The sequence below is a fragment of the Pempheris klunzingeri genome, chromosome 8 (genome assembly GCF_042242105.1).
Source record: "Pempheris klunzingeri isolate RE-2024b chromosome 8, fPemKlu1.hap1, whole genome shotgun sequence".
Classification (NCBI taxonomy): Eukaryota; Metazoa; Chordata; class Actinopteri; order Acropomatiformes; family Pempheridae; genus Pempheris; species Pempheris klunzingeri.
The window spans coordinates 15,271,882-15,416,060 of NC_092019.1; the positions used below are offsets into that span (position 1 = coordinate 15,271,882).

Sequence of the window (144,179 nt, forward strand, 5' to 3'; positions counted from 1 at the left end):
AGTGTGTGTGTTCTCTGAAAACACACATCCTGTAAAATGCAGCGGGTGCCGAATCCTCCATCAAAGGAAGATGAGCCATTTTATGCAGAGCACAATCAATTTCTTAATGATGGTTATTATATGATTGAACTGCCGTCCTAAATTGCTTACATCCATTTCCGCGCCCATACTAAAATTAGTTTTAGTATCAGCCTGTTTAAATCAGTGTGCTCATGTTTATTATGGATGCTGTATGGACTTCTGTCAATATGCACAACAATGCAATAGTCACTTTTATACAGGCATGTTTGCCAGCTGTATTTACAATATTTATAATGTCCATTATATTATCATTCAGCCTGTTTACTTAATTTAAAACAGTATTTCACTAGTTGATAGTGTTTATCAGTCACCTGCTGATGTGTGGAAGGCAGTCAGAATTGTGACTGAATATATACAAATTAAGTGGGTGAATCCCAGACTGTGCTCAGAAATGGATGCACTCATGTGATCTGACTGACTCACTGTGGGACTGAGACACCAGACGCAAGGTTGGATGGCAGATTGAGCAGAGCTCTGGCACACCCGGGTGGTCACCAAGTGTGACTGCAAAGACAGGAGTACCTGCAGGAGTTGTTGTAATATACTGCATTTTAATCTGTATTTCCATTTTGAAGCAGACGTATGCGATAAATATTCATATACCGACTACACATGTTACATTTTTGAGGACTTTAGCTCTAATCCGATCCGGACTTCAAACACAACTTAATAGACAAACTGATACCACCACTAAATACTTTTTTTGAATGGACACACAGCAAAAATACCCCAAAAGCGCGCACACACATATGCTTGCAGACACTCACAGACACACTCTAGTGGGTCGTGTGCTTGGGTAGCAGAAAGCCCTGACTTGTTCATTAATCACTATGTTGAGGTTTTGATGCCACAGCAGGAATGGAAATGCTGGTCTCACTCTCACAGATATACTATAGTGCCTTCATCAGCGTTGTCCAGAGCTGGAAGAAGTAACAGTCAGGCTTAAGCAAGACTGGCCATTAGCAGAAATACTGAAATGTCTGTATCTCTAGGACATGTCACACAGTGTGTCAGTGGCACTCAGTTATGTGTTCTTTTGAGCCTAGACTTGTGGAGGTGCCTTTATCCTCATTCTCATGCATAATGGAGATCATTCACTTGAGGAATATTCTAGTCCTCATCCATCAATTTTGTGAAAAATAGCGTAAAATATACCATGGAAATGATCCTGGATGCCTGCTATATGTGATTAATGGGACATCCTCGGTCAACCAGTCGGAGAGCAAATCATACATCAAATGCAGCTGTGGAATTAGAGCCATGTGGAACAAATTCTGCATCTACATACGACACTTGTTAAATTAGACCTGCTCGGTGACTCTTGGCTTATAAAAAGGTTGACTTGGCCCAGCTGTATCTGCAGAGCTTATATACATGCAGGCTGCTGCATAGAACAGGGGATCCTAATCACGGTTTGCAGGTGTGCATTCATTGTCAAATGCTGTATATCAAAGTCCTACAAGTGTAATTAAGGGTTGTCTCATAAGCAAACTTGAGAGTGAAACTAATTTCAGTCTGCAACTTTGTTACCATTTCCAAATGAGAAAATAAATGTTTATACAGAGAAACATACAGTATAAGAAACCGTGAATGAAAAACAGTGACATCGTAATCAAAATTCACACTAAATTCAAGTGAGCTTTAATCAAAATTCACACTAAATTCAAGTGAGCTTTAATCAAATTATTACAATAAAAAGTAATTGACAGTCAATCTGAAATGGATAAACTCCTTCCAACAGTTGACCTGCTTCCATATCATTTTTTTCCGCTCCAGTCTGACTGGGTTTACAACACTGGACACAGATGTTTTACCACAAGGGCCATCCTAGCCAGTAATGCTGACATTCAGTACTTGATAAACAACTGTATGTCCCCCAAGGACTTAGCAGAAGCAATCCATGCCGAGCTCCCAAAAGTACCCAGGGTTTATAGGAACACTTAAAAAACAGTGGTAAAACACCAACAAGGATACTGGGAAATATATTTCAACAAATAAGCAAAATAATATCTTATTTCTGAAATTTGAATGAACTCATAAACACTTTCTGAACCTTTGTTGTATTTATTTTGTCACACAGTAACAATTATAACCTAGACTGCTGCCTTCTTAAAGACAGAAGTGCTAATGTTTAGCAGTGGCCGGTGAGCTCCAGCAGTCGTTCTGTCAGTGGTGTTCACAACGTTGTTGCGGCTCTGTGAGCAGCCTGTGCTTTCAGTCTCCAGGCTGGTCCAACAGCTTCCTGCACTGACATGAGTTCAGTTCTGGTTTGAATACGTTTCAGGTTTCAAGCCCTGTCCAGCTGTCAGGGTACGATGCACGTCGCTTTTCGAAGGGCCAGGTAGCCGGTAACAACATCAGTGGGAAGGAGACGGATGTAGGAGAACTCCTCAGAGGATGTGAAGCGTAGCTTTGTCTGAGGGTCTGTGTAGTTTGCCTGAGGAAAGACAAGAGAGAGTATTCAGTGTGTGCTTTATACTAGACTTTAAAGTAATTTTGTTTATGCACAGTGAGGATTTTAGCAAAGTGATTACTCACAGGGAGTCCAGAGATGTCAGAGTATTTCTTGGTTGGCTTCAAGGAGGGAGGGGCGTCAATATTGTAGTCTGTGAACACAGAAACTACTAATTCAAACTCTACCATTATGGGCATTTCCCTCCCAAGAGTAAATTTAGGTCAGACTTTCAAAGCATCTTTTTGCCAAGAGCATTACACCACATTGGCCTGAGAATTCATTTAAATGCATTTAACTACGATAAGTTAGACGCATTCGTTTCTTGACACAGCTTGCTATTGGCAAGATCGGACATCAGTAGAATAGAGTCACTTTATGAGATAGTAAGGTGTGCTTTTGCTTTAAAAAGGCAAATTATTATAAAAACAAAATAATGGATGTATTTTGCATTAATGTAAGAAGGAATGTGGTAGAATGTCAAAATATAGGAATAGTGTTTAATGGTTTAGTGCTAACAAATGTGCAACGTGTTCCAGGTTAATGTCAGATACAGAAACTCACAGCTGGGATCATTGAGCTTCCAGGGTAAAGTCCGCTCCAAAGCCAGAATCTGTTTGAGATTCTTCCAGGTCCTGTTCTTTTTACCTGCTGCTGCTCCACCAATCCCAGAATGCTGAAGAGATTAAGACAGGATCAGACACAGGGAACACAAATTGTGGGAAAAGCAAGAGAAAGAGGTGAACTTAAACCCTGATGGACACGGACACTCACCATAAATGTGGGGTCTTTGAACGGCGGAGGCTTCGCTGTGGACTCTGTGGGGACAGCTGGACCGCTGTCAGTCGTTCCCACTGCCTTCACCTCAGGAGCCAACTCCACCACTGTTATCTGATCAAGTGTGAAAGACAACACCTCGTGAGACAAACAGTAAATCACATCCGATTTGAAACTACTTGTCTTAAATGTGTTTCTAGTGTAAACAGAGTCTGCAGTAGGCTAAACACGGTGTAACATGAAGCTTAGAGATGTAATGACTTGTGTAATGACATAACTTGTGCATACTGTTTTGTACACTGCACGTTTATGCTGTACTGTTTCTGCTTTTAGATCTGAAATAATTTGTCCATTAATCAAAAAAAAATCTATTACTATTTTGACTATTGATCATTCAACATCTCCATTTTCCAGCTTCTCATTTGTTGCTTTTCTTTGTCAAACACATTGTTATACTGAATATCTTTGGGATTTGGACTGGAGGATATTTGAAGATGCCTCCTTGAGCTCTGCAAGATGATAATAAATCCATTTATCCATTTCCTGACATTTTCGATTCATCAAGTAAAGGTCCTGCAGATTATGCATATTGAACAGCCGTATTTCTTGCATTTCTTTGCACACTTCATTTATATAATTAGTACAAACCCGACCCCCGTGTGTTTCCGTGACTGTCAGTAATGTTATTCTGAGCTCTGACTGATAGTAATTTAACATTAACGTTATATTAGTTTTATGAGCTTCTCCATGAACACAGGCACAGTAACCAACAGCATTACTGTTCACTGAATAACACTGGCCCATTGGTGTGAATGTTTAAATGATAAATACTAATGGACAGATGAATCGCTGACCTGTGTCTGTGTTATCGGTGTCGCTGTCAGCGGTCCTTTCTTCTTCTTGCTGCCGCTCCCGGTGGCCTGTGGACCGGCAGAGACCGCCGGACTCCCGGGACGCTTCTTCCCCCGGAGAGCGGCGGAGCTGGCGGCTGCCGGCGGGGCCCTGACGGTGATGGACACCTGAGAGGCCATTTGTAGTGAGCAAAGTTGTCCAAAGTACGATTTAAACGAGGCTTTCTCTCTCGACACTTAGCATTAGCCGTCCACCATCCGGATGGTAAACAGAGCCTCACCCGGATGTGGTACCGTTTCACTTCCGGTGAAATTATTTAGATTAAAATATTAACAACATGCTGCTTTATAATATATATTTTTATACATTAAAATAAATAGATATATACATATATAGAGAGAAAATGCCATTTTTAATTTGTATAATTTTTAATTTAATAGAAAATAATATTCATATCAATTACAAAGATATGTTACATTTATCTTAATTAATTAAATAGCGTCCTTGGGTTTCTTGGAGGGCGATATATAAATCCAAGCTATAATGATAATAACTACAAAAATTCAAATACTTTTTATATTTTTATTGTACAAACAAGGGGGTTTTAGAAAAGGAATCCTCAGGAAAAATAAGGCATGATAAAATAAAAAACTATAGACTATAGATAGATATAGACGATATATATATATATATATATATATATATATATATATATATATATATATATATATATATATATATATATATATATATATATATATATATATATACATACACACACACATACATTTAAGAGTAGACTAAAAACCTTCCTTTTTGACAAGGCATATAGTTAAGGGCTGGCTCAGGCCTTAGACCAGCCCCTTGTTAAGCTGCTATAGGCTCAGACTGCCGGGGGACTCCTATGGTGCACTGAGCTCCTCTATTCTCTATCCTCCTCTTCCTCTCCATCATTATGTCTCATGTCCGCTGAATGTCTGCCTCTAACTTGCTATCTTCCTGTGGATCCTGGTCCTGGTCCTGCTGATGTGGTTCTCTGGTTCATGAATCACTGCTGTGGATCGTCAGCCACTTGTCATGTTTTTCAATAATATCATACTGCTAATCTTTTAGTCACACTCCTATTGTTAGTGCTATAGTCACTGCTAGTACGTTGGTTGCTGTTTGTGTTCTCTCTCTCTCTCTCTCTCTCGAGATAACGCTGTTGTGAATTGGCGCTATATAAATAAAGATTGATTGATTGATTGATATATAAAAATACATATAGTAAAAGAAATAAAAGACTGAGGTGCAAGAATCTTATCAACCAGCATAAATAAATTTCAGTTATTGTATGTATGAAATATTCACCTGAACAATATAAATTATTCCTACCTCCCTGTAAGACATTTTCAGTCGACGTGAACAGTGTGATATCTATTTCAAAATGTGTGTTGTGACCCCATAAACTGTCTTTAGCTCCAGTCAGCATAAACTAAAACACTCAAGCTCAGTGTAACCTGTCATGTTTTAAGAGGATATATTCCTTCAAACAACTGGAAAGAATTTTCATTTCATTTAGTGTCCTCAGCAGATCAGAAGGGGATGGAGATCAGCCAGTCCCATGCCTGTTTGTTCACCAAGCAGCCAAATGAATGCTTTCACTTTCACCTTGGTTTAAATTTTTTTCCCACAAACTTCTTTTCAAGTTATTTTTCCTAAAATGCGGATGTGTGTGAAAAATGTTGGACCATTGATTCAGTGAGGGTGGATTTCTTCATCCGAGTGAAAAACCACAACCAAAACCAAAACACAGTGTGTCTTGTGGTTTGACACATCAACCGCTGGACCTTTGACCTAAGCACTCACCTGACTTGTGTTTCCCCTGAATCTGGTGTTATCAACAGTGTGTTGTTTGTTATTCAACAGGTGAATGTTGAATTATTTGTTGGACTTGTTACATGATTAACGGTGTGCTTTTGTAAGATAGAGGAATGATTTTTAAATTAAAAAAAAGAAGAATTTATATAAAATTAACAACACTTAATGATTTCAAATAAATCATAATACAAATGAATACTGTTCAAATTTTTTATTGTTTACATATTACCGAAAGCAATTTACTATAGCCAATTAACCTAACATGCATGTTTTTAGAGTGTGGGAGGAAACCGGAGCCCCCGGAGAAAACCCACGCACACACAGAGAGAATATGCACACTCTGCACAGAGGGAGGACCAGCGTGAGAGCCAAACACCAGTCTCTCCACTGTGTGGCCACAGTGCTAACCACTGCACCACTGTGGTGCCTTCAGAGTGAAGGCCAATCAGACTGAAAACATCTGGGAAGAAATTATGGCTTAATGGTTCCCCTAACTTCTTTTCACCTGGCAGATAGAATGTTCACTGGGAGGAAGTATGGTGTACTCAGGTTCACCATACTCCCCCCCTAGCCCAAACCCACCCACCCCATCCATCTCTGCACAGGTGCCCCACCCCACTAGTAAGAGTAGATATCACAGCTACCCACCCACTAATACTAAAAAGTTAGATTAAGGTTTCAAATAAGCCTATTTATTCACAGATGTTTGGAGTCTGATTGACCTTCACAGATACTTACTCCTTCCTAAGACTCCCATTCCTCCTCCTTGCCCCTGACCTCACTCTGCCAGCTTCCCATGGACCCTGAAGCTGTACAGACAGGTGAAGTCCGGATTGCCCCAGTTGCTCTCGACTTGCAGCCTCACATATCTGAAGACATCTTTCTGATGATCCTGAGAGACGAGAGAAACGAGTTGGATGGTAAAAAAAAAAAAATAGTGACAGCTAAAACTGAGACAATGGGAATTTAACAACATAATTAATGCAAAAATGACAGATACGCAGAGACAGAAGGGAAGACAAAGTGTTAAAATAGATGCATTTAGTGGTTTAACACTCACAGGTAGTTTAAAAGTCTGCAATGGGTCTCCACTCTGATCATACAGAAAGGTTCCTAGCTGGGTTCCTTCATCCTCTACGGTTTTCAGTCCCTGCAAAACACAAACAAAGAGATCCATATGAACACCGTGATGTATTCCGCGTGTGTGACAGTGAAACTGAGTGATGCCGTGTGACTACGTTAACATGTGTGACTCACATAGACTGAAAACTGTTTTGGAGCGCTGGAAATGGCACCAGTGGGGGACACGTTCTGCGGGATGTGACCCAGTGTCACATGGGTGATTGTGACAGGGTGCGACAGGGTGATGGCTAAATGGCCACGCCCACCTGCAAAGGCCCAGCAGCGTCCTGGAACCAGGAATGAGTCTCCCTGAGGAAAGAGAGGAAGAAAAGGAGAGTTTAGGTGGTATGTATGAAAAAAGAATACAGTAAAACAAGCCCAACTGTAATATCGTGTTGGGCCTCGCCACATGGCCAGACAAAGAGCGGCCTACATGTACCTGGAAAAGCCTAACAAAGGAACAGACTGTGAACAAAGGGCCATAACATAAACAGGCGCCAAAACTTGTCGGCGTTGCCTCCAATAAATCCAGGTAGAGGGCGTGGCCAGGATCCAACACCAGGAGTTCTCATTGGGGGAAAATTCCCCAAATCCAGGAGGAACTCCCGGTACGGCCATGACGTCACTAAAAGTTTATAACCAGTGAACACCGAAGACACACCGCCTTTCCACTGTAACGTAAAGTTACTGCAGGGGGTGTTTTCTGTTTGGACGTCTTTCCCCTTTAAAACCTAGGTAACAGCCTTCCCCACTCGCTGGACGAGCAACCAGTTTCGTTTTTGTGTCTTTCACCAGATACGTTAGGATCCTGAGGAGAAACGCAGAGAAACGCAGAGCAACCTGCGGCTTTTCCCTCAATTTGTACCTGCAGAAGGGAGAGACAGTACGCTGTCCTCTCCAGGGAAAGATCACCCACGTTCTTCTCCCTCTAAGTCGACTCCCGCTGCTCCACGCTGCCACTCGCGGACCAGCGCGCCGTTCCCCACTAACACAACGACCCAAAGGACCCTTACCTCGCCGCCATCCGAGCTGGACGAAACCCGCCAGGCGTGCGGGATTTGCACACACTAATCGCTCGCGAAGCGATTTCAAGTAAGAGGCTTGTGTCTGGGCAGAGACAGCTAGGATTTAAGTGTGCTACCTTTGCTTATAAGGTAAATTGCCGGACCGCCGTGTCCCGTGTTAAAACTGTGTGTTTTGCCACTGTTGTTTTGTCTCCTGCGTTGTTTTGTGCGTAATCCCACGCAGGGGACTTTGTTGTGTTTATAACCAACATGTGGAGAGTCAGTAAACGTGAGTCTATCAGTTAAAGGACCAGCGCCGCTATCGGTAAACGGAGTTCACCGATCAGCCGCTGAGTGATAGACAAACGGTTATTGTGACGTTAAAAACCACAGTGTTTTTTGTTGAATGCTGTCCTTTCCTCTTTCTTCCTACTAACCTACATCACATCTACAAACATACACACACTTCTACAGTCCCTTACAGGCGCGGTTGGCGCCATTACAGTCTAACTCTAGAGTTCAGACTCCTAATTACAATCGCCATTACACTTTTAGCAGTCAGCCCCTAGTGTTTAAGCTCGTAACTACCGCCGTTACAACACCCGGCAGCATCCTGCCCTTAGTGTTAAGACCGGTAATTACAGTCGCTATTACACACTTAGTAGTGCCCTGCCTCTAGTGCTCAGGGAAGGGGTTTCAGTCTCTACTGTACTCTCGTTCCCTCTAGTCACATCTCGCGAGCTCGTCCGCCATCTTACGTGATTACGTCACCACTCTGCGGCCTCCTCCTCGCCCCCCCCTTTTCCTTCTCACACACGCACACACACACACACACACACTCTCCCTCACACACAGATACACACATACACATGCTGGATGCTTGTATATATAGTGGGGCAAAAAAGTATTTAGTCAGCCACCAATTGTGCAAGTTCTCCCACTTAAAAAGATGAGAGAGGCCTGTAATTTTCATCATAGGTACACTTCAACTATGAGAGACAGAATGGGGGGAAAGAATCCAGGAAATCACATTGTAGGATTTTTAATGAATTAATTGGTAAATTAATTAAAATAAGTATTTGGTCACCTACAAACAAGCAAGATTTCTGGCTCTCACAGACCTGTAACTTCTTTAAGAGGCTCCTCTGCCCTCCACTCGTTACCTGTATTAATGGCACCTGTTTGAACTCGTTATCAGTATAAAAGACACCTGTCCACAACCTCAAACAGTCACACAACTCCACTATGGCCAAGACCAAAGAGCTGTCAAAGGACACCAGAAACAAAATTGTAGACCTGCACCAGGCTGGGAAGACTGAATCTGCAATAGGTAAGCAGCTTGGTGTGAAGAAATCAACTGTGGGAGCAATTATTAGGAAATGGAAGACATATAAGACCACTGATAATCTCCCTCAATCTGGGGCTCCACGCAAGATCTCACCCCGTGGGGTCAAAAATCCCAGAACCACACGGGGGGACCTAGTGAATGACCTGCAGAGAGCTGGGACCAAAGTAACAAAGGCTACCATCAGTAACACACTACGCCGCCAGGGACTCAAATCCTGCTGTGCCAGACGTGTCCCCCTGCTTAAGCCAGTACATGTCCAGGCCCGTCTGAAGTTTGCTAGAGAGCATTTGGATGATCCAGAAGAGGACTGGGAGAATGTCATATGGTCAGATGAAACCAAAAGAGAACTTTTTGGTAAAAACTCAACTTGTCGTGTTTGGAGGAGAAAGAATGCTGAGTTGCATCCAAAGAACACCATACCTACTGTGAAGCATGGGGGTGGAAACATCATGCTTTGGGGCCGTTTTTCTGCAAAGGGACCAGGACGACTGATCCGTGTAAAGGAATCATTGTGCTGTGTTGAATAAACTCTGTTATGCATTTAAAGAGTAGTTGTTTGATTACTGTGCATATATGTTGTGGTAATAGCTGGTTAAGATAGTCAGTGCTCGGATTCATGCCTTTTCACTCACTTTATAAATGTAAGATAGTGATTTAAATATCAACATTTTTAAGTGAATCTCCTTTTTGAGACTATATTCCAGTTTGTTATTGGTCCCTGATACCAGGGTAGTGCCCCGACATTATTAATTAATGAATAATTTTTACTGATATTGATAAGTGTTCAATCTTATTGATGATATTGCCAATAACTAAACTTGCTCCATCCAGTGCCCAACAATCGCATGACCGTCTGTTTGGTGTGTGTGGTTCCTACCTGAATAACACTCCTGTGGCTTACAGAGGGGCACCTGATGGGTATCCCAAAGAACTTCCACTCTTTTCTCAGGTACACTTTGGAGGACAGGTGTTGTAAAACACTGGCTCCTGCACGCAAAAACACACACACGCAAAATGAGAAAGCAGTTTCAAAACAAGCACAGGTGTCAATTACAATCTGGCAGGTGAAAATGATGCAGGTGATTTAGATGTCTCACCTAGCGACTCCAGAGCGAAGTTGGGTAAGAGATCAGCTGCTGGAAGGAGACTTTTCATTTTCTCCTTCAACATCAGCACCTCGTCCTTCAGCTCTCTCAGTTGCTTCTCCACGTCCTCACAACCGGCACTCAAACCCTGGAAGGGACAAGAGATCAAGTTAATGCTGCATGATGACAACTTTGGAGTATTAACATGCTGACATCCATTAAAAGAGAAAGTCTGGCTGCTTTTAAGGGTCATACCATATTTGTGGTGGTGGGTGCGACCGCTGGCTCTGAGGGTCCTGGGTCCACAAAGGTACTCAGAGTTAAATATATACCTCCTGACGGATATAGAGAAACAAAGCATAGGATGAACAGGTCCGGGATGATTTATTCAAAAGACAGACAAAAAAATCACAAGAGAGATCTTTTACCAAGACACAGGATGAGTGTGAAGAACCTAAGAATCTTCAGGGTGAAGCAGAAGGGGGCCCTCCTATCTATCCACTTATCTTCGCCGATGCTGCTGGTGCTCAGCATTCTCCTCCGTCCTTTGAAAGCCCTGCACGTAATGAAAATGAGCAAACAGTGAGAGCTTTGAAGATGTATGATGGAGAACAAATGACTGCATCAGACACATTCATATACAGTATATACCATGTGTACACACACACTCCAGCTTACCTGTAAGGGTTCTCCCTGTAGGAAATACTTGGCTCCCCGTCACTGTCGTAGTAGTCAGAGGATACCAACCGAACGCTTCGTCGAGACATTACTGCAGAGCAAAAGAGAGAGCGACGGGGCATGTGTTACACTTTTAACTGTTACTTTTCTCATTATTAGAAATCTGCTATTAAAAGCAACTCAATATACACGTGGTAAGTTTTTGAGCCTCAGAAAACACTCCATTAGTACAATCAACTCAGGTCTGAAAACAATATTTGTCCTCTTGCGTCACCTCTCTGTGTCACTTTTTAATTCATTGTAAAGAGTTTTTGAATGAGTGTAAAACTTGCCCTGAAGTACAGTTACCTAGTTGAATATAGACTTAGAATAACTTTATATCTGTGCATGAAGGTAACCGATATAATTTAAACAACAGTCAAGTTGAAAAATATTTGTTTTGAATTGAAATGTCAAAATTCTATGGCCATGACTGGAATTCATGTTTCTGCATCCAATGTTTAGTCCAGTGGGATTTACACATATTGGACAAAAATGAACATGTTTTTCACACAGTCTAAATATGATTTATAATCTATATATTTCCAAATAATTTCTATCCTTCCCAAAGCTAGGGCTGATCATATTACATACATTACATACTTTATCTCTCTGCCTCCTGGGTGTGTTTTCTGTAGACATGGGATAGAAACAATTACTTTACCTTCCCCTGAAGATGAGACAAGTCAGTCTGTGGAGTTCCGAATCGTAAAGTTGATCGTTTTTAATAATTGAGAGTCTGGTTGTTTTCACTTCTTCCCAGTTGAGCTCCCTGATGTGATATGAACCTAAACAAAATATCCTCCAGAATAGAACTGCGGCGTAAACTCCAAAGAGCATTGTATTGGCGTCATAATTGATTCTAGAACACGGCACGTAGGCCTACACACAAACACACACAAACACACACACGCACACACACACGCGCACACACACGCGCACACACACACACGCACACACACACACACACACACACACACCAGCCAGTTAAATTGAACATGGTTTGGCATTTGTTTTGGCAAATTCAAAGGGCTTTATGAAAAAACACAATAAATAAGTAAACAAAATCAAGGAGAGTAGAAAAAGGAAAAAATGAAATATAAAAAACAACAGATGTGACGACAGGTGCGTTAGTGTTACTAAAAGCATCACTAATATTGATATTACGGTAACCTGTAGGCTGGAGCGCTGCTGCCACCTTGTGTTTAATGGGAGTTACTGCAGGAGGAAATCTGTGTAAAGAGGTGGTTAAACAGGCGTATCAGATTTGGTATGATCTTGCAAAACAAAAATGATGAACTATGCTGTAATGTAATTCTATGTCTAGCAAAATTCTTTATCCATAAGAACAGAGTTCTGAAAACATCCCCCAAAATTATTATTTTCCTGAATGAATTTAATATATATATGAAATCTTTTTATTTACCTTACCTCTATCTCAATCTGTTATTATTATTATATTTTGAGATAAGTTGATGTTCCCTTGGCAATCTCTTTATATTGCTACAATGTCTGTTAAATCAAGTTGCCATACTTGTTTATTTGTGTATTTTCTTAATAAAGCATTGAAAAAAAAAACAGGTGGATCAGATAATGGATGAACACTCGCTGTGTGAACAATAACTTTTTTAGCTCCTCAGTTGACATAAATGATAAAGCTGGAACCCTCCTGTAAAGTGTAACTGTGTACTTGTGATACTCAGCAGTGAGTTTCTAATGAGCTGATTGCATTTGCATATAATATATTATTGCAATTTGCGATAACAAATCCATAGCTGGATCTGATGCCTTATTGAATTGATGGTATTTTTGTGGGTAATTAATAACTCATATGGCCCTCTCTCGCACTGACCTACAAGGGCTCCCATCCAGGTCAGACTGTGCTTTGAGCTTCATATATATTTCAAAATGCAAAAATATTCCCTGTTATATCAGTGAAATAACACCACAAGCATGTAGACAAAACTGAAGTACAATGTTGGAGATACATTAGTTCATGTGAACTTTTGCCTTCTGCAAAGATTTCTGTCAAATATAAGATGCATAATACACCATATTTTATTTGTTGTTGAAATCACAGTAGTAAAATAACAAATTAATAAATACATATAAAGGATATATTGCATTCAAATCCATGTACATTTGTCTGTATGCTCAGGGCAATATTTAGATAATGTCAGAGATGCACCACACCTGCTGTTTGTGTCTTTACTGATAACTTTGCATAATCATCGCTGACAAATGATGAGTGCTCCTGGCAGCAGTGCAGGAGGGTTCAAACTATTCATTCACTACTGTAAGAAACTAAGCAGCTTGTTCAGTTACTGTCAATAATTAATGTACCTTCCATTCAGAGTACAATGAAAAAGACCTGCCCGTCGTTTGCAACCTGCTACCCTGTGCTGTTATTAACTTGCACACTACAAACTGTACACTAAAAGCCCAAATATAGACAGTAACATGGACAGATTACTGAATCTATCTTGTCATAAGCCCTGGGGCCCAAAGCATCAGGGGCCAGAGCCTGTTTGAAGTAACTTGATTTCTTGTCGGGATGTCAATCGAGCAACTACAAGGAGGTGCAAAACAACCACAAAGAGACACAAAATAACCAAAACATAGATGTAAAGTGACAAAAAAGACAACCAATAAGAGACATGAAATTACTACAGAGACTCAATACAACCAAACAAAACACCAACAGGCACAAAACAAACAAAAAAATATGTCTATTTGAATCTGTGGCTCTTGCTCTCATGTAGGAAAGGTGGGGCGTTTACATGTCTTTCTGCCCAGTTGTCATGAAGCAGTGTCTGCTTCTCCTCAGATTCAATATGTCCATGAGTTGTGTGCAGATTTAACGAGAGGGTAACTTTCTCCTCTTAACCTCTAAGATTAATTCATCTGGATCAGATAGTGCTTAGGGGCCTGGAGAGATAAAACTATCCAGTATTTCACAAGAAAAAAGCAAAAAATAAGAAGAAGATCAGAAAAATGTCAGAAAAATATTAATATGAAATGAAGTAGCAAAACATTCTTTATCTTCTCTTCTGTACCATTCATCATTTTGTGACTTCAAGTAATGGTATTAACACTATTTGGCCTGTATGTAAGCATGGCCAAATACTTACTTGTGTCCTGTATGAATTTAGCTATAACAGCAAATAGCCCGTCAGAGAGTGCATGTGAGAAAAACTTTTCCTTCTATAAAGTCACTGATAAAAATTAAACAAGCTTAACTGTCAGCATAACTCTGCAGGCTGGGATGTCCTCAGGTAAACTGCAGGCTGATTAGAGTAAGATGCCCTGCCTTGGGAGGTACACGGTTATTCTCTTGTTGATGAGTGACTGTGACTGTGTTTCGTTCACATCTTAAGAGGGAAAGTGCCTCTAGCATATCTATCAGTCTGTGCCAGCCCACCGGGGGAAGGACCTGTCAGCATCCACACAACAAAGATCTACCATCTAGCATCCAAATTCATCACAGTGCCTCTGAGCTTCTGCGGGGACCTTGATGAACCGAGGGACGCTGGTGTAACACTGTACATGAGGACACAGTGTACTTCAGGAACACACAGAGAAGCCCCCGCTGCCACTCTGCTGTCCTTGTCCTGTCTCACCGAGACTAGAGGACCACACTCGCAGGGGAAATGCTGATTCAGAGGAAGGCCTCTCCAAATGTCTCATTTATTTTTCAGCACAGGCACACTGCTGCTGCCAGCTACATGAATAAAGTATATCTAGAGCCCGTGCTTGAGCTCAATTGCAAACAGATATGAATGTTTTATGGGCGAAGTTAAACTATGAGCTGTAACTGTGGGGCACTGGAACCTCACATCCCTTTCCTTATGAACACATCACCTACTGTATCAGACAGGCAGCAAGCTGGGGCAGCATGCTGCATCCAGCGACATCAAAGTCAAAGATTTTGCACCAGCTGTACTCAAGCTTATAGCCTAAACACATCAGGGTGCCACACAGAACTGTACTGTCAAACAAGCTCTACTGTTTTATGTTGTTTTAAGCCATCTGTGATCCTCTTTAAACTGTGCTGTCGATACAAAAAGCTCACAGAAAAAGTTCATTTCCATGTTGACACATACATACGTGCTGCTGGGGATGTCATTTAAAAGCAGATAATGTAAGCAAGTCGGTGGTGTTTTATGCTCTAGTGACTCTGGGTGGTATGCAAGCCAAACATGTAAGCCACAGCCTAAAGCACAACTTATTGATCTGTGTCAGCAGGCCACTGACTGGTGCTGGATATGCGTCAATGCTTGTAATGGGTATGGATAGCTCTCACGTGTGTGCATGCATGCACATAGTCTGTAGGCAGACCCTATAAAGAGAAGAAAGAACGCTTTCAACTTTCCAGCTGTATATATGTGTAGGTATATATGCATTGGCATTAAAAGAGTCAGCTGAAAACACATTTGCAATATTTAACGTGCAAGCAAACAACAAAACAGTTGTCAGCAGAAAGATAGCTGAGCAAGCCAGGTCTTTTTTATTCAAGCCTTATATCACAGTTAAATAAATGTCTGATACATTATAGAGTGTTTAGTGCCTTGCTCAAGGGTGTGTCAGTTGTTTTCTGGCCAGGAAGGCAGAGCCCTCTCCATCTTACTGGCTCTGTGTTTAAAACTAATTGCATTGCTGCTTGTTTAACCTATGCACATGCTGTACAAAGCATGCAGACAATATTTATTTGTAAAGAACAACAGAAATCGAATTGTTTCGCCTAATTAAAGCCTTCACGGCTTCAAAGTGGATTTGGAGGCCGCTGACAGTTTCTCTTCCAAACGAAAAATTAGAATTATAGACGACAAAAAAAACCTCAAGGTTGTGAGAACCTTTTTGCAGATGTGTAATGACTAATACAAGATGGCAAGCTTGTCAAGAGAGAATGCAAATAGGCTGTGTGCATCACATATTTAATCATTCACTGTGCTGATTCCCACCCCCTGAATACATTCTGCATGACCTGACCTAGAAGTGCAGCTGTATTGCGGTTCACATCTCATCAAGTCGAGGCAGAGTGTTTTCTGTCTGTGCAGGTAGAGCGATGAGTCATAAAAATGAGACACAGCTATGCACTGACTTCATTATGAGCAACAGGAGTTTGGCAGCGATGCTGACACACACCAGTCTGCATGTGTAACGAATGGACTGACGCCATATTTTGCACATCATATATCGGCCAGCTTCGAACTTTTGCAGAGTTAAACCCAGAACTGTATTGCCCATCAGCAACATAGTTTAAAATCCCTGTGAATGAGCGGTCAATAAAACGACATCACCTGAGGAAAGGCAGCTAGCTCTGTCTGGCACTGGCAATAGCCTGAGCACTCCCAAGTGCTCCTTGTGTTCTGGCAGTAAATTGTGACAAAAAAAGGTTATGCCTGTAGTCAAGACATTTAAACACTCCCCTGATGGAGCAGGTAATAGTGAGCAATACTGTTGACATCATATTTATAGCTTCTTGTAACTGAGAGTATCCCATTTGCCATAAACAGACATCTTCCTTGAGGTGGAATGAAGGAGCCAATTTTCTTTTATACTTTCTTTTCTCTGTTTTTTTCCTTCCCTTTCAGCCCAATTTATATTCTCACAGTACAGAAATATATGACAAGCCCTTAGCTGCATCTGAGGTTTTATTGGATTGATGGCATGTTTGCAAGTACTGGCTCATAAAGCAGGCTAAAGTTATGGCCCTCTGTCACAATGACCTGTTAGAGCCTCCCACCACCTCCAGCAGTGCTTTGTGGTTTATGAGTACATTTTACAACAGGCAGGTATATTTCATTTGGTGAAATTTCCCATTTAATTTCGGTGTGAAACTTCCCCACACTGAAACAGTGTGGGGATAATGTGTGTGATAATACAGACTGATAAGTTCAAAATATAGATGGATGGATCATTATGAATCGAAAGAGAGGATGTCGGATACAGGAGCCACTTTTCATATTCTGTGTCTCTGCAGGTAGTGAAATATTCCAACATTTCTATGAAATTGTAGTTTAAAATAAACAAAGAATAAAGACAGCTTGAGGCGGGTTTCTTTTGGTTTGAATATAGATTTATTTGCCTTCAAGTTAAAAAGCCACCATTTGCATGCCTTGTTCAAGACAAAAATATTTAATACATACAGCAGAAGACTGAGGTGCTTGTATTTCACAGAATTTGGTGTGCTAAAAAGGCATGTGTTAATGATGTTTAGTCTCAGTGTTTTCCATTTTTTCCACCAATGAAACAAACATAGTTATCATTTTGGAGCGCGTGTTGAAATCCCTTTTTTTCTGCATGAAAAGCAGCAGCTTCCCCGAGGGTCAAAGCGTTGGTGTTTAAGATTTTCTTCATTTGCTTAAAACGGGCGACACTAGACTACTTTTAACCACCAGTGATATCACTCCTCTGAGGTTGTTACAAATACTAACCACTGTCTTCTCATGCAAAAAGGTGGATGACATGGATCTGTAATTTTACTTGGATAAAGTACGATTTACTGAATTTATCTTAAATCATCTCATTAATAGGTCACCATTGTGGTTCATTGTACTCATTAACAAGGTTTAGGCCACATCACTCTCATTTTAAATAGTCATCTGATAGTTAAGTGGTTATCTGTCTTTGTTCTCATTTAAAACAATGAAAGTTCCTCTCTTGTAAATGTGAAGCAGTTTCTCAGGGGGTCACATGGTTGCACTTTAAAGTTTTAACCTTTTCAAGTTCCTATTTGTGTTTGGAAGTCCTACTAGAGCAGGTTTTCATTGTTTAATACTCAGAAAACACATGATTTTTCTCATAGCAGACATGGCTCCTGCAGCCGTTTTCAGCCTCTATCTGAACGCGGCGTTTTGGAAAAACAATCTGCTGCTTCGCTCTCGCCATCGACATCTTCGAGTCCCCAGGAGCTGGCGTTAGCGAGGCAAAACAATGGCGGACAGCGAGGTGGACTCAGGGGGTTTTCAGTGGCCGTGGACAGTCGGCCTGCTGAAGGTCACATGATGAACAGATCCCCTTATGATATCATAAGGGCAGCCAAATCTAAATGGAGCATTTTCACACACACATTTACTGAAAGATGGAGCATGATTTGGTGCTCTCATGGTTTGGACACATACTAATGTGGAAGAGACAGTAAGAAGATCCACTCTCTTGTGATTTACAATAATTATAATACAAATACTGCAGTCGTTCCTATTCTGTTTAACTTTTCTGACAAATAGATCTGAATGAACCAAGCGATGCATAATTGAGTGTATGTGTCGTTGGATCCAGATTTGGATGCAGTTTTGGACAGTGTGAAAGAGGATGGGATCAGTTTTAGCATTTCTTCCGGGTTGAGGTGGTGAAGGGAGGGATGAGCAGTGATGCTGCCTCTGTTTGCTCCGCACATCAGCAGCCAACCTCTTCTCCTCTCCTCTCCTCTCCTCTCCTCTCTCAGTCAGACAGACTCAGGCCAGGCAGAGGCAGCGCATCCGCCCGGAGAGAGAGAGAGACAGAGAGAGAAAGGGAGAGAGAGAGACTCCCACACACACACACACATACACACATTCACCCTCTCTCTCTCTCTCACACCGCACTGCATAGCGTTACTGCCGCCTGAGCCCTAGTCTCACTCACGGTCTTTTTAAATGGATGTCTCCTCTGTTGCCGCCTTTCGACGCTGGACGGTGCTCTTGTAGCCGCGTTCAACGGGAGAAAAACCTCATCCCCGGCTTGTTTTTTTTTAAGGGTAACCGGTTTGTCTCGACGACACGGAGAGGACCACACTCCCCCCTTCTCCTCACCGTCAGCTAGCCCGCTAAGCTAGCTAGCCCGCTAACTTAGCTGTGGCACTTTGAACCGTATCGGCGTCAGTTTTGTGCCTCCTAGCTAGCCTGCGCCACAGCGCTGGATCGAGCTGCCCCGTCACCCAAGGTAAGCCAACAATATAGGATAAAACTCTGCATTATGGCTGCGTTTTTTGTCCCCCCCCCACCCCACTTCAGCCACGCTGTGAACCGCGAGCTTGTTTCTGGGCTGTGGAGCAGTAACGTTATCTGGTCGCGGTGGACGGGCGCTATGGCTGAGGGATTTCTTGTTGACAGAAGCAGCCAAGCAACGGGGATGTGATGTGATGCGACTCATCTCAAACATACAAATTGTCACTTTACTTTCCGGCTAATTATCCCGCTGTTGCCGTGCCACAGCCAGTCTGGGATGTGTGAAATGAAAGAGCGCCCGGTTTGCTTGTAATAATGATGCTCATGGATACTTTTTAGCCGTCTTATGTTAGCGTTCACTCCTGACTGTCGTGAATGGGCCACTGCCAGGTTAACATTATCTCACTCTTGCCGCATTTGACTGCAGCGAGTTTTCCTAACGGTGTATTCAAATGACTGCTCAGATAGTCCTCACACAGCCGACACTGGATAATACTAACGTGAAGGCACTAAAAAGCAGTCCATGTTTAAAGTTGAGCACAATAGCTGTATTGCATATGTGACGTTACTGTTCCTGTTGGACGTTTCCTCATTTATTTCTGAATATTTCACAGCTTCATTGTTGCATCACAACATGGAAAGATTAGCCACTACAACCGGAATGTAACCCCTGGTTGGTCGCTTGTTGTGTCTCCTGTGTTCTGGTAGAGGTCAGACTATTTAGCTTGAGTTTATACATTTAGGAGGAGAATAACTAGTGGCCAGATTGAACCCCTTTCCCTCCTTGTTAGGCTGCAGATTTTGAGGGACCACCTCCTCTGTTGAACAGAATCTAAATACAATTCATGTGATTCAATCACTAAAAGACCTTTTATAGGGTTTGGTTGGAGCATGTGGGGCCTGACCTGAGTTTGCACACGTGTGAGTGTGTGTGTGTGTGTGTGTGTGTGTGTGTGTGTGTGTGTGTGTGTGTGAGAGAGAGAGAGAGACTCACTGAGTGAGAAAAATAACATAGAATGAGTGTGCATGAGTGAGCATGCATTATCAATGCTGTAATTATCTCCAGAGATAAGAAAATGGATTCACTATCAATCCTGCAAGAGTCTGCAGTTGCTGAGCACAGCAGATGAAGATGTAGGATTGACAGGGAACCAATTAGATTAATCTGTCATGTTCCTTAAAGGGAAAGAAAAGAGGAGCATGTTTTATTAATCCCCCGTGTGTGTGTGTGTGTGTGTGTGTGTGTGTGTGTGTGTGTGTGTTTTATGTGTACCTGCTCAGTAACAGAACATGCTGTGTAGCTGGAGGTAAGCTGCTGTACCTTTGTGCGACCTGAGCATGAGCTGATTGCTTTGATCGTGTTTTGAACAGCTGTGTGGGAAATACAGAAAACAAGCTGATTTGAACATGTGAGCCAGTATCGTGAAATATAGCCATTGTTGCCTTGAAATGGATACAGTGCATGTGACTTGCAAGTTCTGCGTACATACGTCTTCCTTGACCTGGGTTGTGTGTGTGTCATGCTCAGCACCTTGCCTCGGAGCTGTATATTTGAACCCAGCACTGTGGTAAGGCATGACTGTCCAGCATTGAAAGGAAATGAATCATGTTCCTCATTTCAAGGCCGTGGAGTCGGCATGATGCGTTTCCTGCCTTGTGTGTGTTGACTGTGTGTTCAGGCGTCTGCAGATGTGCCTGCTTTTGTGTGTGTGTCCCTGCTTGCATATTTTTGTGAACTGATTTGAGATTTTTGCATTTTGGTAATATTTTGCCCAATCTGCGGGACATAGATTTCTTTAGAGGTGAGTATTAGATTATGATAAATTAGATTGTGCTTCTAAGAAGTGAATGAAATCAACGAGGGCCCTTAACATGTAGAAAAATTAGGTCTTGTGTGTAGTGTAGGTGCGTCACTGTGGTTTTAGCTAATGCAGAGGGTAGGTTGTAAGTAATGGTTTGTGTGTCCACTGTGTAATAGTGATACAGGCGGTAATAATCAAGTCAATAGCTTTCTTTGGAATGTAATTAGTCTAACCTTTACAGAACTCCCAATTATAAAGCGTGTGCACAAATGCAACCATGATGTTTACCTTTTCCTGTGTTTTTAATTATGGTCAGTAATGACTTTAATTTTTTCTTCTTCATTTTACTGCTCTGTTTATGAAATTGAAAGTGAAAGGTGGTGTGAAGGTAATAATAATAAAATAATATCCTCTCTGTCTGTGTGCATCGGTGTTGGTGAGTGTATATGTCATAGAAGGTGGTTGTGGTGCATTTATTGCGCCGAGCTGATTTGGAACAATAGCTCTATTCTGTCCCACGTCTCCGGAGGGAGGCAGCAGCATTCGGCGTTCCCGGCACTCTGTGTGCCAGCAGGGCTTGGTTTGGGATTGGGTTTCCACAGCCACCTGGAGCTCAGAGCACAGGAATGCCATTGTTCCTCCTTCCAGACTATGGCAGGATCAGAGACACATGCAAACACACACATGCACATGAACAGACACATGCATGTACACACACTTGGTACACAGTATGCTCATACCAGCCTCTGTGTCCCCCAAAACTTAGGTCACCCTGCTTTGTGGCGTTGTCATTGCTTACATAAGTAGACATTGAAACATCAAGCCTCTTCCTGCACAGTGGCTGAGCTCTGAAATCAGCAGAGCAATATGCTTTTCTGAGTGGCTGGTTAATATTTTTAGCTGCGAAGCAAATATCTGTGAGTTGAACGTATTGTAGCTTCTCTATTTATTCTGTTGTTTGAACGGATGCTTTGCCGATTTACAATTGGCTTTGTATCATTACAGTGTGGGTAGTACACACACAATGTTTGACTTTCCTCTGTGTCGCCTGCGCTGAGATCTCCCTGCTCTGCCACACTGTCTCTCTTTTGTCTGTTACTTCAAATTAAATGCTTTTGACTTTTGACTGTTGGTCAGACAAAACAAGCAATTTGAAGACATCACTTTGGGCTCAGGGAAATTTTACTGAACAATTTTTACTATTGTCAGTTAGGGCCTTGATGATAACTTCAATCTCTCATATTTCATTTATTATTTTGCTGGTGAAAATTACAGGAGTGCGTATGTGTCTGTGCTATGAAATCTAAACATAATAATCATTGTTCAGCGATCATCATTGTCTTCCATCCTGTGTTCAAGGGCTTCTGGTGAGACAAAACTTCCTCAACCGTTGAACGTCCATATTCCTACACATAACCTAAACCCAAACGGCTGACCTGCGGCATAATATAATGTTCCCCCGCATGTAGGAATACGAAAGTTAATATGGCAGATAATGTAGTGCCAAATATAAGGGCCGTCTGATGGCAAGGTAAAGCTGTGAAAATATTCTAAATGTAGCATACAGATAAACTGATACTGATTTATTTTTTTTTTTTTAGTTTTCAGGTGTCAAATACATTTCCTGCTGGCACCGTCCACACCAGCATATTTCTCAGCTTCTGTGCCAGTAGTCCTGCCTGCTTCTCCAAACTGGGGGCAGTCCATTAAACACATTCTTTTGTGTGTGTCCGATTATTAACAGCTTGGCACACAGTTCATCCTATGTCTTTAAAATGGCATAAACGGACTGCAGAGTCCAACAAAAACCTGCCAAACCAAACCAAACATTGCTTTGGTCATTTTCTAGACCACACACTTAATCGATTAACCACAAAAATAATTTAATTAATCATGAAGTAGTTAGTTGAAGATAAAAATGCAACCACACTTGAAAAATTGTGACCTGGAAATACAATTTTAGATTAATTATGATGGATATGCCTACAGAGACACGCTTTGACATCTCTTCTATTATTTTGTTCCAGGTGGCAAAACGGCAGTTTGACCTTGTTTACTTCAAAGCTGTCTTTTTAATCAAATCTTCCTCTCATAAGAAAACACTTCGCAAAACAAAAACAACTGCTGTCAGTAAGACTGCTGACAACTTTCCAGCCAGCTGCTTCTCTAAGGTGGGCTTTGTTTTTAATAATGTTATCTGATCACAGCACACATCAGACAGACTTATTCCCACACTTTGAATCACTTGGGTTTGGCAGTGCAGCAGTGCTTCTCGGAGATCCACCTATTTCATCAGTACCATGACATAATTTTATTTTTGCTGCAATCACTTGAATTCATAGGCCCCATTTATCTTTATTTTTTAAATGAAAAAGTGAGCTTGGATGTTCTGCCAGTTAATGCCGCCTATAGTATCATGAAATTGACGATTCTACACTTTGTTCCAAATTATTACGCATATGCTGTTTTTGTTCGTTTTTCCTAAATAGTCAATACAAATGACAGTCGGTACGATTTTTTAAATCATCAACAATTATATTATTATCAGGATTTTATTAAACAAAACTTCAGATGATGACAACAGTGTTTTTTTTAAATAACTCAAAATACAGTGTTCCAAATTATTATGCACAACAGAGTTTCAAAGCATTCAATAGGTTATAAAGAATTGAAAATGCAAATCTGTTGTATTAGGAGATATTTTTTTCTCAAAATAAATGCTGTTTCAATCAAAAACATCTTTATAGGTCAAGTTACATGCTAACATAGGAGACTTTCTTGAATAGCACCTTCACAACTCTCCCATCCATTGAACTTGTGAGTCCATGTATAGTTTCTGCCTGGATTTCATATAATTATGCCAGAATTGCCTCCCAGAGCTGCTGTTTTGAGGTATACTGCCGGTATACTGTAGCCCACCCTCATAGATCTTCCTTGTAAGGGTGCTCCACAGGTTCTCAATAGGGTTGAGGTCAGGGGATGATGGTAGCCACACCATGATTTTCTCTCCCTTTATGCTCATAGCAGCCAAGGATTCAATGGTATTTTTTGCAGCATGGGATGGTGCATTGTCTTGCATAAAAATGATTTTACTCCCGAAGGCACGGTTCTTCTTTTTATACCAAGACAGGAAATGATCCATTAGGAACTTCACATATTTTGCATAGGTCATTTTGACACCTTCGGGCACCCTGAAGGGGCCTACCAGCTCACTCCCCATTATTCCAGCCCAAAACATCACTCCACCACCTCTTTGCTGACCAACCACCAGCCACCCAGAACTCCATCCATCTGGACCATCCAGTGTAGCACGGCATTCATCAGTGAATAAAACTGTTTGAAAATTGGTCTTCATGTATTTCCAAGCCCATTGCAAACGTTTCTCCTTGTGAGCATTGGTTAGGGGTGGCCGAAATACAGCTTTATGCACAACTGCAAGCCTCTGAAGGATCCTGCATCGAGAGGTTCTTGGGACTCCAGAGGCACCAGCAGCTTCAAATACCTGTTTGCTGCTCAGCAGTGGCTTTTTAACAGCTGCTGTCTTAATACGATGTATTTGCTTGACAAAAATCTTCCTCAATGCACCTTTATCTGAACGAACCTGTCTGCGCTCTGAATCACACACATATCTTCTCACAGTACGATGATCTCTCTTAAGTTTTCGTGAAAACTTCCAGTGTTTTCATACTTTTTGCAAGGCATTGCAATATTTCACTCTTTTCATCTGCAGAAAGATCTTTCTTTCTCCCCATATTGCATGAAACCTGTGACTTGCGTAATAATGTGGAACAACCACCTTAAGTAGTTTCCCTTTAATTAGGCTCACCTGCCAAATAAATTATCAAACCTGTCTGAAATTGATGTCAGTGTTTTAAACAGACAGGAGAAACAACACAAGCAAAATGTTTCATTGAAAAACAAAGTTTATTTAACTGAAATCCTACTTAATCCTACATAATAATTTGGAACACAGTGTATTTGAAACTGCCAGCCTAGTGTACACTTTACAAAAACTCACTCCGGATGTTGATGGCTAGTTTAGCTAGATCAGATAGCAGAGTCCTAAATGGTCGATCTTCAGAAAAGTGAGAGAACCAGAAAACGGAGAGGGATGAGAAGGAGAGGGAGATAGCCATCAGCAGCATTTAGTAGTGTGTTTTCTCAGTCCTCAAGGGTTTGTAAGTAGGCAGTTTCAGTTGTGTGTTTATGTGTGTGGGTGTGCGCGCATGTGCACATGTGCGTGCGTTGCCTGTGCATGTGTGTCCTCTGGCTTTCCAGCGGGTCACATTAGGGATAGAGTTGCATAGAAGTGGGTCAGCCAGTGCCACCAGGGAGTCTTGCCAGCTCCCTGCTCCCTCACAGGCTGAAACCAACTAAAGGCCAACACCAACACATAACCCGTAGTAGAGCACATGTGTGTTTAGCATATGTGAATGTGCTATTCGTGGGTATTAATTGTTGTAGTATGCAGACACAGAGTGTGATCTTTACAGTCCCTGCCTTTTTCATTGTACTTTGACTGCTCATAAACAGCTTTGCTGGAAACTGAAATACTCTAAAGCTATAAAGGCAAAAGGAGCAGCAAGCGTTAGCTATGGTGCAGTATGTTTAGACGGCATATAGGGCCTCTACAGATGATTCAGAGCCTGTCACACTCAGAGTATCTTAGCTGGATGGACACACTGTTTCTGCTGGCTTAATGATAAGAAAATAGGATTTAGCCCATTATTCAGCAGTGGGTTATTTCATCTTCTAGCTGCAGTCTTCTGTTTTCTACATTGGTTCTTCTCTGACAAGGAATGAATGGTCTATTTCTGTTCTCAGTTTGCTTCCTATACCCCTGCATTGTTAAAATGGAGATGACATCATGAGGTAATAAGTAGACGGCAATATAAGCACAGTGCAAGACTGTATTATAGCACAATATGGCAGAGATCACACTTAACTCCCATCCAATATAAATAAAAGCTGCTGGTCCAAATGAAGTGATCATCAGACTGTCCGATAATGTCAGAAAGCACTTTTCTCACAATGAGGACGTCTTGTTGGTAAAGTCTGTACCCACTTTCTGCCACAAGTGGCCAGGTGTGCTGAGCAGAGCTTTCCATATGTGCTGGCTGCCATCCAAACAGCTGACCACTCATCTTAGTCCAGCCAGCCACATATTAATTTTACAGTAATTTTAATATAGCATTTATATTCATTTTTCATTCTAGTAAAATAGTTTTATTTAACAAGTTGGGATTTGCTATGCGTGTACATTTTAGGACCATAAGTTTCTGCTTCAAAACAATGCGACTGTAATGATGGAGAAACATCATGCTCTGTGTGTGTGTGTACACAAACTCAGCAGAGAGGTTGTGTCCTGCCGAGGGTGGAGAGTCGTCAGTGTTTGAAAAATATTAGCAAAGTAGGTGATGACAAAACACATGACGAACTGCATTGATTGCACATCAATGGGACATCCATTATCTTTATTACCATTGTGCTTTTTACAGCAGGGCCACAGGGGTCATGACCCCAGACTCTTCTTGCTGGCTACCTTTCCTGCTGGCTGGCTGCTCCATATGGTTGTGTCATGCCCTGGCTTAGGTGTGAAAATGGGCACGGTTTCACGTGGTCAGCAGCAGGGACTGTTGTGTATTCGTTATTTACGCAGCCTCCTCCTTCACAGTGTTGACTGCATGACCACTGTCAATAAAACTTTCTGGGAAGAACTCAAATCTGTGATGTGTGATTGTGGATGGAATTACAAATATTTTGAAGAGGCAGGTGTCAACTTGCAAGTGATCCGCATTCCAGCAAACGAAAACAAATGATGAGTTCCTCACAAGTTGCTATAACATGCTCCTCGTTGTCACTGGGCAATGATTAACACACGAGACAAAGTTGTGGCATTTGCAGGATCTCTAATGTTGTAGCTTTTTGAACAGTGGCTCTGATCAAGTATTTTCAGCTTGACTACGTGAAAGATGAAATGGGTCACTCTACCTATGCTACCTCTCCAGCACCAAACGACAAAGTTAGTGACCAGCTCAAAAGAGTGTGGATATTGGGCAGATGACCAGACACATGACAAATGAATGCTAATATTACTCAATATCTGCTGGTTTTGTAAATATAACAAGTCTGCCATGTCAATTTAAAGGATGATATCTGCATTATTGTATTATTTCATCAATATTCTTTTTCATCTGGACTTGTCAATGTAACTTATTAGCTTGAATGAAATCCATTTGGAGTTGCAGTTGACTTGTTGTTACAAGTGCAGTTGGCTTTTAGTCACTCTATGACATAGTGGACTTCATAAACCAATCCTTCGAAGCTTTAAGAGGCACCTTGAACACCTGAACAGAGTAATAAAATAGGGACTGCTGTAGCTCAGCCTGGTAGCATTGAGTAACCCTATACACTGTGCTCAGCTTAGCTCCAACAATTCCCCTCTTTGTAAGAGTGCGCTCTTAATGCGTCCGCATGTTGCTCACAGCATCTGCTTCAGTCTGAGATATGACCCGACAGGAAAAGACATAGTTTCCATGGCGACAGCCCTGCTCCTTGCCCACCCCCCACACACCCGCCATAGGAGGAAGTGGAATATGTCCAATTTCTGCTGACTCGTCGTGAAACAATTGTGTGACACACTCTTGCACACAGATGTCTCTCCTTACTGTAGCCTGGAATGATTGTTGGTGCCTTTTTTTAATGTGTTTGCCACTGTTTGTTTGAGATGGCTGCTCCATCCAGCTTGTAGGCCTTTTTGTTGTGTAAGACTTGAATGCCATTTCATTGAATTTAAACCTCAAAAAGAGCAGTACTTTACACAGAAACTGTCAATTAAAGGAAAGGTATTTGGTGTGTGAAATGTGACCTAGCTGAGTTACACTTCTCTTATCTCTTTGGGGATATTTGTCCTCTGCGTTTGACCTGACCTCACTGCCACAGTGCTGTACAATGGTGATTATCTCCATGTTCTGAAGTTAGTGCCTTGGTCAAGGACAGTGGCAGAAGAACTACCCACTATAGCATGCCTGTCACCACCAGTCAGCCCGAGTCAGAGGGTAGTTGCAGTGTTCAAATTCAGGATCTTGTTGCTGTGAGGAGACACTGCCGAGAGCACTGAGCCACTGTGCCGCTGTATTCACAGAGCTGCTAAATCAAGAAAGCCCTGAGAGCATTTATAGGGATTTACAACACAATTCTCACTGCTTTCATCCCCCCCAAAAAGAGAGAGCCCTGTTTGTACCTGGATGACACTTGTTCTCAGTGCTTTCACATGGAGCCCGTAACACCCGAAGCAATACACAGTTGTGGGAAAAAGTCGGTTGTCTTGCATGTTGTTGATTAGTATAATCTCTATTTATGAGATTTTTTTAGTCAAACCCACCCAAACTACTGTGAGTATTTTATCCATAAACAGTTTCTCAGTTGATCTTCTAAACTATGGACTATAGCATGGTGAATACTGATAGCCCAATATAAAACTACATGTATTGTTATAGAGAATAGGTGACATTATTGAATGAAATATTCACAGTTAACTGAGATTTTTAGATTTCTGTAGGAAGAACAGGAGTAGATACCTTTTTAATATGAATAGAATAGTCCAGTGTGATGCCTCACCTTTTTAAATTGATAAAAGATACTCCTATAATAGGAAATTGTCTCTCAGGTTGCACCGTATGTACATAACCTTTTCATCATGTCCAACATTTTGAAGTAGGTAAGTTCTAGCATGCATGTATAAAACTGCACCAATTGAATTATCTGTTGAATGAGTTCATATGTAGTTATTTCTGAAATCTGAAGAAATGTGCTCTACCAAAAGTGGACAAGACAAAGCTTATGGTAGTAGACTCTGTTGTATATTATATAAGACATCATAAGATGTCTGCTTTGTCTCTCAGAACACAGTCAAGAATTTTCTTTCGCTGTCAAAGACAAAGAAGTTCAGAAAACTAACCGGCATTGTAGATAAGGGCATCAACAGTTGACTTTTGCCTTTTAACTTCCACTAAAACTGAATTCTTATGGTTTGAGTCATCCAAACATCACAGCTGATGAGGGAGTGGGATGAAAAAACCTTCTTAATGAATTCAAGTCACAGTGGTGTTCATATTCTGCTCTCATCTGTTCTCAACACCAGTGCAAGTAAAGAGTAGTGAAGACTTAAACCAAATCGGTTCCATTTTAGCTAAAGTGGTGGCAGCTTTGATTTGATCTCACCCTACCAAAGCTATTGCTCAGTAGACTGCCAATGAGTGAGTTCATATAGCTTTTGTTTACTTGCCCAGGGTTGCTTTTAATTAGGCACTGTGAACCCAAACAAATGCAACCGTGTAATCTTTTTTTTTTCTATGAACAGAAGAAATCAGAGGTGTGACGATGCCGTCAAGGGTGTGACTGGTTGTTTAGATCATTAAATGTTACACACATGATTGTAGCCAAAATGTTGATCCCAAAGAGAAAAGCATGTAACTGTTTGATACAAAGGGAAGGAACTAGAGGAGGACATAAAGGACAGACCCCTGCTGTGGCAGCTCTGTGCTCTGTCTTGGTTGTGTGACAGACAGAGCGAGCTATCTGCCCCAGGCTCACCCTCACCAAGGTACAGCACTCCCCCCTGGTCCTACACACACACACACACCCATCCATCTCTAGCTCTTATCTGCTACTAGGCCGCTACCCTGAGTGTCAGTGTGCATGTGTGTGGGTCTGTGTGTTTGTGTGTCTGAGGACTCTTTGAGTGGAGTTGTTCTGGCCCGGTCACACTGATAGCCATATCAACAGTTACTCCTGGCTGATGGACTGCAGAACAACAGGCCTATTGTTTTTATGAGTGTGTGCATGTGTACTTGCATGCTAAGCCATCAGAAATTGCATTTCTAGGAGCCACAAATGTCAGAGTCACTGTGCTTGTGTGTCTTGAGAATGTGTGTGTGTGTGTGTGTGTGTGTGTGTGTGTGTGTGTGTGTGTGTGTGTGTGTGTGTGTGTGTGTGTGTGTGTGTGTGTGTGTGTGTGTGTGTGTGTGTGTGTGTGTGTGTGTGTGTGTGTGTGTGTGTGTGTGTGTGTGTGTGTGTGTGTGTGCGTGCTGCAGTGTAATCTGCCAGAGGCTGGGATGTGGGTCAGTGTGGCTGCAGCTCTGCGGGGAGAGGCAGCAGCGGGATACTGCCTCTGTACTTACTGTGGAGGGACAAGCTTGGCAAAAAACATGTTCTACAAAAATGCAGCGTAAAGCAGAGGTCAATCTGCACTTGAGATTTGACTTTTTTTTGGCATTTTCTGCACATTTTTCACATATGCTGTAACACAGTGCTCGGGTTGTTTTAGATATTCTATTTTGTTCAAATGTTCATGTTCAAAATATTCAAACACAAGCATCTGAAATTGTGTAGAGCAAGCCTCATTAGAATAGGGTCCACAGAGGCACAGTGTTTTAGAAATGGAGATGAAAATCTGTGTGACTTCTTAATAAGACTAGATTGGAAAGAGGATGGCCAGATTAGTCATGCCTGGGGCTCATAGTGGATTTCACCTGCAGTCATTAAGCCAAAGTTATTGCTGAACACTTGGAACTCACATCAAAAGCTTATTGGAGGTTATGTAGTGTGACTAGGAGAGTGTGTGTGGGTTTGTGTGTGTGTGTGGGTGTGTTTGTGCAGGGGCTATTGACCTCATGACGGAACTGCTTAAATGAAATATTGATAGTGCTAGCTTGGGTAGGAAGTGTGTGTGTAGAGTTGTGTTTGTGTGTGTGTGTGTGTGTGTGTGTGTGTAGAGTTGTGCGCGTGTGTGTAGAGTTGTGCGCGTGTGTGTAGAGTTGTGCACGTGTGTGTAGAGTTGTGCGTGTGTAGAGTTGTGCGTGCGTGTGTGTGTGTGTGTAGAGTTGTGTGTGTGTGTGTGTGTGTGTGTGTGTGGAGTTGTATGTGTACATTTAGAAGTTTGCCCAGTGATTGATTGTGCATTTTGCTGCAGCCAATGGGCTATTGAGTGTCCATTTTTTTGAAATATGGTCTCATAGATCAAACCACTTGAACAGGTCCAGCAGTGTTAAATAGCAGGATTAATGAAGATCGAGTGTGCGAACAGACAGGTACGTTACATGATCCTGCCAACAGCCAATGATACCGGCTAATTGAGGAAGTCTTTATTTGTTGTTAAGTGGCCTTAAATGGCACTGTTTGAACAGTGAGATGAAAAATGCCATTCTCTTCTGTGAAAGAACCACAGATTAGCTTTTTGTTGAAGGCTGATGCTGTGGCTGAGGCTATCACTTGCAGTGACTCAGCACACTCAGCTGCCGGGTCTCCAGGTGTCTGCTGCACATTTATTGTGCCATCCTAACACTGGGCCCGTTGAAGTTGTGTTACATTGAAAGCACTTACTTTTGTTAAGCGCTACGTGGAAAATAAAGTTTAGGATCGTTAATGTTACTGCAGTGTACGCAGCTTAAAACCAGCTCCTGTTGTCCGGAAAATGTGTTAAACCCACAGTTTAACCACCAGACTACAAGAGGAAGAGATTGCATGCTGCGTAGAATTGCTAGGAAGTCTGTCCTGGATTGGGAATGTTGCCGGGAGCTTTTGAGCACACAGCTGGGGGCGTGCATGCGCTTAAGCATGATCCTGTTAACACGGCTGCTGGCCAGAGCAGGGACAGCAGGGAGATATGGAACGGATCACAAGCCTCCAGATGTCACCAAGACCCACAGAGATAGATGGGAAAGTTTTGGGCTAAATCTGTTCTGTGTAATCACTCAGGACACAAAGGAGGGAAGGTAGTAAGTTTGTGTGTGTGTTCCGTCGTAACTGCTATGCCTGTTAATGGTGGCCGAGCACCCTGCTGCTCTGTTTCTTGTGCTCTGTGCTCTCTGTAAACAGGAAGCAGATCTCTCTCCTCTCTGTGGCTCTCTCCTTTCATCTGTCCTTTACTGTCTGTCTGTGGCTCCCTCTTTATATCTTTTCCTACTCTGCCTCCCAATGTGAGTGCATACAGTATATCTAGAAAGTGACAGGCCCCCTGCTCCCAGACCACGCTATTATGGAATGCAAAGCAGGCTGTTTTTTGAGGCTGATTCATCCAGGATACGTGTGAGATGGTGGCCCAGCTGCTCCTTACCTATTTTCTCCTCGCTCTATTCCTGGCATTCCTGTTTTTCCTCCCTGGGCTTCCCCTGGAAAGCTGTCAGAAATGGTGAGCTACAGCCTATGACACTGTTGTTGTCATCTTTTGTTGCCTTTCCTCTAGTCCCTATTTAGCATGGATTTGGTGTTTGCATGCGTGAGATGCTGCAGGCCCCTCAGTGCCTTCCTTTCCCACACCACTGGAGACATGAGGTGTTTGACAGGGCAGGAGGTTGAAGGGAGGGCTGGAAGGAGGTGGTGGGGTGGTGCAGTTGGCACAGGATTGGCACAGCAGTGTTTGTTGTTGTTAAGACCAAAGATGTCATCTTTGGACTCCCTCTGTGACAACATACGCTACATAGTCACATAACACATGTAGAAACCCTGGCTGGGAGCCAAACACACACACACACACACACACGTCATGCTCATAACAAGCTATCACACAGTCTAAAGAAAAGACACCTTCCTTCCTGTCTTACCCAGTTTCTCCCCTCTACTATGTGTCTTTCTCTGGCCATCTTTAGAGAGAGAGCGGAACAGTTAGGTTTAATGCTTTGCCATGGCTGGTTGGTCACAGTGTGTTCACGCTGAGCTTGTGAATTGTGAAAAAATTGTAATTTGACTGTCTGTTAGTTTTAGCTCAGCCCACACTACCCTCTAAATTGTCGAGGGCAAAGGTCATTTCAGAGCTCCTCAACCTTGTTTGGCTCCAGTCCTGCTTTGAAGCCTCAGAGCCCTTAAGCTTTAGAGTGCTAACTTTAGCTTGCAAGGTGTTATCATGTGGTTTATGCATGTCTTCATCCACATGAGTGTGATAAGTGATCTCTGTTCGCTGAAAGAGAACTTGTGCTTGCTAGCAGAGCTTTCACCATTAGTCTACACATGAGCTCCCCCTCTCCTCTGCATTTGTTGCTCTGTTTCAGTCAGTGTTTTCTTTGGATTTACGACAGGAATTACATTGACTCAGACTGAATGGAAAGTGGCCTGTGTGGGAGAGGAGACGATGTTTGTGGATTAATAAGAGGGAGTGTTGTGTAGAGACGAAGATAGAGGCAAGAGTAGGGTGGGAAGATGAGGACCCAGCCTTTTGGCTGCCATGCTGCATTCTCTGCATGGTTCTCAGCTGGTCACAGCTGGAACAAAGACGAAAGGAATTATACAAAAGAGAGGGATGGCAAAGACTGGAAGAAGCAGAGAACTGGGGATGTACTGATCCAACTTTTCTTTCCTTTTTTCTCCTAAAAACAACTCTGAGACTTAAACCCAGGGTATCTGCCAGTTCAGAATACGGCACCAGTGGTCTCTTTTCCCAAATTTAAAGTCAATGTAATGCTGCCTCTCTACGTGAAACTGTAAGTGTAGACATTCATACACCATCATTCTTTGTGTGCATGTTTTAATTATATTTGGCTTGACAGTTTGAGATTTTGTAATTGTGATACATCAACTTCAGTTGCACTTTTGCCATCTTCTTACCTGAGGGCTTAACACTTTAAAATAAGCTCACTGCAGCAAATAAATAGGGCAGAACAGAAAACTATATTTAATGTGGAAGGCTCACATCTGGCCAACACCTGATCCGCTTAATAAAATCAGTGTTGGCAGTGATATTAATTTGACAGATTGTATCAGTGGACTGCTACAGGGAATGGGTGTTCAAGGAAGAAAAAGAATGGGGTTTCAAGAAACGACTGCTGTAGTAAAATGGGGATCATGCCATAGGATGGTGAACATTTCAGAGGGCAGATTCTGGCATTTTTTTAATACAGTGCTGTGAAAAAGTATTTGCCCCCTTACAGATTTCTTATGTTTTTGCTTTTTTTGTCACACTTACATGTTTCAGATCATCAAACAAATTTTAATATCACACAAAGATAACCTGAGTAAATACAAAAAGCAGTTTTTAAATGATGATTTTATTTATTAAGGGACAAAAGCTATCCAAACCAACCTGGCCCTATGTGAAAAAGTAATTGCCCCCTAAACCTAATAACTGGTTGTGCCACCCTTGGTGGCAACAACTGCAATCAAGCGTTTGCAGTAACTGGCAATGAGTCTTTCACATCGCTTTGGGGGAATTTTGGCCCACTCTTCTTTGCAGAATTGTCTTAATTCAGCCACATTGGAGGGTTTCGAGCATGAATGGCCTGTTTAAGGTCATGCCACAGCATCTCAATCGAATTTAAGTCCAGACTTTGACTAGGTCACTCCAAAACCTTCACTTTGTTTTTTTTGAGGTATTCGGAGGTGGACTTGCTGGTGTGCTTCGGATCATTGTCCTGCTGCATAACCCAAGTGCGCTTGTGCTTAAGGTCACGAACTGATGGCCGGACATTCTCCTTCAGGATTTTCTGGTAGAGAGCAGAATTCATGGTTCCATCAATTACGGCAAGTTGTCCAGGTCCTGAAGCAGCAAAGCAGCCCCAGACCATCACACTACCACCACCATGTTTGACTGTCGGTATGATGTTCTTTCTCCGAAATGCTGTGTTAGTTTTACGCCAGATGTAACGGGACACACACCTTCCAAAAAGTTCCACTTTTGTCTCGTCAGTCCACAGAATATTTTCCCAAAAGTGTGGGGGATCATCAAGATGTTTTTTTAGCAAGTGTGAGATGTGCCTTTGTGTTCTTTTTGGTCAGCAGTGGTTTTCGCCTTGGAACTCTCCCATGGAGGCCATTTTTGCCCAGTCTCTTTCTTATTGTTGAATCATGGACACTGACCTTAACTGAGGCAAGTGAGGCCTGCAGTGCTTTAGATGTTGTTCGGGGTTCTTTTGTGACCTCCTGGATGAGTCGTCGATGCACTCTTGGAGTCATTTTGGTAGGCCGGCCACCCCTGGGAAGGTTCACCACTGTTCCATGTTTTCTCCATTCGGGGATAATGGCTCTCACTGTTCGCTGGAGTCCCAAAGACTTAGAAATGGCTTTTTAACCCTTTCCAGACTGATAGATGTCAATGGCTATGTTTCTTGTCTGTTCTTGAATTGCTTTAGATCGGGGCATGATGTGTTGCATTTTGAGATCTTTTAGCCTACTTCATGTTGTCTATTTAAGTGATTTAAGTGACAGCTCTGGCAGTAATCAGGCCTGGGTGTGGCTAGTGAAATTGAACTCAGCTTTCAAACATGTGGTTAATCACAGTTAATTCATGATTTAACAAGGGGGGCCAATTACTTTTTCACATAGGACCAGGTTGGTTTGGATAGCTTTTTTCCCTTAATAAATGAAATCATCATTTAAAAACTGCTTTTTGTATTTACTCAGGTTATCTTTGTGTGATATTAAAATGTGTTTGATGATCTGAAACATGTAAGTGTGACAATAAAGGAAAAACAGAAGAAATCTGTAAGGGGGCAATTACTTTTTCACAGCACTGTATAAGCTTGAGAATTACTGTGCCTTACAAGAACAAAGCCAATCCTTTTAGCCTGCTCCGAAGTGGACACAGTATATTTCTGTCTCTACTCTCTTGTGTCTTGTGGATGCTTGTGTCAGTGCAGTGTTGGCCTACATAATGTCATGTTCCACTGGCACAGCTCACTGTTTGGACAGGCCCATCTCTGCTCACTTGCTCTGCATTACACATCTGACTAAGTGTCCATCTGTTAGCTTAACCACTGAGGCATCACGTCTTGGTATACTAGGTGTGTGCCTCTTTGTGTCATCAGCCAGTATATTTGTGTGTGTTTGAGATCAGGACTGTCTTACAGCAACAGTATCTATTCCAACTACTTTCTGTCGTTTAAAAAAAAAAAAAAAAAAAAGAACTGAGGTCAGGGTTTAAATTTAATAAGAGAACAATTGATATCCAGGTTCAGGAAAAGCTGAGGTAGCTGCACATGTTGGAAGATTTCCCAACTTTGCTGCACTGTTGGAGAAGAGCCCAGTAAACCATACAGACATGGAGTATCTCTCTCATTAAAAAATAGTAATTCAAATTTGGTTCATTAACTGGTAATAATAAAGTACAGTATTGCCAAACCATGCTGTACAAGGTTTACCCCCTTATGCTCTGTCTTGGTATGTTTCATTGTCTGTCACTCTTTCTCTTTGTGGTTGCTCTTGTGGTTGTTTTCCTCCTCACCATACAGCTCTCATGCAACGGTTACAGCGCGAGACGGCCTGAAAGCCGAATGAGGAGAGGAAGAGGTTTTCTGTGCAGACAGAGAGCGAGATGGGTTGCTATTTGCGCTGCAGTGTTGTGTGTAGTTCTGTAGGTTTATTTTGTGATTGTCAAGGGAATCTGATGAGTATTTATAGAAGCTCTTGCTTGTCCTGCTTCCAATTTGCAGATGGATTCATTCCACTCAAACTTACTGGAGGTGTGTGTCTGATAAAGGGAGAGAAAAGAGGGATAGAAAGAAACTGTTTATGGCATATGTGTTTAAGATGGAGACAGAGAGACGGACAGAAAGAAAAGAAGGGAGGAGATGAGGAAATGATGATTCACCCAGGAGAGGTTTGGTGGCCAGGACCCTTCACGTACTGAAGCATACCTGCACTGCAGTACAGCCTCCTCACACTCACTAACGCAGGAGTGTGTGGGCTGGCAGGAAGAGATTTATTATATGGCTCTTCTTGTAATACAAACTCTTAATACACACATACGTACACAGGCTGGCAATATGAAGTCCCAGTGGACCAAAATGATGACTTGGCTTTAAAGTAGGCCAAGGACCAGATTGAAGGACACACAGACACACACACACACGCACACACACACATACGCCCACACTGAATCATATTCACTCTCATCTTCATTCTCTGCGGATTTTTCAAAAATAGCAGATTAATCCAGTGAAACGAGCAGTTCTGAGAATCCGTCAGTTGTCCATCCCTATATCCCTCTACCCCTTCATCCCTCTGTCTTCTCCCTCCCCCTCTTTTTATCCCGCTAAGGCTGGCAGAGAGTCTTTGGTTATGTTTGACCTTTGGGTGGGTGTGGAGGGAGGGAGGATGATGGACTTATAACAGAATACGAAGAGATACAGAGCTATGCTGACAATTTGTAAATGACTGACAACAGGAGATGTGCCTGGTGGCATTGTGGCTCTGACTGTGATTATGTGAGAGTGTTATTATTGTGTGTGCATAGCCAGGATGTATGTTTGAGGCCGTTGAGTGGCAGCTTCTCTCGGGTCTTCCTGTGGTTTCTTTGCGGTTTTGTGCCCCAGAGGAGCGATTGGAACGCTCTCGGCCTCTTTTGAAAAAACAGTCCCCAAACTATATACTGAAACTTGAACGTTAAAGAGATAAATGAAATGGTAGACAAAGCTCCTTTAGTGTGTTGGATGTTGAGTGATTTTGAAACTGAGAGTCTAAGTTGTTGTGCAACTGCTTAGCATGCATGCTTCTTTTTCTCATCTGTAGCGAAACAATGTTTTCAGTCTGTGTCTGTTTCTCTCTTGTTCAAGGAGCATGTTTGAGTGACGCGCGAAAGAGGAAGTGGGATCTCTGACGCTCCGCCCCCTCTGCTGGTGGAGCACCCTGCACATCTGACCAGAGACCCCTTTAGTCACTTGGACAGGTATGATTATTTAACTGATGGGGCTAAATTAAATGGAGCGTCAGGCTTGTCCATTTATATTATCCCCAGCAAAACATCACAGTGTATTTTTTGCACAGACCAAGGGCTAAAATACCAAAACAAATGCATACAGAGAAGATCATAAACTCAAAACACTACTAATATAAAGCAGTAGATAAGCCAGAACTTTATCATTCCAGAGTCAGATATAACTTTTACAGTCCTCACTATAATTCTGCCGGCATCGTCATACTCCGGCAGATTCCCTCCACCACTCTGGCCTTCCTCTTAGGTTTTTAGGCTTTTAGCTATAATCTGTTGCTTCTGTATGTTTAAAACCATCTTTGAACTTTATTTTGAGCTCCATGGTTCATATGGTTCTGCTGTGCAAACCCAACAGAAAGTTGGTGATTAACGGTCTTTCTTGGGGTCTCTGAAGCATTGTAGATGTTCACTGACCCAGCGTCTTGAATTTGGCCCTCCAACTTTAAGGATGTTCTGACCTTGTTGTACTCCTAGTTGAGAATTAAACTATTTTGTGTCAACTCTTAATGAGATCTCAAGCTTGCACCAACTTGTCTAGGTGCCATACAGGCTTACAGATTACCCAACAGTTGTAGGTGTAGGACTGTGCTAATCGGGTATGCTCTTTTAGTTTTCCTTACCTCTTACAGCAGGTCGTGATATTCCCAGGGTGTGTTTGTGTGTGTGTGGATACATACGATTGAATGTTCTCTCAAGAGTACATAACGAATACTATAGTATTGTAGCACAAACAAGACGACGACCTGCTCAAGAGAGAGGTTTTGTGTAGTTCATTTGTCAGAGTAGGTAACATAGAGGTGCTAGGATTAGGGGGGATCAATTTCCAATCACCAATGAAAAACATGTCTTAATTCCTTAGTATCGTTTACTTTTCTCTGTTTATATTGAGGCAGATTTGCATAAAATGGTAATGGTAACTAAACACAATAAACCATGATTTATTATCCTATAATGATGAAAATGAACAACAGTATGGCAATAGTGCTACAAAACAGGGCCATTTTTAATGCAAAGAGCTTAAAGAACCACATAATTCTTTTAGCAGTGTTAATGTTTGATTAGTCCATGCTTCCTTGGATTCAAGTGTCATTCATACCTTTGACAAAAACTAAACATGACACATTACTGTAAAGGATTGCCAAATTCAGTCAGCTTCAAGTCTCTACAGGCTGCTTTGGAAAATATTGAGCAATTTTGTAAATAATATATTATTAGCAGAGCTAAAATATGCAAAACATTATGTTCAGTCTTTTAAGAAAAGCAAAACAAAATGTTTTTTCAGTTGACAAGAGCTGTCTCTCTGTGCTGTCCTCAAAGGCTTCCCAGTACAAGTAATATTTAACAAGTTGGAAAGAACAAATGCTTGCATTAAATAACAATATATTTGATTTTAAAGAGACTGTATTTAAATCCTGCATTTATTTAGATTTAGAACAGTATGGGTGCACTGAAACAAAGTCCTGTCTAGAAAGTAAAAGCAAAGTGTAATGTCTGATTTTTATGCCTAGGAAAAAATCCAGGTAAACTGTTAAAGTCTATGATAGGCAGGGAAACCTTGCTGTGAAGCCAGAGCCTCGTAAATCCTGCCTGGTTGGCATGAGAAGTTGTAGGAGTGGCAGCGCTCAAAGCAGCTGACATCCAGCAGAGGCCAGACACAAACCAGCCAGGTCAGGCAGCTCAGCATTAACACACAGTCTGTGATGCTGTTAATTTTGTAAATAGTGTTATTGTGTCAGTCAGTGGTGTCAAAGCGTCCACTTCATACCTTTACATGTTTGTGACGTGAAACCATGTCTGTAAAAAAAGTGAGAACAAAATGAATGGAGAGAAAATGTGGGATCATGTTAAAAGAGTAGTTATAGCACACATTTGTGTCATGCAGACCAAAAGGTATGATGTGGTGGTCTGTGTGCTTCCATATCTGTTGCACATGTGCTGTGTTCCTTCCTGCCTGTGTAGTTGTGGTTAGCTTGTGGTAGCTTGTACTGTATAGCCAGGCAGCTGTGCTCCCTCCAACCGTCCAGGGAACACCCCCGTGACAATAATGCGTATTGATTTTGGCCAAAAATGCCGGAGTGATTGGAGATTGAAGTGTTTAATTCCACTTTGTGCCTGTACCAAGCTTTGCATTGGTAATCAATTTCAACTTAGACTTTTACGCTGCCATGGGCAGTTATTTCTGTTTTGCTTTTTACCTTTTTTACACCAAGTTTTTAAACTTTGTTTTCCCTCTGTTTCTTTTTTCTTTGCAACAAAAAATAGTATTCATTTTATAAAAAGATACTGCTGATGTATTCAAGTCCGACCAATACTTGATTTTTGAAGCTATTACCGATATCAGTGTTTTGTGTTAAAAAATGACTGATGAAAAAAAGTGACTGATATTCACTTTTTGGTTTATTTTTATATAACCACACATGCACTTTTGAGAAGATGCCCTTAAGTTTTGTAATATATCTTAGTCATTTTTTTCTAAATATGCTTGATTTACTTATTACAAACTCTCTATGCTTGAAGTTAATTCTTGACCTTGGAAATAGTACTTTGAATAAAAAAGCCAAACATTCAACTCACGATAGACGCCTATAAACCTCACCTACAAGTATGAGAAGAATACTCTTTGAGATTCCCGCCCAGTTGCAGTACAGTCTAGTGCACCTGCAGAGCAGCAGCCTGACACTGAACTACTACAACAGCCTAGATGATGTTTTTCTTCTTTTAATGCCTTCGTTCACATTGTCACATATGTGAACATATCAGATTTCCTCACAGTCAAAGAAAAAAAGTCCATTATAAAATCTTTGCACATTGAGGAGTGGCTTCTTTGAATAGCTGCCAACACGCTTTCAGAGTCAATCATACTGGACGGCATGCAGAGGAAGTTTTACCAGTTTCTAGTTCAAAAGTAGTTTCCCTGACGTCTCTAGCATTCAGCTCTCGATCAGAGTGTCAAAGCAGCAAACAGAACCTAGTTTCACTGCTTGTGTGCTCTGCTTCCATAATTGTCTCTGTTTATATCCATTTCTTCTCTCTTTTGATAGTTTTGTACTTCTGTAGTAATTTTGAGACAAAGCCGGGTCTTGTTGCAACAAAGCCCTTGTTGCTTTATCCAAAATGACACATCTTTTTAAAAAAAAAAGACCCCATAAAAATGTTTAGCTATGGTGATATGCCACACTCTTCCTTGCTCGTCTTGTCTTGGGGCCAATTTTGTAATAGATCACTAATCAGCCAAAACAATAGCCACACTCATCAAATACCTGTTTGTGGTGTTTGCTGAGTGAATTAACGCCTGTCTTTCTCTTTTTAGCTAAAGGTTAATATTTCGTATAAAGGTTTTTTTTTTTGGTCAAAAGTTACCCACCACAGGAAAGCCTTTTGCCTTGCAGGCACTCATAAATAGGAATATTCTCCTATACAGTGGATGTGTAGGAGTAGGAGTACACACTACATTTTATGGATCCACAGACACACACCGTCTGTACTTTCCGTTTCCTCTTTTAAACTGGTCTCTCTCACCAGCTCTGTCTTTCCCAGTCCTTGTCTCGCTCTCGTTCCTGTATGCCACCAGTCTGTGTTCTACAGTCAAGGTTATGACCTGGAAATGAAGTGACCGCAGCCTTTTTGCCAGGAGCGGCTACGTACCTCGACTCCGTAGAGAGCAATGCAGACTGGGCTCCAGGCCACCTTGTTCTGTTTCACTTCCCTAATATTAGCCTGTGACTTGTTCTGCTCCAGTTGAGAGGCATTACAACTGTTCAGAAAATCACCGCGCCCATCAGCGTTGTCTTGGAAACTGTTAAGCTAATCAAGCACACATGATCCAAGGACAGCTCATACACTTAAATAACACCATCTCTGGTTTTCTTATTGAAGACGCTTCAAACAGCAACATTCATTTTTACACACTTGTTTATGGCAGAGAAAGTGGTTAGATTAAAAGGCATCTGGTTTCGTAAATAACCAACTTGGCTACACTGAGAGCAGCCAAATAAACTATGTTAGTAGTTTATTATATGAATTAGCAGCACAAACTTTGTGTTGATTAGTAAGACAGAAATTCTCTTCTCTCATCAGCACTTTCTCATATAAATACTGTCTCCCTCCCTCCTAATTTTCTTTTACACATATAAACAGAAGATACTCAGAAGGGAGGCTCCTCGCTCCCAGTCATAAATTGTGAAGCTCTGGATCCTCTGGCTACAGAGTATTTCCAAGTGGTTGTGAGAAAAACTGGTTGTGCAACCTCTAAAGGGGGATTAAGCCTGTGGTGGAGAGGAGAGTAGGGGATATGAAGAGAAACACAGAGAGGGATGTGAAGGGGGAAATTGTGTTCTTGTAGGGAAGTAGTGATGGCAACCGCTCTTGAAAGGAGACGACATCACTAAGAGACGAGTGGAGGGTTGGGGGTGGGGTGGCTGAGAGAGAAGGAGCGAGATGCCCAGGATGGAGATATAAAAGAAAGATGGGGGGAACGTGATATGTTAATGGATTAGGCAGAGAGCGCGCAGATGGAGCGATGGAGACTTGTGTGTCTGTTTAATGTCATAGGCAGCCAGGTCGTTTAAAAGAGACTTCAAAGAGACTAGTGCCCAACATAAACCAAACTGACACACACATGCAACACACACACAGAAGCAGGGCCTGGGGCTGCCATGAGCACAGAGGAGACCTGAGGTGTCCTCTGCCATGCCCGATTAGAAATAGAGTGAGTGGAGAGGCATGGCTGAAAGACAATAATGGGGTTGTGTGTGCGCATGCATTTAGTCAATGTACATGCATATAAATTGTCTCTGCTACTGCTTGGAGCGCTGCTGTCTACTTCTTTTACATTCGCTGTGATCAAATAGCATTCAGGGAAACCAGCTGACATCTCTCTGACAGCATTTTGACAAGACTTTGTGAGCAAGAATATATTCGTGTGTGTTTCTGTGATGGAGTGCCTCGACGTTGGTGTCTGTCTCCGCCTGAGTGCGCCGTTCTGTGTCTGGCATATGTGCCTAGCTCTGCCTATGCGTCAGGAAAGCTGAAAAAAGGAGATATGTCCAAGTTTCTGCTGTGATATCAGGTTGTGTCATGTTAACTTTGTGGAGGTCAAGTGAGGCCGGTACAATCCAGGAGCGGCAGAAAGCAGAGAGCAGGAGACTGGATTTCAGGCTTCTCACTGGTCCTGGAATTTCAAGAATTTTGAGAGGAGTGATCCAAATAGTGAGACAAGCAATTTAATGAATTCTTTGAGGATATCCGGGAGGATCTGTGAGTTTTCCAAACAGTTACTCTAAAGGAATATACCAGAATGGGTTTTTATAACATTTAACATGTTTATTTTGTTTCATGTTTGTTCAGCAGTTTACTCCAACAGCAGTCTGGTGTAACTGTGATGTGAAACTGAAACTGGCTTTGAGTTTTATGTGAATCAGGGATGTGGTTGGAACCCTGAAAATGGAAAAAAAGAGAGTAGATGTAAAAAAAAAAGCAGCAAGGATGAAAACTATAAGACACATTTACATATCATAAAGCACGGCATATTGTAATTGCACCCAGCTGTCATTCATGCGTTCTGTCTACACTTATGACGCTAAGAGTAACACCTATGTGTGAACCAGAGCTACAGTCAGTGGTGTGAACATGCTGTGCTTTTTTTGTGAATAGATTATTACAACTCAATTGGATTTCAGTAGCTCAAAGTGCTCTGCAAATGTGGTGTTATTGAAATAGTAGTAAAATAAATGAGCACAGTAAACACTCGGGTTGCAACTAACAAATATTTTCATGATTTAATCCATTTGTTGTTTGCACTGTAAAATTTCAGAAAATCCTTTCTTTGTCTTATATGATAGTAAACGTAATATATTTGTTAGTAATTCAAAGAAAAGCAGCAATTTCTCACAATTGGGAAGCTGGAACCGATGAATGTTCTGTGTTTTTGGGATTAGGCAATGAAAATCAAAATAGTGGCGGATTAGGTTTCTGTCAATCAGATTGAGTTATCAAATCAAAAAAGTGTTTTTCAGTGTTTCTGAGGCTGTGTAAGAGAAAGCTCCAGAAGTGAGGCATAGGGAATCTAAATGCTGATGAAGTTAAAAAGGCTCTTCCTGTAGGTGCCAGGCCACTAACAGACTTGTAAACCAAGTGTTGTTGTTGTTGTTGTTGTCTCTTTTCTGGCTGCTCCCTTCCGGGGTCGCCACAGCGGATGATCAGCTTGTAGATTTTGGCATTAGTTTTTTTACACCGGATGCCCTTCCTGACGCAACCCTCGCCCATTTTTGGTAGCCGGGACTGGGAGGGAGTCGAACCCGAGTTCCCCAGGCCTCCCCATGGCATGCGCAATTATCCACTGCGCTACTGGCCGGGTACTTGTGAACCAAGTGTCATTTTAAATTTGATTCAATCTATCGCTGAGTGCCAGTTTTAAACTGATGTGACAAAATGCACTTTCATTAACCTTGGTACCCTTTTTGCAGTAATTTCATTAGTTTGAGTGAATTATTTATCTACAGGTGGTTTCTTTGTACCAGTTTATTTGTATCAGCCTGAGAGAGAAAATCTTGAAAGGTAACAAAACTCAAATGTATGGCATGACAAGCTTGACAACTGCTTTGAAATGTAAGTCTCCAGTCAGGGCTAGCTTTGTGTCGTAGAGTAATTGGTAAGCAGTAATTTTTATCAAACTGCAGCAGTTGGCATGACACCAATGCTCATTGGTATTGACCATTTGTTGCAGCCCTTATTTCTCATTGTGGGCAGTTATTACAATTTGTATGACTCTAGTAGCCATTTGTGGCAGGGCTCCATTCAGTATTATGGGAGAACTTAATGGTCCTGTGTTTATTTCTGCCCAGCATGAACATACAGTTGTGTTTAAAAAAGTGAGTAAAGCTCAAAATCCTTATAATAGCTTTTATTTCCATACACGCAAATGCATCGGGAACACTGCACATTCTATTCTAAATCAAAACTTTATTAACTCAAAGATTTATCAAATTTGTTATTACTTTACAGAAAGTGAAGAAAAAGGAATATTAGGCTGTTCAAAAAAATAGCAGTGTCTGCATTTCTCTTTACAAACTCAAACATTTACTGTATAAACTGAAAAATGCTTGAAGCTTTCCTGTGAATCACTGAACTAATATTTAGTTGTATAACCACTGTTTCTGAGAACTGCTTCACATCTGTGTTGCATGGAGTCGACCAACTTCTGGCACCTGTGAACAGATACTCCAGCCCAGGATGATTGGACTACATTCCACAATTCCTCTGCATTTCTTGGTTTTGCCTCAGAAACAGCATTTTTGATGTCACCCCACAAGTTTTCTCTTGTATTAAGGTCCGGGGATTGGGCTGGCCACTCCGTAACGTTAATCTTGTTGGTCTGGAACCAAGATGCTGCTCGCTTAGTGGTATGTTTGGGGTCGTTGTCTTGTTGAAACACCCATTTCAAGGGCATTTCCTCTTCGGCATAAGGCACCATGACCTCTTTAAGTATTTTGATGTATTCTGATCCATGGTGCCTGGCATGCGATAAATACACCCGACACCATAGTATGAGAAACATCCCCATATCATGATGCTTGCTTCACTGTCTTCACAGTGTACTGTGGCTTGAATTCAGTGTTTGGGTGTCGTCTGACAAATTGTCTGCGGCCCCTAGACCCAAAAAGAACAATCTTGCTTTCATCAGTCCACAAAATGCTGCGCCATTTCTCTTTAGGCCAGTCGAAGTGTTCTTTGGCAAATTGTAACCTCTTCAGCACATGTTTTTGCAACAATGGGACTGCCGATAGTTTGGCTTCCCATAGGCGTCTTCTAATTGTTACAGTGCTCACAGGTAACTTTAGACCTTTAGATCTCCCTGGAGCTGATCATTGGCTGAGTCTTTGCCATTTTGGCTATTCTTCAATCCATTCGAATGGTAGTTTTCCATTTTCTTACACGTCTTTCTGGTTTTGGTTGCCATTTTTAAGTATTTGAGATCATTTCAGCTGAGCAGCCTATCATTTTCTGCACTTCTTTATATGTTTTCCCCTCTCCAATCAACTTTTTGATTAAAGTATGCTGTTCTTCTGAACAATGTCTGGAAAGACCCATTTTACTCAGATTTTCAGAGAGAAATGCACTATAATCAGCATGTACAACAATTTGCTGCCTTCTTCCTTAAAAAGGGCCACCACTGTTTTTTCACAGAATGAATGATCTCACTAATTGAACTCCACACTGCTATTATTTTGAACATGCCCCTTTCAATTAATGATTCAATTATACAGAATCAGCAGCATGCATGTCATGACTGTTCGGTCTGTTGGTTTTCTATTACTCTACTACACCTACTAGTAAATTATTCGCCATGTAGAAATATAATTTCTACCAAAAACAGTGATTGATCAGGTTAGTGATGTTGGACTGCTATTATTTTGAACACAACTATATATGTTGGTGTGGATTTTATGTTATCCATCCATACATCCATACATACATAAAGTGGTAGCTGTAACAGGTCAGACTACCACAATGTCATGATGTTGAAATGAATTGGCTCCACAGGCACAAAACTCTGAGAAAAGACAAACTTTGAGAGAACAGACAGATCTTCACTCTTGTTTTCTGCTGTGCACGGCACTTTGTGCTACCAGAATCCGATCGGGTGGAATTTAGAAAAGCCACTCTGCAGTTCTCCATCCTCGGTGGCTGCGAAGCAAAGCTAAACTAAGCTATGCTAAGCTAGCTATGCACAAACACCTCCCCTCCTCCCCGGGGGCACGAAAGAAATCACTGTGGCCAAATTAATTTTCTCCCTTCTGCTTGTGCTGCTGCAACCTGCAGGATCACTGAGGCAGAGAATCAGCCAAAGAGAGGAGAGATGGTGCTGGGGGAGAGAAGGGAAGGGGAGCAGAGGAATTTTAATGTGGCTGTGTCTGTCTCTTGCTGCCTGCTAAAGAAAAGCAATTACTATCACAGCTCCTCTCTCTCTGATCTGTGTGTGTGTGTGGGTGTGTGTGAGTGTGTATCTGACTGCTCTCTAGCACACAGGGATTTGGTATGTTAAATGTATAAATGGTAGACCGGCTTGTACACTGCAGGGTGTTTAGGAACTCTGTTTTCACGTGAAATTTGAAATCAGCTAAAGGGTTGCTTAGATACCGCGTAACATCCTCTCCAAAACACAAATGTCAGTGTTTACTGTGCTTATAATGGAGCCAGACACTAATCTGACCGCTAAACTTTTACAAATGCCCTCATAGATTTACTCTTTTTCTGCTGGAGTGATGAGAGACAGAAATCTAACAATGCACAGCGTTCATTTTGAGTCTCTCTCTGAGTGTGAAGGTGACCATTTGGAGAGGCGCTGATAAACAGCCGACAGATAAGAGCCGAGAGTCAGACAGACAGTCAAGACAGACAGACAGGCGGAGGGACAAGTGAAAGCACTGAGAACTTGTAGAGTCGTTTGAAGGGTGTAAGAAATAAAAGAGGGATGTCCGCTGCTTTGGAAAAGCCTGTGATTGTGTGTGCAGCTCAGGACTCACCATCACTCCTCAGCTCAGCCAGAGCTTTAATTTTTCTCTCTTACTCTCTCAATGCATTTTTAGGATGAGGAGGTTCGCCTACTGTAAGGTGGTCTTGGCCACCTCTCTGGTGTGGGTGATGTTGGACATGTTCATTCTGCTCTACTTCAGCGAGTGCAACAAGTGTGACGACAAAAAGGAGAGGGGACTGCCCGGGAGAGACGGTGAGTGTGGATGGCAACGCATGTAGATGTGATCACATAAAAACACTCTTCTAGCAGCAGCTGAGCGTGTTTGTATGGGTGTGTATCTGCTTCAGACACGCTGGCCAGGCCGCGGGACGGACCCGGTGAAGGTGGGAAGCCTGTGGTGATCCCGAAGGAGAACCAGGAGAAGATGAAGGAGATGTTTAAGATCAACCAGTTCAACCTCATGGCCTCTGAGATGATTGCCCTGAATAGGTCGCTGCCCGATGTCCGCCTGGAAGGGTGAGCAGCCTCCCTGCAGCTAATAATCTGTCCTGTTACCAACCAAGTGTTTGACTAAAGGACAATATGTATATACAGTATATGAATACATTTTAGAAACAGTCAGAAAGAAAGATGGATTGAAGACATAAGAAACTATGTAAATCATAAAAAATCAGAAAGACTATATTTAAGGTAAAAGTATATGAATGTATGCTTTACGAAGTAATTTAAACAGAGACTCAGACAGACAGTGAATTAGACAATGTGTGGTCGCCTCCATGAATCCATGGACACCTGAACTTCCTGAGAAACAGTCAGTGTGTCCCAGTTCCATCCCATATACTGATTGCAACAAATGCTGTCATCGTCTGCTGACCTGTAGTTTTGAAAGATAAAAATCAACATGTTTTATGCTAACAGAAAATTATACAATATGTGTAGCCATCTAAGTCCTGCTACGATTTTGAAGTACCACTGCCACGCAGACAGCAGAACACTTCCCAAAGATTTAGTAGTTGCTTTTTGGGGGGGGTTGTCCACAAAGCTGTTTATTGGAGATTCTCCAGCTGTGAGCAGCTCCTCCATTTTCCCTGTGCAGTATATTTTGGTATGATACAGTCCATGGGCAGCGCACTCAAGGATCAGCTGTTTCTGCTTTCACAGCAGTTAAACCGGACTCTGGTTTGTTTACCTGTTAAGTCTAAACAACCAGACTGAAAGGATGATTGCAGATCTGTGATTTTTACATGATTTTAAAAGCTTATCTTATGATACATAATCTGTGTCAGTGATTTATACACTGATGGAAATCGTTTGTTAACATTTATGTGTATCAGCACGTGAGTGTGTGGAATTCCCCAGATCAGTCAGACAGCCAAAAGCAGTTTAAAATGTTGTGTGTTGTTGGCTATGTTATTCAACAGTGATCCCAGGAGTGATAGACACCTCTTTTTATAATGTGATGGAATTGCAGTCTTAACTGTTACAACAGAGAACATAAATGAACACATAAGAAGCATGAAAGTACAGCATGAACTGCTGTCAGGCCCTGCATTGAGATTTCCCCATGTGATGACGCAGGATGACAATGACCAAAACCATCCAATGAATCAGTGTGTTAACACTATAGAGTCAGAACCTGCTTGGAGTTGGTGGGTAGTTTGGAATTAGGACACAGCTTGTGTCCAGCCAGTGTTTTTATGTGGTGATCTCATGCTTCAATAGCGAGTGTTACTAAAAGGTCCATCTAATAAAGTAATGACAGATTTCTCAACACTCCCACCCTGCTGCCTGTCCTATCAAATCAAACTGCCTTTCTCTCTATTATTAACAGCCCATTGGTTCACCCTAAAGATTGATCCCTCACTGTCGTGTTGCAACACGAAATACATCACATTAATAAAGCAATGATACCATTTCATCAGACCTTGAAGCACATTGAACTCTCATAAGCCTACTGCCTTGGAGTTTTACTAAAATGTCAAGAAAATCAAGACTAACCAAGAAGAAAAATTGCAGTCATTTTTTAAGGATAATGTTTAAAAGGTAGACAGTTTTATGCTGCCCCTTTTTTTTTTTTTCAATTTTGCTTCAGTAATACTAGGTTATACCTGCAATTCCTTCCCCTCTACAATGAAGAGTTTAGTGTTACTTAAGTGTCTGTCAGTGCCAGTGGCTGCAGGTTGTTCAGTCTTCAGACAGGCAGAGAGGCAGTCAGAGCTGCAGACAGGCGTGCAACCAGCCAGCAGCTTGGAAGATATGTCAAGGTTAGTTCAAGCAGGTGGAAACCAGCTCGTCCTCCCATCCCCCCTTTGCTCCTTTTTTGCGCATCAGTAGAGGAACATGCATAGATCAGGAATGAAGGTTTTTAGGGAGATAGACAGAGAGACTGACTGACAGGCAGGGGCACATGCACACTAGACAGCCAGGAAAGAAAGAGGACATTGATCCGTGAAATGGGTTTTAGTCTTTGAGCGGGGGTTGATTACTAGGTGTGTTTTCACTCAGCCTTTTCTCCGTCTATCTGCTTTTCCAATTAGGAGATAAGACAGAGTCAATATCAAGCAAGGCAATGCGTCTGTGTGTGTGTAGGCGTGTGTTTGTGTTTATTTGTATGCGAGTGTGTGTGTGTGTGGATCGGCAGGTTTGGGGAAACTCTGTGAATGAATTCATCATAGTCAAGCAGGTCGCCATTAGCTGAAACTCTGAAGCGGAAACTCACTGATGGTTTATTTTCATTATTGTCAGCAGTGCAGTGGAAAAAAAGAAACAGGAGAGGACAGGTCATTCTGACATCACAGTTAAGCCTGTGTGTGTGTTAATGCCTGTGTTTGTATTTTTGAGTCTGTATGTTGAGTTGGAGTACGTACATGTGATTGGGTGGAGCTGTATATGAAAACACTTTCCATGACCACACCTTTCAGAAAACTTTGCATGCTCTCATTTTTTTAGATTCTGACTGCAATGAAGAATGCGAGTGTGTGAGTGTGTGTGTGTGAGTGGGTTAATGTTGCAAGAGTGATGCTGTTAAATCAGAACCAGTCTGCCCACCCATCCTAACTCTCCCCACAATCCACTGGCTGGAGAAACAGCCTGTAACTCATTACCCTGCTTTGCTGTTGCCAAATGTTGCTCCAGCAGCCTGCCTGTTTTAATACACAGTGCTCACAACCACTCCTCAGTTTTTAAGATCCACATCATGTCACACACAGACATGCGTTTGCCTTCGTGTGCCAACACATGTTGGTTTACGGGACACACAGAGGGCTTGTCTCCACAGTAAAGATCATGTCTGAAAAGCGGCAAGTCTTGGATGTTCTGTTTGTGTTTGTGAATCCGAGAGAAAAACACAAGCTGACGTCTATAAAAGCTGAAAGACTCCAAGGGTGTCTCTGTTTTTACAGTGAATCATCTTGTGCGCTCATCAGCCCTTCTTCCTTGCAGAGAGTGTGAGCGTGCACACATGAACACCACAAACTGAGAATCACTGTGTGTGTCATTTAACATGCTCCAGAGGCAGCTGCAGGATGGAGTGTATTCTTGACCTCCTCCTCTCCTCCGTTGCCGTTACATTCCTTCTGTCAGAATCGGCAGCGGAGAGAGAGAGAGGAAGCATTCCAGCACTTGGATGATCTCAGGGAGCGAGGGAGTTATGAAGATGGAGGAAAGAGAGATCATGTTCCATTTGGCTAATGTGAGAGTCGAATTTGTCAGAGGAAGGAAGTCACAGGCTGGTTTCAGTTTTGTCGTCATTGGATGACAGTTTGAGCAGCTCACTGAGTGTCTCATGAGGAAGCAGTTTGACCGTTTAACGTCAGAGAGCTTGGACGCTGGTGTCACGGCAGGCTGCAGGGTTTCTTGACCTACCGAAGTGTGCCTGTCTCCTTTGACTCCTTTAACTTTTGCTCTCCATTAAAACCGATATGTGCCTAATTAGTTTTTTTAATCGGAGAGTAACATTTAACACGCATTCGGGATTTGATGATATTTTCTGCCATCTGTGCAAATCAATCCATCTGTAATATGTGTATTATTCCCAATGATTTTCCAGAAAATTAACAGTTGATTTTGGTTGGGGAGATGACTATGAAAGTCTTTTATGTCTTGAAAAGGCAAATAGCATGAAACAGACTTCTGAAAAGCCCTGGCAAATAGCAATTTATTTTCTTTTAGACACTTTGGGTTATTTAGAGATGTCTTTTATACATAACGTTTGCAGTGTTTGAATGTGCGATGTTCTGTGCAGCATCTCCCGTTGTCTGTTTACTATAAAGCTGAAATAAAACTAGCAAAATTATCATCAGTCACTTTAGTAGTACCTGCAAATTGGAAGATTCTGTTTCTTGCAAACCCATAATGGATTTAGTTGCCGCAGAAATTAAAGTATTTTCTCAATGCAAATTAGGAGTTGGTGGTATGGATACAGTCTTATGTCAACGTATAATATGTAACCATAGGTATGCTTTGGAAAGTGCTCAGGTGTAATATTAACTATGCAAACTTTGTACCTAATGGCCTAAACAATGCAAACCCTGCAGTTTGGTCATTTAAAACTGTGTTTCTCAGGGAATACTGCAGAGAGCTACTCCAGTACGTCCTGTCACACAGTCCTTCACTAATATTCATCGTCTCTTGTCTCCACTCATGCATGACCTCTCCTAGACTACATCCCTCTGTGCCTCTCAGTAGTGGTTTTTACACAGAAACCCTGCATTATTGCCCTAATTTTTACACTGAACCAAGCATTCAGGAAGCAATAGAGGCGTGACAGGCGTACAAGTGTAACACAACAGCATCGGACAGCAGGTCTAGAGAACAGAAACACTTTTTTTTAAACATACACTACTCACAAAAAGTTAGGGATATTCGGCTTTCAGGTGAAATTTCAGAATGAACCTAAAATGCATTCTAACCTTTCCAGGTGAACTTAATGTGACCTTCTCTAAACCTTTGAATGCACATGTCCAACTGTTCAGTGTTTCAGTTCTTTTTGCAGAAGTTGCTGTTCTCTAACAAGAAGCTTAACAGAAAAATTCACAACAGGTTTGATCCATGAATCGACCAATACATTTCCTGCTTCAGTTAGAATTGGTATTTAAACAGTCCTCCTCATCAAGCTGTTCACATTCTGACATCATGAGACCAAGACGACACCTAATAATTGATCAACAGCACCTCGCCATTGCGAGGCTTCAAACAGGAAGTCCTCAGACGGAAGTTTTCACTGAGCTTAGAGGGTCACAGAGTGTCATCAGGAGGTTGTAACAGTGATACAGAGAGACTGGAAGAGTCACAGAAAGGAGAGGAGTGGACGTCCTTTGGCCACATCCCAATTTATTGAGGCACCGAAAATTTTTTGTTGTGGTATACCTACCACTGTTGTTAGATTTTCTTTCAATAAATTGTTTAAGATGAATAAAATGACCATTGCATGGTTAAATGCCCTACTTTCATGATACATTATCATTGTAGCATTAACTTTTTACATTTTCCATATATTTCACCTGAAAGTCGAATATCCCTAACTTTTTGTGAGTAGTGTATGTCAATACGGCTCAGTTACTACCTCCACTGCCGGTTTAAGGGTGAAGCAACAATACTCCCCTATTCTGTGTTCATATGTTTTACACAGACAGTGAGGCAGAATAACAGCACAACAATCCCGCCCCCGAACCACTTAACGACATGTGTAAAAAGAGCTAATAAGAGAGGTTGTGTGTGTGTGTGTGATCTTTGCTGCTATGATAATGATTCGCAGTCTAATTAGCATCACTAATCAACTGTCATCACGCCAACCTGCTATTTCTGTTTGTCTGTCTTTCTCTGTCTAAATTTGGGGATATACGCTTGGCTGCTCACTCATTACTCATCCTCAGTGTTCTTCGTTTGAAGTCGATAAAATGATTTATGATTATGATTAGGACATTTTGCGAGGCCATAAATGATGATCTGATTAATGCAGCAATTCCATGACTGACTAATGCAGTTTAGTTGATGTTTGAGTCCCAGCACTTTCCCTCATGTTCAGCCCTCTCCTCCGTAGACTCACTTTATCTGCAGCTCTCTCTCTCTGTCTCTGTAGCAGTCTCTTACAATCAGACAGAGGCTGGACTGTGATGTCTCTACTACTAGAGTGTTTTTCTCTTTTTTCGCTCTGCCTCTGTCAGTCCAGTTTTCTCTGTGTTCAAAGCTTTCAACTTCACTTAATGCACATGCAGTTGTCTTTGTGTTACCATGTCTGTGTTGATTCTGATGCAATTCGCACACTTCCTCTTGTTGTACCATGTGAAGTTTTTTTTGGTTGTGTTAACAGTGTGTTGTCTGTTTGGAATGACTGGAAATTTGCTTTGTATTTGTAGTTGGATTAATTATGTTTCTATTTTTCCACATTGAAAGCAGTTTTTTTTTTCAACCTTAAAGATTTTATTCTGATTGTTTGGTTTTCTCTTTGTAGGTGCAAGAACAAGTTATACCCTGATAATCTCCCTCGTACCAGCGTGGTGATTGTATTTCACAATGAGGCGTGGAGCACCTTGCTGCGAACTGTCCACTCCGTCATCGACCGCTCTCCACACACACTGCTGGAGGAGATTGTCCTGGTGGACGACGCTAGCGAGAGAGGTATACACACACACATTGCAGATAATTCCTTCAGTGTTAGTGCCTCTTGTTCAAGGCTTAGCCTATTTTTTAGAGCTACTGTATGATTTTGCCGTGTGTGTGTGTATGTGTGTGTAGCTGTGTTTGTGCATGTGTATGAGAGTGTGTGTCTGCACTGGTGCCCAGCAGCCAGTCAGCATATATGGGCTGTGTGTGCCACTCCACCCTGTGCAATGCTGCTAATCCCTGTTTGGGGGAGATTAGGTCTTTAATTCGCCAGCCGCCGGGATTACACTCTGTTATTACCCTCAATCCCCCCCAGCCGCCACCACACAGCATCATTTCACCCTATGGGACCTCAGGTTGGACTTTGCAAGTCAGAGGGTGTGTGTGGTGGGGGTATCCAGGGAGGAAGGTAGAAGGGATGTCGGCAGGCATGCTAAGGCGTATTCACACAAAATAAATAGTCTGGAGGAGTAGCTCCTAATTCTGCTTCTGCTGTGTGTGTGTGTGTGTGTGTGTGTGTGTTTTGTCTGTCTTGTGTGTGGGTTTATGTGTGTTTCTAATTTTTTTTTCTTTGCATGTACGTGTTTGTTTAAGATTTCCTAAAGCGGCCGTTGGAGCAGTATGTTAGAAGACTGGAGGTCCCTGTCAGAGTGGTGAGGATGGAGCAGCGCTCTGGACTTATCCGTGCTCGCCTCAAGGGAGCGTCCCTCTCCACTGGCCAGGTGTGTGCACATGCACATACATGACATCCACCACCCAGTCACCTGCTCTCTATATAGTGTGTGTGCTGTTGGGTTTGTGTAATGTTTTCTCTCCCTGTTTCTAGGTCATAACCTTTCTGGATGCTCATTGTGAATGCACAACAGGGTGGCTCGAGCCTCTTCTCGCCCGCATCAAGCAAGACAAGTAAGACACACACGCACACACACAAGATGCACACACAATTGGCAAGCATAAAAAAATCAATAAACTATTGTTGAGCCTGCAGGGGGCTTGCCCTTGTGTTTATTTGAAGCTTAATTACTCATTCACTGCTAACTGCTTCCTGCAAGCAGGTGTTCACATTTTCACACCAACACACCGCATACACAACACATAGGGCATAAGAAGGTGCAATGAGTGATAGCTGATGGGAAGTCACAGCATGGTACGCTGTTGCAAATGCATTTGCTCCTGGAGGTGCCACATCTTGCAGCTCTGCACCTAGTCGTAAGGGATGACCACCCAAGGTTATGAACAGCGGGCTGACGGATGTGTGCGCAGTGGTGTGTTTGCATGCTTGTGCTGATGTGTTTGTGTTTGCTGTAGGAAAACGGTGGTGTGCCCCATCATCGACGTGATCAGTGATGATACGTTCGAGTACATGGCAGGATCCGACATGACGTACGGGGGCTTCAACTGGAAGCTCAACTTCCGCTGGTACCCTGTACCCCAGAGAGAGATGGACCGCCGCAAAGGAGATCGTACGCTGCCTGTCAGGTGGGTGATACAGCGGAAAGGAACCTTTAAAATCAGACGATCTGGATTCGAATTCCCTATTTGAAGTATCTTTCAGCTTGTTGTTTAATCTCTACCAGCTCCGGGGCTGCCTTTGTGCAGCTGACCCTGTTGGGTCAAGTGAAAAGAGAATTTGCCCACAGGGACAAAATTGAATCATTAGTAAAATACCACATGAATCATACACACTAACTCAGTCAGTCAGCTGTTTAAAATAACTTGGATCTTACGAGCTTTAGCGTTGCCGATAGGCATTCACAATTGATGTGTGCAGAGTAATCAGACTTCACCGTTTAATTTCCACAGTTAATAATTATGTTCCTAAGGCAGAAATACTGGAAAAATAGATTTGAGAATAGAACTTTCCTCTGTTGCCAAAGTCACGATGTTTATGTAAGACTCTGTGTAATTCTGGCCCTTGTATCATTTCTTGTATGAAGCTCTTCATTTTGGTGGGCCACGGCCTTGGAACTAAAAGCAGGAGCTTATTTCTGCCTGTCTATCATCTCTTCTTCCTGCTCTTGTTTCTAAGCATGTTTGTTGCCATTATCCAAGGTCAAACACACAATATATCTTATGTAACACTCTGTGCCCCTGTTTTTAGTTGTTTTTCACAGCTCTGCGTGACAAAAGTTTCCTAAGGGTATCTTGTAAGTGGCCTAAAAAAACAAAAATGGGTTGTAGTGTCAGGGCAGCAAATTAAGAGGTACTTTACACTAATGACATGATTTACATAAACCCTGTTCTGTCACAAAGTAGTTTTACATTATTGAGAAGGCTTGAAGGCCTTTGCACAGAGCCAAGTTTTCAGAATATAAAGCCTGTGTAATAGGTTTCAGTCAAGCACCAATATAGCTGACTTGGTGTTGAGTTGGGAATCACAGCTACAGGTCTGTTACAGGAGCCTCATAGAGTGACGTTAAGGAGGAAACCTCAACAGCTAAAGTGGTTGTTATGGGCTCAGCTACCGTGTAATTTACAGTACTGTGCAAAAGACTGAGGTCACTTGGAAAGTTTCTCTTTACAGCCATTAGGCAGAAAAAACATGACAAGTATTCAAGTTCTAAAGAAGACTTGTGAAAAATCCTCAGAACACATTAAATCATCTTGTGCCAATTAGATGCTGTAAATCCTCCAGACAGAATTCACCACAGGATCACCTGAACATATGCCATGGAGGAATATAATCCAGTTTTACATTGTTGGTACAAACCACTGGCCTGTATTCATAATTACACAGTTACTTTTTGACTTTAGTAGTGTTTGTGTTTACATCACAACATCACAGCATGGGTTCGGCAATAAACATTGTTTTTAATGTGAATCTTTCTAAGCGATGCTCTAAGTAACCACCTTTAATTAGATTAATTATTATTTTGCGCTGCGATGCACAACCCAAGGATTCCCACAAATTAGTAGGTTTTGTTTGTTTTACTGTTTGTGTCTTGTACAAACAGTAATTTAATTGTAAGCTGAAGAGTTTCGAGAGCTTTGATATGTTTGTTTAATAAAAAGCTTGTATCTATTTTTGATGTCGCCACAATTCACCTCTTTGTTGAGGTTCTGCTGTTTTTATTTGTGATTGTTAAACAACATCTGTGTGTTGTTCAACAAGCTTGTATTTGTGGTGCTCATTATTTCCCAATTTCAGCCAAGTGCTGCAAACAAACCATTACCCTGTGTGCTCTCAGGATGTGTTTCATCTGTGTTTGTCCATTTGTATGCAAGGCGTGCATCGTGTGTTGGTAAGTGAAGTTGGATGACCAATTAAAGCAAAAACAAGCAGTAAGGAAAATAAGCTGGATCTACTTACTGTACAAAGGAGGAAACTATTCTGCGGAGGGGGGAGAAATGGGGGAGAGGTTCGAGGTCATTAAACAGTGACACAAGCAACAGAGAAGAGAGCAGAAAAACAGAATGAAAAAACAGGAAAACCACAGAGAACAGGGGGTGAGGGCAGTGAAATATAAAACTGTGATGGGATCTGTAGATACAGCGTGACCTTTAGAAAGCAGGACTTCAGTGAATTAAGTGGCACCTCGCTCTTAATTTACTCTGCTCTCCTGTCCCTCTCCAGGACTCCCACCATGGCAGGCGGCTTGTTCTCTATAGACAGAGACTATTTCCAGGAGATCGGCACGTATGACGCAGGCATGGACATCTGGGGTGGAGAGAACCTGGAAATCTCTTTCAGAGTGAGTGAACACACCCGCTGCCATTTGACATGACTGTATTCTTCCATGCACTGGCAGGCATTCAGGAGCGTCTGCTCGGGTTCAGAAACACACACATGCACGCCGCACTTGTGAGTTTGACTTCTCTGACCAAATTGTTGACTTGGCTAATACTTTGTCAGACGTCACCCTGACTGGCATTCAATCAAACTTATTCAGTCTGTCACAACACAGACAGGAGCAGTCTGCGTAAACCATCTCCCAGCAGAGTTCACTGGTCAGCCTCTGCTCATCCGGTGATCAGGCCTCACTCTGTGTCTGCTCTACACAGTACGCTGGATATGTGTTGATGAGGCTTGTGTTTCACAGATTTGGCAGTGCGGTGGGACTCTAGAGATTGTCACATGCTCTCACGTGGGTCACGTGTTCAGAAAGGCAACGCCCTACACGTTTCCTGGAGGAACGGGACAGATCATCAACAAAAACAACCGTCGCCTGGCAGAAGTCTGGATGGACGAATTTAAAAACTTCTTCTATATCATCTCTCCTGGTGAGTAGGCCTGTGTGTGCCTGCGTGTGCCTGTGTGGGGGATTGTGTGTGAGTATGTGGGGGATTGTGTGGGATTGTGTGTGCTTGTGCTCATGCAAGTATGCATGTATGTGCTCATGTGTGGAGGTTAATCTCTGTGGCAGTTGTGATCTGTCCATTAACCCAGTGACAGTGTGATATTGCAGTAGTGACCCAGCAGTGCGGCACGGGGGGCGGCGAGTAATTTCACGCTACTAAGCATCTATTGACTCACACAAACACACACACACACAAAAACTGGTAAAGGAGAAACAACCAAAAGTGAAGCATAAATCCTTAAATTGAGAATATTTTTAGATGTGAAGCGCCTCTCAGAACTGGCTTGGAGCTCACTCATAAACTCATTCGCTCACTTTTGTTCAGCAGGCTGCAGATTCTCCACAAGGGGGAGCGTTTTTGTTGCTGTCAGACCAGTTCTAAACCTGCCAAATCTGCCTCACATGCAGTGCAGGAAAGTAGTAGCAGCAGTCTAGACCTGCAGATCTAGAAACGTTGATGTCGCCACCTACAGGCAAAGAAAACAACAGCTGCTGCAGTTTTAACACTCACCACAGAAGACGTTAGCAGTAGCGGTGGTTTGTAGCAGTTAGCATAATGTTGTCAATAGCGGAAAGTCATGCAAGTCAGCTGACAACAATCTTTATGGCTTGTTGCCATTTTTGCAGCCATTTTCTCTATGGCACATGTAGATGTCGTCCCAGTTAATGCTGTCCACAAAGCTCTGATTGGCTCTGCTGTTCTTCCACCTGGAGAAACACAACACTAGATGGCTTCAAATCACTAAAACAAGACAGAGCAATTCTGGGGCCAGGAACCAGGCTTCACAACACGTTAGAGTGCCTGTTTCCTGCTCCTCCAGGAGTCAGGAGAGCTGCTCTGTAGTTTGACTCTGCACCTGCCATAAAAGATGGAGCATTCCTCATGTGCAATTCGAGGCAAACCAGCACACTTTGTGTTTAGAATTTACTGAGCAAACATGTATCATCACTGACATTATGACGAAGAAGTGGATTATCCTGCAAGACTCAAATGTTTGTGTGTGTTTTTTTATTTTGTTTATGTATTTTATTGTACTTTTTTCTCCTGAAACTACTCTTTTGGAAACTAGTCTATAAAGGTTTGATTTTCAACAGACAGATTTGTCACTTCAACATTCTTTTTCATACCTATTTGGTGTGCAGATCTCTCTGTCTCAGTTTTTCAGGTACTTCACCATCAGACAATTGAGCTCTGTATTTCAGTGATATTCGGTCTGCGTTTGGTTCCTTCAGATCAATGTGTGGCCTTCTGTTTTACCATTGACACACTTAAAATAATGCATACATGGATTAATTTAACAGCCTTTCAACAAACACTGGACTGTATGAACGTAGTTTGCTGCCATAGTTACCTAGCTTCATGTTGTTAATGTTTTGTGTGCTTGTCTGTGTGTGTAAATGTGTCTATATATGTGTGTGTGTGTGTGTGTGTGTGTGTGTGTGTGTGTGTGTGTGTGAATGTCCAGGTGTGACCAAAGTGGACTACGGTGACATCACGTCTCGCACAGCTTTGAGACAAAAGCTTCAATGTAAACCCTTCAGTTGGTACTTGGAGAATGTCTACCCTGACTCCCAGATCCCCAGGCACTATTACTCCCTGGGAGAGGTACGCCCATTTTCTATTTTCTCACACACACACACACACACACACACACACACACACAAAATACCTGACTCACAAAATTTTAGATGTTGGCATTCACTGTAAGACAGACACACACAGATGAATCTGTGATTCACTGCCTTTAGCCTGCAGTCCAAGCAGACACTATGAATCTGAACCTGTTGGAATCGAAGGGTGTGGTTTTATGTTCAGGTTAAGTGTGTTGCTTAATGTGGTTTCCGTGTGTGTATGCTCAGATCCGTAACGTGGAGACCAACCAGTGCCTGGACAACATGGCCCGCAAGGAGAATGAGAGAGTCGGCATTTTCAACTGCCACGGCATGGGCGGCAACCAGGTAAACAACAGCATAAAGAAACAAACACTGACACAAAATAAGAAAAAGGGGTAAACGGTGTTAGCCATTGATACTACGGTCAATTTAGGCATCATAAAAGGGAGAGAAGTGGGAGTACGAATCCTTAAGATGAAAAAGATGGAAAAGATTTGTTGTAACATCTGGAATCTGTTTGTGTGATGTGCAGGTTTTCTCCTACACGGCCAATAAGGAGATCAGGACAGACGACTTGTGTCTAGACGTGTCCAAGCTAAATGGACCCGTCATGATGCTTAAGTGTCATCACCTCAAAGGCAACCAGCTCTGGGAGTACGACCCTGTGGTGAGTGGAAGAAATGATGAAATTGCACATTGCAGTTATGTGTGAGGAAAGAATTACTGCACTGATGCAAGTGCAACAGTAAATGTCCACATAGTAACACACACACACAGTTCTCCTACAGGTTCAGAAATCTGTGTAGTAAAATTAGTGTAAATAAAAAAAACAATGAAACCGCTTAAACAGAAAACATGTTTTTGTCAATTTTCACTGCAAAATAGTCTGAACCAGTTTTCACTTCAATTTTATTTCTCCTCACATCCAAAAGTTTAAGTGTCCTGTTGCTGATTATAGACTTTTAACAAAGAAAATACGTAATTTGTAATCTGAAATCTTGTTTTTCTTTTTAGTTTTTATTAAGAAATGAAAAGGAACGCAGGTTTTGTTTAAAATGAAAATAATAGGCCCAGTTTATTCCCACATACCAGCTGTCACTTGAGTTCGTGGGATATTTATTGTCTACAGTTTTAGGTGATATATCCTCATTAACACGTTACCCAACTCAGCCACAACATGCCTCACAGCGAGAGCTACACCAAAACCAAATTGAGCCTAAGAATTAAAAAAAGAAGAATTTTGAATTTTAAAATGTGAGGTATCCTGTGCACAGATGTTCAAATGAACCAGTCGAAACCCTGACTTGCATGCTCTCACACACTCTCCCCCCGTGTTCCCCTGCTGTGCAGAAGCTGACCCTGGTCCACGTCAACAGTAACCAGTGTCTGGACAAGGCCAGCGAGGAGGACAGCCAGGTGCCCAGCGTCAGAGACTGCACACACACACGCTCCCAACAGTGGCTACTCCGCAACGTCACACTACCAGAGGTCTTCTGACCACACTCCACACACTCTCAAACACACACACTCACACACACAGCGGCCCAGAGTAAGCAATCAGGTGAACAGACAGTGTTTATTAAAATTGGGCTCCAGGCAAAGAAAGACTTCCCGTGAGGGGATTCGGGAAAAGAGGAGGACGGATTGGACGGTACTACCTCTGCCAGACATCAGAGGGAGGAGTGTGTTTGACCCTCCTCAGAGCGAGAAGAGAGGAAAGACTCCCACCAGGAGACGATGGCTGTTGTTTTTATGTTTGTTTTTGTTTTTTTAAAGAGATTTTAACTGCGGAGAGTGACTCGCTCCTGGGCGTGAACATGAGACTGTCTGCTGGAGTCGAGCTTCTGCACTCACAGCTTCCCTGGACAAAGAAGTCCACCCCTCAACTCATCACTTAACGTTTACTGACTGCCTCTTATGAGAGAGTGTGTGCACTCATGTGTGTGTGTGTGTGTGTGTGTGTGTGTGTGTGTGTGTATTCTGAGATGAATGTATGTTTTGAGAAGGCGGCTGAATTCCTTGTTGATTTCTGTTTTTTTTCCATTTGTTTTTTTTAATTTAATTTTATAATGGATTTTGAAAATGAACTATCATGAAGAAGGGTGTGTGTGTGTGTGTGTGTGTGTGTGTGTGTGTGTGTGTGTGTGTGTGTGTGTGTGTGTGTGTGTGTGTGTGTGTGTGTGTGTGTGTGTGTGTGTGTGTGTGTGTGTGTGTGTGTGTGTGTGAGAGACTGTCATGCGTGCCTGACTCAGAGCCCCTCCTACAGTCCAGCAGCAGTGTATGTCTCCCTCTGGTGTTACTCCTCAGCATTTCATCCTACAGACTGAAGCCTCCTAGCTGAGGATTTTCCAAGGGACTGCACTTAAAAAAACGAGAGGACCGAACATGAGGATCCGACGTCTGCCATTGGCAGAGATCTAGAGATAGAGAAATATGATGTTTGTGATATCTTGAGATTTCTATGTCCAGTTTTTACATGGTTTTGTCTGTTTCTACAGTCCTGTGAGAGTGCCACAGAGCAGTAACCCTAGTCTGTCTGTTTGTCTGTCGTCTTTAAAGATGTTTAACATAGAGCTAACACACACAGAAACACTCACACACTCACACACACACACAGACAGAGGACTCTGCATATGTAACTGATGTTCACTGCCTAATGTAGTGTTAAACCATAGGGAACTCTCCCATAAGGCACTACATAGCCACACACGCACATCCTGTATACAAATAGAAAAAAGGCTGCGCCGGCCTGATAATTTAATCCATTTTCTCATATCTTCTTCTCAATGACCTCTTTAAAAATGCACTCCAAGGGCTTCTTTCCTCCAGTGGAGTGTGTGGATGGCTGCCTGTGTGTGTGTGTGTGTGGATGGCTGCGTGTGTGCGTGTGTGCGCATCTTCAGTACTAATCCCAGTCCATCAGCTCCCTGTTTGCTAGAACAAACAGCTCTCAGATTCCTCGCTGTTGGACAGCCACAGCCCGTAGCGTAGACTGACGGTAGATCAGCGTATCCCTGCGTCCGTTGTACAAAAGAGCAAAAGCTGCTTTTATTTTCTAAACAGAACTGAGTCTCTGCACTCTCCTGAGGACGTATCTACAGCAGGAAAGGAAGCCTGGAAAGAAGTTTTTAGAATATCAGAGATGTGACTGAGGTGAGTTAGAAGTGAGACATAATCAGGGACTGAATAATAATTGTGGAGAGCTGAAGGGAGTGAAGGGTTGAACTGTGGATTACAAAGAGCGCAGCAGCAGACATATCTTAATCCATAACTACATATCTCACTTTGCAAACTCACCGGCAGTATTTCACTATTCATATCTCAGTGAGCCGGACGGCTTAACAGTTACATCAGTGTGTCATTCTCATTTCAACCATCACGCTTTCTTTATTCTTTTTTTTTTTCCCTCTGTGCTTCTATCACTCCTGCGGCTGCTAGTCAGGGCAGAAGTGGTGATTTCATAAAGGTTTTTAACCATTTCGGCTTCCTCCAGTGGAGGAGGGGTTTACACATAGGACACGTCACAGGTTCATCTTTGTTGTGGGCATGGTGGCGAGAGGAGGCCGTCGACTGGTTTCATGTCTGAAGTGAAGCGAGTGACTGTGTGCTGAAGATGTGAAAGTTTTTTGGATTGTGAGACAGACGGAGGGTAACGATTGTTCTGATTTTTGGGGGACGAGGGGGGGAGGGTTTGAGGTTAACTGATATGTCCAGGCTTCCACACTGAGCTGATCCAAATGTAGAAAATAAAGGTGAAAAAGTTTACAGAACAATATGAGGAAAATGTTGATTTCTGTCTCTTTTTGTCTGCGCACACACACACACTTTTAAAACACACTTTTTTAAGCCAGTTTGGATGTTTGAGTGTAAAAAAGCGACTTATCTGCCAATGTTCTTTTTCTCCATAAACAAATAAGGATTGTTTGAATATTGAGTTTATTATTGACCTTGGGAAAACAGCTGTTGAACAAACACTCTGCATTGTTTACATCCATTTTTACTGTCTTGCAGTCTTCCTCTTTGTCACCTCAGACGTCAAACGTTCAGCTTTTAACAGAAAGAGGAAGATGATTTGGGGTGTGAGATGTGACCAGTGTGGCATGATGCACCCATGGATGTTACATGATTATAACATCTCTTACCTCCCTGCAGTGGGAGGCACATTGCTCAAGAAGAGGTGACTCTGGACAGAAACAAGATAACTGTGGAAATGTGACTCTTCTGTCTTTTTAATAAACACGACAGCGCAGTGTGAAGGTAATAGAGCCAGACAGCAGACTCCCTACAAGCTTTGTGGAGAGTGGATTATTCAAACTGCTTGACTTGATCTGTTGAATTATTCATTTGTCAGGATTAGACCCACCAGGGCCGTCAGGAAGACGTATTAGACAACAGTGTTTTGCATACACAGCTTTAATAAAAGATGATTCTCTGCTTCTGTTTTCTGAAAGCATCTCCCCTACAGTAAATGAGATATTGGGATGTTTTCATATTAATGCGGCGTCTTGATACAGATTATAATTCTAGGTGAGATTTTGTTTCTCCAATTTGCATTGTTCTCATATTTAGTGGTCAAAAAGGCAGAGAACTCAGACGTCAAAGTGTCCTGAGTTCCTCTGAAGCCTCTTCATCCACAGTGAGGAATAATCTGCCCTGTAGATCCGAGAAGAGCCGCCTTCAGGGAGACGACGCTCTCTGTTCGTCTCTGTAAATGAAATGAGTGATTCTGCTGTTGAGGATTTGGAGCTGTGAGAGGGCAGGAAGACTCCACTCTGGTTTATGTGCTGCAGACTTCAGAGGAGCTGTGTGGAGTCTTTGATCCTAAGAAACGGATCAAAGCCAAATCAGACTGCAGCCCGGAGGGAAACTCCTGGAAAAAGATGGAATATTGAAGCGTGTTCAGAGGAACAGAGTGAATTTATAAAATTTGAAATGTGTGTCTAATGTAACCGTTTTATTGATGCTTGTTTGTCAAATCAGTCTTATATTTTATTATTGAGACATGCACTAATTTAGACTTATCCTTGCCTTAGTGGAACTGGTCATAAATTGCATTTTTGGACAGACTGGTTGTTTTCTTATAAAGAGATGAAGTTATCCACGGTAGAAAATGTAATAACAGATTCTTACAATAATCAGCAGGTGTCGCTTCATAATCCAAATATGTCTTGGCTCATAATGTAGCGTTTATCTGGTCAGAAGGAGGTTTTAACATGTTTGACAAGCTCATTTTAAAGTGATGAAGCCTGAACCTGAGAGATGGCAGATGGCAGACGGCAGCGTTATCCGTGTGGAGCCACAGCTGAGGTTATGTACTGTCCTCTGTCCTCCTTTCTGTGAATTTAATAGTCTGTGATGTTGTGGTCTTTTAACTTTTAAAATTTTTGCTTTTATTTACAGGTTACCAGTGTGTGAAGTCACCTGGCAGGCCGTGGTTCAACTCCAGCATCGGCTCTTGAGCAGAAACTTCATTTTGGACTGCGGACTTTCTCTGGGTGATCCAAACACAAACACCTCATGATGGGAAATGTTTGCTGTGTTTTCAGTGATAGTCTGAAAGGCCATCATCAAAAAATACAAATTTCAGACTTCACAAAGTATCCCCTCTAATATTTTACATATTTTCATATATCTTCACATGCTCTGCTGCTCCCAAAACATTTCAAACTGCAGCCTCATACAGCCCACATTGTTTCTCTGTAGTCATTAATATTACTGTATTTTCAGGTGTCCCACATTCAGCACTGACACTATATAGATCTAAAGGAGTTTTGCTATTTGAAACTAATGTACTTTATACCTATGACTTTTTTTTTATAAGACAAAAAAATGATTTTTAAAAAGAATAATTTTAATTTCACAAGCTTCAAAGTATTTCCACGCATATTTAACAACTTGAATTTGAATACATATATTTGAACATTTGTATCATATTCCTATGAAGATCATACTGTGGTGTTTGTCGATGTCACTGGAGGCCTCAGCTGAAAGGTGCCTGGCTTTACCAGCAGCCGTGCTGTAGCTTTCCCTGGATTTGATATTTATTCTGTCCATCTGTCCAGAGCCTCAGTGACACATTGACAATCTGTAAAGCCTTCACAGAACAGATGACACCTCTGACTCAACTCACACAAACACAGAAGGACGTTTTAACTTTTGTTTATCCGGGGAAAGTTAGATTTTGAATGCATGCAGTTTGTAGCCTGCTTTATATTTACATAGTTCAGCATAATCCCACCTGGAAGCTGCCCCATATAGCTCAGTCCCCCACTGGAGGCACAACAATAGTCTGCTCTGTGATGAGAATATTATGCATGAATTTAAAGAGTCCATGCAAGTACATTAACAGTTCAGCAGCGGATAACAATATCTTTATCAGTCAGATCTCAAGACCGACCCGTCATGGATTAATTTGACAATCAAAAGGGCCAAATTTGACTCCAAACAAATAAGAAAACCTGCTTCAGCTGAGTGCTGAAATTAGTTTCGTTTACAGTACTATCTTAAATGCAAAAATGAACATTAGGATTCGGGCACTTTTGTTTTATATATAACTTGTTTTATGTGACAAAGTACATTTACTCAAGTATCTTACATACGTACAATTTATAGGCACTTGTAGTTAGGATTACTTGATTATTTCCATTTTCTGCTACATCATACTTTAACTCCACGACATTTCAGAGGGTAATAAAAATATTGTACTTTTTACTCCACTACATGCATTTGATAGCTGAAGAAACGTATAGATTAAGAGTTTAACAATATATAAGATAGTTAAAAAATAAGTTCCACTTACGACATTCAAGTTATAGTATTATGTCAGACTTATTCTGTCATCATATTCATATTATATGTAGCACTGACAGCAGCCATTTATCAACATTTTACATCCAGAACTTTTACTTGAGTAAAAGAGCTAAATATTTCCTACACCACTTTATTTTCAATTCAATAGCTGTAGGTTTTAAAAAGCTGGTTGGACAAAAAAATTAAAAAGAGCCAAAATTTGATAAATGACTTCATCAGATTGAGTGACAATGAAAATAAATAATTGCTGGCCTAATTCAGTCAAAAAGCTACCTATTTATAATTAATAAGGAACTCAACAGAGCCGCTGCAGTTTAGATGACAATGTTTATTATGTCAGTGCATGTCCAATGACTAAAACAAAAGAAACGGTACCAAATGGAAACTACAGTAATTTAATTAAACAATGAAACCGTTATTAAATCACCACCACCAACATTTGTTCCAACCCAGAACACATCACAGCCCTCCCACCATCAGGCAGCTAACACAGTAGCCATGTATGATCAATGTGTCGCGTTACATAAAAATCTGTACAGATTGTTAATTATTAAAGCTTCACGTGATGTAAACTACTTCATACTCTGTTCAGAAAAGTGCTTCGACTGTAGTTTGAATATGGAGTAAGCAAGTGCAAGAGTGGATGAGGCGAGTAAAAGAAATCTAAAGACTCTTCTAAAAGGTGAAATGACGTGATGGAGGTGACGGTAACAGTCTCAACAAAAATACTCAGTCACACTGTTCAATATCAAGGTAGTGTAAACATGCTTCAGTACTGGCAGATCAGCTAAGCGTGTTGAAAAATGGAGAGCTTGTGTGTGTGTGCATTCACAGTGTGTAAAAAAAGCTTAGAATAAATTAAAAATGTAAAAACAGAATCCCCCGTTAATCCTCTGGTCTTGGATTCAGACCAAACTCCCTGAAAGCAGGACGCCTAATCTGACCCACTAAAGTAGTCGTCATCAGTCCAAACCTGCAGCCATTAGCAGAGACATTCGCTATAATCAAACCACACGGACACCTAAAAAAAAAAGTGAAACAGTGGAAACAAAGCTTAGTCCAGGAGAGCAGGAGTGTGTGTGTGTGCGTGTGTGTGTCAAACCAAAGATCTAGTGTTGTAAACTCACAGCTGTTATCACTGAAACATGAATGACACATTATGTTAAACTATTTTTAAAAAAACCTGTCGTGAGGACTTCTATGGCAAGAACTGTTCAGTTCATCTTTACACAAACCAGTTGTCACTACAGACTCTACTTGAGCCTCCAGGAGGAGAGAGGTAGGGAGTACAAATACTGCACGACCACGCACTGTAGCTTAAACACAGCCTGGGTGCACAGGGTGGAAATCAGGGGAGGGGGGGCTTTGTAGATAAAAATATATCTTATAATTCACCACAAAGTGCAATAATTTTTGGCATTTTTAAACATTACAAAATCAATTTAGGCACTGAGTTCTGAGAGATGATGTGATTAGCATCAACGTCTCTGCCATTTGATCGTGAAGCCAAATGTGACATCGTTGGTCCATGTTTGGGATCAGGTTGAACGCTTATACCTGTAATTTTAGGGTCTTGAGTGAGAGCAGCTGGTGCCGTGCTGCTCAGAGAAGCGGCTCTGGTAAGCAGACAGCATGATGGATGACCAGCCATCACGCCGCCATCTCTTCTCGGTCAGCGGCCGAAACCTCCAGAGCCGGGCGGCGTAGGGAGGAGCTTTGGGGAGGGGAGCACTTCCCCTGAGGAATCAGCCAATGGGAAGCCAGGTGGCATTCCACAGGGATGCACTCTCTCGCTCTCACTCACTGGTCTTCTTCAGGACAGAGGGGGTGGACTCTGCGAAGGTCCTAAGAGAGGGAAAAAGATGGTGTGTTTGCATTTTTCTGAAGTTTTTTTTTTTTTTTTTTTTTAAATCAGCTCTCTGCCTGTGTTTCAGTTTTTTTTTTTTTTTCCTTTACCTGATGGGGTGGAGCGGCCAGCTGGACTGCACCGGCGTTGGCACTGCAGAGCTGGGGCTCATCAGCATGGCACTGTAGATGTTGGCTGCAACTACCAGGATGCAGAGGAGGATGGGCCCGATGATGGCGCCCTCCAGACCCAGATAGTACGCTCCGCCCGCCACCGCCAGACCCGTCAGATACGGGTGTCCACCCCTGAGACGCAAAGACAAGAAAACACATCAACACAAAGAAATATGGAAAAAATACAATATACAGAGACTAGAAAATGCATAGAAATGCGTAGTAGAAGGTTTCTTAGCATATCTGATCTTGCATATATAAGAAAGAGATAATGTACAGAAAACTTTATTATTACAGAATGAACCCTGACTGGAATCATCCTGAGGGGGCTCGTTTTGCAACAATGGCCGGCGCTCATTACATGGTGTTGTACTAAAGAAATCAATCATTTTGCCATAAAATATTGAAATGTTATTGGTTTAAAAATGCACGCTGCATGTATAGACAGACTATAGAATGACATAATTGACCAATCGCATTCAAGTATTCAACAAAGCCGTGTAATGAATCACGATAGATATTTTACGTTTCTCCGTCACACTGATAAAGTTGTCAACAATCTTTGAATGTAAAGGAACCATCACAGAGAGGTTTGAAATGTGTCCCTGGTTGCAGTTGCATTAACAAACAAGCATGACTTTGATTGAAATCCAAGCAGAGCAAAAGTATGCTTTTGAAAAAACTTAATGTAGGTTACATGTGACATGTAAACACCAATATTGTTCTCAAAAACAAGTTAGAAAGAGCAATTTTACAAAATACACATGCTAAGAGTTACACAATAGTCTCGCCCATAAAATCCCTCACCTTGAAGCTAATCCCAAGTAGCCCTTTTTGAGAACCCCTAATCATAATGTTAACTTAAATGAAGTTCTAACCATGAAGGGAAGAGAAACAGGAAACGCTACTGAAAGGAGAAACTGATTTCGATACAGTCCTGCGCTGCCAGTAACAGCTGAGATGGAGAATTATTTGGCCCGCTGTCGGGTGTTGTTTTCTATCTCAAACAGCTGATAGTTTATGAAACTGGCTGCGGCAAATGGACACACTGTTTATAGACGTGTATAGACAAAGCCATATTTGGGTTGCCAACCGGGCGGTTGGTTTGTTGACATTTGTTGGTCAAATGTGTCAATGCAAAGCTTGAATAACAGACACAAGCTGGTAAGAGCAGTCTCACACATACACACCCTGATATGTCAGAGTAGATCGCTGTATCTACGAAATACGTCGGAAGCAGGTGGCAGATGAGCAGCAGCACGGCCTTGACTCCTTCGCCCTGCACCAACCACAGGTCACACACTGCCGGCACCGCCGCCCAGTAGGTCCCCAGGAACGGCACGGCACCCAGGATGGCAGCCATGGCTTCAGGACAGGAGAGACGGATTCAGAGAGTGAGGAAAAAAACTGACAGGTGTGGGTATAGTGACAGCACGATCTGCTGCGAACACGCTGACTCACCAGAAGGAATGAAGACTATGTTGATGCCAAAGATGGTGTGAGTGAGCCAAGTGTAGAGGCCGTAGAAGCCAGCCATTTTTAGAGAGGCGTCAAACACTCCTCTTCCAAACAAACACACACACACACACACACACACAAAGTCAAAAATCATCAAACTGAGGTACGTTTAGGTTGTTCACATGTGGGATGAGCTTTTGTGTGTGTGACTACCTGATGGCCTCTTCTACAGACTGGCCTATGATATTTGAGGAGGGACCAGGCTGGGAGAGGGGGGTCAGGCTGATCACCCATTTGACAGGTTTGTAGTATTCACCGCTGGAGCTCAGCAGGTAGAACAGAGTCGTCAGGAAAATCACCTGCATATATACAAACATGATGAGCAAGTCTGTTGTAGCCAAACTAAATAGGATTATTTAACCTTCACATGAACTCAAAAAAAAGGTATGTGGTAAATAATAAACGTGGTACATCGACTGATCAAGAATGAATTACAGTTACTTCTTCTAATCACCACTAAAGCATGCACAACTACGAATAATCATGACCTGTTATTCTAGTACATTACAAAAGAATAAAGATGATGAAAATGCGAACATCAGACTACTTCCTGAATACAAACTGGTTTACCCTCAGTTCTTCATGTCAAAAAAAAAAAAAAAAAACACCCCGTGTAATTCAAAGCTTCGTACCAGACTCAGAGCAAAATTGAGCAGAGCCGTGCCGCTGTGGAACAAGACGGTGAAGAGAGTGGTCGAGGTGGAGATGAGGAGGCCAACGTTTCTACTCATTACCACCCACAGAGACTCCAGGATCTGCAAAACAACGAGGCAACAGTAAAAATGGCACCCACAGGAAAACAGTCGCCGCTTTGACACACAACAATTTATGAGCTGCAGCTGTTCTAATGCCCACTGAAGGCCAATCACAGCAGTGCTGACATGCAGTAGTCCAGCATGTTTATTCTATCTGGCGATTGAAAGCAAAAAGGGGGAAACGCAGGAGAAACTATATTTCATAACATAGAAAATGAGGCTTTGAGAAGGATGACGTATGAACCACCGTTAGTCAGAGATCCCCACATCTATACATATATACTAGGGTGCACACAGGTGTGTTGCATGCTGTGTTGGAATGGGACTGGTTATTTCTACCTGCCTGTCCATCGTTCTTTCATGTGTGCTCTGATAGACCAAAAGCTCTGATACAAAGTGACGCACTGCATAGATCTAAGTGTGAGGAAACCTCTTTTAATAGTGCGATAAAAGGACAAACAAGTGCTGTAGTGTCTTTTATAGTGTATGTGATGATGTTAAAGTGTTAAAAGACACCAGTGCTTACAGACAGCAGAGTCTCGATGTTTTCCTGCAGAAAGGAGGCAATGTCCTTCCAGTCCAGGATGTCGACTAGCCAGCTGTTCTGTCTCTGAGCCGTCATCTTATGACCACGGGGGCGTCCAGAGTGGGTCACGTTCTAGGAAAATACATGCAATATTTTGTGAGGATGGCACTTTTAAAAGTTAAATGGACTGGCCTGATCTCTACTGTCCTCACGCCACCTTCACAAACCAGGAGTGGTACAGTCTGTCCCAAAGCTCCAAAACCTGTTTCTCAATCACAGCCGTGTGGTTCACCTTGTCCCCTAACATCTTATGGAGCTGCACACAAGAAACAATTAAAAGGCCACTCAAGTTTTCTGTTTTTGCCTCCATATTTTGAGTCATGTGAGTAAATGGAAAATATATATGCTATTATTATTCTTACTTTAAGTGTTATCCATTCTCTACCATGTTGATAAACATTAGTAGCAGCTGAATTAAGAGCCTTCTGCACCACACGAGCCTCTGGAAGCCAACTAGAGGAGGACAGAGTTAGAAAAAAAAGAGAGAAGATGTTCAGTAGATGGGAAATTATCAGAACAATGCAAATTGTAAAAGTAAACTGTCATACTTGGCCCATTCTGGATGGTTAGACACAGTCTCGTTGATGAGGTTACTGGTTACGTCGATGATGTGAACACTTTCATGATGAACCTACAAAGATAAAAGTTATTTTGTTACCCAAGACGATGTCAGTACCTCTGAAATGCAGTTATGGTGTTCAAAAGAACAAATGGTACCATAGCTGTGAGCAGTAGAGCCATGAGCAGTGTCCCTGTGACCAGGAGGAAGATGATGAAGATGCTGATGATTTTATCCAGTGATCGCTCCAACCACACGATCATCTACGCGTATATAGAAAGGAGGAAGACACAGACAGGAGGAAAAAGGAAAAACAGAGAGTAGATACAAAGTCAGTGCTACTCTGACGAGGTTGAAAGCATACAGTGATCAGACACATGGAGAAACCTGCGTCCATCCCACGTTAAGAGGCCATTTTGGATCTAAAAGCGAAGCTCTGAGAGCCCTGAGGGGAACGACTGAGTGAACCAACAGCCAGGGTATGTGTGCATGTTAACATGCACGCACACATCCTGGCACTTGAACACAGAGACATACAAGTGAACAACTAAAACTGTGTGCTTAAGTTCATGACTTTTTATTAACACTAAAACTGTAGCAAACCTCTCCGTCAGTCAGAAAAGTGGCGATTCTTAACTCAGGTTTCTCGATGCCCCAAAACTGTGTCAATAGCCAACTTTTAACAGCTTTAGTCTCCATTTGTATGTGAGTTAATGTCACAAAAGCCACGCGTTAAAGTCAAGTTACTGGAAGAGGCTCTGTTAGTGGACACATCATGTTATATTATTTATAACTGCAACTAAACTAAAAATTAAAACTAAGTGTGAAAAAAAAAAACATCTGTTACCTGAGATAAAAATAAAAACTAGACATTAAAAAAAATAAAGGTAACTAAAGTGATTTTGTGTACTTAGAACGCTAATTAAAATAAAACAAAAATATACAGGGAATGTTTTCAGCTTTAATAAAACTAAACCAAAACTAAACATAAATAACAAACCCACTCGGGAAAATAACTGAATCTAAAGACAAAATAAAAATAGAAACAAATGAAAAACACAAAACTATAACAACTCTGTTAATGTCATGTCCTAATGGTTTGTCATTATGTTGATGGAGGGGTGACATAGCGGTTACACAGAATTTTAGCTACACACTGATAAAGTCATAAAGTCCAGAATAAACTGTTAAATATTCTAAGTGAATGTTGAACTTTGTTCTTACTGCCTGTAAGAGCGTAGCCTTACCTTACAGAAGAATGATACGTGTCAGCTGACTGATTAAATCCAGTCAGCAAAATAGTTAACAAAAAAAAATGGAAACATCACACCAGCGCAGAAATTAATTTAGAAATAACTAAATCTAACAATTAAGTAAGTGTCTCCTTTGAATTTGAATAAGGTCCAAACCTCAGCACCACTTAACACAACACAAGCCCTTGTTTTTCTTGCTGAATGCAGCGAGTCTTCTGTGACGCTTGAACTAAGAAACCACCTCCTCTAAACACTGGTGGGTCTGTAAAGGTCTGTGAAAACCTGCCATGTCAGGGTTCATGATCTAAACTTCACTGAACCTTTAAAGAATTGTGTTGGTATTTTTATCTGCGTTTCTGTTAACAAATCTCGTGAATAGACCAAAACCAACAATATGTTAGTTTGTCTCTCAGCACTCTAAAACTTCCTTACTCTGTCTGTAACAATCAGACCCAAGCCCTTTTGTACTAAAGATGTCACAAAGCTCACAAAAAAAAGGCTAAATAATGTCCTCCCAAAGCTGGGCACTGTAGTTTTTAGCAAACGTTACCCAAACAGGAGTAAAATGTGTTTTTCTTGGGGACTATTTTCTGCAACGGGTTTAGTGCACTGCTAAGTGTTTATGACAGCAGCAGATGGTGAATGTGGGATAAATTCAACATAAACTACGGTGCCCATGTTCATCGTAACGACAGATGTCACCCAATGCATGAGAGCTGCTCTTTGATGCGTTTTTAATTGTTTTTGAACAACAATGGCGCTCTACGGCGCAGAGGACCCAGCTTTTTGGATGCAGAGGCAGCATTAGTTGGATGACATTGTTGTTGGTTTTGGTCTTTTCGTGGGATTTGTCGATATCCGACTCAGCTCTGCTCCGTCTACATCAGCCATCTCTCCATGCAGCTCATACACTCTACAGCCAAACCTGCCAGTTAGATCGCAGCAGAGAAGATACGGACGAGGCTGTGGGACCAAAGAGCCCCACCTCCCCGACCGTGGCTTCCTGTAACAACAAAAGCAGGAAGCAGGACAGCAGCGGGAGGACGGACACACAGACGGGATGACAGGGTGATGACAGTGGACGGGTAAAGTGCCAGTCCAAGCTATTACAAGGTGTCCTCACGCCTCCACACATACCCACAGCATATCTACAGGTTATTTCTTCATCTCTGTTCTCTTGCTTTCTCTCTCAAACACACTCTCTCTGTCAGTCTCTCTCAGCACTCTGCTCCACCAAGTCATTACCTGCTTGTTAAGCCAATGCCAGAGCTTGGGGAGGAGACAAAGAGACATTGGGAAGATTATTTTTGGAAAGATCGGTGCAGCAGTCATCACATGAACCCGTGCGACAAAAACACAACCTGTTTGGGGTTACAGGCGGTGAGGGATCAGGGAGTGGAGCGAGGCAGGCAGGATTTAACTACAGGACATACAGGGAGTGTGGACTGGCTACACAGTGGGATGCAAGTCATTGTGATTACAGACACACAACATAACTACGTCCCAAAAACATTAGGAGAAAGACATCTTTTAGTGTAAAAGTTGTCAGCAACAAGGCCATTCGTGATGAACTCTATTCCTGACCTTCTAAGGCCTTTTTAGAGCATATTGTTGCTCTAAAAATGTAGATTTTAATATAGATTTGTTTGGCTACTGAGGACAGAACCACAAAATTCACATATTACCTATGAATTTGTTATGGCAAATATTTTGGCCAACAATTGCCCACTACTACATCCAGCAGACACGGACGAACATTATCATTCATTTGGAGTCATGTTTGTGTTCACCTGAGCCAATATTTACTCTCTTTTAGCTCTGTTTATGGAAATATCTTGTTTTTAGCTGATAGTTGCTCCACTATGTTCCCCAGCTAGTTGCTATCTTTGTCTGTCTGTCATTTGGTATTGAACATGTGTACAGTCAAATTTATCAGAGCTTTTGCACTAAAAACAGCTGCCTGATGTGTCTCAAAACTATGCTATGTGAGCAGTGAGAGTGATTTAGAACAATAAAGCGGCAGGCCGTGACAAAACAAGGAGCTGAAAGACACATAAAGGTCCTTAGAACTGAGGGGAACTGCAGTCGGGGGAAAATTCTCGTGTACTGAAGTCCTGAGGAATGGGTGTATCAGAAAAGGCACCATCGGGTCAAATGACGAAGAAGAGGATCCTGTAAATGACCGAAAACGGCCTGAAACCTGTTTGAAAATGTTCTACCTCTTAGGGACCAATTCACACCAAACTTCAGAGTTGTAATACATTATAGAGAAGTCCCTTTTTCCTGAACTATTTCAATACTTATAGAACTCTCTGAACTGTTGTTCGCTGGAGTCCCAAAGACTTAGAAATGGCTTTTTAACCCTTTCCAGACTGATAGATGTCAATAACTTTGTTTCTTGTCTGTTCTTGAATTGCTTTAGATCGGGGCATGATGTGTTGCATTTTGACATCTTTCAGCCTACTTCATGTTGTCTATTTAATTGATTTCTTGACTCTACAGCTCTGGCAGTAATCAGGCCTGGGTGTGGCTAGTAAAATTGAACTTAGCTTTCAAACATGTGGTTAATCACAGTTAATTCATGATTTAACAAGGGGGGCCAATTACTTTTTCACATAGGGCCAGGTTGATTTGGATAGCTTTTTTCCCTTAATAAATGAAATCATCATTTAAAAACTGCTTTTTGTATTTACTCAGGTTATCTTTGTCTGATATTAAAATGTGTTTGATGATCTGAAACATGTAAGTGTGACGATAAAGCAAAAACAGCAGAAATCTGCAAGGGAGCAAATACTTTTTCACAGCACTGTACACAGTAGATCTGACCCTGAGCATTTATTGATCAGACAATCTTTGCTGACCACTGGGGGCATTAAATATAGAAAGTGACAAATATACTATATGAACAGAAATATGTAGTGTAACAGAGAATGTGTGTGGGCCTGAGTGAGGATGTGCGAATTAAAAGAAAGATGAAGGGCAGCGCCCGCACCGGCGCCCCCTGGAGATCAGTCAGAGGCGTTACCTTAGTGTCGATACGCAGCAGGAACAGAGCCAAGCCTTTGATTGGTCCAGGCAGCAGGGCCTCCTCTCGCTCACGTCCAAGCTTCTCCAGCACCGCCCACCATGAGGTGAGAGTCCGCTCTGCAAAGCTCTTCAGGCCAAAGTGCACCACCAGTTTCTTCAGCACCCACACTGAAGTATCAATGCAACGTTAGTCTGAGCACAGCACATCTGAGAGGAGGCATGTCAAAGGGAGTGTGTGTGTGTGTGTGTGTGTGTGTGTGTGTTACCAGCCACAGGGATAGGCAGCAGCTGTAGGATCCAGAGGTTGAGCCAGACCTGAACCAGCACAATGGCCCAGACCAGTAGGATAAAGTAGATATCACTGGCTCTGTGGGGGCTCTTCTCTCTCTGAAAGAAGCCAGCTGGTAGTGAACGAGAGCCCCGAGGGAACCCTGGCGTCCCAGGAATGGGGCCCACAGACGGCATACCATCTAGAGAGAGGGGACGGGAGAAGCATATGAGAAGAAGAGAAAGACAGAAGAAAGCAGTGAGGACGTTGGTTTGTTGTAATGCCAACCACCACAGCTCTGTGGTGAAGCCAAAGCAGAAGACAGTTGAGCTGCAGTTCCTCTAAATGTGGAGTCCAAAACATGTCGACTATAAAGAAGAAAAATTCAACTTCTCTATCAAAATAAAAAGTGTAAAAGTGTAAAAAGTTAAATTGTAATACTCAATTCCACTTCTACTGTGTATCCCTTTGCTGATTTTCAGATTAATGCCCATTAAAGTGATTTAAACAGGCTGATTTAGGGCCTGTTTGCGTGGTGGTTGATCACTTTCTCATCCCAAATCTCCACCAGCCTTCTTCCTCTGGATTTTCTCACTCTGGTAAACAACAAAAATGGAGCCAAAATAGTAAATCCAAACACAGAAACATTACCTAGAATTTAGATGTCTGTATCCAAGCTTGGGTGGTAATGGATTAAATGTCATCGGGATTACATAATCAGATTTACAAAAACTAAAATAACCTGCCCAGACTATATTCTAAAAAAAGACATCAGATTACTATTATATTTTGCACAGATCACTTGATTACATTTTAGATTACGTCTCTAAATTATCGCAAAATTATGAAACTTTTTTTCATATTAATGACATGTGAGGTTTTTTTGTGGCGGGTGAAAAAAGAACGGTGTTGAGTCAAGATGGAGGGTCTCCAGTCCTCCAGCCGTCCATTTGTAGCAATATCAGTTACACAAAATGTACTCACCAAATTTAAACAAGGAAAAGCAGCATCCTACACGTTGTTGAATGCACACAGTACACGTGTAGTTTCTGTAAGGGTAATTTGATTTGACACACTGTAAATGCTAAATATGCAAAACGCATTTTATTTGCATTGAAAATGTTTTGAAATGTTTAAAAGATACAAAAAAAAATTTTGTGGAACTGTGTCCATTATTTTCAGCATGAGGTGGAATATTTTCAGTGTTTGACTTCAAAGTGAATCATAAGTATTCGGATTAGATTACATTTCTATTTTGTAATCCAAAGGATTATGTTACTTATAAAAATCACCATGTAATATGTATTCAGACATGACTACTGCCGTGCCTGTACTAAAGCTGCCTCTGTGACACACAGCGCTGGCAGTGCGCTGTCTTACCTGTGGCAGTGTTTTCGCTGGGCTCAGATTTCAGCTGGACGTTGCTACAGGAGATTGCCATGTAAATAGTGTTAGCAGCGAATGACAGCACCTGCCCTGAAATCTCTCCTGGAGAGGTGAAGAGAGACGGAAAACAACAGTAACACATCAGCAGCAGCGGTGGCACAGCGCAAACAGCAAACACACTTCCTCTTCTGCAGGTGTTCCCTACGTGGTCTTAAGGTTCTAGCTGTCCACCATAAGTCCGCTTTGTTTTAGGTACAGCTGAGCTCAGGAAACAGAGGCTAGATGCTGTAAAACTTAAATTAGGTGCTGACTGAGCTTAAGGACCAGAAAAAACAAATTATAAGAAAGTCTATTATAGGGGGCATCATTTTCTGCTGCTTATTAACAATCCTTTCCTGGAGCAGTTCATTAAAGTTAATTATGAGCTGATTTGACTTTTAAAGCAATACTTTGACCTTTTGGGAAACGCACTGCTGACAGTTAAATGAGGACATTGATTCGACTCTTGTGTGTGTGCTGAACGTATGAAGCTACAGCCACTGCAGCCGGTTATTAGCTTAGCATAGAGACTGGAAACAGGGGGAAACAGCTAGCCTGGCTCTGTCTGAAGGTAAATAAATCTACTGCACCAGCACCTCTAAAGCTCACAAATAAACATATTACTACTGGATTCATACAAAAAACATTTACTGGCACCTATTTTACCATGTTCATGAATGTCTGGTCGATGGGAAGCAGGAAATTAGATCAGACGAGATACAAATTTAGCGATAAATTCCTCTTACTGCTGTAGTAAAAGTTAATGTGTGTGTCCATTAATCTTCACCTCTGCCAGGAACAGGTGGTTTCTCTTGGGAGCCCACGAAGATGAGTATAACGAGAACCACAAATAGAGGCACTCTCCACGAGCCGGTCAGAGACACTAAAACAGACACAGAAATCAGGGTGACGAAGATGCATTTTCTCGCTATTGTGGACAAACACGCTGCTTTTAAATATTTCGCTGACACTTCTATAAAACTGTTGTCCTCTAATGCACTACTTTTACTTGTTGGACCAGCTGAAAGTTAATTATAGATATGCTTTCAGACAGATTTTAAAAAATAATACAAGGATTAAATAATTGCTGATATAATATTGATCATTTTGGCCAACTGTATATTTTATACAGGCACACAGATTTGCCCTCCTCCTCCTCAGACCTTCTTAATAGCTCTCAGTCACTTTTAACATTTCACGCCTGAAGGTCGATGCCTCTTTCAAGCACGCCTTAAGTGTGCTAAAAATACTGGAGACTTCCTCATCTTACTGTGCAGCTCTGCATGTGCTGTCTAATGACGCCGGGGACCTGTAGAGTCAGCCTCTTGTCTAAACTAGAAAACTATTTCGCTCCCTCACCTTTGGGCGAACGCCGCCTCTATCCCTGAATGCTGCTAACTTTCAACTCAAGCAGGCGAAATTTGAACGAATCACCCCAGAAGCAAAGAGGGAATTTGCGTAAAAGTATGAGATGAGATAAGAAACAACACGTCTGAGCAGGCTCTCAGGGCCTCCCACACACTCACCAATGTAGAAGAGCAGGACTGCCCAGACAGGAAGAGCCAGAGCCCTCAGGTAGTGCTCAGTGTGGGGACTCCACTTAAAACAAACCGCCAGCAGGTAGCCAAACACCACCGTGCACACCTGAGAGGAAACAGAGGAGGCAGAACAGTTAAAAAAAGAAAACAGAGGGGATGTTATAGGCGACAATCAGATAAAGAGAAATGCTGTGATCAGTGTTGTTTTGTGTTGCTCTAAAATTTCTGAACTTCCTGACTGAGTTTGAAGACTTTGGTCAGTGTTTATGACTGATATCAATCATTATCAAATTGTAATGGTCATTTTTCACTGTTTCATCAGTTAATCAGGAAAATAACCTGCATATTAATCAATGATGTTAATTATCACTTGTTGCAGCCCTAATATAGAGTTTTGTCTATCATGATGCATAACACAACGCAGCTCACTGTACTGAACATCAATTTCCTAATTTTATGTGCAGCTGTGCACACATTTCCCATATTGTGATATATGTATTAATATCAGAAAAATTATAATATCAGGATATTGACTCCAACCAAACCTGCTGGCCAGCACTATGAAGAGTTTATCAACAAGACAACATCAGTCAGCAGCTCAACATAAATAAATGTCACTGTATCCAGATGCTGTCATTAATGTGAGTGTAACCTGGCAGAACAACAGAACATTTAATGACGTCCAAGTGATCAGACTGTGCCGTCTTCACAGAGCTGTTAACCAGCAGACTGCAGCAAACAATCTGCTGCTGTTGAAAAGCATTAAATCGGATGCAGCAGTCTGTTATCATCTGGTCACAAAGGTCTTAGCTGCTTCCACTCCACACAAAGACATCTTTTGATGTAATTCAATATGGTGTCCTCCATCCTATTTATAGATAGACCCCGTGTGTGTCTATCTCCGCATTTGGAGGAAGGACAGACTGTCTGAGGGGGAACATTTAATGCAATTTGTATCCGGGGCAGAGCATGGCTGGGCTCAGGCCCTGCAGCTGTTTTGGAATAATGAGGTACTGATCGATCAGATACCGAAACTGCAGGAAATCAGATCAGCTCAGATACAAATTTAGGCATAAATTCCAAGAAAATGCGGTTCAGGTTAATGGAATAACCGAATAGCCTTTCCTTGAACTTGTCTCATAGTCCAACAAAAGTATTCATTTATCGACTGTTGGTTATCAGTTATGTTGGGATCATAACATCATATTGTGTTGTCCTTTAACCCTCCAGGGTCTTGGAGTAAAATGGCCGTTTTTTTACTACTTTTCATTTTACCTTTGTGTTTCCCATTAAAACTGTTTAGCTTGCCTTTCTTTGTGTTTGTGTCTTTGACACCGACGGGCGGTCCGTCTTCGCTAACACACAGTGGGGCTGCAACTATCAGTTATTTCAATCCTCATTTTTTTCTACAGATTATTTACTCAATAAATAATTTGTTCAGACAATAGTAAAAAATAAAAAAATTCCCAAATTTCATATTGTAACTTCATGTTTTACCCGACCAACAGTCCAAAGCCAAAAGATATTTGATTTACTATCACAGAAAACCCAGAAAACCTGCAGAATATTCACGCTTTAAGACTGATCGAGATAAATCAAGCATAATCAAGACTTGTTGCTGATTAATTTTCTGTTGTTCTTTAAGTTCCTGTTTCACATGTTTGGATTTAACATATTTTACCCTATAACATGGTTCTTTCCTCTACATCAATGTCACATTCTGTGATGAGAATTTTCTATACAACAATATAATCAATCTGTTGGGTAGACAGGGCTGGCCTCACCCACCCAGTGGCATCCACACTGGGTGACACAGAGGGTCTTTTGTTATCATTTCAGGGGGGGGGGGGGGTGTAACCCAGTTGCCCCTGTCCATGCACTCACCCACACTGTGTGGAACCAGTCCAGCGCGGCCCCGATGACCCAGCACACGTGCCCGAGCAGCACCTGCATGCCGATGACGCTCCAGAAAAGGTAGAGGAAGTAGACCAGCGGCGCCCCGGCACCGATCACCAGCAGCACCGTCAGCCTCTCCAGCACCAGCTTGCCCATCACGTCCACCCCGTAGTTGACACACCACACCGGGACCAGCAGGGTGCCCACCAGGATGGGCGTCCCGGTCTCCTGCAGGCCGCTGAGCCAGGAGCGGCCGAGCCGAGCCAGGGAGTGCTTGAAGGGGTGGAGGAAGGTGCCGCAGAGCACTGCCCAGAGCAGCGGGCGGAGGAAGGCCTCCAGGATGAAGTAGACCAGGACGGCCGCCCCGCAGCAGATAGCCACAAAGATCATCGCCCCCGTGTTGTAGAAGGCCTGCTTGATGTTTTTGTCAAACTTGAGGGAGGACGGGTGACTCAGCAGCTGGCTCACCATCCCGACGGCTGGCTGGACGCTCTCGGAGAAAGAGACCAAGTGAGGCCGCCTGGTGTGAGGGCTCCCCGGGGGAGAGACAGCGGCGGGCTCCGGCGCCGAGTCCTCGTCGTCTGCCATGTTCACGGAGTCCGCCCCGGTAGTCTACCAGAGGAGTCCACCGCGTGAGGGAGGAAAACACATGACGTAGAGCGAACGACATGCCGCGGGGCACTATGGGAAATGAAGTGAACTGGGGAAAAAACAAACGCTTCCTGTAGTTTATTTTTTTATTTCCACTTAATATTATTCATGGTTTTCTTTTAATTCGATAATGCTGTTTTGTGTCATGCGTTGTTGTAATTGTTGTTACTATTTATTTCCTTGTATTTATTTCTTCTTATTTATTTCTTGGTATTGTTATTTATTATTAAACATTTAATCTAAATAAAGAAATAATTCTCCTGTATTTCTGCATAATATATCAAGTCTGTTATTCAAAAACTATTATGTCAGACTTTGGTGTACCACAGTGTCGATGTTAAAAATGGACACATGCACATACATTGTGTTATCAGAGCAATTTATCACGAGATGTGAAATGAAATCACATGAAATGTTTACATATTGTGACTTTAGTGTAATCAGGACCATAAGCAGTATTTTCTAAATACTGACATCAGCAGTATGTGACCTTTGTTATTAAAAGGACTTTTTTTTGGTTATAAAAATGGTGTGCATGGGTACCAAGACAGCAGGTCCCTTGAAACAACATTGATTGTTAAGTATATTATACAATGTTAATTTTATCCAAATCATTTTATGGCATCTGTGACCTTTTTTCTTTTAACTGCACCAAAAAAAGGTTTTTTATTTCTATTTATTAGTTTATTTGTTTTAGATTTTCAAAAATTAGATCTATATTAGATCTTAGAGTAGTCACTTAAGGTTACCCTGGAAGAGTATTTCCACCAAAATTTTAAATTGCATATAGTAGCAGGTCATGGATTCTCTCCAAATACAGACGACATGACTTCAGTGTCCTCAATGGTAGCTACAGTCATAAATAGAATTATTTTTATTCCATTAAATATAAATAATTTGTCTGTTTGACAGGTGTTTGTTCATGCACTGCAGCACCTGTATTATGCTGTCAATACTGTTTTGTTATTTCTTAAAAGGTTTATTGATAATAAACACACCAGATTGTTTCAGGCATTTTAACATTTCCATTCATTTTTAATACAGATCAAAAGGGGGAAAAATGAGTTCACGTCAAAGCAAACTGTTCTTCAGTCCACAGTTTGCACCTGTTCAGGGTGTTATTGCTTGCATAGGCAACAGTAACTCATGTAGCAGTCTCTGTCTGTCTGTCAAACACATCGCCACAGTACTGATAAACAAACCCAACAGCCACTCTGGTTGAAAAAATCTCCAAATTATTGAAATGTGAGATGAGCCAAGTGTTTGAGTGCCAAACATAAACATTAGAAAAGGGAATGAAAATCTTTTACATGGTAAATCTATACTGTAGACACTCCCTTGGAAACGGTATTTTGTGAAAGTATGAATCATTGAATAAACTTTCCCTTTTCTTCTGATTTTATGACAGATGACGTCCACATAAACATAACAGTGTAAAAGGACAGGAAGAGCGTGAGCAAGCGGCTGTGAGCTGCTTAGTTTCTTTTGTCCTCAGAAAACCTTTGTGTTTTAGCCAAGTTCAACATGAGGACTGTCTTCTCGTCACCAGTGAACAGCGGGTTATTGAAATCATTCCCAGATTTCCCAGTGCATGCAGTACTTTGAAGACTTGTGAGATTTATTTACTGGCATGTGTAGTCCTAATATGTTTTCTATTGGAAGCTATCATAAATACTGAAAATGACTGGCCTACTTATACTATAACACTACTCTTTTATCAGACCTTTTGTTTTGTACATGACACCTCTACAATATAGGTTTAATTATTTGTCAAGATCCTCTGTATGAGTTCAGAGTGATGAATATATGGTCTCTATCATGTTTAATATATCTAATACAGTGTCTCTTTGTGCAAAGTGCACACCTCAATGTGGCATCAGACAAAAATGGCAACTTTTTTTTATTGCTACGTCATCCTCTCTTCCACTCTGTGCTCCTCTGTGCTTCATTACGGCGTTCCCATGAGTAAATAGAAGGTGAGGGCTACTATGAGCAGCAAGCAGAGGGGAGAGTTGAACGTCTGGTAGGCTGTAGAGGGCATGAAGACGTCCTCGTACTTATAGATACTGATCATGTGGTCGCTGACTGGCGGACTGTCGATGTCGTGCCTTGTGATGGAACCTGAAGGGAAAGGGTAAAACAATGTAAGATGTCATGAAGGATAAAAACATCACATAAACAGCTGACTAGATGCTGAAGTCTGGTCAGTCACCTTGTATGGCCGGTCCCCATGCAAACAGGTAATACCACGACAGGTGCAAGTCCACCAGTGTCTCTTCTCTTGGGACGTATAACGGCCGTTTGAACCGGCAGGTCACTCGGTTGTTCTCAAAAATGCCCTCTTCGTCTCTCGCTGGGTTTCTCTTGATTTCTTTGGCCCACTGTCCGACATTGTAGAAGTGATGAATCCGCACACGTCCGTTATCGTCATGGACACAGCCCATGACATCGTCTCCACCCTGAGGAACAAAGAGATGAGAGACATTTATTCCAAATTTCTACGTATCCAGTTCTTGAATAAAAGGTAAGATCCTAATGCAAAATATAAATATAGTAACTGGGACGGACACAGTGCCCCAGAGTTTCCTGCTGAAAAACTGTCACACTGTGACTGCAATTACATGAGACTGGGGACATTTTTGACTTTCTCTTAACTTTTAATAAAATGGGTCATAAAGCACATCAGCGCCATGTGGAAGTTTTCTATTTTTTTTTTTTTTGCTGTAAGAACAGGCAATACAGGAAAGATAAACAACAATAAAACAAACCACAAACCGTCTTTTAATATTAATATACTGTAGTTCACCATGTTCATCACAATGGGCTCATGATAACTGGATGCCAAACAGGTACATCAAATTTCATTCTTCAGAGAAGTGTTGACATTTTGTTAGCTAAAAATTAACAGGGAATATAAAACAGCTTCGATATGATAATGTAGATACTAGACAATAAATGATGAATACTGATATAGAGCTCAGCCTTTATCAGGAGGCGCTAAACATTTGATCACATTTTTATTGTTTGTAAATGCTAATCAACAACACAGTTTGTGTCAATACTATTAATTATATGTAGTGTAAATTTAACACCTTTAACCAGTGTTTCCCAAATCTTTCGGCTTGTAATCCCCTAAAATGAAACTGTGTTTTGGATTGTTATCAACTCCAAACAGTTCAAAGTGTTTCAGAAATTATACAGAATTTCGCAAGAAAAAGGCAAAAACAACACGAACATCAGAAAAAGTCAACATAATTTTGTGTAACAGAAATTATTTAAGCCTTAAATCATCTTGTTCACTCTCATATCCATCTTTGGACCCTTGTGCCTTAAAATATTGAATATATGCTCTTCATTTATCATTACGTCTTTCTCCTCAAAAGATGCATCATTTTCAACACGTCCATGTGTTTGATTATAGATTACGGACCGGAGATTTGCAGTAACTTGGTCTGATACCACAAATAAAAGCAGGATTTGTTGTGCTGTTACATAACATGAATATGTATGTTGTGCTGACTAGAACGGAGGCAGACATTTCTTAACAAAGGTTGTGCAGCTGCTCACCATTTTCTTGTCAGAGGAGAATCCTACGGCCACCCAGCCGTCTGTGTCTGCACTCATCTCGTACTCCACATCCGTCCCGATACGACGATAACTCAGAAAGTAGTCACACGTCTCAGCATCACACCCTGGCTTACCATATCTGTACAAAAACAAACAAATACAAGCACTTACAGACAGACAGAGCTCAGGTGACAAGATGATGTTATCATGACAATATCATGATAATCTAAGAGGCAAACTAGGGAGCTTTTTATATGAAGTCCATGTTTAGCTCCAGCTTTCTGTGAGACCACAGCATGTAGCATAAAGCATCACTACAGCTGCACCAGAGCTCTGTTTTCAGACAGTGAAATCTGGCAAAAGACGGATCCTTCTCTGACCTTATGCAGCCTTTGGTTATTCCACAGTCGCTGACTTTGATCTTGGCGAAGGGATCCACTGGTGGGGCGGTGGGGAATGGATATCCTGCAAAACACAAAATCAGCACTCTGTTGGTTCCAGACAAAAACAGTTGATGCTTGTTTTCAAGACAGTCAGAAGGCCAACTAGGGGGAGGCCATCTGCACTGTGTGTGTGTGTGTGTGTGTGTGTGTGTGTGTGTGTGTGAGAGAGAGAGAGAGAGAGAGAGAGGAAGAAGAGGGAGGAAGAGGGGGTGGGCAGCTACCATGGGGGAGCTGGCCTGGGTGCTGAAGGGCCTTGCACAGTGGAGACAGGTTGGATACAAGACAAAATAAACAGCACACGTTCAATTTCTGCTCCCAGTTTCTATTTGTGTCTCTAATCTATGACCCAGTATGTTGTAAGTTTGTCTGTTGCGCACTACATGTAAACAAAACCCGCCAAAGGGAAGCTTTAGCGGCACGATGCACGAGGTCCTTACCGTCATCGGACAGGTATCTGGACTCCAGGAACTCAGAGGCGAAGGTGCTGTAGGAGTCCTTGTGAGGCTCCTGGTGTCCCGGCTCTCCGTGCTCCCCGTGGCCGGCCCGGAGTGCTCCCTCATCGGTGGGGCTCGGCGCGACCCCCCGCCATCCGATCTGCACGAGCAGCAGCAGCAGCTGCACGAGCCTCCGCGGGATCATCATGGGCAAATCACGCAAACGAAACAGCAGCGATGGAAAACGACTAAACCAACTTGCAATCAAATCGTATCCTCATTATTATTGCTTGAATGTCGGTATCTCCGCAGGTACCCATCGCAGCGTCACCAAAATCCCGTCCGCATCCTAATTGCCTGTTTGGATGTTTATTCGCAGGGATGTGGGGGGATTCAGCGCCGATGACCGTGTGATTAGGAGCCTAATCCGATCCAAAATTACCCAGATTTGCAATCCTACCATCTAATTCGGCTTCACGCCCATAATCCTTTTTGAAATCCGAATCTAGATGCTGAAAAGTGCTCATTAATCTTTACATATTTCCAGTCGAGTATTGGCCGGATGAATGGTTTCGCCCACACTCCCTCTCCTCTCCTCCTCCAGTCAATCACTGTAACACCCAATGAGGAGCCGCTACGTGCTGATATTAGGATCAATAAATTGTACATCACAGCCTATAGACGGACAGAGAGAGGTATTTCTGAATAGTCATGTTATAGTAGAGCTTCAGTAAAGTGTAGCAGTGCAATTATACATCTGTGGGGTCGCAAATACAGGATCAACAATCACTGTTTTGATTTGATGATGAGTATCTACCTTAACGAGATAAACAGGCTAAAAGAAACATGTTTTTCTTAATGACTACATATCATATTCTCTCGTCAGTCATAGTAGGGCTGCAACTAAACACACACAAGTAGTGGGCTGCTGTGTGTGTGTGTGTGTGTGTGTGTGTGTGTGCACCCATTAAGATGTCATTTATTCATTTATCTTACTTTAGAGACCTCCATAAATTATATCATAGATTATTATATCCTATTATAGATTATAGCTGGATCTCTGTATGGATCGTTTCCCCTCATGGTGGGTAAGCTTAGAAAAAACACCAGGCCTGCTCCATTCCTGCAGCACTTTCAGTTTTAGATAAATTTAGCAGGATTTCTGGATATAAGCTAAATCTTAGCAAAAGTGAAATTTTCCCTGTTAACAGGTATGCAAGAGAGTATCCACTTATAAATTTGCCATTTAAGACTTCTAATTCTGGCTTTGTTTATCTGGGTGTATATGTGGCTGATACTTTAAATAATCTTTAGCGGAAAAATTTCCTTTCTCTGCTTGCACAAATTGAACAAGATTTTGAACGTTGGTCCCTCCTACATTTGTCTGTTGCTGCCAGAATCGACACTGTTAAGATGAATATTTTTCCACGTTTCTTGTATCTGTTTCAGTGTATCCCAATCTATCTTCCTCTCTTTTTTTCGCAAAGTAGACAGTCTTATTCTGGAGTTTGTTTGGAATAAGAAGACACCCAGGTTGCGTTGTCAGATTCTACAGAGGCCCAAGTCACTGGGTGGAATGGCGCTACCTGACTTCTTGTTTTATTATTGGGCAACAAATATTAGAAATATGAACTACTGGATTCGGTATGAAGATATTGAGACCCCTCCATCATGGTTGAAAGTAGAGGCAAATTCCACTCATCCAGTAACATTGAAGGCTTTATTGCATTCACCTCTTCTCTCCTCCACCACTTGGTACACTAAAAATGTGATTGTGGCGTCTTGCCTTAAAATCTGGATCCAATTTCGGCGTCACTTTGGCCTACAAATGCTTTCTATCAGGGCACCACTTGAAGCAAATCATATCGTTCCTCCATCTTTATTAGATAGTACCTTTTCTGACTGGGCTCGGCAGGGTATAAGAACTGTGAAGGACTTATATGTAGATGCTGTTTTTGCATCCTTTCAACAACTAGTCGATAAGTTCTTACTTCCTAAAACACACTTTTTTAGATACCTTCAAGTTCGCAACTTTGTTCGCAATTCATTTCCAGATTTCCCTGCCCTTCCTGATGTTTCATCTCTTGATGTCTTTTTGGAACCTCTATTATCACTGAAAGGGGCTACAATTTATTCAAATATTCACAGCCTTTCCTTAGGCTCTTCTACTGGACTTAAGACTGTTTGGGAGACAGATTTATGAGAGACAATTTCAGATGATGTTTGGGAAAAGATCTTAAAAAGAGTACATAGGTCATATACAGTGGGGCAAAAAAGTATTTAGTCAGCCACCAATTGTGCAAGTTCTCCCACTTAAAAAGATGAGAGAGGCCTGTAATTTTCATCATAGATACACTTCAACTATGAGAGACAGAATGGGGGGAAAGAATCCAGGAAATCACATTGTAGGATTTTTAATGAATTAATTGGTAAATTCCTCGGTAAAATAAGTATTTGGTCACCTACAAACAAGCAAGATTTCTGGCTCTCACAGACCTGTAACTTCTTCTGTAAGAGGCTCCTCTGTCCTCCACTCATTACCTGTATTAATGGCACCTGTTTGAACTCGTTATCAGTATAAAAGACACCTGTCCACAACCTCAAACAGTCACACTCCAAACTCCACTATGGCCAAGACCAAAGAGCTGTCAAAGGACACCAGAAACAAAACTGTAGACCTGCACCAGGCTGGGAAGACTGAATCTGCAATAGGTAAGCAGCTTGGTGTGAAGAAATCAACTGTGGGAGCAATTATTAGGAAATGGAAGACATACAAAACCACTGATAATCTCCCTCGATCTGGGGCTCCACGCAAGATCTCACCCCGTGGGGTCAAAATGATCACAAGAACGGTGAGCAAAAATCCCAGAACCACACGGGGGGACCTAGTGAATGACCTGCAGAGAGCTGGGACCAAAGTAACAAAGGCTACCATCAGTAACACACTACGCCGCCAGGGACTCAAATCCTGCTGTGCCAGACGTGTCCCCCTGCTTAAGCCAGTACATGTCCAGGCCCGTCTGAAGTTTGCTAGAGAGCATTTGGATGATCCAGAAGAGGATTGGGAGAATGTCATATGGTCAGATGAAACCAAAATAGAACTTTTTGGTAAAAACTCAACTTGTCGTGTTTGGAGGAGAAAGAATGCTGAGTTGCATCCAAAGAACACCATACCTACAGTGAAGCATGGGGGTGGAAACATCATGCTTTGGGGCTGTTTTTCTGCAAAGGGACCAGGACGACTGATCCGTGTAAAGGAAAGAATGAATGGGGCCATGTATCGTGAGATTTTCTCATTTTGTCTCATAGTTGAGGTGTACCTATGATGAAAATTACAGGCCTCTCATCTTTTTAAGTGGGAGAACTTGCACAATTGGTGGCTGACACACACAGTTTCACCCACTGCAGGATTCTACACCGAGCTCATTACACCAAAGTACGTCTCGCAAAAATGTTTGAAACAGTGTCACCTCTGCGTGATAGATGTCAACAAAGTCCAGCAAATTATGCACATAATTTGTTTGTTGTTTGTTCTGAATTACAATAGCTATACGTTATTGAATGTATGACTGTAATTGCTGCTTTTATATGTAAAATTCAATAAACAGAATTGACAGGAAAAAAGTGAGCAAAAAAGACTAGATTTTAACAGATAAAAGGGGATTATAGTTGGTTTGAAATTAAGTTATTGTCAGTAGTCCTCCTGTGTTTAGATTCTCCCACCTGCACCTGAATGTTATCTCGCAATGCAATTTTCTGCCTGCGTTAGACATTAATTAAAGTAGTCAGCACGTGTCAAAATGACATCTAATATAGTCACATTTTTGCAATTTCATCAAATACTGATGCATAACGAACCATCTCTGGGATTATTATTCCACATGTCCACTAGTGACGGATCAGTGGGGGGCGGTGTGGGATAGTTTGTGCTTCAGGGAAAGTCTTTACCATGAATGTAGGCTATTATAAGAACAGACTGCCAGCGTGTATGAACACTAACAAACAAATCCTCTCTCCTGTTAAACAGGCACTATTTTCTGGTTTCTTGTCCTGTCATCCAGAACCTGCAACAAATGCATAAAATGGCTTTCTGATTAACAATATAAGTGGCCAAGAGGAAATGACTTTGTTTTCTTGTAAAAATGAGTTGATTATCACATAACTTTCATAGGCTATTTTAGTCTGTTACCTGTTCTGCTACATTTTCTCTCCAAACACAGAGGTTTAAATGCAACTGGTAATTGCTTTGTTTAGATTGTCACAATTTCCTACTGCATGTTCTTGCATGTCTTCTTATTTTTGTAAATTCAGCTCCGAATGTAGACACAGTTTTAAAATGCATAGATGATTGTGCAGCCTTGTATTCACTCTAGTGCATGGTATATGTGCAGCTCTGCCCATTTTGTGCACATTTTTTGATTTATGACTTTGGTTTACAATGTTCCTGTGAGTTTCTTCACAACTGCTGTAGGGACACTGCAGCACAAGTGACCCTGTGGGTGTACAGTAGACGTGATGATGTGTCTAAACTGTGATACTGTGAATGATGAATATGTATTGTTTCAACTGAACAAACTCTTCTCAAAATCATCATCTAACCAACCTCACTCACAGCCTTGATCAGTTTACTCCATCCTGTCTTTTTCAGTGGTTATACACAGTTCTGCCACTTGATGGTGATACAAAGCCACAGTTTGAAATTCATAATCAAGTCAGTTCGAGTCTCTTATTAAGTTACTATCTCTCATTTTCTCTGTTTCTGTTTTGTTGTATGTAATATTTTTGTCCGCAGTGAGTTAAAAAGATGTCGGACTAACTTTTGTCCAGATGAGGAACAAAAGAAAACTGTGGTGAGGTTAGTTTTATGTTATTCAATAAGTTGAACAGTTTATTTGGCTCAAAAACAATGTTTTGTCAATACCTTAATGCTGGCTTGGTAGTTTTAGTGAAAGTTGAGATTAAAAAAATATGTAATTTTTTTCAGGTAGTACACTTTTTAAAATTAGCTTTGATTGCTAATTAGTAGCCTGAATTATCTATTTTACCTAAATAATCTAATTTAAAAATTACAATTCAATTTTCAATAGCTTTATGTGACTCAGTAACTCCAGAATATGACAATTTATGTTTGATTTTAGTGCCTCTTCCATTCTTATAAACATTTTTATAGAAAATTCATGATTTTTCTCTAATATTCTTCATTTTATGTGATGCATGCACAGGACACACCTGTTCACATTAGATTTTTTTTTCTATTTCATATGAATAGTTTGATGGAAATTCATGATTTGTTGTCAATAGTTTCCATGCAACATGAGGCAGTGACCCTAATTTAATGCGATCATGTGATTGCAAGACTAATCCACTCCAAAATTTTCCAGATTTCAGTCTAAGATTTACCATCTAATTCAGCAACATGTCCATAATACTTTTTGAAGTGAACAAAATGTAGTCCTGACAGTTTTCTCCTGGACCAGCCCCATTTCCCCCAACATATGCAACAAAGAGCCATTCAGCTTTTCTGTTGAAAAGAGCAATCTGAGGTGGTTTGGCCACTAGAGGGATTATAAATCTCATGTGGCCTGGGAATACCTTTGGAGGAGAGAAGGACTACCTCACTTAGCCTGCAGCCACAATGACCTGCTCCCAGATAAGTGGAACAAAATGGATGGATGGATGGATGGATGGATGGGCCACATTACATGGAAGCTATTGAAAAAAAACAATATTTTTATTGAAATATTTATGTAAAATAAATCAGCAATCAAAGTAAATGTGCTACATGAAATTAACATCAATGTAATATCATTTTTTAATCATAACTTTCACTAATACTGTCAAGTCAGCATTAAGGTAACAGTAATTTATTGACTGTTCACCTGCTGCCAACACTGGGCGAAACTGAGGAACAGGAGGCCGCTGTCGTCCGGAGTGAATGTCTGTCGAACATCCAACTTCATCCAACAAACCATCTTCACCCTGGTCAGTTACAATCCCTTACATACTTGTAAGGACTTTGGTCACTTTGGTGGGCTGTGTCTAAGGAAGAACAGGTGATGAAATCCTGCTTAATTATAAATTTACTACTCAATCTCCATCTGATAGGTTACTGCTGTGCCCCTTGAAAAAATGAAAATTACAGAATTGCAAATGTCTCTGACTCATGAAGGATGACAGTGAAATTAATATATTTACACTTGATCTGTGTCCAGTCATCATCATTCTCTAATTTCGTCAATGCTTACATATTTCATGAGTCAGTGACACTCTGTGTAGACTAGTTTAATACTTTAAAAGTTTCACACTGTTTGCAAGCTCAACGTATCTTGAAATAATTTAAATTAGCATCAGAATCTCTTAATCTATTCAAATTATAATGACAGGAGAGATCCAGATTCCTACAAATAACTACAATACGCATTATTTCACTGGGACAGCGCAGATAGTAGACAACCATATTTAGTGTACTACCACACACCTTTACAACAAATAATGCAAGTTTGAACTAAAGTTCAAAACTGTCAAAAAATCCTGGGATTTTCAGATTTCCGAACAGTGTCAGCAGGTGAGTGAGGCTGAAAGACTCTGCTGTTCATGTCAAAATCCTGTAGGTGATGCTGGTGTTTCATTGTCTGAAACAACTAAAGACGTAAACAGGCAACAATGACTATTGCGGAGATTAAAGGCTGACTGACATCCATAATCACACACACACACACACACTTTGCTTTTTAAAAATCCAAAACACATTAAGCCTGATGAATGTTTGCACAAGGTTTGATAGGAAATAACACAATAATAACACGCATGAAAAATGCATGCTTTCATGTGTGTGTTCCATGTGTGCACTGATGCTTTTAAGTTAACAGTGGAGGAGAACATTTGCAGGTCTGAAAAGAATTCACTCATGCATGTCAAACATATGTTTTTGCAGCATGCGTGTGCGCTTATGTGTGCATACAAACTAGTGTGTGTGACCCCTAACCTTTCCTCGCTTTACAACATCTCTCTCTGCAGACAACCTGATCAATCTCTCCTCTTGTTCTCAATCCACCCAATTATCTCTCGTTTATCCTCCTATTATTTCCACTTCTACCCCGACCCTCTCTCTCCTCTCTCTCTCTCTCTGTCTGCCTCTCTCTCTCTCCTTCCCAATTACCATTCTGTGTAGGGGGCAGTGCTTGCTGGGTAATGAGGGACTCTGGGCGTACCAATCTTATCTTAATAGCCTTAAAGGGCCACTCATTAACGCAAACACTCACACTCTCTCTCTCACACACACTTATATCCACACGCATCTGTCCCCTCTCATCATGCCATAGAGAGGGATAGAGTGACAGAGAGAGGGAGTGAGCGAGGGACCTGATGGAAGCAGTAGAAAAGAGAGGGAGAGAGAATGAGACAGGAGTGAGGAAGGTGACTGTGGGAGAGAAGCGCTGAGGAGAGGGTGAGGCAGGCAGGGGAGGGGGGGTGGGGTCTGGTAAATGTCAGCAGTGTGTCTCCTGGGCCTGAGAGACGAGTTAGTGACAGGAGAACAATGGCCGCTGGATCCATTCAGAAACACAGCTGCTATGAGTGCATGCCTGGATCTGTCTTCTACTTAGCCATCAACCGGCACTTGTAAAGACAGAGCTTAACACCAACACACACATAAACACACACTGGTTGAAAAATGCACATCTGGTGCACATCCAGCCAGATACACAAGTTCACCTGTGGATGTTATGGGGGATCAGCAGCGATGTGGATGGCTGTCGGTCAGTAACAGCCCCTGTACACTCAAGAAGACTGGCCAATGAAAAGCCGGCAAATTCTATAATCTGTTATCCAAAAACTATTTAAAATGCTATTTAAGAGAGATGGTCCTTCATCAGGACAAATGTGGGCACCCAAATGTGTATTCTTCTCATGTATTATCATTACATTTGACTCACAGAGCTAAGCCTCAGTTTACAAAAAAATACTAAAGCACTTACCATCATTAAGAGGGTGTTTTCAGAATCCGCAAAGACTATTTTAATGCAAAATAATGTGTTAATATTTTTGTGCCATATGAAACAAGCATGGTCATGTTATTTTCAGCTACCTGGATGAGATTCACAGTCACAACTTGGGAAAGAGGTTACAAATCTTATATAATGTGTAGTGGGTGAGATATTTTTTCATTCAGATGGTTAGACGAGTCTTTAAGGATTCTGGAAATAACTTAATTGTTAAATGAGAAAAACAGAATTAAAGAGGCACGGACTCACCACATGAGTATTTGTTACCAACAAATGCACTGTATACATCTGTTTGAGCAACTTTGTTAAAAACTACAGTTTTCAGCTGTTGAAATTACTGAGCCCTTTTTAAAAAATAAAACCACTTTTTTTGTGACCCTTTCGAAAAAACGTTTCGACAAATGAGTTTAGGGCTGACTGACACGGACAGGATCAAATAAGTCACAAGGAGACACACTTATGTACTTTATTGTATTTTTTGGTCTTTTAATGGGATTTATTAACATTAAGTGAAATATAGAATAACTCTAAGTTTATTCTTTAGGTGTGCCTCCTCTTTGCTGTTATATCTCCTGTAGTTAAAAATATCTCACCTGTCCTCATTCCTTTTGTTCTGTCACTCTTTGGTAGGTCATGGCTAATACTGTATGTGTAGTAGAGCTGCAGGGGTACCATTGTATTCCCTGCAGAAATAAACCTGTAGGTTTTACCTTCTTTTGGCATCTTAACTCGATGATGATACCTCCCACCTCATTCTCTATCGGACACTGGCTAGATCACTTATCGACTCAACCCCTTTTACAACGCCAAGCTATTACCTCTGTCTCTAACTCTCTCACACACGCAGTCATAAAGCAGGTCTGTGATCTAGCTGCAGGCATCCCCACCCCCAGGGCTTCATTTAGGAGTTGTCAGAAATCACTTTGCTCACAGAGGACAGTAACCACTATCGGCATGTTCTTCTGTCTGCAGAGCTAATGCACCTCCACCCCCACCCCTCCTACCCCCACACCCATAAAGACCCACATCTCAACTGGTGTACGCTTATTACACTTATTGGGACAGTGGGCTACGAACAAAGTGGGTCTGTCTTTGTCTTATTTGCATACATGGTTTGGTTTGTGCGGTTTGTCCGTTGGGGTCTCCGTGTGTACCAAAGGCTGAAAGGTTCCATTGTGCTGATGAAATGTTTGCTTTAGAGATAAGGCGGCACAGATGAGACATCGATCAGCACTCATTAAACACCTCAAACTGTTGTGACATGCACACACACAAACACAGAGTAATACATTCACATGCACGCACTCAGCCATAGGAACACGTACAACTGACAAACACAGGAAAATGTATTTAAGCTCTGAATGTATTTGATCTCATTCAAGCCTCTCATACATCGGCCTCCTGTCATGTGAGTGGCTCTCAAAGCTTGTATTGACAGCTGACTTAAAATGCTTGTTGTCAGTAGACTTATCCATTAAGCTGTGACAGTGCTCTCTCTCCATATAGACACACCGACTGGCTGAGGCCTTAAACAGTGATTATGGTGTTGGGCAGTGGGAGCTCGGGGCTGCACCGTCATTAGCCTGGTTAATCAGAGCCTTGCTCCAGGTTAAGCTCCGCAGCCTCAAGAGACAGGCTGATGAGCTGAGAGCCGTGTCCAGCCTACAGTTCTCGGGTCTGCGCTCCAGCGGCTCCCCTGGCCCCTGCCTGCTCCAGCCAGTAATCTATAACTCTCCCCTGGAGCACTGCGCAGAGGCTCAGCCTCCTGGACAACACTGACACACGATGCATGATAATGAGACACACACAGAATGACACACTGTCACGCACACCTGTTCGCACACACCCACACTTCCCACTGATGCAGTGTTAGCAATCATCGCTGACTTTCTCTGAGTTTGCTCTGCTTGGCTTCCAAGAGGAGTGTATTCAATAGCACTCCAAAAACAAGCAAGTCCCTCTGGTCTTACCAGTTACCAGTGACCTTGACTTAATGACCAATGTGATTCAACATCTAAATGCTTAACTACCCCTGTCCGTGGAGCGCAATAATAACCAGCTCAGCAGAATGAGTATATAATGACCACAGGGACTGTTGGGTTTTCAAACAGGACCTACTCAGACACATACACACTCATACACAAGAAAATTCCCATGGGGCCGAGAGGGTCTCTGCTCAGCAGGGACCCTCTAGAGAGGTGTATCTGAGCCAGGCTTGCCATTGGCCAGCCTCCTCTATCCCAGCGTCCCCTGTGAGCTCATTAGCCCCAATCATAACCACTTCCCTATGTCTACATTACATGCTCCATCCATCGCCACCCTGCCACACACAAATTACACTCTCCATCAGGATCGGACGGATGGTGTGTGTGTCTGTGACTGCAGCATGTGTGTTTAAAGGACAAGGAAGGTCGGAGAGTCCCCAACATTTCCCAGTGGACTTTGCAGACCCTGGTAGAGCAAAGATAAGTCGTTGACGGGAGGCAGCAGAAGAGGAGACAACTGGGGGTGAAAAGTGGGTAGAAGAAGGTTAAGAAATGTGTTTCCAGGTGATGAAGCGGACGACCAGGTTTCAGTTCAGGGCCCCTGTATTTCTCTTTTGTGCTGTGTGACCCAGATGGGCGGAGAGAGAGAGAGCGAAAAAAAAGATGAATGAGGGGGATGCAGAGAGAGATAAAGAGGTTTTTCATTTAAAAAATGAGTGTATGCTGCAGACACAGGAAGGACCCCAGAGAACCACAGAATGGGATGAGACAACAAAGAGCCCCATCATCAGTTCAGTGAATAGATCTGTCTATCTATCCCTTTTATCTCCCTCCGCTCTGTTTTTTTCCACATCTCTTCCTCTCTTAATCATCCTCTCATTGTGCCATTAGCTGAACCTGTAGTCTTAATCAGAGGCTCGGCACAGACATCATCGCTATCCCCTGCCCTTCTCACACACCTACACACACGCACAAACACTAAATAAACAGGTTTTAATACGACACCAATCATGTCATCTACTCAATGAGCCCCCCCTCTTGTAGCCCACAGCCCAAGCATAACACATGGGACGCCCGTCTCTCCCGTCCATCAGTCAGCCAACACACTGCCGTTCTAAAAATATGTGTGTGTGTGCATGTTTGCGTGCCTGGCTTTTTGGTGTCAATCCCGAGGGGAGGGAGAATGATTTTAACCTGAATCACCTCCTATCCCAAATCTTCTCTGCATGAATACTGTACACACACACACATACACACACACACACACACATACACATACACACACACATTCTTATGTATGTCAGTGAGTGTGTATTGATAATGGCCATTAGCATATTTATGATCATTGCCAGCCTCTTATTGTTTGCGTGCTCCATTAATCTTCATCTGCTGCCTGCCAACTGACAGCTCAATCTAACAGGCCATCACTGGGCACTGGGCACACACACACACACACACATTAAGATTGCATAGATGTACATAAAGCATACTCGCATCAACAATTGAGGGGCATTGTCTCACACATGCAGACAACACACACACCTTCGGGCAGACAGCATGATTGACATTCACCCCTGTGAGTGTAATCACCGGAGGTTATCCTCCCCAGCTGTGTGGGGTCTGCTCGGCATCTCTCATGCAGTTGTACCCGCAGGCGAGTGCGAGTTCCCTCTGGGCCATAGGTGGGCGATGGTACCCCTTGATCAGGGTGTACCAAGCCAGCCTCTCTCTCTGCCTGCACACACACCCCACAAATACACTGCTGTCTGTATCAACCCTCCCCCCACATCATTAAAAACCCTTGCTGTGGTTGCCCTAAGCCAGTCCTAAAGTACCTGAACTACACCAAACGCACCCCTAAGGCCAGCGTCTGTAACAAAACAAATACTCCTTCTGAGGGCAAAAAGCATGAAATTCAGAAATATGCACCAGGTAAGACTGCAGCAGAAACACCCAGGGTGCTAAACTGTGCCTGGTTGTGTGTGTCTGTAATGTAATGACAGCATGTGCTTGCGTGTGCGCAAGTGAGCGCTCGTGTAATGTGCCCTCAAATGTTAATGTGTTTGTTTAAAGCCAGTATGACTGACTGACTCACAGCTGATTACTGGGTGAATGAGTACTGGAGGAGAGCCAAGTTCAACGGGAGGTCTGTTCTCCTGTTGCCTCTTCCTTTCTCTTCCTCTTTCTTTCCTCTCTTCCTCCCTCCTCCTCCCACATTAGCCTGCTGCTCCAGGAAGAGCAGCCAGGGGGGCCAGGATATCTGTGTGAGCTTATATGTGTGTGTTCAGATCAATGTTCATATGAGACAGAAAAGCAGCCACAATTAGTTGAATGAAAATAGAAATGTTAATAATCAAAAAGTTATAAATAAAAATTGATTGATTGACAACAAAACAGCTAAATGCACTTACATACATTATAATGCAATTATTATTCAAGCCAGCAGCTGTTTAGTATCTGCTGCTGCAGAGGCCCATGCCGGGACAGTCCTTTCTCTAGGCCCATGGATTTAGGATTCCATCTTAAAGCAAGCATTTGCATTTTTGTAAATAAAATACGAAAGTTAAAGGCTGACAAACCCTGTGACATATGCACACACAGTAAATGTGATTTAGGTAGAAGACACTACTTTCCAGAATTAGGCCACTGCAGGGCAATCACAATACATGTGCATAAATGAGCCTACGAGGCCAAGAGTACATAGATGACAGACTGGAGAGGGCATGTCTTTCATGAGATAACAGTTTCTAGAAGTGAGGTAAAGTCTATATAAAAATTTAAAATGAATAAGTCTGATACAGTTAGCCAATCGACCTCACCACCACCACAGTGGTCAAGATCTCTTTACCACACCAGAAGAACAGCAAGAGGACCACAAGAGGAGTTCAGTCACAAGATAAAGTGCTTAGAGACTAAACTACTTGTCTGAACACCCACATCCAACATGACATGAAGCTCATGGGTGTGTAAAGAAAGCCTTCAGGGTACATCATAGGCATGCATGGAATATCTGAGTTGCGGGTCAGAAAATGCATATGTCAGTTGCTCCATTTAGGAAATGAAAAAGGGGACTATGGGTGTGTCACTGCAACTAAAAGTGAGTAGCTATCTACAGACATTATGGGGCCCAGTTTAGATTTGGAGCAATTAGGAGACAGATTAGAGTTTACTAAATCTTGTAAACAATGAGGAGAGGCTAAATTTTCCTCTCTAGACCGCCACGAGTGATGTATTTGGGTCTAACAATACTGATAATGTGTGAAACATATATGGTCAAAAACACACCCTGAATTTGGGGACAGCTGGTCCTCCTACCTGTGTGCCATGTTGCAGAGTTGACTGTTTCAGGCAGGTATGCTTGCCCCTCCAAATGAATTTTGAGATGAGACCGTGGATCTTATCCCAGTAACTCTCGGGGGGTGAAAGGGGTAACATATTAGAATAAAAGTTTACCCTTGGTGAAATATCCATTTTTGTAATGGAAATACGCGCTTGTGGGAAAATTGGGAGAAGTGAACATTTTTTTCATGTCAGCTTCCTCTTTACTTAAGATGCCCTGGACATTTTTAATTATAATTGAGTACAGGGAGGGGAAGACATCCACAGCATTGTGAGATGGTATGGTGGGGAGGACAAGAGCAGAGGAGAGTGCTAGTGGTGATGACTTAGACCAGATTATTTCATAACCTGGCAGAGCACTGAATTCTTTGAAAGTGTCCAAGACTTGGGAAACTGAAGTTGGAGCGTTGTCTATATATGACAAACTATCATCTGCAAATTTATGCTAAGCATCTCTGGGAACTCCTTCAAGACTGTTGGAAGACCATTTCAGGTGACTACCTCTTGAAGCTCATCAAGAGAATGCCAAGAGTGTGCAAAGCAGTAATCAGAGCAAAGGGTGGCTACTTTGAAGAAACTAGAATATAAGACATGTTTTCAGTTATTTCACACTTTTTTGTTAAGTACATAATTCCACGTGTTCATTCATAGTTTTGATGCCTTCAGTGAGAATCTACAATGTAAATAGCCATGAAAATAAAGAAAACGCATTGAATGAGAAGGTGTGTCCAAACTTTTGGCCTGTACTGTACACATACTTTCACTCTCTCTCTCTCAACTTACATACACACATACACACATACTTTCCTGGTCTGCCAAAATGATAACTGGTGTTGCTTTTCCAAATTTCCAAGCTTTGATTCTAATTCATCAATTTTTGCTCAACCATTGTTAAAGGTTCTCTTTATGACATCTCAGACCAAAACAAATGTGCACCTCTATCCCACTCCACCCCTGTAGTAGCTGAGTCTGTCACTGGGCAGCGGCTCTGACTTGTTTTTTCGCCTGGTTTCACTGTGCTGTGAATTTGCTTACTGAAAGATTCACGGACCAACACTAGCGTGAACACGTGGCTGTCCTGGGCAACTAAACGCTGGACAGAGAAACTTTGATTATAGCACACAGAGTCAGTGTGACTTCATTCTGTGCTCAGGTCACTATTATTCCACTGTATTTTTACATAGAATATAGTTATTAGTATATAGTATATAGTATATAGTATATAGTGATGTTCCTAATGCACCCTTCAGTGCATACCAGAATACATGGGGGTCATCCACAGTGCTAGTATTTCTATACATAAATTTATCAAGTTCACGCCTGAAATAGTTACAATAATCATTATTCTTCAAGAGATCTTCAGGCTGGAGCTAATGGCTCAAATTGATACGGTAAATTAATGGCTTTGGACCACTGCCCTCCACCACACTGATGCCTGCTTTAGGGGATTCTGGAGGGGACAAATGCTTCACCTCAAAAGAGCCCTCTGTGGCGTAGGTGCCTTCTGATTCTGTGTTGCTCTCCATTTTTCTCTAGCCAGAGGATCATATCACTGAGCAAGTCCTGTCTAATCCGCTCCCCTCTCCCCTAAGCTTCTTGCCCACTGTTTAGCATTCATCAAAATTATGCAGTGGATGGAGTGAGGCTCACACTTAGAAATGACGTTACACTTCAAAGTCTGAAATAATATGTTACAGAGAAGCTGATGCTGAGATTTGGGAATCTAAAATAGAATGTAGAACATATATCATATCATATGATATATCATATCCCCACCCATGACTAAAAGCTAAATCCAACCAGGAGCCTCTGCGTTATGTTACAGCTGTGCCGCCAGCACTGATCGCTTCCAGTTTAGTTAATGCTTCATATCCCACCAGAAGCTACGCGGTACGTTTCAGAACGGTACGTCCCAGAAGCAGCTCGGCTCTCTGCTCCGCTAAAGATACACGCCTGGTCTATTTTTTGACAGACACCACGGCCTAGCCGCATCAAGCAGTACAGAACAGATAAGGCTGGCAGAGAGTCAGGCAAAGAAACAGCAGAGAGAGTCTAGTCAGTTTTCAAAATAAGTCATCCCATGTAGAATTTGAATCGCATATTCCACATCAGTACTATATCATTATAAGTGGCACCAGTCCAGACATCAACCAGGGTCAGATGGACGACGAGAGGTTTGATGCGGAAAAACACTTTTACTTAACTTTAGCCTGCTGTCTTAAGGCTACAACACATCAAAGTAGATAATATATACTCAAAATGCATTTTAAAAAATGACGAAGAAAGAAATGTACCCTCAATGATAGTTTTGCTCAATGAAATTTGCCCATCAGTGCTGCCAAATGTGTTACTTTTGTTGTCCATTTCTTTAGATGTCTGCTGTCAAGAATTTCCAATATGCCCAACACAGCACACAACTAGGAGGCTCATGTGAATTTTTTTTCTGACTTGTAGTTATGGTCTGAAAGGAAATGGCACACACCAAGCTAATCTGAGATGCATGCAGGGATTCAGAGGTCTGGAGGCAGGCTAAATGAGCCTAGCTTGGCGTGAATTAGTGGATGCAGATGGAGAAAGCTAACCTGGCTCTACCGAAAGTTAAAATAAGAAATCTACAAGCTCCTCATATGTTCTATTGTAGTTCTATGTTCTATTGTATTCTAGTGTTTATTTAACCTGTACATAATGAGAAATGTCAAAACGATTAACCTATGGTTTTAGGAGGAGTTATGTGCTGTAAGTAACATGTAGCATCTCATACCAGTTGTGGAGTAGATTTGTAGCGCTACCAGGCTGTCTTACACTGTGAGAGTGTACAAACATCCCATGGTGGTGCCATAATAACTGTGATGTACTCTGAAACCCTTTGGTTAATAAACCAGATGTTCTGGTTGTAAACAAGATCAGCAGTAAAGTACCTGGAGTTGGGGTGTGGAAGAATGACAACCAGGTACCATGTAAAAGTATCGATTAATATTCACAGAGCAGGAAATGTGAGTGTGAGAAGTCTTAGTTTAAATTAGACACTGGAAGAACACTATTGCTTTGCAGAAACTTTGATGACTATTTAATCTTATCAATAAGTGTATAAGAACACAGTGTGCAACCACTCTTTTGTTTTCCTCAGCGTTATCTTGTGCTGTTTCTTATCTGACTGCACTCCATCAATGCTGCTGCATTTTTCCTCATAACTTTACTTCTGAAACAGGACTCCTCACATTTTATGGACAAACCTACAGTGAATTAGATGACGCCTGATATATGCAATCTATAGACTAATTTATCTTTAAGCTACAAGATGTTTTAAACCACAACACGAGCGAGTCGTAATGCTTCTCTTTCCCGAGCCATAAAGCTATTTTTATAGAGGCTATCTATAATATTCCACTATCACAGATTATAGAAGTTTTATTGTGATCTCCCACAGAGAGAAGAGTTTTATGTAGCTTTAGTAAATCATTCCTTTCCTCTGTGATATCTGCTCCTAAGACTGTTTGCCTGTATGGGTATAAGAGTGGTGCAGTGTTAACATTTATGGGGTGTAAGCTAATATATTTGAATAGTTTATGGAAGCAGTAAAAAATGAAACACATAATTTGCTAACATGTACCATGTAAAACAGCTCTTAAAGATGAGCTGTGAATACAAATGCAGATTTTCTATTGTTTAAGCATATTCTATCATTCATGACCAGGAAGGCTCTTTCTCCTCGCTACATTCGTCCAGTAAAACTCCTCCTGTCTCTTGTGCATGTGAAAATATTTATTTCAAATATAGCAAGATGGAAGGCTGTTTTATATCGCACTGATGCGTCTTCTAACATCGCAGAAAACTGAAGAATATATAATTTTACAGGTCCAGATTCTTTTTTTCTTGGATGCTCTTCTTGTTGGATTGGTCAGTGATTAAAACACTTTTTAATGCATCCAAGAGAAATGCCATTTTTGTATCTTTATTTGAGAAAAAAGGTTTAAAGGACACACAATCATACATCTACCTGCAGTGTACATACAGATTGTGGGACCTTAAAATTTGCACTACTGCTGCACAACAACTCATATTGTAGATATAGATATTGTTATTTTGATTCGTATTTAGTCAAGTGACTTTCCTTCCTTCATTCTCTTGTGTTCTCTTGTTCTTGTGTTCCTTTTATATGTCCTCCAGCATATAAAACTAAATGGAATGGGAAAGTTTTGAGAGGATTTTTTTCATTTCCATTTAGTTTATATATATATATATATATATATATATATATATATTACATCCTCCTGAATAATCAAAGAAAAATAACAAATACTTTGTTGTTTGTTAACCCTACATTCCCCAATTCATGATATTCAGATCTGCATAACACACACACAATACGCTGCTCTAAACACCATCCAGTGAGTCCATGACCTGGTTAGTGTGCCGGAGAGAGTTCAGATTGATGTATTAACACTAACTGCGTTTCTCTAGTCATCAGCTTCACTTAGCCAATGATTAACTCCCAATCACAAGGCGTGATTAAAAGTCACAGTAAAAATATTCCATACATACTTAATATTCCACTAACAAGGAGACCAGCTCCCAAACTGCCAACAAAATAGATATACAACCATAACACGCACACACTCCCACATACATCTCTCCTTTTCCTCGCCTGAAAACACACACCTAAACATTTCACAGCTATCTCGCCTGCACCCCGGTGCTGGCTAGGTGGAATTAGAAAACCAACCCCGCGGTCTCATTAATTAATTAAACACCATGTGCCAGTGGCACCTGGGTACCGGTTATCACTGCCACTCAGACACACCGTGATCTCAATAACCACGCCACCACAGGGCACCGAGAGAGGGGAGGCAGGGGTGGGAGGAAGGGAAGGGACGTTGATTCTTTTCTCACTATTTTGAGGTAAAGCCACTGAAGAAACAGACAGAAAAGAGAACTCATCTGTCAGTGCAGGCAGTAAAGTGGGACACTGATGGGTGTTTACTGCGGTGTGTTTTTGTTCCTCCCTTACAGGCTCCACGGGGCCTTTTTATCATCTTGCCTAGCGGGGCCCCCTAAATCACTGCAGCTACGCCCTCCTCATCATCTACTCTTAATACCTCTGCATGTGGACACACTGCAGGAACACACACACACACACACACACACACACACTGCTGCATTTTGATTCTTGCCTTAGTAGTAGTAGCCACTTTTAATTCTTAAAATTGTTTAATTTGGTTTCTTTTAAAAAAGCTTTTAAGACATGTATACCATTTATGTCTGTGTCTATCAAAAAGCGTTTCAAAAGCCTAAAGCTCTGTAATATTTGTCAACCATAATGTGCCATGTAATCTAAAATTACTTAAAGTTAAACATGGGAATGACACATATTGAGCTCCTCAGTTTAAAACAACAATTTCATCAGGTCTCGAAGGCTCTAGTTGAAAGCTCTATGAACTGCGGACCACAGAGCTCCCTGTTACTGATGTTACACTCATATGTGATTAAAAATATGTACTTTATTCTGTTTTACAATCATTTTATGTTTTCATCGTTATTTTATGTTTCAAGAATGGTCGTGTTTGTTTTGTTTTTATATGAACTAACAAAACAGATCCTACAACTGACCTTAAAATGTGTCATTGTGAATCTTATTCATTTATGTGTGTATTTAATGTGTGTAATGTAATTAATCTGTCTATTATTAAATTGCCAAGCAGTGACAGATCAAATAACCATCAGCAGTCGCAGTTTTAAATAGAAAATATTAATTAAATATAGCCTATATATGTATACACAAACATATTCTCTAATTCTATTTGCATACATCAAAAATGTCAGTATCACACAACAAAAATCGACTGACGTCCACCACTGAGACATTCCAAATGCACCTCAGTATATCTGTTTTAAATCAAGCCAAGGCCACCTGCACTAATTGGATCTACAGGGACAAATCATTTTCAGTTTTGAAAAACAAGCGGTCAGGCTGCTGGTTTCTTTGCATTTCAGCTTTTGAAATTGACTCTGAAGAAATATTTGAATCAATAAAATAAAAGTGGGAATTGAAATCTCAACACAGGTTAACCAAACACGTTAAACAAACTGAAACAAACATCAGAGTTATTTACTTCTGAATGATCTTCTCACAGTGTCTGCCTGAACCTTATAATGTAATGGTGCACATATTAGATTAATAGGTAACATATTAAGCTGCCTGTCATCTTGAAACAGTCACAGTCGAGGCCATCTGCGATTAATGAAAGCGTTTCAACTGTTACATAATCTGAATACAGCTAATAATTAGAAAATGCACTTTAGTCAGTCTGTTGTCTTTGGCTCACAACAGCAATGGAGCTTCTGGGGAACTGGAACAGTATTTTATCCCAAGTGACATGGCGACGGGTGAGAATAACTTAATACAGCCACACATTTATATGCTGATGCAGTAGTACCTACAGTCCTGTCAATGTATGTGCATGTTTGTTGACTATGTTTTCCAGTTTAATAAGTAGCATAAACAGCTGCATTTTCAAGAGTAAAGGTATTTTGGGGACAAGAGCTAAGAAAACTCTGGTTACTCTGATTTAATGTGTAATAATGTGTGATTCTCGGTATGAGGATTTCCACACAATGCAGTGATGCATATTTTATTCCATATGGAGTGTAGTTATCTTAAGTACTTCATTAAGATCCCCTTAATATTTGTTTGCTGAGTACTGTCTCACTTATTCAATCAACTCATTTTATGCCCATCCTCTTGCAAATTTCCAGATTTCCATTATAAATATTGATTTCTTGTCACTTGGATTCAGTGCGGAAGTCAAAGGGGATAATAGAGGATAAAGTGTGCTACTCTAACTTTACTCTTTTTTTTTCTTTAGATTGATCAAAGTGTGTCTACAGCCATTATTGGAGACTTGATTGAGTTTGTGCATCCATTGTCAGGACTGTCTCTTTGGGGTGTTTATGTCGGAGGGGGCCATGTTATCCATTTTGGAGTGGGAGGTAAGACTTTATTTGAAATAATAACAAAACAGAGCAAGAAATACCTTCAAAAGTGTTCTGCACACTAAAGCGTACCAGGTTTATTTTACTGAAATTGTACAATTTCTTACCCATAACTCTAAGATGAAAACATGACACAGAAAGCCTGCCGCAGCTTCCTTCAACTGCTGGTTCCAAAGTCAAAGGGTGATCGTGTCCTGAAGAAGACCAGGATCTGCGCACAGCACATTACGGAGATCAAAGTGCCTCCAGGAACTTGCATCAGGGTCAACAACAACAAGCACAACCTGGTTCCTTCTCCAGAGGAGATGATGAAGAATCGCTGGGAGACTTTTCTGCACCAGGAGTTCAAATATGACCTGATTAACTTCAACAGTGAGCATTTCGCCACGTTTGTTCGATACGGCCACGCTGTGTGCAACCAGGTTGGTTCAGCAACACCTGAGTGAAAGAGTGGATGTGTGATGTGGTAAATGTTACATCTAGAGCAAATCTGTCTGTAATTTAATGTTCCAATTTTCTATTTACTCTTTTTCAGATTCCCTTTCAGAAAAAAAATGAAGGGCATGTGAACACAACTCAAACTCTGCACATGATAATGCAACAACAAATGGAGACAGAAACTTAAGATCCTCTTTGGTGCCTCTTATGTACATCTGTCACACTGACTTTGTTAATGGGCAACATTAAAGCTCGCTTGCTGCTACATTGTCTCAGAATGTTTGATTTAACAACTCGAGGCGCAACCAAATCTGCTCAATGAAAAGAAAAAAAGCAGGGCACCACATTAACAATGTTTCTGTGCCTCCACTGTCACCCACAAAATCCTTAGCAAAGTCTATTAAAGGCCAAAAACACTTATGAACAAAACAAATCCCATAAGAGTTGGGAAACTATGTGTCCTCTTGTTTATTAAGACTTCAGGAATGTCAATAAGAGCATTTCTATACAGTGGGAGGGCTGAGGAGGACAGCACGCAGACACAATGACCTTCTGCTATTCTCCTAGTTGATAATGACCCAGACAAAGACACACTGCCCATCAGCCAGACCTCTAATAAAGCCAAACACTCTCTATCATCTGCTAATAACCTCTGCGTAGCAGCAGGAGTCATGGACAGGCCAGCATCTTCTGAATGTAAGGAGGGGAACAAAGCTCTGTGCGGACAGGAAGTAGTGGAAAGCATCCCGTTTATCGATCTGGGACTGCGCACTGCCTGATGCTGTATAGTGGTAACTACATTCTTCTTCATCTTGCAAACACACAAAGACAAAGACTACTCTAGAAAAGCAAGAAAGAAAAACATACACAGTGCAAAACATTTCACTCTAACAATCAATCCTTTTGGTGCACTCATTTGTTAGGCCCGTGGTTGCTCCGCTGCTACACATGTAATATTACACACACACCCACGTGCACACTTGCAGGCGTGGAATTTTTCCAGAGATAGGGTAGGTAAACTCGTTACTCTTTTCTTAATTGGTATAGAGATTCCATCCTTTTTTCCCCTCTCAGCAACCCCTCCAGGGGAATGCTGATTGATTGTCCTCTAAGTCCTCATAATACTGCCCACTGCCTCCCTGCACGCACACACACACACACACACACACACACACACACAAACATTCTCTGTTAGAAGAATCTCCAACTCTCTGCAGACGCAGTCGTCCACAGACAATTCACATTTCCGTAAAGAACCATTTTTCCTCAGTTACACTGCCTGTCTCATGCCTCTGCTCCAGCTTTCACATCACTGGCTCAGCCTGACAATGTACCCATACAGCTGGTCTGAGAAGGCCTGGAGAGAGAATTTATCTTGCACCCTCCTCCTCCCAGCTTGCCCCATGTCCCTGCGGAGCTGTGGCTCCCTCACAAGCCTCAGCATGGCCTGAGAGAAGGCCTCTGCCGTGGGCTCACACAGGAAGCCCGTCTCCCCGTCTGCCACACTCTCCAGGGGGCCCCCAGAGTTCACTGCGATAACAGGGCAGCAGCAGTACATGGCCTCTACGGGAACTATCCCAAAATGCTCTCTGCTCGGGGTGTAGAGCACGACTGTGCTGCCCTGCAGCAGCGCCACCTTCAGTGAATCAGAGGGGGAGCGCAGGAAAATGACACAGTCCTCCAAGAGGAGCTGCGCTGCCAGCTCTTTCAGTTCAGTATAATGTTGAACATTCTCAGTAACTCGGTCATCGTAGCCCCCCGCCACCACCAGGTGAATGCCTGCTCTCTGGCCTGGAGGAAGGCTGCTCCTCAGGGCTGCAAGCGCCTCCAGAGCCAGCCCCAGATTCTTCTTTCTCTCGTATCTGTTCAGAGAGAGAAACAGGCAGGAGGTCCCCTCAGGGAGCAGCCCCTCCAGGCGTTGTTCTTCAGTGGACGGCTGGTCAAAGGTGCGCGTGTTGAGGGAGGGATAGAGGACGTCTGTCTGGACTCCTCTTAGTCCAAGAAAGGTCTCCCTGAAGACGCCTGCGGTGAACTGGCTGTTTACCAGAATCTAAGAGGAGGTACAGAGAGATTAGTTTATAAGGACCTCACATGTATCACACACGTTTTAATTCCCTGTGAGTTGCATGACAGCCTGCAGTCTTTGGTTATCCTAAAGTCTAGACTAAAATCGAAATGTCATTTTACTTTCTATCAGGGCCCTGAGCTTTTACGACATGTTGCCTGCGGAAATGAGGCTGTATCACATTTTAAATAATCACTTTGGTTTATTCAAGCTTTTTTTGATTTGTCGTTTTTGTTTTTATCAAGAGCCAAACTCAGTCAGGAAGAGACACTTTTAACCCGGGTGATATCTGGGTGAGATAAAAAATAATTGTGAGCTAATTCTTTTTTAACAAAGCAGCATTTAATTAGTGTGTAATTGAAATCTAATATGTTTTTAGGCACACATCATACTTCTGACAAGAGAATGTATTTCGGAGGAACAACTCAATGTTGCATTGGAGGTGGACTAAACAGGAAACTGTCAAACAACCACTGAGCCATAAAAATTATTAAATACATTTTTTTAAGGCAACATGTACCTCAATCATGTTATAGTTTTTTTTTTATATATATATTGTGTGTATTTATTGATAGGTGTCCATCTCAGCCTGATTGAAGAGATTGTTTATATAGCAAAGGGACATCAGTGTGTAGGTACGGTAGTTCTGTCCCTTTTTCTTCTTTGTCATATGTATGACATATGTCATAAGCTATGTTAGCAAACAGATAATTTGATAATGTGTATTAGCGAGTCAAGAAGTCTAACATCACTGTTGTATAGATGACAGCAGGTGATCTACCCAGTGACCTGATCATGTTTTAGGTCTATCTGTCAACATCACCAGCGGTTTGCTGTGGGACTGTGTATTTACCTTTTAACTCTTTTACCTCTCATGGCTTTTTAATTATGATTTATTTCAAAGTTGATCTAACTCATGTCTGGCATTTTTATGCTATGCTTACAATGCTGGCTGAGCATGTTTCACCACCATGCTGTATATAAATGGCAACAGTGACACAGTCCTGCAATCAGACCATCACAACAAGTAGAAGAATACAGCTGTCACACCGTCAGACGACACGTACCATATCAGCCATGCCAGTGGTGCGTTCTTCCAGCCAGTCGATGGGAGCACGGTAAAGCCTCTTCAGGGCGGACTTCCTCTGGGTCAGCAGCTGATCTGGGAAGTGACAGTAAAACAAAACCTTCTTCTTGTGACGGGACAGTCGCAGCACCGGGATGCACGCCGACACCTGGAGAGGAATTAAAGGGGTGTGAACAAAAATGTACATGTCTTCAGAGGACAGAATGTATAACTCAACACTGAATACAGAAAAATATAACATAGCTGAACATTCTGTAATATCATTGAACGCTACATGTGAATCATATACTGTGTTAATACAAAACTTAAAAGAAAATAAGCCAAAGGAGTGTCAATTTCACGGCATGATATGGTTAAAGGGTATGACAGAAACGCAGACGGCTCAGAGGAACTCAAATGAGTGACGACCAAACAGGCAGTTAGTTCCTGTGTGACACAACTCACTTGATCGCAGAAGACGACGTCGTACTCCACCCCACTGAGGAAGACCAAGTAGAGGGCCACATAGATCATCCTCAGGTAAGCACACAGAGCATGCAGGTAACCAAACACGCTGGTGGGCAGCCAGTCACCAACACATACCTGTGACAAGAGAAACAGAAGAAGTGAAATCATATATGTGTGTATGTCTTTAAATCATCATAGATTATGTATTCAACATCTACTGTATTAGTTTGTTTTGAGTCTTTGAGAGGTGATATTAAGTAGTGAGGTGTGTGTTAATTTACCACAGGCAGTTCTGGGTCCAGGGTCTCAGAGAAGCAGTGTGTGGGGTCATAGTGAGCCGTCCATATCTGAACGCTGCATCCCTGAGACTTCAGAGCAACAGCAGCATCGACCACCAGTCGCTCTGCTCCACCAATACCAAGGTCTGGATGGAGAAACACCACTCGCACCATCCTGCGCACAAGAATGAATAATGTTCAACTGAATCTGGAGTATATCTTCTCAAAACACAACATGGGTTTGCGGCCACGGTTTGACATTTAAAAAAAAATTGTACATGTCTGTATCATGTAGGGTGACAGATAAACTCAAACAACTCTCTCCAAAAGACGAGATTTATGGATCCACTCTGCCAGTGAGAGAAACCCTTCAGAGCTGCATTGTTAACAAACTTGTGGTTCATTAACAGAAGTTAACTCAAACCTTTTACCCCTTGAAGCACTTTATGTCATGACTGTTAAACAGAAAATGCGCCTGCATTTACTGCAAACTGCTAAATCTGTAACAATGTTCCCAAATACTCATCTACTATGAGGGAAACCTCTAGCTGCCACTGGACTTGCGGATGTAAAACTGATAGCAAGAACATAAACACTTCTGACTCTGGTCGCTGTTAGCTGTAGAAAAGGTGTGTCTTTAGCTACTGCGATAAAATTGTGGATACTAGCATGTGTAGCTAATAAAATTATAACCCAATTTAGATAGCTAACGATCACAGCCAACGCTGCTTCTTCGTACAGTTTAATTACAATGCAGATATGTTTACCTTTGGATCTCTTGAATAGCTTGTCCAAGTTGGAAACCTGTGATTATACTCGCCTAGATACCTGAGCATTGAGAACTGTCATGAAACCGTGCCGTTTGGACGCCATGTTGGCTCAAACTAACCGTTGACATCAACTTAATTGCGCTTCCTGATTGAACCACAATGGCGTCTGTTTCCTGGACGTAACGGAGGCGCTTCCTGTGAGACACGTCTCCCTCAGACTTAGGTCGGCCCTTTTATTTGCCTTTGTATTAAAGTCTATGTACACATACAAATTCAATACATTAAAAATGAAAGTGTCTTTTGAAAATGAGGTTTATCAAAATAGTGCAGAAGCAAGTTCCTAAATTCATGTTTGATTTATTATTTTTGTGGTGAGCGCGATCAGCCGGTCAGGCATGTGCTCGGTCTCCTGCGCTGGTCTTCTGTTTTGCAGTCGTGTCCTTTTTAGACCAGCGTCAGCTTCGTGGGATCTCTTCTCAAGTTTTGACAATTTCATACGCCGACAGTGTGCTGTTCATTTGACGTGGATATCAGCTGGAAGAGGGGCTCAGGGCTTCAGCTCGCATCGGTATAAATAAAACAAAATGGTAAGATTCTCGGCTCTGTCTGAACCTGTGAATGCTGTGGCAGCTAACCAGCTCCACTACATTCATTTAACGTTTTCCTCTCTGTTAGCTAGCACGCTAACGTTAGCTCATCGTTTGTGGACGTGGCTGTTTTTAAGCTACTCAAACGGCCCCAAAACATAAGTTTAAAGCTGGTACAGCACTGAATTAATTAATTAATTATAGATTATTAATTTTATATGTATGTGAACGCTTTATGTTGAGGCTCTGCATGTGATCAGTATTGTTAGTAGCTGAGCAGTGAGAACCAGTGGCCAAGGCCCCTACTATTAGTCTATGACACAAACTCACTGTACAGTTCAGGATCTAATGGAAGTTGGTTATTCATTGTTAAATCTCTTCATCTGAATGTTGTAGCTTGGTTATAGCTCTTAAATATGTATTTATGTAAGTGTCTGTGAGGTTGGACAGATGGTCAAAGAGAGTATCATGGAGCTGAATCTTACTCATGTGTTATTATTCACTGTGCTGTTTTCCCCTCAGCCTGGACCAGCAGCAAGTGCAACTAATGTTGGGGCATCTAGCCGCTCCCCCAGCAAGACAGTGGCTCCCCGTGCAGCAGGCTCCACAGTCAGACAAAGGTACACACATAATCTAGTCTATCAAACTTTTACCTCCACTCTTTGTCTGAAGTTTGTCTCAAAGTTCACACAGCTGTCTAGCAGTGTACACTTTCCATAAATGCATTCAGATGTGTGACAAATTAAAGGAATGATCTGCATGAATGGGTGCAGTGACATAATGAATTCATCCATGTAGATTATAACCGGACTTTAACCCAGTTAAACACCTATGTGAAGAACACCACCACGGTTGATCACTCCAGTAGATTTCAGAGACATAAAGAACCTCATGCCAAAAAACACTGAAGCTGTTGAGTCTATTTGTGGTTTGTATTGTAAACCAAGACACTTTCTAAGACACTTTGTCTTTCCTTTGATTTGTTGGCCAGCTCCGTGAAAAAGTTGACATTGAAGACTACGATCATCTCATCCTACACACATACACACACCCCATAATTATTCTCCACATACCCCCAGCACTGATTCTGCCGGCTAATGTCATCGTACTGTAAAGAGTGACTAATGATTTTCAGATAGCCCCCCCTGTATGTTTTGTGTGCCCACCATAGATTAGAGCGGCAGATAGATGTTGTGCTGTGGGCTTAATCAGTGTGTAATCACAGCGTCTGTGTTGGTGCTCTCATTATTACCCATTATTATCACCCTCTTCATTACCTCATTAACCTCAGTTTAATCTCGTCACATGAGGGAAGCAGCCATGAATCACTCCGTTCTTTCATCACCTACTGTAGGTAGTTACATTCTGAACACAGTGTGTAATGGCAAAGATTTTTTTTTTCTTTTATTAGCTTGTTGTTAAAGGTTGTTAAAAACAGCTGGATGAGTAAATGTTATTAGATTTTACCAAAATTGTGTCATGTTCCCTGTGTCAGGAAAGTTGCTCAAACAATGAGAGACTCACTGAAACACATGGCAATGTTGAACTGAGCGTGACTTGCTGTGTGTGTATTTTACAGGAAAGCTACCAGCAGCGGTACACGCAGCGGTGGCAGGACCACAGGATCGGCAGGCACCGGTGGCATGTGGCGCTTCTACACAGAAGACTCGCCAGGCCTCAAAGTGTAAGCGCAGTTCATAAAAGCAGACACACTCCGGAACACACACTTGCAAAAAAATTTAGCCGCTGACATTTGTAACTTTTATCCACTCACAAACACAAACTAACTCTCAGGACTTCCGACACTTGCTATCATTAGTGTCACGTAGAATGGGAGGAGTGTTTAATGACAGGAAATTGGGCAGACGTGCCTCTGTGGTAAAATAAATCATCTCTGAGCGGTGGATATAATTGTGTGTATGTCTGTATACACACACACACGACTACGTGTGCTAGAAAAGCTCACATTTGGGGAAAACTCAACTTCATAAACTTGTATTCTGCTGCATGCTCGTCCCTAATATCAGAAGGCGTCCTGTCTCCTGGCCATAGTTGGCCGCGGTTGATCGATGGTGCTGTGGTGGTTATTGAGTGTGTCTCCCCAGCAGTCGAATGAGGGCAGACTCGCCATACAGTGCTGTATATCGAGTGCATGTTTGTTCCTGCGTTAGACGCGGGCGTCAAAGCTTCATTAAAGGATCCACTCTGAAAGGTCAACTCAATTACAGCCTTCTGACGGGGGAGGAGGGAGCCGCTGAGGAGATGGTTGGCATGGCAATGCTGCTACTTAGTGATGCACCACTCCACCCCACCCCACCCCGACTCAGTCCCTCCTTCAGCGATGAGCGCCCTTCCTTGTTTCCGAAGCTCATCAATAAAATCAGCCACTCCACTAAGACTCTCACTCTGGTTGGGGTCTCGGCAAAGTGTGTGTAGGTGTGTGTTTGTGTGTTTATCAGTTTGTCTTTGTTACAGCGGCCCAGTGCCAGTGCTGGTGATGAGTCTGCTCTTCATCGCTTCAGTCTTCATGCTGCACATCTGGGGGAAGTACACCCGCTCTTAAACCTCACCTGATGACCTCTGACCCTGCGCCTCGGCTTCTTAACACATTGGACCTGGACCAAACAACAAACAAATGAACAACAACCTGTTCCCTCGATTCCCTTCTCCACTAACGCTACAACAAACAGTCCCACAAACTGGATTTTTATATAACAGTTTCATTACATGATCTTCGTCTGCACTGACGTTGGCGTCCACCTTGTTGCGTTTGCTCATCTCACCTTGTTTTTAAGATCTGATGGGGTGGGCAGGAGGTCGCCATGCTAGCCCATGTCAGATGTGATGTCTGTGTGTGTAAGTGGTCCTCCCTCCAAGCAGCTCTTGCATGAAGGTTTAGTGCAGTGCTCAAGGACATTGTTGTTTTCGGGCTCCAGCAAACATTTCTTCATGTAGCCTGAATTGCATTTTTTTTGTTAACAGCATTTGTACAAATGTGATTGTAATATTGTACAATAAAAAAAAAATCAATTCTTGTGTTGAAATGTACCCTTATTTTGTAATTCTGAAATAATCCTATTTTTGTGTTTAAAAGATTTCAAGGTAAATCAGTTTGTTTAATGAGAAAATGTTTTTATCTGCTATGAAACCTCATTTTCAGTGACAAGTGAGACAGTTTTTCTCACTTTGAACCTTCTGTAACTGCTGCCAGGTGATTGAAAGCTGTACATGTTGCCTAAAGGCATTCACAAAACTTTTTCAACAAAAAATTGCATTCTGGATGGTTGTGCTTTCAGGCAAACCAGGAATATTAGAAAGGAAATGTGAAGTGTCATGTTTCAGTGTGACTGACAGTTCACCCAATGCTTGATTAAGCAAATTCCAGCCACTTGCAAGTTATTTGACTGAGTATGATTTACTCTGTAATCCTTCACTGGTCTTTTAAATTTGTTCAGCCTTAAATGGCACCTAAAACTGCATGTAAACTTGTTTAATCAAACTTAAGTGTTTAAACTAATCATCCTATGGACCTGTATGTTGGCCTGAACACGATTACACAGCACATCTATCTGATGCTCTACATGAGCAGAAAAGCCCAGACTTGTCTATACATATGTATACCAGCTGCTTTAAACTGTTCAACTAGATGAAAGTATTAACTTTTCAGTATGCATACCTCTATAGGGGTTCAGAGGCACCAGCCTACTACATGAGCTGCCCCAGGGTTTGTTATTGCCACCCATATTGAAGCTTTTTCCTGCCGCTCTTAATAACTGCAGTCAGGCAAAATTCGTTTTTGAAAAGTCTCCATCGTGTCAGAGTAACACCAGAAGGCATAAAAATACAGAGAGAAAGTGTATGGTGTATGTCTGTATGTTAAATACTGAATGGTTCATATAGCTGATGTTTTTAAAGCATATACCTGCATATGTCCAAAGCACAATAATGTTATGGCTAAATCATTTTTTTTAGAAACATCAAATCAAGAAGTTCTTAAAATCTTCTTCAAAACAAACAACAAAAAATTGCAGTTTTTAGGTAAAACATAAGTTTATAAATTGCGTTTTTGTTAAGTAAAGGCTGATTTGCATAATCCCAGGAATACTATGTGCATGTGAGAACAAGTTTTCCTGTAAAATCCGTGAAAGACCCCAAATGTGTTTCTGTTGCCCAGGTATTTTCCTGACTTCTCCTGAGGGGGGCGCTGCAGACTATTTTCTGAATGTCACTGGTTTGGAGGATATGAAGATAAAACTGTCCTCTGTGAGGGAGGGGCATGAACACATGCTCTATGTGGTGATTTTTTTTTTTTACCTTGTCAAGTCATTATAATGAAACTGTTTTATTTAGTTAGCCACAATTAGCTTCCACAACATAACCAATCTGTTTGTTGTGCTCCATAACCAGGCATTTTAGAGTTAGCTGAATTCTTTTCAGATGAAAGTCACTATAACCGAACTGAAACAGTGTAAAACCTTCAGAAGGATTCATAACATGAAGCCCAGCATAATGAACGCTGCTGTGAGCTGCCGGCTGGGTGTTTTGTAGTTCTGTAGTAAAAGTACAGGTTAGTTCTGGCCTAACCTGCATCACCAGGTGATCTGTGTTGTATATGAAACTTCCAGCCGCCATGGCTTGTGCTTATGCATCTGTGTGTGTAACTGTGTGTGTGTGTGTGTGTGTGTCTGAGTGTGTACCTTATGTTAAAGTCGTGTTCGGATCCTGTTCATTAATTCATTCTGTTGCTATGGCTCTGCTTTCCCACAGGCTTCCAGTGTTCGTGGCAAACTCAGGCACTCCTGCCACATCACTCTCGTCCCTGTCCACACACACACACACACACACACTGAGACACACTCACAAACTCCACGGCCCAATTCATGGTGGCACAACACAGCAGTCAGCCAGAATAATTCAACATTACAATTAAATATGAAGGAGCTTTGGCGAGGCTGTCCCTCAGTGTGGAGGAGTCAAACAGGCCGAGGCAGAATGTGGAGCTCTGCAAACGTCCGCACGGCAGCAACCTGTAGTTCCAAACTCCTCTTGACGCCGTCTATACAAGTCAACTCAGTGCTTCATCAAGGGGTGTCTTTTATTTCCTTAATGCTGGGACCAGAGTCCTTAGACTTTGTGTTTTGGACAGAGAGACACATCAATAATGTACTTAAATCACTCAGTATGTAAAACCTTTCCTGTTTTGATTTTTATTCAGTTTCTCCAGTTTGGGCTTGTTAGGCCTGCAACAAAAAAAACTTTCCACTTATTTAAAAATTTGAGGGCTCTGATCTGACACACCTGTCCTAGTATAAATGTTACTCAGGTAACTCCTGGATTTTATCCTAAAGCCAAAATACTGATCTTTAGAAGTTGATATCAATAATTAAGTTGGAGTAACTGAGCAACTCTCTTATTCTTTCATTGGTGCAACTCACGAAATTAGGTGTATGTTTCCTTTAATTCTTCAGAAGTCATGCACTTAACAGATTGATATAGAGGAAGCATGGCTTTCATTCATGGTTAGCACACAAAACAGCAGTCGAAGATCAATAACATCAAATAATGCATCCAAACTGGAATTTACAATTGAATGATTTGTTCTAGTAAAACAAATAAAAAGGTGTCTCAAGATGCATCAAGAGACATTTTATTAACGTATTCTACACGAATTATCCTGAACACCCACATGTGAAACAACGTTTGTCTCGTGGAAAGAAAGAGAGGAGTGAGAGATGGGAGGAGAGAGAAAGAAATGAAGAGAAGCTTTCTTTAGAGCGCTTCCTCTCTGTGTCGTTTTCACCAGAAACCTGTATCCTGTGAGGAAACCACACACTTTTACAAGGGATGGTCCCTCACATAGAGAGAGGTGAGCTCGCGCACACACACACACACACACACACACACACACACACGAAGAGACCTGTAAATAGGTCACATGTATTTTTTGTTCTACATAACACATGCTGCTCTGTAGTTTAGCATGAAGGAAAGAAAAAACAGTTTAACTCAGAATCTCCCCCTCTCTCTCTCTCTCTCACTCACCCATCACACACATGTTTATGCCTAGAGATGTTCCACCCTGCAGGTAAACAGAGATATCAGGTGCAACAGAGGGCTTATCATTTGAAACTCTTCTTTTCTTTTCAAAGACTGTGCAGAACATTCCTTCTTTAGAGGAGTGCGAGTGCCCACTCATGCACGCACATATGTCAGGTATGTGTGTGTATTTTTGAGCAGATCACACGGTTGGTAAAGCGTGGAATGAATGGACAGGCTGGTGGAATCGATCCACGCTCACTGACCAAGTGAGTCCTGAGGGACGTCCCCAAAAAAAGAGGGCTGGTTAGGAGGATGTAGGGACACCTGCGACAGGATCGACACAGCGAATTGGTATCAAAGCTGCATACAGGTCTCTCAACAAGCTAATTTCATTTACAGAGATCTGTGTAACAATATATGGTGAAATATTTAAGTACTGGTATTGGTAATGTTGGAATATGATTAAAAGTAATAATGAAACAATACATGCATTTTGAAAAAAATATAGAATTTAAAAAATACTCATCGCAGCAAAATGTACTGTCTTACTTAGTGTAAGGAATGGTCGCTTTCAGAGTGTTATAGATAACACGTGGACTGTACGCCCAGCAGTGCCCCAAGACGTCCCTGAGGGTCATTAAGGACCCAACACATCTAAACAAGAGCCTGCTCTCACTGGCGCCCTCAGGGAGGAGATACAGGACTCTCAAAACATGCACCAGCAGACTGAGGAACAGCTTTTTTCTGTAGGCCATCAGAGTTCTCAACAAATAATACACACAGTCCAATATGTACACAGCACACATAAGTTCAATCCAGATCATGTGTTCAATACACGTTCACCTCGGGAGACTTTCACTCTGTAGTCAGTAGACCAAGGAAATACATCCATATCTGTACCACAATTGTTATTATTTTCGTACTTTTGGGAAGCTCAATTGCATCATATTTCATGACTTAATTGTATCCTGGGCTATTGTTACCTACAAGAGCAAAGTGTCTACAGCAATCAGACAGATGTAGTTTGTATGTAATACTTTTACTTTTATGATATTTTTACTTGTAAAAGTAAAAAGTTGCATAAAACCGTTACATTTGCATCATAACAATTCATACTTTTGCTACCTTTTATTGCAAAATGATTCATTTCCGTATTTATGTACAGTGAGATTTAGTTTTTCATTGTGAATTTTAATGAGGATTCTTTACAGCTAGTTGCAAGTTGTACACTTGTTTCCTGTTTTTTTGTGATTTTGTGTCCCATAATTGGTTTTAGCTGCCTCACTCTGGAAAGCACCTTGTGTCACTTGCTTAACAAGTACTCTATAAATAAATCTATGTTTATATTATTAGTATTCATCAAAATTAAAACAAGTAGCACAGCTCTTCTCCAGCACACCAGGCTTTATTCACCAAATGTTTTCAGCTATCTTGCCTTCATCAGGGTGGGTCATCACCACCATTATTATTTAAACCAGCTACCTAAGTAGATTAATTAGATAAATCTGCTTAGTTTTACTGTGGAAGTCCACCTCTATGCATCAGAGCATTGAAGGAGGGTGTTAAGCATATTCTGAATTATTTACATTCTCTGTTAATATGTGTTCATGTTGGTCCACTCACTGTAGTCATAAGACCAGTCATTAGTCAGTAGCATAGTAGCCAATTGGTGCAACACTCTGTTAATGGCCAGTGATCAGTAGCACAGGCTGGTCTGCTGAGAGGTGAGAGCTTGTTCACTGTAAAATGATCAGACTCCATATTCTCCCATCCAGACCACATGGTCGCTGTTATATGAACTGTATGTGGGTCAGGAGGGTCACAGGGAGTGTGTGTGTGTGTGTGTGAGAGAGAGAGTGTGAGAGTGTTTGTGCCAGCTGGAGGCTCACTGATCTTTCTGGACTTGGACCCTCCTTCAGAGAGAAATAAGAGAGTCAGAGTCGAAGCCAAGGCTGAGTCTGCATCCATCAGTACCTCATCTCCCTCCCTCTAATCCTCTGAGTGACACACACTCACCTCGTGCTTAATGCATGATGAAGATGAACAGTGTGAGGTCCATTCACCTTGCAAAGTGGTGTAACTGTTATAGGAAATAGAAGTGATAATAACTGCTTAAATTTCTATGAAGTACTGCTGCATCTGTCCCATGTGTGTTCCATTAGAGCTGTACTTGTTAATTGTGGTAATTAAAAAAAAACATGCATCCAAAATCTAACTGTATGACCTCCCCATCCAGTTAAAACAGCTAAAATCAGTATTTTACAATAACAATGTGATCATATGTATGGGGCTGCCTGTGCTCACTATAGACAACTATCGCCTGAAAGCTTGAGGGCCTGCAAGCTTGAAAGCCTGGGAGCTTTATGGTGAGTTTCGGCTCATTGTTTGGTCGTCTGGCCCACTGTTTTTACCTGCTCAGCCCCAACCGATAGACAGATGCAGTTAGCGACTTGTTGCTGAACATTATGGTGAGCATTTAGCAGCTAGAGAGCAGGACATTTCCCTCAAGAGTTGGTGGAGACCAACAGAGCTACAAGGAGAGTGAATATTGGACACAAACATAATTCCTAATGAATTCGCTGTTACTTTGTGATGACTGGATGTGTAAATAAACTGCTAAGCTCACTATGTCAACTTAAAAGGTGATGATATGTCAGTGCTGTGTTCACAACTTGTTTCCGTGGTCAGTTATTATAGGTTTAATTTAAAATTCCCTCAGCAACTGTAGTGTGAGTGTAAACAGCTGCTGAAGTATTCTCAATCTGGATATTGAATACACAGAGCAAACGTCACATACTATAGCACTATTGCACCATCTCGATGCAAAATTATGTTCGCAGCTCTCACAAAAACACGACATTTCATCAGTTTAAACCTAAAAGGTTTACTGATTTATTGCTTGAAAGGTATGCAAACATGCAAAGTATTATTTGGACGCCTACATTTAATTGTTATGTATTTTAATCCATGAGAACATATTGAGGAATTACAATAAAGTAAAATATTTCTCAACAAATACATAAAACCTTTGTGTAACATGTTCAGCTGTAACAAATACATCAGAAAACAAAAGACATAAAGAGAGAAAAGAAAAGAAAAAATGTAAAGACAAGAAAACTGACAAATTTGACAAGAAGTTGTTTAAAAATAGTAAGAAAATTCAAACAGAAGTGGAAATTGAGAGCTTGAAGAGGGATATAAAAGCACAAAGGAAAGAAAACAAATATAAAGAGAGTTGAAAGAGAGTTTGAGCATAAGCAAGTGGTAAAACAAAGAGAAGAAGAACACAAGGTGCTGGAGAGAGATATGAATAACTACAGGAAGATGGAAACAAGTGGAGACGACCGATGGTGGGAGAAAATCAAAAGAAATTGAAGAGGTCTATAGTGATATACGCAACAAAATTTAAAAGAATGGAACAATGTGGAGGCTCAACTATAGACAAAGATGAGAGCTGAATAGAAAACTTTGAAGGAGCAGGAGAGGAAACCAAACACAATTCTGTTGCACAGGTCGAGGAGTCAGTTAAAATACGAACAAAACACAGGCACACAGCAATTAAATTATATCCCACACTGAACATTATGTGGAAGAAAAATAAGATACAAAAGTCACACAAGTGTGTGTGTGTGTGTGTGTGTGTGTGAGTGTGTGTGAGTGTGTGTGTTCGGGGGGTTTGTGATATGGAGAATCCCAGTATGGAGGCCACGCTGTGACCTTTTCACACACATCCCCTGCCATCAGCAGTGAGGCCACGTCAGGCCTGGTGATGCCCCGTGTGACTGGAACAAGCATGCAGGGCCAACTGGGCTGTGAAGTCATTAGCATGTGCCCCCACCTCACTCTCACTGCCAGCCTGCCCCAGCTTGAGCAGATCAGATTGTACTGTCAGGGACACACTGGACATGGCTGGACTAATTCAGGGAGGAGGGGGTTGAGGAGGGTGACACCGCTGAGCTGAGTGTCTCAGGTGTCAGCCTTGTGCTTTCTAATATTAAAGACACTTGGCCTGTGTGTGTGTGAGGGTGTGTGTGTACCCATGCGCTTTGTAAGTGTGTTGTTTATGCGGAGTGTATTTTTAGGTGACTGTATTTTCCACTCCTTGTGCAGCGCTCCAGTGCAGCGAGGTGAGGCGGAGGGGGTGCTGTACGGGGAATGTGGGGATCACCTGGCTTTGATACAGTAGTGTTTCTCATTAAAATATATTGATGTACTCTGACAGACATTCTTAGCCTGCGTTCAGTTTCTTTTATCACACAATTCTTTGCAAATAGTTGCAATACTTGTTACATTCCTTTTGCATTACAGCCTAAAACAATGCTGGGCTTACTTGCTCTCACTAAATCAAACATTATTGGACATCCAAGCCCACGTTAGTGGCAGAAATAGTCCAGATAATGACGTACACAGTTTTTCTTTTTAGCTGTGTATTAAAGATAGAGCCAACAGCTTTTATCTCTGAATTTCTGAGTCATATTTATGATTTTCTTGGTTGCTTCATCTGTGCTGCCCCCCTAAATCTAATACTTCCTTCAATACATAAGAATAAACCTATTCTGGGATCAATATTCTGAATGTGAAAATGAGGCGTAAACAAGTGCAGAATATATATCAGACTCTTTTACCTAAAACTTTCTAACGTAAATAACTACATAAAGTTTGGGAAAGTGCAGAGAGCAGAGAAATAAATCTCTGTAGATTCATCACTACCAGTGGCACCTTTTTCATTATATATTGTAATCTGATCAGCTGTTACTACACAACTATTGATTAGTGCATCTTTAAAGATAAATGAGTCAATGGTGAAGTCAGGTTAGTCAGTCTTTAAACCTCATATCTTCGGTCTGTGACACTTGATTTGCATGTAGGCCGAGAGGCTGCCAGTTTTGCATAGAGAATGCGTTCTTTCTCTTCTAAGGAACGTTCATTCCTTCTTAACAGGTCTGTCAGGGCAGGTTATTGCATGTTGTGTGTGTGTGTGTGTATGTGTGTGTGGCATGTGACTTCAGGTGAAGGTGCATTAGGCAATCTAAAGTGTTCAGGGAGTGGAAGCGCTTTAGGAGTGGGGACATTGTGAATTGGATTCCATACAGTGCGAGTCTCCAGCTTTAAACATAAAAACCCAGCCAACAGATCTCTGTTGTGGATGAATCTCAGAGTCAACAGCTGTTGTGCTTGCAGTCCTTTGATTAACGCATGTCTATGCAAAGAATGTTTGCGTGACCCCTTTGTAAACTATACTTTCATTCATAATTTTCTCACAGCAGATGTCAGCGCCTCTCTAACCTCTCACCCAGTCTCTTGTAGTGACCTGGCAGGCAACAGCCACACTGTTGACACACTGCACTGACTTACGCATCCTCCACTACTGTCATGTCAGCTTTTTCTGCTTTCAAGATGCAATAGTTAGTATGTTTGTTCACTTTGCTATTAGATTCATGCGCTGAATGAAGTGAGTGAAGCACATTGGTCACCCTTTTGGGCTGTTGGAAAGGGCTATATAAATAAATTTGATTGATTGATTGATTGATTGATTGAATGAGCACATACCATTCTGCACTCCCTCGATTTCTGATCATCTCTCTGACTTGCTGCAGGTCTGAGCAGGGAATTCCCTCCACATGCTCAATTGTAAATCAGGGTGGGTATGTGGGGGGCTTATGTGCATTTGTTCATGAGTCTGGATGTGTGTGTGTGTGTGTGTGTGTGACCATACACATGTCAAAGCCCCAGGCGATAGAGAGGATAATAACATAATGACAGGTCAGTCCTTCAGTCATAATTCTCCAGTCGCCTCAGGGTGAGTTGTGTGTTGTGTGAACGGGAGGTGTGCCAGTAAAAAAAACTGATAGGAGCTTATTCTCCTTCGGTTTACCTGCCGTCTTATAAACCTTTTCCCTTCTTCCTTGCTTTCTCCACTACTTTTCCTCCCTCTCTTTCTTACAGTGGTGGAAGAAGTATTCAGATTGTTTACTGAAATTAACATTACCAATACAACACTGCATCGATCAAGGTTTTGCTTCAACACTGATGGGGACACATTATGTGGGAGGTCTGGGGGAAATGTTTGGTTTTCTGCATCAATTTATGATGGAAATGTGTTAACGCAAAGTTGTTGCACCTTTGAAATATGGAGATCTAATGGAGTATAATGCAGTATAGCTCTCGGACTATACTGCTTTCAAATATTTTATCTCCTGTAGTTCAACATATATCATTTAATATTACCACTGATAAGTCACATGTAGGCATGATTTACTCTTCTGTCCTATTTTGTGTCGTATGTTTGGAGAAGTAACTTCTGTGCATGTGGCTCCTATTCACATCAATGATCAATTAATTCATTTTAATTCAGGTATAAACCCCTGGAATAGCTCATATGTGTTTCAACAAGACTGCTCATGTTTAAAACCTTCTGCGCATTCAAAACATATCCCACATATCTGTGTTTTGGACTGGTTTTTAGAAATCATGTTTATTTCTCAAGTGTGTTTTTGAAGAGTGAAAACAAGAACACAACACGTTTTGGTCAGAACCAAATAAAACACTGATCAAGCCTAAAAGAGAGAATGAGACCTTGTTAAAGTCTCTAAATAACTCTGGAAAAAAAAATGCTTGTTACATGTTTTTGCTCAGCTTCCTGACCATTTTCCTCCAGTACCAAAGTCGTTTCTCACATCGGGGGCAGACTGCCATTACTTGCCCCCCCAGTTGGGAAACAACACACTTCATAACATGCTTTACTTTGGTCTTCATAAGCTGCAGCCTCTATTCACCAACAAACTGTAACCTAGACTGTACACTTAGTGCTAGACTGACAACTTCCCTTTCCTCTGCTCCAGTTGCATCCACCATCACTCTCTGCCGCTGGCGCTCTCACTCGCTCAACCACACACCCGTTGTGCAGTCATCTTGGAGACATCGCCTCTGTGAGAACATTTCAAAATTATCTACGATGTCTTTGCTCAAATATTGGTTAGGAGAATTCTATCTTCCCAAAATCTTGATATGCAAACCTATGTCATTGGCTTCAATGCATAACTAGCATTTTACTGTTGCATTTAGATGAGGTGTTATCAGTGATACAGTTTGTTAAAGTACTAAGTGAACTTTTCTCTTTGCGTGTCTATGACATATTGAATAATTTTACATTTTTGGGGTTCAAACAAAGATTTAAATGAAACCATCTGAGAAGTTAAGAGGGGTTTAGAGGTTGGAACAGCTAACAACTCACTGACATCTAAAATTTGACAAGGGGACCCAAAGTAGCCTCTGTGTGTTTTGTAAGTGGTCCAGTACCACAGAGGTTGGGAACCAGTGGTTTAATTTTTAATTGTATTGTATAAGCTTATCATACACCCTTTTAAGTAGAACTGTAAACTGAAAAGCAACTAGCGACTAGTAAGCCGAGTAAAGAGTAGAAGTATAAAGTAACATAAACTAGTATCAGGACCACAATATTGTACCCATGTACAGCACTTCAGTAAATAGACTTTCCACCACTGTTTTTTTTTGTCCTTTCACCTCCCCTGCTCTGTGCTCCTGCTTCCCTGTGATGTTCACCAGTTGCTCACATGAATAAATTGATGAGAAGAAGAACAGGTAAAGCAAATCCAGAGATACAATCAGCTGGGGGAGAAAAATGCAGACTTGCAGATTTTTCTCACAGAGATTTGTTACGGTGAATGACTGATGAGTGGAGACAGACGGTAAACACGAGTAAACATGGCAGTGGGAGCGTGTGTGTGTGTGTTAGCTTTGGGCATTGGAGTTAAGCTGTTTCTCTATGTATTATTAAGAATTTTAGAAAAACAAGGAAACACAGGAGCTTGTCTTGTTTAGCAGGAAATTGTTACTCTTTTATGAGGGTGTTTCATATTGATGACTCTGTTGTGAGTCAGTGATTTGTAGCCAAACAGAAATAACTTTGATTCAACTTCATGTTTTGGGAAGTTAACAATGGCCTTTTGGATACTTTCATTTAAAATGTTTTCACTATTAGACAGATAAGACTGGATTAGCCACATATTTACAAGGTTGCACACAAATATGCGCACGTGCAAGTGTGTGTTTGTGCGTGGCTTTGAGGGGTGGTGGATCCAGGTTGTCGTCGGATGTCACTTCTAATATCGTCACATGGCCACTGGAGCTCTATTATTCATGAGATCAATGCTAAGACTCAACCAGGCCTGATACCAGAGAATCTGTCCCCCAGAGGCTCTTCCCCTCCGTCCCACCATCCGCCCCCCCCCAACATCTCTCAGAAGATTATTTACCCCTCACACTACTCTTCTCGGCTGAGATTGAGTTGTGAGGGTGGTGAACATGAAAACTGAGAGTGTTCACCTCAAGGGATTACAGCCAGTGAGAGAGGGAGACACAAGTGTCAGGCGCCCAACAATGACCAGGGAGGTGCGAATTTGTGCTACATGTCCAACAGTTCCTAAGCTGTATCTCTTGGTCTCTAATTCACCAGTCCCTATGTGACCAGCACTCAGAAGAGGAATCTATGGTGGGAAGTAAATCAAGATTTTGAACTCCCTCATCATTATGCATCACTGACAGGTGTGGTGTAGTGTCTACTTAAACTGTAGATAATAAAATAAAAGAATTATACAGCACAACAGATGCATTGTAAAACATCGAATTGAATTTGGTGGGATCAAATAATCTTTAATCATTAAGTTAAATGTAAGTATGTGATTTCTATTAATTGTAAGGTAAATTGATTTAAAGTTAATGGTTTTCAAATGTTTTACAGTGTAACAAGCTATAGTCACACAAATTAGTGTTCGGTAGGAGGTGTAAGAAAGATATTACAGTCAATCCTGATTACCCTTCACACAAAGTGTCCAACACTCAACATGCAACAATTCCACCCACACAAACCTGCACATTTGTATTCTTCCATGTGGAAAACATGACTGGAGTGCTGGGAGATGGTGGGACTATCCATGCATGTTGCTTGATGCCTCCCAGGTCCATCAAATATGCACTTTTTACAGCACAACGACCAGAATCACAATGCATAAACGACCACACGCATACCCTCAAATCATGAACCAAGACTCAGCCAAGACTCGCCATCACTCACCACTTATACAAATGTGAGAATCTGTGAGCTTGACCCACACTGTGTGCACACGCAGGACCAGTTATACTGCTGGCCTTTTTCACAGCAGACATTTTGACTGCTCATAGTAGAAAAAGCTCAGATGTTAAAAATAACTAACAGTGGCTCGGTTCTCTTCACATGTTCCAGTGAGCGTTACAACAAGCCAGCATAAAAATGATCAGGACCCAGAAACTGAAGAAGCTATATGGAATTCAGCCATCATTAATTCTATTATTTACACCTGTGCTTGTCCTACTGTGACATATCAACGTATGTTCTGTGAGGGATGGTATGAATAAACACACCAACGCTGTCCAAAGACGAGGTCAAATCAGACAAAATAAGCGAAAACACCAGTGGCTGGAGCACCTCAGTACCATTAAGGCCTTGTCCTTACCCCAGTTGTCTGGATTCAAATCTGGCCTGTGGCCCTTTGCTGCATGTCATCCCCCTCTCTCTCACCCCTGTATTTCCTCTTACTGATAAGCTGTCCTATCTAATAAAGCCTTACAAAAAACTTTGCCTTGATAAATACTCAAAATGAGCTAACTTTCATAGTTTTCTAGATCAAAAACTAAACAAGCAAGATAAAACATCTGATCAATCATTTGGCGCTTTTCATATTGCAGACACATTTTAAAAAGCATTGATTCAATATCCAGCCCCATTCATACATTGTACTCCCAGGCCACGTGTGTCATATGTGCTTTAAGAACTGTAAAGAAAAACGGGCCACCTATGATATTAGTAGATACTTTCAAGTGTTCACATTAAGTACCGACCACATCACTTTGCAATTTTTCACTCTAAAATGCAAATGTTATGCACTGTAATTCAGTGTAAATTTGCCTCTAATACAATCTTTGTTCTTCCTGTGTGTCCTACTAAACAGGTCAGTGTTTCATAGCAACTTGTAAATATTTCCAAGACCAGTACCCATAATGCCTCACCCCTGAATACTACAACTCAGAGGCCCTGGGAACTACAACTTCCACAGAGTGACATCAATGTGTCTGCGTGTCAGTCGTTTTGGCTGTGACGTCTCCGCAGGAGTGCGTATGTGCTGGTCTGAGCTGCCTGTGCGTGAACGCCCGGACAGTGATGTCAGCACACCGGCTGCGGCTATGGTCAGTGAAGTGGGGCTGAGGTTTGGGACACTGTGGAGCAGCAGCAGCTGGAACAGACTCCCAAGGGAGAGCTGGGAAAGCGGCCACAAACCTTTCCCCAAAGGCCTCAGCGAGAGACAGAGATAGGGGACGACCCAGACAGCAGCATGTTATTAGCGGATATATTGTGATGCTGTACTCTCTTTTCTGTGTGTCACATTGTTGTACGTAGTCACTGAAATCATCTTGTGCGTGTGTGTATGTAACACTGAGTACAGGAAGCAGTGGTGACGCTCTCACACCGCCCACCACAGATATTACAATGGAAAGCCCAAGCTACTGAGCAACTGTGCCCCCCCTCTGCCCTCCAACACACACATGGAAAACTACCATAGAGTTGTCCTATAGTTGTACTGGCCAGGTGGTGGGTATACTAGCCAACACAGACTCAATAAAGGCTGAGTCAGGACACATTAGTGTCTGTATGTGTGTGTATCTGTGCGTGTTTGGGGACAGTGAAGAGATGATGGCAAAGCAAAGTGGTGTACACACACTCACATGCCTCTCTCTTGACACGTGGGAGGATAAACATCGATTTCCTTGACTGACGTTAACACCCTGTTGAGTAAACATACATCCTAACTCACACCACCGCGGCCACACATATACGGCGGCCGCTGCGACACCCAGATGCCTATAAGCACCTCGGCTGCATCTACAGCCGTCTGGTCAACGGCGGCAGGCCCAACAAATAGCGCCAGTTCAGGGTTCAGAGCAGCCTCGCTACAGTTCTCCCACACATACAACCACTAAACACAACAGCACATACCTGTATTATGGTTTAACATGCTCAGATTGTCAACACAGTTCGGTGTCATGCCTCACAGGGAAAGAGACACAGAGACACAGGTCACACAAAAAAAAAATCTTGATGTTGCTCTCACACTCAAGGCCAAGTCATGTCTCAAACGTGTAATTAACAACAAGATTAGCTCGTCCATTACTTTAATGTATACCCTGTTCTCTCCTAAGAACAAAGAACAGTCCGTGCAGTGGACTGCACATGGCAGCTTAACTTTACACCCAAAGACCCAGAAACCAATTTCTAAACTGAAATAAAACCACAATCCAACTTCTTTTCATTTAGTTTTAATAGGACTCTCTATTTTGTGTTTATATGATGTATGCTTTGTGTTTTTATCTCGTGTCTGCTGCACAAGCAATTGCTCGGTGAGCACAAATAAATTGATTCATTATATACACTGAAACCAATTGGCATGCAGTGAACCAGGGGCTTTTGGGGGGCCTGGGTGTCTGCCCAATTTATCCAGTTTAGCCTTGATTGATTGATTAGCTGAAGCGTTCACTCTAACAATCCAAGATTTTTAGTGAATGAAACCATTGCTGCAGTAAGTAAGATAACAAACCCCCAAACCACTTCATGTGTTCTTTAACATTACTTTAAATAATTTCAAATGCTTTGATGTCCAAATCATCCTGAGGTGAAACTAAACATATAGTTAAAGTTATTGCTTTGTCTATTTTACAGATTTAACTGCAGCAAGAACACAGATTTTCTGTTAAAAAAAAAAAAGTCTCCTTTAGGCCACAGAAATGTATCAGTTAAATTAACCTTGTTTGTTCCCCCTGATTACAACCCACACAACGAACTGTGCAATTCTGTGAGCCACAGGCAGGGAGGTCATAAAAGGCTGTTGAGGGGAAAAAAATCTTAAATATCTTCACATTAAGAGCACAATGGCATTTTGTACTGGTGTGAAGAAAACTTAACTTTAGTATCTCCCCTCAGGCTTAAGACTGATCAAAACACTGAGCTCAGGACGTCAGAATTAGATGTGAAAATGTGTCCCTGGGCGCAGAGTGAGGTTATTACGCGTGTTCCAAAAAATTATTAGAATTCTGGTTTTTGCCTTCTGTCATGAACAAATGTGATCAATTGTGTAATTAGGTTTAGCAATGGGAACATATTATGCAAAATGCATTTTGTTTTTTCAACATAAAAGTGTGTCCCCAGTGTGTCTAGAGACGCTCAAACTATGAAAAAAGACTATCCTCTCTCCTTTTCTCCTGCTCCATCTTTTAGTAAATGTGTGCAAAAATGCTCAGTTTTAGAACTGATTTGTTGATCTGTTGATCGCACAGAAGCAGCCCCCTTCAGCAGAGCGGAGGAGGTCAAAACCTGAGTCAATGTCACTGTGCACCATTGCTATGTGGCTGAAGCTATCTCTAATAATAAACTTTAAAAAGGTATAAGCAAAGCAGGCAAATTCTACCTCTGTTGACTGCAAAAACCCAGTGGAAGTGAACATAAAGCAGATTTCCCTCATTTTGAATGGAAATATGACATAAATGTCCTCACAGCCACTGCAAAATATGTCTGCTGTGAGTGTTTGTGTGTGTGTGTAATGTTACTTTACTGGGAACTGCTTTTAACAGCACAAGCTCAAGGATGGATCGATACCAGCTGTCCGTGACCTGACTTCAGACTTGGAAGCTTTAAGTTCTGCTGTGTTTTATGTTGTCTTGCTGTTTATTTGGCAGGTTAGTCTGTTGAACTTGGCATTGGCATGTTGCTCAGCTAATGTGGCTTCCCTTCGGGACGGACACTGAGCTCCAGAGACGGCAGAACTGATGCGGGAGTTGGTGGTGCTTGCTCACTATTGTGGGAGCTGACCAATCAGGGCAGACTGGGTTTTTCCAGGAGGGCCTTAAAGAGACAGGGGCTAAAACGGAGCATTCAGAAAGAGGCTAAAAAGTGTGTTCTTTGAACATTCCAGCATGTAAACATATTCTAGTAGGATCCCAAATACAAGTACAGTGTGTGTGTTTGTGTGTTATTGATGTTTGTGCACTAAGAGAGAAGACTGAGGGGGGGCAGTCATGATGCTATGAATGAATCCCTCTCCAGAGTCAGGTGTGTGTGTGTGTGTGTGTGTGTGTGTGTGTGTGTGTGTACTAGTACTAAAAGGTGTTGCATATGAATGTGTGTAATCCTCAACCACATTTACACTTCTCCACGTGTCACGGCCTTTTTTCCTGTCCTCCTGTCCTGCCATGACAGAAACAGGGGTGAAGTTCCTCTTCTCGCCTGTCATGTTAAGATCAGGCCGATCTGTGAGAGACGAGGAAAGAGAAGACTGGAAGCACACAGAGGAGGTGAGGAGGGAATGTCCTGAATGTGTGAGTGTGAAGGGTGGAGGGCGGCTGGAGCGAAGTGAGGTTGGGTTTGCACAGGAAAATGCTAGAGGATAAGGCGTGTTCCCTTTGGCAGCACAGTGCAGTGTAAATCCACCGGTGCCATCTGATGCCTGTGTTTGTGACGGTGCAACAGTGTGCGGCAGAGGCTGAGAAAAGATCTGGCAGCTATAAATAGGCCGTGTGTTAAAGAAGCACGTTGTAAATATAGTGCCCTGGTGTGGTGTCACTTTACGCCCAGCTCCCCCACCCCCTCTTGGTCTCAGCCCCAGCCTCTACCGGACTCCTCTTAACAGTTTCATTATGCCAGAGTGCGTCATGAGTGCTGGAAAGAAAGACTTGAAAACACAGGAAGAAAGGGAGAAAGAAAGAAATGAAAGACGGGGGCTGGCAGAAGTGTAGTTATGGGACAGATTACCCTCATGTTGTGTGTGTGTGTGTGTGTGTGTGTGTGTGTGTGTGTGTGTGTGATGTAACTGAGGCCAGGCTTCCCTCTGGTTTGGGAAGTACTGAGACGGAGGCAATCATCTTCTCTCCTTCTTTTATTTTGCCCTCTCTTCTTTCCCTCCTCTCCTTCTCATCCTCTCTCCTCCCTCCCATCTCCTTGCCTTTCCTCTCCTTTCCATTCCCCCTTCTCTTCTTTTCTTCTTGTATCTCTCCTCTCCTCTCCTCTCCCCTCCTCTCCTCTCCTCTCGTTTAATCTCCTTCTCCTTTGCATCTTCTCTTCTTGTTTTCCCTCCATCTCCTTTCTACAAACCTGTTGAGAGAGTTCTTTGCTGGGTGTGGTGTCGTCTATGTGAAGGCAAACTTTAACCACTGTGTCCACTGCGTTTTAACACATTAACACAGTGTGTGTGTGTGTGTGTGGGGGGGGGGTAAATGGCTCCTATCGTATATAAAATCCTTCCTATGACATCACACAGTGACGTCCCTTGACATTCAAATGGCTGCTAAGCCAACTTTCGAGGGCACAGTGGTAGAGTGTGTGTGTATTTGTGAGAGTGTGTGTGTGGGGGGGTGCTCTTGCACATCTGGCAAGGGTTTTCAGGAGATTTTTCCTCTTTGTTCCTTTTCAGCTTGAACAAGCGCCTTCTTTACAAGAGACAAGTCGGATACACTCTGTCTCTCACACACACACTATGTGACGCAACAACCGCTGGTCATGTTCCCAAGGTCCTGTTCTCAGAGCGGTCTGACTGGAGGCCTTTGTCTGAGCTCACTTTAAAAATAAAACTGGAGCAGGGTTACCAAACACACACACATACACACACACACTTACTCTTTGTGCATGAACTAAGCCTGACCTGAGGTGGAAAAGGAGCCCACTGCCAATTCATGATGCTGTTTAAGTAGTGTATATAAGTGTGTGTGTATGTGTGTGTCTGTACGCACACATGTGTACTCCCATACTGTATTCATGTGTGTATTATTCCACTCAGCCTCCTCCTGACAGTGTAATTATGGGGTTGTGTAACACCCGTGTGTATATGTGCACACACACGCTCATGTGTGTATGTGCCTCGAACATGATCACACCACCTGTCATTTTACAACTGAGCACAGAAACATGATGCCCCACAAATTACAGGGCCTGGATTAAACTCGTCAAACTCTTCATAACTCCTCATAAATTGAGGAGACTTTCTATTCCCACTTTTTGACACTCCCCAACACTCCCCATACAGGACCACAGACACATCCCAGATCAGCGTCTGGATTTATAGATTTGACTTAATCAAATGTTATGGTGCGTTATAGCTTTCATTGAAACACTACACAGATAAAACTCCATGACCCTTAAATTGATGACAAAAACAATTACAGTGAATAAACTTCTCCCCCCTGCAGCTGTGACAAATAATGCTAAAGAAACTATAAAATAAAAAAGGGCTTTAGATACTTTAGAAAACTATGAAAGTTGCAATTTGATAGTTAAATAGCAGCCCCTCATCTGACTGGTACACCTTCTGCAAATTTTCATCCAAACTATGCAAATTATCTTGAAAGCACCATGTGTACTTACATTTCCATCACGGACACCCACACTGGGATTCAAACCCTTCACTGTGCCACGTTTTACCAATTGAGAAACACTCAACCCAAGACACACTTAATTAGCTTTGTCTACTGACTCCAAGATTCCTTCCCTTCTTCATTAGCTTCTACTCCAAAAAACACGTCAGCCACAAATGAATCACTCCTTTCCTGAAGCTTTCGAGGGTGCATGTTGCCAAAAATCACAGATGATACCCAGTGAGAGCTCTCATAGTGGATTTGCAAAGCTTTGCCACAACAAGGCCCCAGACTTCCAAATCAGTGATAATATAGGGGGCAAATGGAAAAGTAAATGAAGAGCTAATTGGTAAAAATTCAAAATTAAAATATTCTTTTGCATTAATTTTTCATGTAACTTTGTGCCCTCTTAATTTCAAATGTTTTTTGTCTCAGTTAGGGATGCTTTTTTCTGTTTTTCATGAAAGAAATACTGAATAAATTGGCAAATATCCCATTTGAAGTGATATTGTTGAAAAAACAAATTAACATTTCACATTGTTTTTAATTTGTTTCCTTGTTAATTTGATTTTTCTAATGGTGGAATAAATAGATACAATATCAATGAATAAATTGCTTTATAAGCATTTGCAAGGTTGTCTAGCTCCTCCAGAGCCCTCAGCCCCATATTTTCACGTTATTTGTGAACATGACCCCTGACAGGTCAGCACTCAGACCAAATCACAAGGCAAACCCTCTTCAGGACATTAAGACACTAGTCTCAGGAGCCAGAGAACAGCGAGGACATTCAGGGGGGACACCTGCTGAATCAGGCGCTTCTACGCCACTGAGTGTGATGGAAACTGATCCACTAATATCAGCCATGCAGCTATTAGTGGTCTGTACAAACACACTGACATCTAATAATACTGTAACCTGGCACACACACGCACTGCTCTATAAATGCACACTCACGCGGTGGCTGTCACACATACCTGATCTGGTTTCAGCTGCAAAAACCTTCCCAGCAACACATTATACAAGCGAGTACACTGGCCCACACACACACACACACACACACACACTAACACACATATACACACACTGGTTGGCCGTGGCTCTCAGTAGTGTCCCGTTCAGCAGACACTTGAAAGGACACCCTAGAGAGGGGTCCTTTTCACAGTAATAGTGCCCAGCAGCACTTAGTGTGGACCCGGTGGCTCACTCCCACTATAGTGAAGGGGATGAGGGTTCTCAATTCCACGGCAGCCCACTCCTCTCTTCCCGCCGAGTGGGGGAAGAAGAGTCTTTCATGGACACAACACTCCACCGGCTGCACACTCACACACACTCCAATGCACTCACTCGCCCGTCGTCCACTGTGGAGTGCGAGATCTCAAATTTGAGTGAACGAACAAGTGGGAATTGGCGATGAGTGTGAAATATTTCTGATTATATTCAGATGGTTCACACTCAAAGCGCTGAAACTCAGCTGCCACAACAGAATGAGCACATGAAAAATGTCCGGCACACACATACAAATGGGTGATAAATTGAAGGATAAAACAAAATACAGTATCTCAGTAAGCTGTTTGGCCACCACGAAGTGCAAGAACAGCTTTTGTGCTCCTTGGAATAAACTACATGTCTACTACAAGATATTCTTTCTCTTGATATTTGATGATGAAGAGCACTGTCTAAGGTCATGCTCAGTCACATCAGTCACTATTATAACGAGTTATGTGAGTTATAACATTGCTCCTCGAATTATTATAAACCACTGTTTAGTGTTGTGGCAGGTGAGAAACCCTCAAACACATGAATCTACTACTTACACCTACTGCTCAAAAGGGATCATGTTCTATTGTCTCACTGGTACCTGAAACTACAGGCCCTCGCCAACACATCCTCTAGTGTCATTCAGTGCTGTTTGTTAGTAACACATTGGCACATAATATTCCATAGGTAGTCCGCACAAAAGTCTAAACTATATGGCCAAAAAGTCTCAACTATATGGACAACATAATACATGCTTTTATATAAATACACAAAGCACTAATATGTACAAAAGTGTGACAGACCGTGTTCACATACTTTTGTATGGGACTGTGAGCCATTGTTTCAACTAATCCCCTAAATTCTAGTTAAGGAAAGTCATTTTAAGGCATACAGTGATAGTTTAGAAACTTTCCAACTTCGTGGCAACAGTTTAGGGAAGGTCCATCCCTGTGTAGACATGTCAAAGTACAAAGACAGATCCATAAAGAAATTGTGTGGTCCTCAACCTCCGAAAAGCACCTTTGTGGTGACCTGAACAAGTGCGGTGAAACTGAACACCAGGGGCCCCACTGATGCTCATGTGGCTAAATGGGAGCAAATCTCCACAGCCAGGATCCACAATGTGATGTAAAGCTCGTCTGTTATAGCAGTATATTGTGGCCATGGTTTTGTTATAAAATGATCGCCATTCTCATATAGGTGTGATATTTGGGTGTCCACATACTTTTGGTCATATATTGTGGCTGCCACCCCTATAGAAAGACAGACCTCCGCAGCTCCTTGTCTCTTTACCAGCTGACTCTGTGTTGTCTAAACACAGTGGAGTGCAGACCTTCACTTTACCCTCACGGTGGAAAAATTAACCAGAGAATGTGTGGGTCTGACAAGGACTGGCATGAGAGCAGCATGAGGGTAAGAGGAGAAAGTCCACGTCTTGTGTCCACGGCACGTATTTGAGTTAAGCGAGACACCATCTTTCAACAGGTTATTTATCTTTCTCTCTCCTTCTGTATTTTTTCCTCTCATCTCTCCTGAACATATTGTGCATATTCTGCCTCTGTGGTATTCCCATGTGTGTGTTTGCCAGCTCAGCATCACCGATGGAATTCATCACTCGTGGTTTGGCACGGCCAGGATTACAACAGCATTCCCTGCTGCTCAGTCACGACGTAAATTCAGCTCGTCCAAGAGGATATCTGGGCTTGTTGGACTGTGTGTGTTGGTGCAAGTGTGTTTCTTGGCTGAGGATCTAGACAGGATGAGCATTATACTAAGCCTTTAGGAATCAGGAAGATAGTTCCCGAGATGCCTGGAATTCCTTCCGGAAACCTTGCTGTCTGACATAGAGGGTGAATTAGAGTCCAGCGTGTGTGTGTGTTTGAAACAGAGAGTGAAAGTGAGAGTTACAGCAACTATCTCCCCCTCTCTCTCTTCCTTTTGAGGCCAGAGCCGGCTGTATCTACTCACGGGACTAGAATTATAGGACAGTTATTCAAAGAAGCCTATTATGGTAGGAGGACACAACACATCTCACTCCCACACACAAAAACACACTCATAGACAGAGACAGTTACACCATCGCAGGTGATAGGAATCAGGCTGTTCCAGTGTTATCAGACCAGACCGGGATGATGCTGTGGATTCCTTGGATACCTAAGTGGTCAGGTTTATTCCTTACTATAGACGAGTGTTGTAGACAATTGCCTAAGGGCAGTCTGAAGTGCAATAAAACAAAATCTATGATTCGCCATTACACTCATGAAGTCATGCAGATGAAAAAAGAAACAGGTTCACAGATGAAAGGTATGCAGAGGAAAAGTGAGGAGAGGGACAGAGACTAAGTAATGACACACAAATACTTGCAGGCTTTCTTTATCCCATCTACACATTTGTCAAACACTTAACAGTGTGTTGACATCAGACACAGACAAGAGCTTACACAGGAATGTAAGGCCAAACTACAAAACCAGGAGGATTTCAGTTTATTAAAACACTGTGTGTCGTTCTTGTTTCTATGAATTATGGTAACATTTTACCACACCAGAGTAATTGACGAGTTCTGAGAGCACAGCAATATCACCACAGCAAAGTTTGCAAAGACAAGAAAACCGTCCGATGATGAGACAGGTTATGAACAAACCAACAGTTACGGTTCTAAACCATTTTATTTAGAGGTAAAGTTGAGAGTGAGTGCACCGAAAACTGTCAGGAGTAATCCCTCATTGCACAGGAAACCTGTATGGTGAGCCAAAGTTGAACCAATAAGTCTATAAACTGTAAAGAATGCTTGCCCATCTTTTTGTGACGCCACCAGGTCGACAGATAAAGGGGCGTTCTCCAGGAATTTAGTGGTGCACTTCCATAAAGCTGAGGGACTTGCAGAAGACAGTCTAAGAATAGAAATATCAAAAGTGATGCAGCAGGGCCTGAAATATCCTGACTTTTAGTCTGTATCATACGTCAACCTCAAGAAACCCATTCAACCCAAACCCTAAACTTCCCATGATGCAATTTTGTTGTGTCGTCATGGCTGCTTTGCAGCACCAGTTTGTAACTCAGATTTGCATAAAAAATGTTTGGGAGCTTCCAAGCCCACACACAGAAGACACTATACAACTGTTTTCCCTGTGAGTGGTACTAACAATGACAAGTAAACTACCCTGGACACATAACATCTGTGGAATAATCCTTTTACTTAGTGAGTTTACTGGTAGAATCGATGGCCAAAACTAGAAAAATAATATCTGCCTTTCTCACATGGTTTGGATCAACTTTGCCCCTGTTTCATTATCTGTCCTTCTGTCTATCATGACTTTTGTCACAGCAGCTGAGACAATGGACATGGATCAGGTTCACCGGGCAGGCAGGAACTGATATTAACATGATGTCAGAAACGGCACAGAGGCACACCTTGCAGGACGTTAGAGCAGTTAAGAGAGAAAGAACATGACACGCATATCTTACATCTCTCACACACAGAGGTCTTGTGGGATGTCAACCAAGGTATGCAGTTTTGGGCATCCCTCGACTCCTCTGTGAACGGAGGACAGCCTCTCCACTGCACACACGCACACACACATGGTTTATACAGGCATGGACACTTAACTGTATATCTTTATAATGCCAGAACAAGGACATAATATATTTTTACTGTGTGCTGGCAAACGAGCAGTCCATTTGTTCAATTCTGGTTTGTTTTAAGTCATAATATACCACACATTCATGCCTCTTTCCCACCGCTGGAAACTCTCAGCAGAAGAGAATAGTGCCCTTGAGGTCCTTTTTTTTTGGTTTGTTTTTTGGCATAGTTTTTGCCGGGGTTTTTTCCTACTGCTCGCTTTTGGGTGCCAAAGTATTCTACTATTCTACTTTAGGCTGCATTTTCTTTTCTTTTTGATTCAGAAAAAAACGCCATCAAATCCATCTTTCACACCCAGTATGCACTGGAAAGAATCCCTCCGTCACCAGTTCCCACAACTCACCTACAGTGGCCCATAAGGGACAATAGATGCATTCAAGTATGAATAGCTGGCACCTTACCATGTGAAAGGATACTCCTAAATTGCTGTGTGATAAATTCACAGTCACATCATGAACCGTAGAGGTCATTTTTGCCCCCGGGCCTTGTTAATGTCCGTTTCTGCATCTGACTAAACCCACACACTAATATCTGTCCAAGTGCAACCTCGAACTATCTTTCTATTGTACTGAGTGAGCTCACACTGACATACTGCATATTTCCACTAACCATCTTCTCAAGCACAGACCTCTTCAGAGAATCAAAGGAGGATGGATCGATGGATTCAAGTCCACAGAGAAGCGAGCACAGCGTCTAACAGCTGACTTACAGAACTGCACAGATAACGAGGTCATTGTCTGTTTCTCCTAATAAATGGGCAGCCACTTGTAATGAATGCTTTGATTTCAAAATGGCCTACTGATCATCCATTGTATGTGTGTGTATGAGTGAGTGTGTGCGTGCAATATCTGTCACTTGGAGGCTCCCAGCACTATTATAACGAGCATACGGTTGGCGTCACACACAGCATTAACCCGCTGGCTCTTTCTGCGTCTGCAAGACTGTGTGTTTGGATCTTCATCTCTGTCTTGTACACACACATTTCTATGTGCTCATGCGAGCCTCCTCATCCACAAGGAAGCGATGGCCAATGTAAGTGTTTTACTCATGTTTTAATGTCTGATTATGTGCAGTGAGTCAGGGAGAGAATGAGGAAAAGTCTTTGGCTCAGAGCTAAGACTTGAGTGCTGCCTTGCTCTCTTCATCTAGCCTCATCATCCATCTTTATCAAGCCCGCACCCTCCGGTGGCTGTCCTAAACCTTCGCGGTCAGTGCCCTGAGAGAAGTCAGCCATGCACCCAGAAAACTCCCTCACACTCCCACAGCCGCTCAACAAGGACTATTCATGACCAACACTATAGGCAGTAACAGAACAGGACATTGTGGTTGGACACATTTATGCCAATGTAAGGGTGAGCCAGAGGTGAGCAAGAAACCCAAAAAAGTCCCCATCCAATTTCACAGAAAAATTTACAGAGACACAATGAGATGTTTCAAGTGCAGAACAAGATCCATGAGTGGCTCCTGCAGATATCTAACCTGGCAAGCATATGAATGTCTGTGTGTGTGTGTGTGTGTGTGTGTGAGTGTGTGTGTGTGTGTGCCTGTGTGTGTGTGTGTGTGTGTGTGTGTGTGTGTTCGTTCCTCGGGCTGTCCCACAGGGGATACGTGTGTCTCGTCTGTGAGTCACAGGCAGGGTCTGTGTCTGTGTAAGAGTCCATCAGAACACATCAGCGTCAACATCCGCTAGTTCACCTCAGGCGCATATACACACACACACACATACACACTCACACTCACTTGCATTGTACATCGTTAAATCTCCCCAGGGCTATGTGCTATCCCCCCACGTCCCCTCAAGCTGAAACCTCAGTTTCTCTCCTCCCTTCACTTTCCATGTCAGACAGGCCGTCCACTCACACTGGACAACTGCAAGCATATGCTGCTTGCCTGAGAAACGCAGGGAGCTGTCCGGGACTGGATGAGAGACACACATATTTCACCACAGACAAACTACAGTATGCATGAGGCTCCAAAACGACCAAAAAAGTCCAATCTCTGAAAATCGTCCAGTTACAGAAATTGTGGAAAAATGTAGACAGAAATAGATGATAATGATGATAAAAAATGAGTGTTTATCCTGCAAATGTTATTTTTGAAACCAGATTGCCACACTTGTTTTTGATTTCTTGATTTCTTAATCTACTTTCCACATTAAATGATAAAGGAGAGGCAAAAACTTGATTGAAAACTTGCATATTTCTGTATGGATTTTTACTTACTGGCACACAATGTGGAAAAGCTTAAGCTATGCTGTTTTCCAGAAAGAAAAAAGTAAGGTTTGACATATAGTTAATGAAAAGCATAGTGTTTTTCTATGAAAACAGCAATTTGTGAAGCAGTTTTCATTTCTTTGCAAATCTGTACAACCTGACTGCTGGAGGTAATAAACATAAATTTGGCTTGTAGAAGATTGAAGAGAGCCAGCAAGCAGACAGAAATCCAGCAACACAGACACAGACAGACAAAAGAGGCAAAGCTAAACAGGGAAACAGACAAAGAAACAAAAACAGGGAAACAGACAAAAAAAAGGAGAGCGTGGAGACAGAAAGGCGGACAGACCACACAGACAGATAGACAGACAGAGACAGACAGAAACAGGGAAAGAGACAGATACAAACAAGGAAATGTAGCGACAGATCGACAGAGACAGTGGAGCACACAGACAGAGAAGCTGACTGAGTGGACAGCAGCGCTTTACCTCTCTGTCTGAGTGCTTCAGCGAGGCTCTCTGCGCTGAGAGTCATTATCCTTCTATGACACAGATGAATAGTACATTAGCATAAGGGAGGGCTTGACATGACACATGACAGACACAACTAAATCTCCTTTGGTGCTGCCACCTTTTTATGAGTTTCTTCCACCAAAACGCAGATGTGACACCTTTTTTCCTGCCTGCAGAGTGTGTTCACCATTTCTCTCTTTCTATGGTGCGTGCATGGGTGTGCCTGACTTCAACATCACATTAAAAGAGGATAGGCAATTGTGCACAATCACCCTGCCCATTAGTATGGTATGCAGGATGTGTTTGTGTGTGTGTGTGTAGAAGATAATAAAAGAGAATATAACAGCTCTGCAGAGCCTCACTACATGGTGAGTGTTTGGTAAGAGCCCCTGTATGGACTTGTGGCCTTGTTTGGAGTGTGCCGCATCCTGGCGTGTTGTTTAATGAAGAGGCTCTTACAAAATACACACACACACACACACACACACAGGCCCTCACTACAAATGGTATCAATGGTTTTCTAGCACATGGAAAAGAGTGCATGTTTGGTGGGTGAAAGCAGCACCCCAAGGTCTTCCATCCGTTGATTGTTCTGTATTCCTGTTAATAATTTCCAGAGTATATATGTCTGTGACTATTCCTGGCATGTGATTAGGAGTTTTGTGTAGACAGGGCCGTGCGTAGGGGAAAGTCTCTTACCCTGTCTAAGCTCTGGGTTTCCGGTTCACTCTCTGCAACTCTGCTGACTGAGTGGAAGTCACTTCTTGGCTTCTTCCTCATCTCTGTTGACTCACTGGGCAGGCAGCATGTATGTCCACAAAAATAGAAAGGGGATCCTTTGTGCGTATGAGGTGTCCTCCTGATGCAGTGGCACAGTGCCACTTAAGCACCTTAGAGCTGGGAAACACTGGGATTGCCCAGCCTATCCATCCAGTAATAATTGGATCAGTGTGTGTCCGAGGAGGCCCAGGCCAGGCTGCTACTAACTAATGTCCTAATTGGATTAGTGAGTGTGGCTGTGTGTACGTATGTGTGTGTGTGTGTGTGTGTGTGTGTGAGGGCTTCCCCAGCTTACCGCGTCCCCGGTGTGTACAGTAAAGCTGCTGGAGTAAGACGTGCAGGTGACATCACTCTCTAAGGCAGTTGTCCGGTCACGGTTGTAACCCGATGACTGGCTTTTTCCTGCTGCCACGGCAACACCAAAGATATTCCATCAGCAACACAGGTGTGGCGTCACTGAGCAAAAAGAGGAAGGACACAGAGAGGAAAAGACTAAGTTACCTGTGAGGATCCAAACGAGCAAGCTATTAATGAGTTGCTAACTGTCTGGACAGATAAGGACAGCCCCGAGAACGCCCAAAACTCACAAAAGTCAGCCCATCGAGATTACATTCCTTGAAGTCTTTCTAGTAGAAATCCCTGAAAGTAAACTTGTTCATGACCTGAACGCTTCGGTGTGAAGCCAGCGCTAATGGGAGAGAGGACTTTCTGTGATTTCTCGTAAAATAAATACTGTTTTGTTTCTGGTAAACACTTAATAATGCCAAATTACAACCACAGTGTAGCTTAGCATCAAGACCAGTCTGACAGAAAGTGTCCTGTTGCATAGACTGTGTGGTTGTGTGCTACATGTGTGAGCAACTCCAGATGCCCGGACCTGATTCTCCAGAAATTGTCCTGAGTTTATATGAGAAAACTGCTTAGGTAAGGACAGAAAATGCACTTTTATAATCACATATTACATATGACGCAATCAGATGTTACTAATTTGGATCCAAACTTGCTAAAATATTCAAACATAGTAAAGTTGTCTGATCTTAAAGTAAGGGTGCAAAAACAAACTTATAGTGGGGGTGCAGCTGCTTTGCCTGTTCCATTGCTCAGGCGCCTATGGCCGTGCACCTCAAGATTTTCAAGACTGATACTTTGTTGCCATTTCAACATGGAAGTACATTTTTCAAGCTTATATAATGAAAACTGCCCAACACCAACATTATCAAGTCTGGGTTAGAGTTTTCGATGTCCATGATGTGAGCTGCAAGCTAACAGGCAACAGTTGTAGCCCCTTCCTGAGGAGGAATGTAAACAGCATAGACATAGACCAAGCAACCCCATGTTACCATAAGACAACGTCATCTTCCCCTTTACAGGACACCTCAGGACACAAACTCGTTTCCATTAAGTATAAACACAAAGACTCTTCTTATGTGGTACTAACAACGTGTGGTAACAGTATTGATGATGTTCTTTAAAAGACAGCATGTTCTTCTACTCCACAACTAAAGAATTGTTAGCTAAGGCTTAAGGTTATAGCATCTGCAAGGCCTTAAGTTATTTCGCTTGGTTACAAAATGCTGAACACCCATACAGTAGTACACAGACCACGTGCAACCTTGACGTTCATGATGCATCGCGGTCAATGTGAAAGAGCTCTCTGTGCATCTGTCCTTAATTTCTCCACCATGCATGCGCCAACAACAAACAACATGACAGGACTATTGTTCATTTCCTTTAGCATTACTTATGTAAACAATAATGCTCTATCTGAAAAAGTACCCTATCTGTCACCTGACCGACGCAACAAAATATGAATGTAGTTTGGTCCCATGTTTA

At 42.0% G+C, this 144,179-nt stretch overlaps 6 protein-coding genes and 1 long non-coding RNA gene across 8 annotated transcripts; 3 read left to right on the top strand and 4 right to left on the bottom strand.

Moving 5' to 3' along the window:
- Positions 1–1,755: 1,755 nt before the first annotated feature.
- Positions 1,756–4,431, bottom strand: ino80c (INO80 complex subunit C). The gene is made up of 5 exons (XM_070835691.1): positions 4,165–4,431; positions 3,308–3,424; positions 3,098–3,209; positions 2,620–2,687; positions 1,756–2,518 (listed from the first exon to the last, which is right to left on the bottom strand). Exons 1-5 carry the CDS (start codon positions 4,339–4,341, stop codon positions 2,387–2,389), a joined length of 606 nt encoding a protein of 201 aa, XP_070691792.1. The 5' UTR covers positions 4,342–4,431; the 3' UTR covers positions 1,756–2,386.
- Positions 4,432–18,729: 14,298 nt separating this feature from the next.
- On the top strand, positions 18,730–63,477 carry galnt1 (UDP-N-acetyl-alpha-D-galactosamine:polypeptide N-acetylgalactosaminyltransferase 1). The gene is made up of 14 exons (XM_070835209.1): positions 18,730–19,221; positions 37,570–37,682; positions 47,315–47,454; positions 47,550–47,718; positions 53,654–53,820; positions 54,400–54,527; positions 54,632–54,711; positions 55,114–55,284; positions 57,380–57,497; positions 57,846–58,026; positions 59,570–59,709; positions 59,964–60,062; positions 60,250–60,384; positions 61,068–63,477. Exons 3-14 carry the CDS (start codon positions 47,316–47,318, stop codon positions 61,212–61,214), a joined length of 1,674 nt encoding a protein of 557 aa, XP_070691310.1. The 5' UTR covers positions 18,730–19,221; positions 37,570–37,682; position 47,315; the 3' UTR covers positions 61,215–63,477.
- Positions 63,478–66,837: 3,360 nt separating this feature from the next.
- tmem245 (transmembrane protein 245) lies at positions 66,838–82,058 on the bottom strand. Of its 2 annotated transcripts, XR_011584453.1 has the most exons (18): positions 81,360–82,058; positions 79,464–79,581; positions 78,725–78,820; positions 77,893–78,000; positions 76,511–76,714; positions 76,243–76,412; positions 72,123–72,227; positions 71,954–72,036; positions 71,768–71,858; positions 71,563–71,661; positions 71,346–71,477; positions 70,697–70,819; positions 70,218–70,363; positions 70,008–70,108; positions 69,737–69,911; positions 68,484–68,678; positions 68,085–68,372; positions 66,838–67,548 (listed from the first exon to the last, which is right to left on the bottom strand). XR_011584453.1 is itself a non-coding variant. In XM_070835129.1 (17 exons), exons 1-17 carry the CDS (start codon positions 81,957–81,959, stop codon positions 68,324–68,326), a joined length of 2,595 nt encoding a protein of 864 aa, XP_070691230.1. In that variant the 5' UTR covers positions 81,960–82,058; the 3' UTR covers positions 66,838–68,323. The 2 variants fall into 2 exon arrangements, 1 of the variants encoding a protein (XP_070691230.1); XM_070835129.1 differs by having other exon boundaries at positions 66,838–68,372.
- Positions 82,059–83,970: 1,912 nt separating this feature from the next.
- On the bottom strand, positions 83,971–86,674 carry LOC139205760 (DOMON domain-containing protein FRRS1L). Its single transcript, XM_070836064.1, has 5 exons — positions 86,470–86,674; positions 85,970–86,054; positions 85,590–85,728; positions 84,235–84,481; positions 83,971–84,143 (listed from the first exon to the last, which is right to left on the bottom strand). Exons 1-5 carry the CDS (start codon positions 86,672–86,674, stop codon positions 83,971–83,973), a joined length of 849 nt encoding a protein of 282 aa, XP_070692165.1.
- Positions 86,675–106,018: 19,344 nt separating this feature from the next.
- Positions 106,019–106,989, top strand: LOC139205836 (uncharacterized). Its single transcript, XR_011584480.1, has 3 exons — positions 106,019–106,177; positions 106,657–106,780; positions 106,904–106,989. It is a non-coding gene; the product is annotated as an uncharacterized lncRNA (long non-coding RNA).
- On the bottom strand, positions 106,822–111,929 carry alg2 (ALG2 alpha-1,3/1,6-mannosyltransferase). Its single transcript, XM_070836165.1, has 5 exons — positions 111,866–111,929; positions 111,102–111,273; positions 110,818–110,955; positions 110,354–110,521; positions 106,822–109,271 (listed from the first exon to the last, which is right to left on the bottom strand). The coding sequence occupies exons 2-5, from the start codon at positions 111,270–111,272 to the stop codon at positions 108,531–108,533; spliced, it is 1,218 nt and encodes a 405-aa protein (XP_070692266.1). The 5' UTR covers position 111,273; positions 111,866–111,929; the 3' UTR covers positions 106,822–108,530.
- A 386-nt stretch (positions 111,930–112,315) lies between these two features.
- Positions 112,316–115,485, top strand: sec61b (SEC61 translocon subunit beta). Its single transcript, XM_070835430.1, has 4 exons — positions 112,316–112,455; positions 112,978–113,075; positions 114,035–114,139; positions 114,931–115,485. Exons 1-4 carry the CDS (start codon positions 112,453–112,455, stop codon positions 115,016–115,018), a joined length of 294 nt encoding a protein of 97 aa, XP_070691531.1. The 5' UTR covers positions 112,316–112,452; the 3' UTR covers positions 115,019–115,485.
- Positions 115,486–144,179: the final 28,694 nt, after the last annotated feature.

What these genes read in the sequence shown, in the direction of transcription:
- alg2 (XM_070836165.1), bottom strand. Translation starts at nt 111,272, where the DNA reads ATGGTGCGAGTGGTGTTTCTCCATCCAGACCTTGGTATTGGTGGAGCA. An exon ending in TGGACCCAGAACTGCCTGTG is followed by an intron (nt 110,956 to 111,101) that starts GTAAATTAACAC and finishes CTCTTGTCACAG; the next exon opens with GTATGTGTTGGTGACTGGCT. An exon ending in ACGTCGTCTTCTGCGATCAA is followed by an intron (nt 110,522 to 110,817) that starts GTGAGTTGTGTC and finishes ATTCCTCTCCAG; the next exon opens with GTGTCGGCGTGCATCCCGGT.
- ino80c (XM_070835691.1), bottom strand. Translation starts at nt 4,341, where the DNA reads ATGGCCTCTCAGGTGTCCATCACCGTCAGGGCCCCGCCGGCAGCCGCC. An exon ending in CACCGATAACACAGACACAG is followed by an intron (nt 3,425 to 4,164) that starts GTCAGCGATTCA and finishes ACACTTGATCAG; the next exon opens with ATAACAGTGGTGGAGTTGGC. An exon ending in TCAAAGACCCCACATTTATG is followed by an intron (nt 3,210 to 3,307) that starts GTGAGTGTCCGT and finishes TAATCTCTTCAG; the next exon opens with CATTCTGGGATTGGTGGAGC.
- sec61b (XM_070835430.1), top strand. An exon ending in GGCTCCACAGTCAGACAAAG is followed by an intron (nt 113,076 to 114,034) that starts GTACACACATAA and finishes TGTATTTTACAG; the next exon opens with GAAAGCTACCAGCAGCGGTA. An exon ending in GACTCGCCAGGCCTCAAAGT is followed by an intron (nt 114,140 to 114,930) that starts GTAAGCGCAGTT and finishes TCTTTGTTACAG; the next exon opens with CGGCCCAGTGCCAGTGCTGG.
- LOC139205760 (XM_070836064.1), bottom strand. Translation starts at nt 86,674, where the DNA reads ATGATGATCCCGCGGAGGCTCGTGCAGCTGCTGCTGCTGCTCGTGCAG. An exon ending in ATAACCAAAGGCTGCATAAG is followed by an intron (nt 85,729 to 85,969) that starts GTCAGAGAAGGA and finishes GTTTTTGTACAG; the next exon opens with ATATGGTAAGCCAGGGTGTG. An exon ending in TCTCCTCTGACAAGAAAATG is followed by an intron (nt 84,482 to 85,589) that starts GTGAGCAGCTGC and finishes TTTGTTCCTCAG; the next exon opens with GGTGGAGACGATGTCATGGG.
- tmem245 (XM_070835129.1), bottom strand. Translation starts at nt 81,959, where the DNA reads ATGGCAGACGACGAGGACTCGGCGCCGGAGCCCGCCGCTGTCTCTCCC. An exon ending in TCAATTTTGCTCTGAGTCTG is followed by an intron (nt 70,364 to 70,696) that starts GTACGAAGCTTT and finishes GTATATATGCAG; the next exon opens with GTGATTTTCCTGACGACTCT. An exon ending in TGGCCGCTCCACCCCATCAG is followed by an intron (nt 68,373 to 68,483) that starts GTAAAGGAAAAA and finishes TCCCTCTCTTAG; the next exon opens with GACCTTCGCAGAGTCCACCC.
- galnt1 (XM_070835209.1), top strand. Translation starts at nt 47,316, where the DNA reads ATGAGGAGGTTCGCCTACTGTAAGGTGGTCTTGGCCACCTCTCTGGTG. An exon ending in CCCGATGTCCGCCTGGAAGG is followed by an intron (nt 47,719 to 53,653) that starts GTGAGCAGCCTC and finishes TTCTCTTTGTAG; the next exon opens with GTGCAAGAACAAGTTATACC. An exon ending in GCCCGCATCAAGCAAGACAA is followed by an intron (nt 54,712 to 55,113) that starts GTAAGACACACA and finishes TGTTTGCTGTAG; the next exon opens with GAAAACGGTGGTGTGCCCCA.